General features: G+C 49.6%; 11 protein-coding genes and 1 long non-coding RNA gene across 17 annotated transcripts in view; 4 read left to right on the top strand and 8 right to left on the bottom strand.

The window, feature by feature from the left end:
• Nucleotides 1–4,277: 4,277 nt before the first annotated feature.
• On the top strand, nucleotides 4,278–49,980 carry JPT1 (Jupiter microtubule associated homolog 1). 2 transcript variants are annotated; one of them, XM_084492066.1, is made up of 11 exons: nucleotides 4,282–4,506; nucleotides 6,942–7,084; nucleotides 7,685–7,782; nucleotides 9,772–9,799; nucleotides 26,748–27,417; nucleotides 32,553–32,709; nucleotides 46,142–46,318; nucleotides 46,443–46,546; nucleotides 46,648–47,006; nucleotides 48,723–48,910; nucleotides 49,070–49,980. In XM_084492066.1, the coding sequence occupies exons 1-5, from the start codon at nucleotides 4,451–4,453 to the stop codon at nucleotides 26,759–26,761; spliced, it is 339 nt and encodes a 112-aa protein (XP_084348192.1). In that variant the 5' UTR covers nucleotides 4,282–4,450; the 3' UTR covers nucleotides 26,762–27,417; nucleotides 32,553–32,709; nucleotides 46,142–46,318; nucleotides 46,443–46,546; nucleotides 46,648–47,006; nucleotides 48,723–48,910; nucleotides 49,070–49,980. The 2 variants fall into 2 exon arrangements, with proteins under 2 accessions (XP_084348191.1, XP_084348192.1); XM_084492065.1 differs by lacking the exons at nucleotides 26,748–27,417; nucleotides 32,553–32,709; nucleotides 46,142–46,318; ... (2 more) ...; nucleotides 48,723–48,910; nucleotides 49,070–49,980 and adding an exon at nucleotides 14,149–14,429 and having other exon boundaries at nucleotides 4,278–4,506.
• Nucleotides 19,201–21,690, bottom strand: ARMC7 (armadillo repeat containing 7). The gene is made up of 3 exons (XM_084492064.1): nucleotides 21,371–21,690; nucleotides 21,121–21,264; nucleotides 19,201–20,200 (listed from the first exon to the last, which is right to left on the bottom strand). Exons 1-3 carry the CDS (start codon nucleotides 21,435–21,437, stop codon nucleotides 19,863–19,865), a joined length of 549 nt encoding a protein of 182 aa, XP_084348190.1. The 5' UTR covers nucleotides 21,438–21,690; the 3' UTR covers nucleotides 19,201–19,862.
• Nucleotides 25,067–35,609, bottom strand: SLC16A5 (solute carrier family 16 member 5). The gene is made up of 4 exons (XM_084492052.1): nucleotides 34,320–35,609; nucleotides 30,287–30,430; nucleotides 28,421–29,287; nucleotides 25,067–26,848 (listed from the first exon to the last, which is right to left on the bottom strand). The coding sequence occupies exons 1-4, from the start codon at nucleotides 34,531–34,533 to the stop codon at nucleotides 26,607–26,609; spliced, it is 1,467 nt and encodes a 488-aa protein (XP_084348178.1). The 5' UTR covers nucleotides 34,534–35,609; the 3' UTR covers nucleotides 25,067–26,606.
• On the bottom strand, nucleotides 42,661–50,964 carry KCTD2 (potassium channel tetramerization domain containing 2; the record flags this gene model as incomplete). The annotated part of the gene is made up of 6 exons (XM_084492057.1): nucleotides 42,661–46,049; nucleotides 46,858–46,983; nucleotides 48,150–48,245; nucleotides 48,931–49,022; nucleotides 49,557–49,665; nucleotides 50,695–50,964. The coding sequence occupies 6 exons, from the start codon at nucleotides 50,962–50,964 to the stop codon at nucleotides 46,020–46,022; spliced, it is 723 nt and encodes a 240-aa protein (XP_084348183.1). The 3' UTR covers nucleotides 42,661–46,019.
• On the top strand, nucleotides 50,948–53,616 carry ATP5PD (ATP synthase peripheral stalk subunit d). Its single transcript, XM_084492062.1, has 6 exons — nucleotides 50,948–51,108; nucleotides 51,313–51,441; nucleotides 51,942–52,038; nucleotides 52,834–52,905; nucleotides 53,219–53,281; nucleotides 53,416–53,616. The coding sequence occupies exons 1-6, from the start codon at nucleotides 50,963–50,965 to the stop codon at nucleotides 53,545–53,547; spliced, it is 639 nt and encodes a 212-aa protein (XP_084348188.1). The 5' UTR covers nucleotides 50,948–50,962; the 3' UTR covers nucleotides 53,548–53,616.
• Nucleotides 53,617–54,497: 881 nt separating this feature from the next.
• On the bottom strand, nucleotides 54,498–57,188 carry LOC311420800 (5-hydroxytryptamine receptor 3A-like). Its single transcript, XM_084492056.1, has 6 exons — nucleotides 57,099–57,188; nucleotides 56,327–56,493; nucleotides 55,713–55,873; nucleotides 55,350–55,560; nucleotides 55,003–55,122; nucleotides 54,498–54,845 (listed from the first exon to the last, which is right to left on the bottom strand). Exons 1-6 carry the CDS (start codon nucleotides 57,137–57,139, stop codon nucleotides 54,631–54,633), a joined length of 915 nt encoding a protein of 304 aa, XP_084348182.1. The 5' UTR covers nucleotides 57,140–57,188; the 3' UTR covers nucleotides 54,498–54,630.
• A 6,809-nt stretch (nucleotides 57,189–63,997) lies between these two features.
• MRPL58 (mitochondrial ribosomal protein L58) lies at nucleotides 63,998–66,516 on the bottom strand. The gene is made up of 6 exons (XM_084492063.1): nucleotides 66,331–66,516; nucleotides 66,047–66,086; nucleotides 65,523–65,582; nucleotides 64,792–64,874; nucleotides 64,517–64,686; nucleotides 63,998–64,226 (listed from the first exon to the last, which is right to left on the bottom strand). Exons 1-6 carry the CDS (start codon nucleotides 66,496–66,498, stop codon nucleotides 64,142–64,144), a joined length of 606 nt encoding a protein of 201 aa, XP_084348189.1. The 5' UTR covers nucleotides 66,499–66,516; the 3' UTR covers nucleotides 63,998–64,141.
• A 541-nt stretch (nucleotides 66,517–67,057) lies between these two features.
• LOC311420812 lies at nucleotides 67,058–71,887 on the top strand. Its single transcript, XR_014684555.1, has 2 exons — nucleotides 67,058–68,374; nucleotides 71,138–71,887. It is a non-coding gene; the product is annotated as an uncharacterized lncRNA (long non-coding RNA).
• Nucleotides 69,039–90,176, bottom strand: CDR2L (cerebellar degeneration related protein 2 like). The gene is made up of 5 exons (XM_084492053.1): nucleotides 87,911–90,176; nucleotides 76,108–76,220; nucleotides 74,689–74,837; nucleotides 73,575–73,739; nucleotides 69,039–72,228 (listed from the first exon to the last, which is right to left on the bottom strand). Exons 1-5 carry the CDS (start codon nucleotides 87,987–87,989, stop codon nucleotides 71,343–71,345), a joined length of 1,392 nt encoding a protein of 463 aa, XP_084348179.1. The 5' UTR covers nucleotides 87,990–90,176; the 3' UTR covers nucleotides 69,039–71,342.
• Nucleotides 76,969–118,553, top strand: HID1 (HID1 domain containing). Of its 3 annotated transcripts, none has more exons than XM_084492044.1 (20): nucleotides 76,969–77,129; nucleotides 77,868–78,121; nucleotides 96,590–96,739; nucleotides 98,409–98,579; nucleotides 101,365–101,478; nucleotides 104,140–104,246; nucleotides 104,742–104,858; nucleotides 105,370–105,592; nucleotides 105,994–106,050; nucleotides 106,147–106,287; nucleotides 106,706–106,796; nucleotides 107,428–107,579; nucleotides 108,834–108,912; nucleotides 109,551–109,715; nucleotides 110,889–111,116; nucleotides 111,594–111,727; nucleotides 114,849–114,929; nucleotides 115,330–115,421; nucleotides 115,801–115,959; nucleotides 116,417–118,553. In XM_084492044.1, the coding sequence occupies exons 2-20, from the start codon at nucleotides 78,005–78,007 to the stop codon at nucleotides 116,478–116,480; spliced, it is 2,442 nt and encodes an 813-aa protein (XP_084348170.1). In that variant the 5' UTR covers nucleotides 76,969–77,129; nucleotides 77,868–78,004; the 3' UTR covers nucleotides 116,481–118,553. The 3 variants fall into 3 exon arrangements, with proteins under 3 accessions (XP_084348170.1, XP_084348171.1, XP_084348172.1); XM_084492045.1 differs by having other exon boundaries at nucleotides 76,994–77,129; nucleotides 111,594–111,700; XM_084492046.1 differs by lacking the exons at nucleotides 76,969–77,129; nucleotides 77,868–78,121 and adding an exon at nucleotides 90,668–90,824.
• A 1,325-nt stretch (nucleotides 118,554–119,878) lies between these two features.
• Nucleotides 119,879–127,664, bottom strand: OTOP3 (otopetrin 3). 2 transcript variants are annotated; one of them, XM_084492702.1, is made up of 8 exons: nucleotides 127,538–127,664; nucleotides 126,491–126,700; nucleotides 125,728–126,140; nucleotides 124,610–124,746; nucleotides 123,820–123,878; nucleotides 123,146–123,264; nucleotides 121,598–122,529; nucleotides 119,879–120,843 (listed from the first exon to the last, which is right to left on the bottom strand). In XM_084492702.1, the coding sequence occupies exons 3-8, from the start codon at nucleotides 126,116–126,118 to the stop codon at nucleotides 120,673–120,675; spliced, it is 1,809 nt and encodes a 602-aa protein (XP_084348828.1). In that variant the 5' UTR covers nucleotides 126,119–126,140; nucleotides 126,491–126,700; nucleotides 127,538–127,664; the 3' UTR covers nucleotides 119,879–120,672. The 2 variants fall into 2 exon arrangements, with proteins under 2 accessions (XP_084348828.1, XP_084348829.1); XM_084492703.1 differs by lacking the exon at nucleotides 126,491–126,700 and having other exon boundaries at nucleotides 127,538–127,654.
• Nucleotides 127,665–133,358: 5,694 nt separating this feature from the next.
• OTOP2 (otopetrin 2) overlaps nucleotides 133,359–134,151 on the bottom strand; it is a 5,895-nt gene continuing 5,102 nt past the window's right edge. For both annotated transcript variants that reach the window (XM_084492698.1, XM_084492697.1), the window contains exon 7: nucleotides 133,359–133,795. In XM_084492698.1, coding sequence (XP_084348824.1) covers nucleotides 133,625–133,795 — 171 coding nt within the window. In that variant the 3' untranslated portion in view covers nucleotides 133,359–133,624. The remainder of the gene's footprint in view (nucleotides 133,796–134,151) is intronic.

The raw sequence follows: 134,151 nt of genomic DNA, 5'->3' as shown, positions 1-134,151 counted from the left end.
TCATGTGGTTTTTAAATGAAAAAATGGAAGTCATAATTGCATACAAGAGTTTAGCAAGTCCTTGTGGATGATAAGACCTTGCCTTTTGTGTACACTGTGTCTTCAGTCTGGCAAACAATTGCAGTGTCAGTTGTGGAATGGACACAAGTGTCGTTTGTTTTTCCAGTTACTTAAAAAGATGTATCCAGAAGTTTTGGGCTCTGGTACCTAAAGAAGGACACTTTCATTTATGTACAGGGTCAATAAATAATGAACTGAAAGCACAGCTGATATTGGTGGAACCCCTCTACAGTTAATGCCTGAAAATCAGCACCTTAGTTTACCTGCTCAATGGGGCCAATAACCATTTGAAAGGGCATTTGTGAGCATCAGTATTTAGTGCTCTGAGAAGCTGATTCAAAAAGGATTCTAGAAGTGCAAGGTGTTTCTGAAATGGAATATACTAAACTGCTAAGGCTGTAAGGAAATACTCCGAGTGGTAACGAGAGATTCCTGCACTGACATATGGAGATGTTCTCGAAAGAAATTCTCTGAAGCAGTACTAAAATAATTGCTGCTCCAAGGTAACAGTGGTATCAAAACAGATGCAACATCTCCTCAGAAGTTATGGTCAAACATTATTTTCACGAGAGTATTTCTTTCTGGTACCTTCCCCTCATTACATCTGAGTCAAGCAGTGTAATCCAAGTGCTGTCGCTTTGTCTGCAGGTTCTATTGTGACCATCACTGCAACATTAATGAAAAGGTGTAATGTGACTGGCCCAAAGAAATAATACTTCCTATTGAAAGTGAACAATAAATTGGAGGACTTTTATTAGAGTTTTAGATTGTGGCCTCTTCTCAGTATGCTTATATCAGCTTGTGTGATAGACTGTTCTGGAGCAACAACAAAAAAGATCAAAAGTGAAATAACTTGGATTATTTTGAATTGTATTACCACTGACCTAATACACGTCAGTCGGTGGCTTACTGAGGCTTGTTCTTTTTGGCTGTGAACTTGGCAAACAATGCGTTCTGTTAATGAATAATTTAATCCTCTAATTTATCTTTTTTTGGTACTTAATGTCATAATTAATTGGTAGTACAGCACTTGTCCCTGATGGTGGAGATGTAGGAATGTGAGGATAAATAGGGGACGGAAGACTGGGATTTGGTCCATTTTCAGCCTTTGGTTGGCCTTCAAGATCCTTCGTTTCAGAGGTTTCCTGGTTTCTTCACTGGTAGTTTGGGACTGATGGTTTTACTCTAACATGGAGATGCTGGGAGGCCTACTCAGTGCTTATAAAATGCTTTAAGTCCCTTTGAGAGAGGGACTTACGGGGTTTTCCCTGGAAAAAGAACTTTAGCTCATGCATGAGGAGTAAATTAGGACTGGTGGGGCTGCTGAAGTAGTCGCTCACTGACAGCAGAGGTCCTAGAAGTAATGAGGGTTGGCGTGGTAGAAAGAGAGCAGAAGTGTGAGCTGCCCAGGAGCTGCAGGGGAAATGGGGACTTTGGGAGGAGCTGTAGGTTTTGACAAAGGATTAATCCTGATAGAAGGGTGACTTCGAAGTCCTGGGGAAAGACTAAGCCTGTGAATGCCCAAATAAAGTACTAAGAAGATTGTTGCTCATTAGGAAAGGAATATTCTCCAGGTGGATGGGGGAAAAGGAGGCAAAGGATACCCTTTCTGATGGATTTAGTGATGTTTTTCGTGGACTGGATGCTGAAAGGGAGAATCTAAGGTGTAGATGTGATACCCTGCAAGGCCTCTTGTAGGATCACCTAAGAAAATTTTGCAGTTTAAACAAACTCAAGACAAAAATGGAATCAAAGGAACTCAAGGAATCTGTCAAGATACTGATTTCCTCTTCCAGTGATGGATGTCTGTTTTTCACTAAACAACAATGCTTTTTGGAGTACACTGCCAGAGTTGGTAATAATTGATGCTCAGACAAGAAAGCAGCAGGAATCACTCTTTTTATGTTGTTTGGAACTACATCTCTGCAGCTTTGAGAAGTCTGGACATTGTGGTTCAAACCTCCCTCCCAAACTGCAGCTTACTCTTAGGAATTTTATGTGAAGATGCAAAGAAGCACCAAAGCAACTTTCACAACTCTTGCAAAATACAGCGTCTGCTCAGTAGGACAAACTTGGCACCTGTAGGATACCTGTATCCCACTGAACATCACCATGCATCACTTCAGATGCAAAGCCTGGATTGCTCAGAATCCAGCTGTAACAGAAATTACAAGCTGAGGCTTACTTCCTACTTACAGCTATGAATGAACTGATGGAAGAAGACAAGACTGAGTCAAAACCTCTTTTGTATGATGTGCTCGGAAAAAGAATGTCTTTTGTCACAAATAGTAGATACGTATGAAGAAAAACCTCTTGGCCACAGGAGGATCATCAAGCTGAATGTTTTCGCAAGCCAGTGGCATCTCTCCTTGCCCAGCCCTGCTCTGCATTTCCTGGAGTGTTGTTCAGACTTCCAGATGCTTTTTGCATTCATTGCACGATGAGTTTCAGCAACAGGTGGAATTGTTTGGTTTCTGAGGTTTTCAAACAGCTGCTGAGAATTGTTCTGGTCAAATGTCATCATCCTGGAAAGGACTGCAAGCCCAGTTTCTGTAGCGATCTTCATAAAGCCCTTGATCTCGTTATGGGTAAATAATTGGCAAAGCAGCTTTTATTTAAAGAATAACCTGCAGCCACGAATGTCTCAGCACCTCTGAGATCAGTGGAGTCCCTTGGAAATACTGAAGCTTTAGAATCTTAAAGCTGTATTTTAAAACTAGCTTTGTCAGAGGGAACGGGTTTTCCTTCATATTGATTTTTTTTTTTTTTTTTTTTAAAAAAAAAGCTCTGCATGTCTCAGGGCTACAACAGTTTTCAAACTCAAGATTCAGATCCTGTGGGTTGGAATAGAAAGCTTTTCGATGATAAAAATACTGTTGAAAGCTCCCGAGAGAGCAGAGGCTTACCTGCTAGCAAGTAGGTATCATTTGACTTTAATGCCCAACCCTAAGGGATAATAGAATTAAGACAACTGTGTCATCTTGCTTAAAACTTCCCTTTAATCCACCTCCTGAAAGATGTGACAGAATTCCCTGGGGATCTAAGTAGTGATAGTGGGGTTCTGTTTTTTAACATTTTTATAGACTCTATATAAAAATAAAATACTATGGCCCTGCTTGTGTAGCTTGAGCATTCAACTCTTTCCTGAGTTGTTAAGGCATGATAATTCAGGTGATGACAATTCAGTCACTTTGATCTCACTTTGTAAACAGAGCAGAGCAGCACAATCCTCTAGAGCTTGCAGTTTTCAGACAAAAAACACGTATTATATATTTTTAGAAGACTTTAATTTGGAGACAAGTGTTTGGAGGGCATTAAAAGCTATTATGAGCGCAAATTGGGAGGGATGCCTAGAACAGGCAAGGGTGTTTTTGCCCTCTCCTTTAGGCAAGCGCTAATTGCAATAATTTCAGCGCGGGGTCCTGGTGCGTTGGCTTTGGGGTCAAGGCAGTGGTGACCAGGGAAGTGTTGGTGGCTGAAAGTGGAGCTCGGGAGGGCCGCAGTCACCGAGCTGAGGGTGGGTTTGGTGCAGCTTTGTGCAGGCAGCGGGGCTGGACACGAGCCTCGTTGGACCAGCCCGACCCTCAGCTCCGAAATGTGCTGAGGGGGGTTTGGGGCTGGCCCTGCCGGAGCCGCCCGCTGGCTGCAGGCGGTGGAAGCAGCCTCGGGAGCCGCCTCAGCCCCACCCGGCCGCCTCAGCACCTCCGTGGCCTCCCTGCCTATTGTTCCAGGGCTCGGGGGCTGCGCTGTGCTCTGAGGGAACCGAGCTCCCGGGGGCCAGGTCCCCTCCTGGCTGGGGACGGGGGCGAGGGGCTGGGGGGAGCCGGGGCGGGCGCCTGAGGGGATTCCTGAGGTGATTTGGGGGGGGGGAGGGGGGGAGCGGGGACTGCTCCTCACAGCCCTCGGCCTCCGCCGCCAGGGGAGGGCCGCGGAGACTTTTGTCTCGCCTCACGCGCGGCTAAGCCAATCGCAGCTCGCCTCCCCTGAGCGACACGCCCTCCCGCCAATCATCAACAAAGGGCGCCGCCACCCCAGGCGCAGCCAATCGCCGGAGAGCAGACGTATTGCTTCACCAATGGGATTTTAAGGCTGAGCCCAGGCTTCTCGGAATAGACGGCGAGGCGGGCCAAAGGGCAGAATGGCAAGGCATTGTCCAATGGGAGCCGAGGATTGAGTTTGAATCGCCCAATGAGAAAGCCGCCAGGGGGCGGGCTTTGGGGACGCTATAAAAGGCGCGGCCGGTGCGGGCGGCGGCTGCAGTTGTCACCGGCAGCAGCAGCGGCAGGGTCCGAGGGGGGGAAGGGGCGCGCTCCGTTCCCGGGACCGTCACCTCCCGCCGGCCTCCTGACGGAGCCCTCTCCCCTGCCACCACCTCCTCCCGCCCGCCGCCATGACCACCACCACCACCTTCTCGGGCATGGACCCCAGCGGCAGGAACAGCTCCAGGTCCGCTGGGGGAGCAGGGCTCGGCGGCGGCCCTGGGGACCGTTAGGGAGCCGTTAGGGGACCGTTAGGGCGGTGGGGGCCGGGGCTCCCGCGTCCCGTTAGAGCCTCGAGGGGAGGGGGGGGGGAAGCGGCTGAGGGGAGGGGGGCGTTGGGCACCCACCGGGGGTGAACGGGGGAATTGAGGGGGTCCCGGCGACTACGGGGGGGGTCCGAGGAGGGTACCGGGGGGTCAGGCCGCGTCCTGCCGTGTCTGCCCGGTTCGTGTGGGGCCGGGGGCGGGGGGAGCTCCCACCCCCACACCCACCCCGGGCCTCCCGCCTGCCTCAGCCGCCTCCTAACAAAGAAGGGAGGCGACTCCCTCCGCGCTGCGCAGCCACAGCCGGGGGAGGGGGCGAGGGAAGGGGAGGGGGGCACCGCGCCCCGTTCCCCCTCCCCGTCTCTCCCCCGTCTCCCCTTTTTCTCCCCGGCCCCTCGGTGGGGGCAGCCCCGGGGGTTTCCTGAGGCTGGGCGCGGCCGGGGGCGGGCGCCATTGTCTTGTTCTGGGGCCCCCCCACCTCGTGCACCCCCCGCTGAGGGATTTGGGTGTCCCCCACCCCAGGGCGGCTGCTCGGGCTGGGAGACCCTCGGGGTCGGGGAGGGGGGGGACCCAAAGCCCTGCCCCGGCTCCCACCCCACAGCCGAGGGGAGCTGGGTGGGGAGCGGGGAGGCAGCACCGCCGTGGAAGAAGCCGTGGCCCTGCTCGGAACAAAGAAAACTTGCCAAGTCCGGCTGGAAGGGAAGGGATGCAGGGCACTTGGGCAGGCGTGCAGGGTGCCGGTGGATGCTGCAGCAGCGAGGGCAGGCTCGCCTTCAGCACCGAGCCTTGGCGGCTGCCTTTTCTGTAAGGTTTATGGCCTGACAAAGCAGATGCTTCCTGTTCGCTTCTAGCTTTTTTTTTTTCTTTGGGGTGGAGGAAAAAAAAAAAAAAAGAAAAACGTCTTGACAAGTGCTTCCTGGACGTGGATGAATTTTCAGTGCACATCCCTGGGTATCAGGTGCAATTTTAAGAACACTTCATTGCCTGAAGTGTGAGTTGTAGCTGTGATGAAGCATGTTAAAGCATCTTAGGGTCGAGAGAAGCTTCTAATAAAATCTGTCAACCTTTTGTCTTGTATTGGCAAAAGTGATTGCTTCTCTTAAGCAGCTTGAGTGATTTGCCTTTTAGCTTCAATTGCCTTTTCTGTTACTTTCATTAAGACCTTCTGTGGAAACTGCCATGCTGCTAAGAGAATACTGGTTTCACTGCTGTGGTAAAATGAGGTGACGTAAGATGAGGGGATGAGCCCTCTTTTTGAACAATCTGTTCTTCAAATTATTAAGTGTAACAGATGCAACCAAGAAAATACATACACAGGGACATTTCATCTGGGGAAAAAAGGTAATGAAGTGATTCAAGACCATTATACTATATCCCTTAATTCAGAAAGGAGAAGCAGCAAATCACAAAAGTGTTCTTGGATTCATAAAGCATATTACACAATAGTGGGATCCTCCCATTAGCTCCTGAGCATTATTAATTATATATTTGGAAAGGAATTTTGTAACAAAAAGCAGTTAGCTAGTTTAGTAACGCTAAATATTCACGTCCAACACCTTTGTGATTTTTTTCTTGCCATTGTCTTGAGTACTCTAGGCTGGAGAAGTGTTTTTGTATTGCACCTCAATTAAACTATTAGAAAAGAAGAGGGAGTATGCACCTTCCCTGGCTTGTTCTGCTCTTCCTTTGAGGGCACTGTGTGTCTTGAAAGCACGTTTCTCTTGGTGTGCTCAAATCTCTTTAAGCTCAGTCCAGTAGCACGCTGCAGGCCTAAGGGTTTTTCTGATGAAACAAATCCAGATAGAGGCCATAGCCCAGTCATCAGTGATGCAACCAGCACTTTGACTCATGTGCCAAACTTTAGTCTTTGCTGTGCTGCCAATTTGAAGATTAATTGCCTTCATAGGGTTCTCTAAAAAAAGCTGGATTCTGGTGTGCCTGTATAATTATATATATATTTAATTTGGTTGGACACTGAAGACTGGTGGCAGCTCTTGTTGACACCAAGTGAAGCAAGGACACAAGTAGGATACAGGAGTATTTTGTTTTGCTTTTGATAAATGTCACCAAAGAAGAGCAGTGGTGATGTAGTATTTTGCCTGAATGCTGGCAAGCAATTTAGCTTTATAGGTTGAGTTATGCACTGAAGACGTAACAGTGGCATTTATTAAGAGCCAGTGCATAACACAGTTATCTCACGTAGTTCCCATTTGGGCAGAATGTAGCCCGTGCAACTATCTGCCCATTACAAGAGCCAACAATGATCTTTTAGCTTATTGGTCTTGTTTTACATGTTAGAGTGCTGCTCAGTAATGCAGATTATAAAGACCCAAGGTTGTAAAGTTAAATCTCTCTGCAGAGTGCTGCGCCCTCCTGGTGGCGGGTCCAACTTTTCTCTGGGTTTTGACGAACCAAAAGAACAACCCGTGCGAAGGAACAAAATGGCATCCAGCATCTTTGGAACTCCTGAAGAAAATCCACCTTCCTGGGCTAAATCATCGGGTAAGAATGTTGTGCTTTGTTCCTAGTTCTGCTGACATGCATTAATCCATTCTTGGTATTGGCCTGGAGCTGCTGGTGTCTGTGTGTGGAAACCTGAATTAACCTCCTATTTGGTAGTTTGGGGCTAGAAATGATGTCTACTTGCATGGGAATTTTTCTTTTTTGAATTAGTTTCAAACTCTTTTTCAAAATTACCTTTTATTGTATGTCTTGGACATAGGTGTTGCAAGCAGATAGCTAAGAGGAATGGATTTTGGATGTGATATCTCCAGATTAATCATGTTACAATAGGGTGAACTTCTTTCTTAGTATGTGGATGACCGCTGATCTTGATTAATCAGAGGAAGTTTAGCTTTGTGCTGTGATTGCAGCTGGGGTTAAGCTTCCATTTCTGCAGAGCATTTCCAGTAGGGCTGGCCTTGGGACCCTGCACGAGATGCAGCCATACAATTGTAATATGTGAGTCACTATGTAAAGACCCAGGACAAACCTCGGGGTGGTAAAGCTGTCATTTACAAAAGAAGAGCACCACATCGGTTTTCATCTGCTTTCCCAGTAAGTTAATCTTGCAACCTGATTGGAATCAATCTCTGCTTCTAGGGACTAAGCCAGGTGAAATCAGAGAAGACAGTGAATCCTCTGGACCACAAAGAAGAAACTCAACTGATGCTAACTATGGAGACTTTGTAGATCCAAAGGTCAGTACATGAACTACAAAGAGCCTGATAAGGGGACACTTTGCTCTCTGTATGTGATTGCTTTATCACTGATAGTTGCTCAGTTGAAATGGTTGCAGAATTCAAAGTCTTATTCTCAAACCTGTTGTTGCCCTGAAGGTTCTCTATTCTGTAGGATAGTCTTACAGTGTGCTGGTGGAGGCTTGGATTTTTCTCAAAGGAGTGCTTTCTAGAGCCCTTAACTCTTCTTATTGATGGACAGTAATGAAGCGGTGTGAGATCTCACTTTAGCATTAATTGTTTTAATTATTTTTAACAGATTGTACAAACAATAGTTACCTACATTGAACTGTGTGGATTTATTGACTTACAAGGGACTTGGTTTCATATCACATCATCACGCCCCTCAGTGGCATGAATGCTTGTTTTATTTCTGTTACTCTCTTCAGTAATACTATCAGAAGTGTTATTTTCTATGTAAACTACTTGATAGCAATATGGAGCATAATTTATAGTGTTAACATGGCTTTTGATTGATATATGATTATAGTTAATAGCAAAAACAGGACAAAAAGTAATAATTCCTCTGAACGTAAGGAAAAAAAGTGAAACCTGGAACAGACTGCACTTGCAAAACCAAATTTCATAGGTGAAAAAAAATAAACCTCTTGAGCTTTAGACATAAGCCTAAACCTAAAGAGAGGTTTTCCAGAACAGAATTTTGTAGGTAAATCACCACTTAAATCTTGTATAGATACCTTTTGAGTATAACCTTATAGGTTATAAATAGCAAGTTTTATTTTGATAACTGGCATCAATCATCAGTTTAACCCATTTTGTTATTAATAGCTTCAATGAGCCACAGAATTGTTCATTGTTGCATAAAATATCTTGTTCCAATTTAGCAAATGCAAGATTAAATTTATAGCTGCTACCACAGAAAACAAAAGTAAACTCTTTAGTCTAATTCTATTTTCTACTTAATTGTATTAAATACTCTGTCTTGTGGTTCTCAGCTTTGCAAACAGGATTCTTGTGATGCAGAATACTTTAATTTTGTGCAGTGATTAAAGCTACAAACAGCAGAAGCTAATGTACTACAGCCCAGTCTGAGATTTAAGGGGATGTATTTGCATGCATTGCTGTGTACTAATACCCTAACGACTGCGGGCTCACTGTGTAATTAACAATGTTAAGTCTATGGAAGTATATAAAACCTCATGCCGTTGAGAAGCCTTTGCTGCTGGAGGACTTTCTGTATCTTTGTGTTGTTACAGTCTGAACCCAATGAGTATGAAAAGAATGTTTAGCTGTTTGTGTAGTGAAGGAAACTTTATCTGTAAAAAAGCTTCTTGATGTTTCACAAAAAAAAAAAGTTAAATATCCTGGATGGAACAAATATTCTTGACCTTGCTAACAGATACATGTTTGGTGTTGGAAAGATTTGCTTATAAGAAAGGAGGGAACACCAAAATATTTCTAATTGCTTTGAGTATGATTTTCTTGTCGTTACTGCTTGGCAATTGCAACGATCTGGTTACTGTCAGTTCTGCCTGATGAAGGATGCTGTATTTAATAGTGCTGTAAGACACCTGCATCCTTCACAGTGTGGGAGCAACAAGTGTACCATATGTTACAGGTCATCAAGATTACTTCGGTACTATCTGTTTAAATTTTTAAATGTATGTCAGGTAAATAAGCATTTGATTAAAACTTAAATTAGTCACTGTGTGAGAACTAGTGCTTACAAACCCATCGTATTAATCTGCATAAATATGTATCTAGAACCAGCCATGCTACTCTGATACCTGCTTCCTCTGCTCTCCTATCTGCCTGTTCTTGCTCTAAAAGTTCTTCATTGGGTCTGTCAGAGTGTCGTTGGGCAGAGCAGCACGCTTGACCAGCTTTGTCTGGCCACAGCACGGAGTATTGAGTACCCTTTTGATGGAGGTATGGGGAAAATACTTTTTGGAGTATGAGATATATAACGTGTTCCTCTCTCTCTTCTAGGGAGGAGATGGTGGTGGTGAAACTTCTGGTGAGTAACTCCTTCAGGCTCTTCCAGTAGAACAGTTTGTACTTACTCTCCGTTGAAATAGAAGAGGTCATGGGATATACAAATGGTTTCTCTCAAGACAGACAGCTTGGGGTTCTCCCTGGAATCCATCAAATCAATATCATGACCTCATTACTTCAGTGGAAGTTGGTAAGAGTGGATATGGAATGCAGTGGCAGAATGCCTCTGTTTAGTCATCAGGTTAGAGACAAGAACAGTCCTGTTCGTTTATTTTGCCAGCAGCAGCTGGTGTCGAGATTTGTTTAAGTACTAGAAGGCAAGGTGGGTACCTTCTTGCAAAGACTTAAGTCATTGAAAGACTATAATTCTGTTTTTAGGAGTTTACAATTAAATAGTACAGTCAACTTCATAGATTTTAGTTCAGCAGTTTACCTCTTTCCATAGTGTTTTTCCACACAGCAAACACTTGATGCACAGAAATAAGCAGGAACAGCTACTGCATCTGAAAGCATCTGCATTAACTAGCTTTTAAGTTCCTGTTGCTTTTTTAAATGCTAATTTTTGCCAAGGAAGTGCATATGCATACTGAGCCCTTCATGTAAACAGAGGAACTTCCCCTTGCAGCATACATTTTACCTTGAAGGGTTTTTTTTTGTTTGTGTTTTTTGCTCTGAGGGTGGAAATCTCTCCTTTTTAAGATTTACCTTAAGAATAGCTACTTCCTGATGTGTGTTGTTGACCAAGTAGTTTACGTGTTACTTCTAACACCTAAGAGCTGTGGAAGATGGCTACAGCTATTATCAGTTCCATATCCTGAGCAGACTTCTGCTGGGAGGGTGAGAGGTTTTCCAGAGTGCTTATTAACTACCTCTAAGTGGTATCTCTGGCCAAAATAAGTCTTTCTCCTCCGGCAACATCACTGCTTCTAATAAAACTATAAAGGCTGCTTTAGTCTGTCTTCCCCTTGTCTGTCTGATCTTAATTAGCACCCTAGTGGGCATTTAGTTTGTGCCTTAGGTAGGAGAATGTGGTTTGATAACAGAATTGCCCTGGTCTGAGGGCTCTGCTCCTTCTCCTGCTACTTGCTTAAAGCAGCTCACTCTGGGGTTAGAAGACAGCCTGCAAGGAGTGATGAGGCAAGAAGAGGTGGCATTGGAGGCAGCAGAAATACAGCTGCCTGGGTTAGCAACACCTGACTGAAACTTTGAGTACAGACTGATATTCCTGACTCTTACAAGTTCCCTCTTTCACAGGTCTAATATTTGTTGGCCTTTGGTTTGTTTCCAGAAGGTGACAATAAAGGAAGCCTTTATCAAGCACTGAGTATATCTATGCTGGGAAGTGGTTTCCCAAATAACTAAATAAGCAATCTGTTATTGGACAGTAGCACCGAGGTAGTGTTCCTAACTGGAATTGTCTGCTGTTGACTAAAAATTAAATGTTTGAAGACACATGGCAAAATAAAATGGAGGTACTTAGGAAAGGAGTAGGAAGTTAATGGTTCCTGGAGGTGGTGTATGTGGCAGACACCTGAGAATCTAGATGCATTGCTAAATTAATCTCTCCCTTTGATAGATTTGGGTATCTTAGCTTAATGGAGCACAGAGTCCTGTTGAGCTGGCTGTTTCACTCCACCACTTGATATTCCCGCTGTGTGAGATGGCAGGCACTGGATGGTGAACATCCCACTTGTTACACATGTCATTTTGCACTTGACGTTGCATAGCTGTCTCCTGGGTTTGAAATGGGATGAATATGCCTCTAAATAAAAGCTGTCGGCTTATAAATTCACAGCATAACTAGATTTTTAATAGGCTCCCATCATTAAAAGTTTCCTCTTGTGCATTTGGAAATGATTTTCTCTATGTAACTGATGTTAAAACCCCATGTAGGTGTCAGGTGGGATGTGCATTTTTATTAATCATGTCTGTCTAGGGGAAGAAGAGTTGTTCCTTTTGCAGAAGTGTTCATGCTTCCTGTTTGGAATCTGTAGTTCCTTTTTGTGCATCAAGGGTTCCAATAGTTTGCAGTGTACTCATTAGCAAACTGACTGACAGGTTACATCCTTTCTGATAAGGGAAAAACTTCAATATTTGATCCGATCCTGTTGCCTTTAACCACTTCAGTTTCTAGGTTAGCACTGTGCTATACCTTGATTATGTGGGAAGAACTACTGCATGCGTCAGCTGGCTAAACGAGTCTCTAACATGCTATGGAAACTTCCACAAATTCTCCTGTGCTCGTAATTCATGTTTCTTCTGTGATTGGGTTAGTGCTGTGTAGCTGATGAATGTGACTAGCTAAGAAGAACTAGACAGTGCTTAATTGACTGTCACCAGTGACTGCCTTTACATGATGCACTGGAAGGTGAATTCTGACGTTCAGTAGACAGATTATCATGGCGAGTACTTCACAGTGCTTGGGCTGTCTGCTTGAAGCACAGACAATGAAGCATTCAGTGCTGTCCGAGCAGCAGGCATGGCCACAGTTGTTCTCAGCTTGCTGAGTAAGCAGGCAGTGGTATGCTTGAGCTGCAGAAGCTTCAAGCTTAAAACTTAGTATTCAGACTATTTTGTTCAGATGTGCCCGTGGGTTAATGAATGCAGCAGAGGATCTATACTGTAAATTATCTGGCTGCATGGAGGTTATGCTAAGCTGCTAGGGTTCTTTGTTAGAAGGTTCTTTGAGTGGGTTTTCTGCATTTCTGATAAAATCCTGCATCAAAAGTTATTTAAAAAAAAAAATAACTTCAAAAACAACAGTAAATTGCCACAGTATTGGATTAAAGCATCTCCTGTGGATTAGAAAATAGCTAAATAACAGGAGGCAAACAGTAGGGTTTAGTGATTGCTTTTCAGGTTGGAAAAATGAGCCATGGGAAGTGGTGCTGGGACTGGACTAGTTTTATTCAGTGTCTTCATCCATGACCTGGAAAAGGTAATGAACAGTGAAGTCTCCAATTTTGTTGGTGATAGCTAAGCTCTTTCAATGTGCTGATGGTGAGAAAAATCTTACGGTCAGAAGGACTTAACAAAGTGGGCAGATTAAAAGGTCTTTGCGTGAGTAAGTAGGAAAAAATAGTAACTTAAACCACCTAGGAAAATACCATGTAAACCATGCCAGTCCCATGTTTGGCTGTGTGCAGCAGTTAACTCTCAAGATCTGCCTTGTGTTTAACTACTGAAAATTCTTTGAAATGTTTGGAGGAAGGCAACAAATTGTTGCATGTCATCTGGAAGAGAACTGGAAAGAAGATGGCGTTTTGCTTCTCTAAGTAACAGTATGCCTGCATCTTGCGTTGTGTGTGCAGTCCCTGAAGTGTGAAGACCAGATGGTTGTAGTGGGGGTAAAGAAAAGGGGCAGAGGAAGGCAGCAGAAAAGATCAAGGAGGTTGAGCAGCTGCCTTGCGAGGGGACTTCTTGAAAAGAAGGCTGGGAGAGAGGGAACATAATCAAGATGAGCAAAATCATGATGGTACCGGTTAAGATGAATGTGCAGATGTTTCCCAACTCCTCCAAAAAGAGAGTTAGTGTTGATTAGATGAAACTAAGATCTGCTAAAAGCAGATGAAATACATATTCACAGACCTGGCCATGCACCCACACCCCCAAGCAACAGAAGACATTGTGGAGCTGATTTAGGCTTTTGGATCATAACTGATTGTATTAATTTATAAAAAGAAATATGAGGTACTAATGATCTTGCTGTCCTTATCTACTTCATTGACAATTAATTAATATATTAGTTATTTGCTAGAGTATTTAAAGTGCTTCCTGTGAAGAATTCCTCCTGTGTCCTGTCTTCACTTGTGGTTGTTCCGAAGTATTTAAAGCAGATGACGCTGTCATGTGCTTTCCAGGGAATGTAAGGCTCGAGCCTACCCATGCATGGATATTCCCCAGTCTGTTCTGTGTGAAGCCTCAGAAGTGTGTGTCAGACACTCTTCCCTCTAAATACCAGTTATGAAATTGGGAATGCAGTTTGAATCTGAGCTCTTGCTTCCCAGCACTGATGCTTTTGTTTCCAGCAACTGCTCAGATTGAGTTGAAATTGTTAGGGTGGTTGCACACTGACTGTGTACATGACTTAATTGTAGCTGCTTGTCATAAAAAAATAAATTCTGTGGTCCCCTAATAGTAGCTGAGTGACTGTGACTCTTGAATGCCTGAAACTGAACTGTAAGGCATCAGAGTTCTGAAAAATACTTCAGGCAGCAGAAAGTCTGTCATGCCAGCAGATTACAGCAGCACTCTCTGAGTGTGTTTGTAAGCCTGGAGAAAACTTTGTGGGGCTGATCTTCTGTCTAAGCCAGAGAAACCTCTGTCTTTCATTATCTACATCAAATACCTTAAAAGCTTCTTTTCTTTTAGAAAACACTGAGGCTGATGTAGAAGCTGCCCCAGGTCAGAATGAAGAAAAATCCCTGCCTGCTGCACCTGTTCCTAGCCCAGTAGCACCAGCACCTGCACCGTCCAGGAGAAATCCACCTGGTGGCAAGTCCAGCCTAGTCCTTGGTTAAACCTTTCCTTTCTTTCCTGACTGTTTTGAACTTGTGTCTGTTTCTTTTTCCCCATGCTTGTGAACTGCACAACTTGAGCCTGACTGTACATCTCGAATTTCTTTCATTAAAAGAAGCACTTTATGTACTCCATCCTTTTTTGAGATCAAGTTTTGTTGTTTTTGTTGTGTTTTTTTTTTTTTTTTTCCACTTCTGTCCTGTGTTTCCCCCAGATCTACTGGAAGTGACATGAGTGTTTTCTAGTGATAGACTTGAGGGAAAGCTTTATGAAGTATAGTAATGTAATTCAAAGGAGAGTAGATTGGTTCTAAATGTGCTTAGCGGGTTTTTGTACTGAGATTTTTAGAACCCCTTAGCTTTACAAAGGGTCTAGAGTCCTGGTTAAAGAGGCCAGCAAACAATCAGTAAGTGTGGTCCCTTCCTCCACGTGTGAGTTCGGGGGATCTAAAAGAATTCATTGTCTGCATGTGGTAAATGCCTTGAGCCCTGCTGTGCCATTTAAAGTGGTTAGTGTACACCATGCTGCCTTTAACAAAATAAAACAAAATAATCTTGGTACTAGACTACTACGAAGCAGGGTATGTGCCAAATAGAGGGCTAATGACCAGAGCCGCCTGGCCTGATGCTAGGAGGGGATTTATTCAGACGTTAATCAGTGAAGGTGGAGTGGATCGTATAAATAAATAAAAATTACAGGGCATTTTTTTTTACAACTGACTCAATGCTGTGCATGATCATGCTGGTGCTTGACCATGAGGTGAAAATCTCATCCTTTAAAGTGTGTGTTGTAATTTCACGAAGCTGGACTGTTGCTTAAAGTAAATAATATAGAAATTTTGAAGCAGTGTTTCCTGTGTGGGTTTTATTTCATGGGTTTGGCTCCACGTTGCTCTCAGCAGACCTGCCTTACTCCGACATAGGTGGGATGGAGCAGAAGAGGTGAGTTCATACACCTGACCTGGGGGTACCATCACATGCCATTGTCCCGTTGAAGAAAGTGTCTGACTTCTCTTTGGTTTTATCTTCTAGAACAGAGAAGCATGCCCTATGGCTCGATACATGTAATCTGCTTTACCAGAAATATTTCCTTCTCAAGAAAATAGAGGAAACGAAAGTTTCTTGTCACAAAAATAAATCAGATCCTCACCAAAAAGGGGGTGTAAGGGAGACCAAGTGATCACGTGCTCTGCCGTCCTGGAGGGTATCTGCTGTGTGATAAGCCGCAGCACGGGGTTTTGTACAGAACTATGTGTGCAGGAGGGACTGTGCCTTTTTCACCCTCCCCCGTCCTGGAAGAACAGGATCTAAAAATACCCCAGCTTTCCAAGTCAGTTTTGGAGAAGCCCTGGCCTTACATGTTTAGAGCAAATCCAGTTTTATAGGTTAATGTGCTCTTCCTCTCCCACAGCTGGGGGTGTTCTTCCCTACAGCTGTTATGAAATGCTGTCTGGCTGCTGGGTACATGTAAATCATGCCTACCTGTTTCCTGGCCTAGGAGGAGGAAAATAATAAATTTCCATTTCCTTTGCAAGCTCCACAGCCAGAGGAACGTCTGAATTCTCCTTTACAGTTTCTGAGACTGGGCAAGTTGCCTTTCCACCTGCCTTGATCAGAGCATTGCAGCCGCAGCTGAGATTCACTACAAGGGTGCAGGACACATACAACAAGGCAGCTGCTCGCTATCCTTGCTGATCAGTTTTGTTTCTCACCATTGGCATAAGCCCAATTAGTGGTTCACTCACCTGTGCTGCCACCTGGGTTCTGGGTGGGGGGATTCATGCCTGCAAACCCCATCTCCCCCCGCTGCCTGCACTTGCCCTGTGGGCCCAGCTTAGGCACGTTTGAGCTGCTGGGGGCCACCCTGTGCTGGTGGCACATGGATGGCATCCTGGCTGACTTCGTGGGCGCAGTGCTGCGGGACTTCTGCAGTGAGTTGTGCCTGGAGCTGGTGGAGCAGCAGGACTTCGTGCCGGAGCAGTACGACGGGCTGCAGCTTGGGGTGAGTGGTGGGGTGCTGCGGGCAGGCAGATCACACAACTGGGGCTCCCCTGCTCGTAGGAGCTCCGTGGAGAGTTCTTTGATGCTAGCAGCCTTAATTAGAGCGATAAGAGGCTTCTTCCAGGGAGATGCCAGCCTTTTCAGGGAGATGTGTGTGAGAATGAAGGATTCTGGTGTAAAAATAACTGGGGGTGAAGTTTTTCGCAGAGCTGTGCTCACAGACTGCTCTGCAGCAACGGTGGTAACGTCCCTGCAGCTCCCTGAGCACTCTGAAGCATTAATGTAGCTCTTTAGCAGGCCAAAAAGTACAGATATTATATATGGGCCTTGTATGGTTAATAAAGCCCCATTTCTACATCATTCCCTCTGCATGCTCTGAGGAGCAAAGCGCACGGTAGGGAAGTGATCTGGAAAAAAACGTAAAAGGCTTGCGGTGCACCCTATATCTGTGCAAATTGCTGCTGTTTTTAGCTTCCATTATGTTTGCTAATGACTGAATGAATAGCAGAGTTATTTGCAAGGCAAAATTATAAATACTATGAATCCAGGCTCCTGCTGCCTTCCTGTTACCACAGGACAACTGGGACTCTTCAGAAAGGCGGATGGGTGCTGATCCAGGCCGTGCCATGTACTTTCTGTGAGAAGTTCGTTCTTAACTTTTAAGATCCTGCACTGAGCATGTAATTTATTTATTTATTTCTAAGGAGTGACAACTCCCATCCATTTCCTTCCTAGTTCCATAGCTAGGTGCTGGTATCTGCAGCAATGTGACAAACCGGAGTGCTGGGTCTGGGCAGTGTTTTCACAGGCTCCAGATGACCAAGCTCTGATCCATGGCTGCTGATGCTTGAAACTTCTGGAACTAGTAAATGTGGGCAATAGACATTGTTTTCTTTCTTGCTTTATATGAACAGACACAACTTATTGCTTAAGTGAGTATGTTTAGGTATATAATATATATATATATGTGCCTTTTATGAGACTCACTTAGGTGTACTGGGACAAGAAAAAAATATAAGTAATTTAAGGGATTGTGATCATGTGAATGTTTCATTCGGTTCTATTTCTGACACTTTTATTTCCTAATTTGGTTCACGCTCATCCTGTTTGTTCCCAGACCTTTCATGTGTCAATGAAATAACCAGATAAGTGGCTTGAGTCCCACGCAGATCAGCAGGGGCAGAAAGTTCTTATCTTGCTGTTCATTGTTAGTTGGGCTTCACAAGGAAATTAGGTCTATGTATTCCCATCCATCTCCCTCTTCAGTAACCTCTGGATGTCTGGTTTAGGTGCATTTGGCAGAACAATAATTTAGCAAAGAATTTAGCGAAGATTTGAAGTTGAAGATTTGAAGATCTAACATGGTAGCTCTCATACTTACCACTTCCTAAGGCAAACTCATGGGGCAGTGGCTTGACTAGGCTTCGGAGAATTGGCAGATAGTTCTTCCACAAAGCAGAGCAAGGGTGGGATGAGAATGAGGAAGAAATTTTTTTCTTACTTTTGCTGTTTGGTGTGTCGTTTGTTTTTGAGAAATGTCTTCTGGTTCTCAGAGTCATCAAATCAATTTTCTTTCTTCTCCTAGCAAAGCCTGACTTTTTTTTTTTTTTTCCTGATATGGAAAGTTGCCAGTTTCTGTTGTCTTGCTCTAGGATAAAAGCTTTCAGAGACAAGCTTTTCAGACACTGATTCTGTAATCAAATCTCCTTGGGAAGAACTCCAAGGAATTGTTGCTGAGATCAGTGAAGCCTTGTGTGGAAGTAAAGACCTGGGTAGGTCTGATTGCAGTGTCTTCACCCAGACTCCTTAACCTCTTCTGATTTGCATGTGAATTCCAGCAGTGCTTCCAACTTTGTCTGCTGTTTTACCAGGATTTGTAAATGTTGACAGCTGAGTGAGCACCATCATTTGAGAGATTTCTTTAATGCTGAGTACTCATCGCTGCTTAATTGAAAAGTTTTTTTTTTCGTGTTCATATTCCACTGGTGATAGAACAGGGACATCATCAGCTGGACTATAAAAGCAATCTTGTACAATTGCTAAGCAGAGGTTGCCAGCCTGCCTTTGAAGAATACTTACAAGAACTAAGCTTTCCGCACTGTTTGTTGGCATGGGAATGTAAGGCTTTAATGTCTGTGGAAAAATGCTAGCTTGACAATGCTGAAGTTCTTCGTATGACCCTAGGAAAGGTAAGATTTGCATGTCTTAGAGTAGAAGAGATACTGGAAGCTTAACCTCTCACAAGAATTTCTTATCTGTGCATTTAAAAATTGAAAGCAAATGCAGGCAATAATGCAAAAACGGAGTGCTGGTCAGTCCCACGGCCAGGGTAACACCCAGGTCAGCAGCTGGCAGGGAAACCCAGCCCCAGGAAGCAGGACACTGACCAGGGCAGGGGTGCTACTGGGGCAAAACGCTTGTAAAATGAAGTGAGCTGCTCTCATCAGACATCCCGAGTCCTCCCCGTGTGTCTGGAAGCTTTTCCTGCATTCAGCTGATCTCTTCAGAGTTGTTCCTGACATTTGCTATTGAAGAGATACTGTAAGACAAGCAGGTGTTTTTTTTCTTGTTTGCTTGTTTGTTTGTTTTTGTGCTTTTAAGCTCACTCCTGTGTGTTTTGTACTGACTGGGAGCAGAGAGGGAAAAATAGGAAATAAAGCTCTGGAACTTGCACAGATGCAGGGTTGTTGTCTTTGTCATCTGTCACTGTCATCAACAACCAAACCCTGTATTTGTGTTTAACCACCCTGGCTTTTGGGTTGCCTTTTGCTTGGTTGGCTGACAATGAAAGGAGACCAGGCTGGCTTCGATCTCTGGACCATGTGTGTTAGTGAGTGGGTGAAGGCTGGACTGCAAATGCTGTAGAGAAATATTTATGAGTTGATACAAAACTGTTTACACAGCATTTAAGTTAATGTTTTATTAAGAGAAGGTTTTACAAACAGCTGTTCTTGTGAGCCAAAGTGCCATGAGCCTTTTTTCAATCTTCACCTTTCTCACCAGTGGTAATGAAAGAAATATAACTTTCCCCTTCCCAATTTATGGGATAGCTGCAACCTGTTCTGTGTAGTAATTTAACCTATGGCATGATGACAGGATGGCACATTCAGTACCAAAGTGATGTAATAAAATTGCAAATTGCTTGGGCAGAGAAACATCTTTCTTCTGCAGGAAGAATGAAGTTCATGTGACGTTTCAAAGTCATTTGAGTTGACAATGAAGGGGAGAACTGCAGCAAAACCAGCCAAGAACTGGAGGGGATGTAAGCCCAATAACCCAAACAGAAAAATATAATTGCTAGGAAGGATTATTTGTGCAAGCTGCACTTGGCAACCTGCTGTCCAACAGCCACAACCTGTTTTATTTTAAATATTTGCTTGCAGTTTATGCTTGGCCTGTTGTAGTGCTACATTGTCCTCTTTATTAAATACTACAATCCAGCACTAGTCTGACCAATTTCCCAGTCCTTTGTTCCCACCATGCTCTTGACCTGCTGAGCAGAAAGTGGAGACATGGGAAAACAGAGGGAGGTCTCCCCATTAAAAGCTCCCAAATGCTCTGATGTCTTCAGTCCTTAGGAAGAGGAATCCCTACTGCTGTGTGTTTGCTTAGGTTCTGAGCCTCTTCCACTTGCAGAGGTGTGCAGTAATCCTCCAGAAAGACAGTTGCCAGATTGCTTAGCCTTCTGCTGGCTGAGAGGGAGAAGCGTAGCATGCACTCCACCACTGGGAGAGCTGTGGTCTGCTGGCGGGACTGCGGCGTTGTCAGGTACATCAGCGTTGTGACTGCTGACATGACGGTCTCCTCGTTGGAACTGGAGAGGCAATTTATTATGGGCTCTACCCCATTGGCCTCCAGGATATAATCTTTGTTAGTTTTATCCAGGCACAGGTTACAAAGACCACCTGAAACAGCAAAGGACAGTGTCAGACACAGGCAAGACAAGTATTTTTTGCACACTTATCAGGATGCACTCTGCTCTCTGCTCCCCCCGCCTTACTTTATCCTATTTAAATAAATGGACACCTTATTCAGGAATAAAGGGCAATAGACTGAACGTATTCCATAGGTTTATATTTATTGATACTAATACAGTTTGATCCTGCCCAGTTAGATACTTGCACTGGGTTGTCCTTGGATGGCCGCTCTATCTTCTCTCCCTTCTGTAAGGCAGTACACAAAGATATTTTTCCTGAACAGCTCTAAATCTCAGGAATTGTAAGATGTTATTAATTATCTTACATAACCTCTTTGTTTTTTTCCCCAACCTAGAGTGGTAATAGAAATTATTTCCTTAAATTCAGTTGAATACAGGTGCTGATTTCTAAAGTGCTGATCAATATTTTGCTGATCCATCTTTTCTAATACAAAAATATGCATCCAAGTTTTCTGTAAGATTTGGTTGGAAAACTTTTAGCTGCTTCCTGGTCTGTTTTCTTTATTCTTCTTGGAGATTTTCCACCAGAGCACTCCTCCCCCTGTATGTCATTAGAGGGCACTGTACTGCTGTCAGCTAGTTTTCTCTTAGTCTTAAAAAAGACAATCCTTTCCAGAAAGCATTTTTTTTTAAGCACAGCAGCTATATTAAAATGAAGGAGACACACTGCCCTTAAAGTCATTCCTGATCCTTCTTTCCTCTCACCCCATTCCACTCACTTTGCACTAACCAAGGGCTTGCCAGCATGCAGCACAGATAATTATCATTTGCCTTCTTGAACCCGGGGTGAGTGGCTGCTGAACGGAGGCACTGGGACGAGCAGCCCAGCTCCTGTCGTCCCCTACCCCAGTGGGTTGTTTTATCAGTGTACTCGGGTGCAGTTCTTACCAATAGCGAACTCCACAAGGGTCTCATTGTCTTCAGTCAGCATATCAAGGAAAAGATCCAGGACCTGAAGCTGCCGGAGGTACTCGTAGTTCTTGGGGTCGTAGGCAAAGTTGGCAAGGTTGGCCAGCACCTGCTCCTTGGCCTCTGCAAGGGAGAAGCATCGTGTGAAGGAGGGGAACGGTGCCAGAGGCACCTGCCACGTGTGACACGAAGAGTAGCAAGCAACGGAGCTCAAACTTTTAAACGTTACCTGAGCTGTCCGTCACCTGGAACTCGGTGACGAGGGCCTGCAGGTACTCCAGCCTCCCCAGCTCCATCCCGCTGCTCCCCAACGAGCTCGGGGGCTGAGAGCCCGGTGCTTTGCTCTCCCCTTCCCTGTCAGCAGGCGGGTACCGGCCAGGGCCTGGCCACACACGGGAAAGAGCCGGGAGGGCCCCGCGGCAGGGGACGAGGCCTCGCCGCGCCCAGCGGAGCCCGGCCGGGGGCCCCCACAGGAGGGGTGGGCGGGAAGGGTGCGGCCGCCATTTTGTGGGCGTCGCTATCTTCAGGCCGCGGCCGCCATTTTGTGGGCGTCGCTCTCCTCAAGCGGCGGCCGCGGCTCCTCCTCTGCGGCCGGGTTGGGGGTGTCTGGGCTGGATAGCGATGGGACCGTGTTACTTGTTATTGATAACTGCAAATAAATAAAGCCTGTTACTGATAACTTCACATAAATAAACTCGAGTCTGGGTATTTCACTTTGTATTTGGCGAAAATTGGGGTTTTTAAGCACTTCCCGTGCACGGTAAGATAAACTACCTGGAAGGAGCTACTTAAAACGGCAGCAGGTAATTCCTCCCCGGCTGTACAACGTCCTGGTCTAAACACAGAGCAATTAGCTGATTCTGAAGAAAGGCAGTTCTAATGAAACCACCATTATGTGCACCGCAAGTGGACTCAAATGTGGTTCACTTTGTGGAAATCCCTAAGTGAAGGTACATAAACATCGTGCACTGGGGGTAGGCTCAGCAGAAGTTTGCCCTGATTTTATTGAGGCAATTAAATGACTACAGGTTCTTTTGTAGATAAGGTAAGGAACAGTCTGTGAGCAGATGTTTTTGGTATTATCTCGAGTACTTGATTTTCTTAGAGAGGAAATTGAACGTGGTCTGATCTACCAAATATATGGCACCAGTGACAAGCATGCTGGGCTGATAATCGCTCCTACCACACAGCTGGGTGTAGTAAACTGTCTGCCCACAGCCACATTAAATAGAAGGAGGAGGAAAGAAGCTGCACTGCATACAGTAATGCTTTTAGCATTGTAATGGCGTGGGAAGAAAGGGAATGGGGAAGTCACGGTATTTATTTCCACTTTGTATAAAAGTTTAGGCTAGGCTAGCACCTTCAACTCATAATTCCTATGCATTGGTTCACATACGTGTATGTATATGAAAACGAGCAACGATGGTGCTGCAAACGACTTCCACGTTAGAATGTTAGCATATTAGCACATCTCTTTTAATGTAGGTATTTGTAAGTGTTGACATACTTTAAGCCACATCTGTCATTGCTAATGTGTACTGGCGTGTGACTAATGTGAGAAAGCAGAAGAGAAAGCAAAGGCAAACAAGCTAACCCAATACAAAGGAAAAGTGGTTAAGGATACTGGGATTGACTAATAAGGACTGAAAACCGGAGCATTTAAAGAGGAAAAAAGCAATAGCGTCTGCTCACAAATACTGTATTTGTGGTCAGTCAGTACACTTTTGCAGGCATAAAACCAGTGGAAACTTTGTCCTCCTCTGAACTGGTTGCAGCAGTGTTTAGAAACAGCTTGTACCTGTGTTGGCTGGATTTCAGGTGATGCATCTCTGAAAACTGTACTCTCCAGGTCACGCTATTCAGTGTGTGGCAAGAAGTAACCAGGGGGAGAGGAAAACTCGTGCTTGGCTTTCTGGGAACTGTTTGCTCTGTTCCTCCTAACCTTCGTCTTGTTTTGAGTTTAACCAAAGCTGGTTAAGAAATGTGAGGAACATTTTGCATTTAATTTGATGTGGTGCAGCTGCCTCCTGGAGGAGAGTTTGACAACATTCCCTGGGTCTTGTGGTCCTCAGAGGTTTTCTGTAAGAGTTGCAGGCTGTGCTAGCACTGCTTATATGGCAAGCTTTGTTACAGGCTGTGTGCTTGTCTGTGCGCTGGCTTGCTGCAGGGAGTTTGTCCTGATCATCCAGAAAGATCACTTGGCAGTAGGTACGTAGCCGTCTTACTCAGACTGTTTACTCAGGTGATACCTGCTATATTGTTTAATAGTCTGAATGCTCTGACTACTTGCTGTTTGCCAGAATAGTTAGCACAGAATGGGCTGTTATGTCTGGGATAGTCAAAGATCCAAGGCCTAGTCTAGTGACAGTGGTGTACTTTGATAGCACACCCACCACAGTTAGAATTTGATCAATTTTCATGTCTAGTAGGTATGTTTCTTTTCTCACAATTACTAACTAGGCCTGTAAACAGCACGTCAAATTCTTCATTTAAGTGATTTTGCACTTCTGAGGTGTTTTAAGGTTTGTAAGGTTACCATGACTCTTCTCCTTTTTTTTTTTTTTTTTAATTAAACTTTTCCAAGAATCACATTGGCAGAGTATCTAAGGCTTATAAGGGTCACAATCTTGTAATATTTTAGTGTGAACTTCCTGGTGAATGTTTCATAGCACTAAGGAAAGGTGCTTGGTGCAAAAAAATGCTTAGATTGCAAGGTTAATGATACTTTTAACAACAAAGGGAGCAGGAAAGGATATGAGGGAACTGGGTAAGGTTTATTTATACCTGGCTAATTTTTCTTGCTCTGCTCATTCTCATAGGTTTGTAACCAGGCTGAGGTACTAGCATTTGTCTGTCATTAAGTCTGGGGTTATTTTGTTATCTGAAGGTTATTTAAAAAAAAACAACCAAACAAAAACACACCTGCTTCAGGGGTGGTGGTAATTAGGCTGTGGTTGCCTTGCGTAATGGGAAAACCTTAAACTAATGGAAGGAATTCTTATTGCTTTATTTTTCTTCTGGGCCTCAAGATTCTTAAGGAGTGAGTATTAATGTTCTGAGGGGGAATATTTGTTATACTGTAGCATGCTCAGTATGCGTGGCCCCTTCAATTATGCATTACAAAGCTGCTCAAGACATCTGAGAGCTCAGGTTGAAAAGAGAGGTAGAAGAGGAGGAAGCAGGGAACTATTTTGTCTGTTATGGCAGCTCAGTCATCTTATTTACTTGTGGAAGCACAGCCGTAAGTGTTAACCTGTTCTTTGTCCAAGATTTGTTTCTAACCCGTGGATTGCAGATTACTACTAACGAGTACATGTAAAGTAACCATTGGATATAAAGAACTCTAACTTTCTGTCCTAAATTGCCTTGCACTACTGTGTACAGCTAGGGGAATAGTCAAAACTGAGATTTCTTTGCCATAGTGCAGGAGGTGCACACATCTCTGTGTGGCAGCTTCAGGCGGTGAGTACCTTTATTTACCCTGTATCTTGCAAACATGCGTTAGACAATTCATTTACTTGCTTATGGGCTGACTAGGGCTAAAGCATTGCAGATAGAGCAGCACCTCTGCACAGGAGATGCATTCTATTACTCCTTCGACTAATCTTTGTTTTTCTGGGATAGATTCTGATCTTGCCTGTTTTGCCCAGGAAATTTGTAGCAGTGGGAGGATTGGGGGCAATATCGTGCCATATTTCTGGCAGAGTACAGAAAGGGAATATAAAAGGGTGAACAGAATTTCAGATTTAAGAATTACATCAAGAAAATAATATCAATCTGCTCAGCTGCCTAGCTGTTTCATTTGCAATAGCTAGAAGAGGTTTGAGACTTCATCCTTCTACATTGGTTTATTTTGATGAGGATGCTTCTGAACTGTGGAAGGAGGAACCATTCTGAAGGGCTGTAAATAATAGCTGAGAAACCATTAGTCTTAGAAAGCCTTGGAATCAATTTTCCAGTGGCTTCACGTGTTGGTTTTCATTTATTTATTTATTTTGGGGTTTGCTTTTCTGGGGAGCCCACAGTTCTAATGAAAAGTGGTTTTGTTGCCAAGACTTTGATACAACAGTTCTCATGATTAAGTGTTAAAGTTGAATTAGAAGCTGCTGGTTCAGCTGTTCAGTTGAAAGGTGTTACTTCTTTCATTTCACTGACATCGTATGATTTTATCTTTTGGAGGTTCTATTGTGTTGAGTAATCTTCAGCTCCAGTACTTTGTGAGATATCTGTTTAGATCAGGAGAGATATGAAATATAAACAGTTTGCAATTTGAACTCATCCTGAGGGAGTTCAGCAGCTGATGCAACTCTTGTGTCAGTGCTTACAAGTGTAACTCCCGGGAGGGTGGCAGGAAAAGCCACTTACAGTCAAAAGACTGCATGGATATGAAAGTTAACACTGGCTTTTCTTAGTATATTTTTCCACATTGCTTTCTTTTTGACATGTAAGTTATACTTGTGCAAACTTCTCTGTGCTGAGAATGCTGGTATACATAAGTCTACGAGTCTAAAGGCATTTACACAAGGATTTGGCCCTATATAAGGATAAGGATGCATACATTCGTTCTCTGGTCTACTACCACCTTTTATGTCGTGCTCTTCACCTGTCCCCTTAAAAAAAAAAAAAAAAAAAAAAGTGTCCCAGTTGATGCTGGAAATAAATGTATTTATACAAGCTATGAATCCCCAGTTGTGATGCATCAGGAAGCACTAGAAATACCACTAGTTATGCAAGGCACTCACTGTAAGGTTTGGGTCTTTGTTTTTGATGCTCTGGAGTTGACCATTTGAGGCTTTGAAAATGCCTTTGGCATGAAGAACTCATATATACCTCATAAGGAGAAAAATATTTGATCTTCCTAGAGACTTGCCTGAGTTCTGTGACCCATATGGCAGCCTCCATATAATATTTTGAGATGTGAGAAATGGCATTCTTCCAACTGAAAGTGTTTGTTTCCTCCCCCCACAATGTGAGAGGCTACCAGGAAAGTTCATACAGACCTGCACCAAATTTTTACGTTCAGACTAGGCGTGTAATTACTCTGTGAAAGAACTACCATTGTGCATAGCCATCAATATGTATTTTCCTGTGCTAAAGCTGAAATGTGTACGTGAAATACCAGTGACTTCAGAAAGGCAACGACTTAAGCCGATTTAATCAACGTGGCTTTTGCTTCTCAGAGCTGGCTGCCATGGCTGTTACCCCCTGGCCTGCTTTAGGAAAGCACAGATCCGTGTGTCCTTCAGCTCCTGGGCTGGCGCTGGGCTCAGCCCGAGATCCACATTGCTTGCGTGGAGCCTGGCACGGCCCTGCCGAGTGGAAGCGCGGGGCAGGAGGATGATGATAGCTGTGGGATGCACGCACTTGGTTTCTCTGCCATCAGTGCCAGGCCTTGTGTAGCTTTGTACAAGCCACGTAATTGTTTGTATTCCTCTCTTTTTTCCTTTTTTTTTTCTTCTTTATTTTCATATGCTTGTGACATACACGACTGCTGGAGTGGATTGACTTTCAGGCTGTGGTTCAGTTGGCGTGTCATTGTATTGATATCTGGAGGGATTATCCAAAGGGACTTTTGAGGCCTCTTTCAAATTTCTTTTTTTTTCCAGAGCACAGAAGCTGAGCCCCATGAACAAAGCAGCTGATATCAGGAGGAAACTGGAGGTGTAGAAGACATAGTGGAAATCATTGGTTATGTCCACCAGGAGACCTGAAATAGAAACCACAGCTTAGTCAAAGAGGAGATGCATATTAAAGACAACTGTATGGCATTCACAGAAACATTAGACCTAAATAATTCAGCCAACTGCCATATACAAAAGATAAGCATTCACAGATGAGTTAAGTTCTCTTTTCCAGATTCTAGAGCTTGTTTGCACTCATCGCTCAGGTGGTGTTTCTTTTTCTATATAAAGTATTTTCCAGTAAACAGAGAAATCAGCAAAGAAAGGAAACTGTAACTTTTTCCCAACCGGCTGATTCACTTTGTTTACTTAGCAGAGGACCCCTGTGCCACTTCCTGGATTTTGGAATGAGTGACCCTGTTACATTCCAGGTCAGAAAACAGAACAAAGAAAGAACTCTATCACAAAAATGACGTGTTGGAGTCTCTAAGCTGAAGACTTGTCTCTAAAAGTATGTAACTGGGGAGGAGAAAAAAATCACAGCGCAGCAGGCATTATAACAAACATTAAGTACCTCAATGTAAAACATGTAGACGGGTGATATATCAAGTGAGTAATTTAACACTAATGCTGGATACTGAAAGGTAATATTCAGGTAAACATATGATGACTCTTTTTAAGACTGCTTAATTATATGGAAATATAGGAGTAATTTTTTAATAGATTTTAGGTTGCTAGAGATTGAGCTTCCCTTACTGTACTTTGTTTTTGGCTATCTGCCTTTTCCATCAGAGATGTCCAAGACAAGATCTGTTTTGCACTTTGAGAAAAGTGACTGACACACTTTGCCTGGGAATACCATTAAATATAGTGTATATTATTCCATTCTTAGATATTTTCCTGCTGGATGAAACACAATTCATTGTTTGGAGAAGAGAACTAAAATCTGAATAGAGGATTCATGCTCAGGTTCACATTTGTTTGTCAGTCTTTTGAATGAGCTGCTGCAGAGCAGGAGCAGGTGTGTCTTGGACAGGTCAATTAGTGGTGGTTGGAGTGAATTGTGAAACCACTGAATAATTCATTGGATTGGGGGCTTAACTAGTTCCCTTCCTTGTCTCCACAGAAAAATGAATACACTCCAGAACACAGAAAGTGAGTAGAAGAGCCTTTTACTATAAGCTTCTTCAATTATATGGAGCTGGTAACACTTCTGATCAGAGTAAATGTGTTGAATGGGATGTTTGCAATTTCTTGAGGCTTCATAGATAAATCAATGCAGACTAGCAAAGCAGTGAAAGAATTCTAAAACAGCAAGATCATACCACTGTAATTCCTCTCCGTGTCCTGCCACTCAGGGAAAAAGTTCTCAGCATTCTCATGCCTATTGAAGCTGCCAGCCAAACGGGAAACTTTTTCACTGTCTGCAGTTGCTTCAGTGACACTTGGGCCACTACAGAAATGACCCTTGTTCAGCAGTGAGATGGGGCTGATCATTCCTTTCTGACTCTCCCTTTTATATTGCTCCCTTTGCATAACTCAGCTGCCTGTGTGGACTTAGAAACTCCCTCATTCCTCTTCTTTATGCTCCCAAACACTTGTCACCAGTGTCTAAAAAAGCTGTTTTTGCTCCAGCCTGCTTTAATAGCTTTTCTCACCTGTGAGAGGGGGTCCAATGAGGAGAGTGATACTCTCCAGGATTGTGAAGAGCCCTAGAGCACTTGAGAACCTGTCCATCTCCACCACATCCATCAGCACCTGGAAGGTGAGTGCCCCAATGCCACTCATGGCTATGCTGAGGATGACGCAGTAGACGATGAGCACGCTGAACTCAGCTGAAATGATGCAAATGAAATTGCTCAGCCCACAGAGGAGCACAGCCAGGCTGAACAGGTAGATGCGTCTTCCCGTGAAGATTCTGTGTCCCGAAAGCAGCCCTGTCAAAGGGCGTATGAAGATGTTGATGAACCCAATAATGGAGATGAGGAGGGCTGCCTTGCGTTCCTCCACCCCATTCTGGATGGCATAAGGTACTAGGTAGACGTGGGGTAACACAAACCCCATCATCATCCAGGTCACTCCGATAGTGTAAATCTGGTAACCCTTGTTTTGACAGAAGATATCAAAAGCCAGGTACTTCTGCAGCACCTGGAAGCACGCAGTCTTTCTGTTTTGCTGCTGGTACTTTAGGTGGGGAGAAGATGCTCCATTGGACAGCTGTGCCTCTTCTGCTCCTCTCCCTGAATCCTCTCCAGGCCTGGGTAACTGTACAAGTGATCCTGAAGCAAGTTGCACTGGTCTCATAATGGCTCCGCAGACACAACAGTTCAATAGTATTCCTCCAAAGATAAGGAAAGTGTTTCTCCAGCCCATCTCGTCCAGCATGTATTGAGAAAGCAGCGGCCACAGTGTGAAACCGAGAGAGACACCGGTGGACGCCATGGCGTTAGCCAACGTTTGCCACCGCACAAAGTAGTGGCCCAGCGCAGTCAGTCCAGCCTGGAAGCTGAAACATGATCCCAGACCTAAAGGTAAGAAGGAAAAACAACAGCACGTGATCCCTCTGCGGTGTCCTGCAGGGTGAAAAGAGCCCGGCCCCATGGGGTACTCACAGATGACTTCAATCTACCACTAGGCATATCCTCACCTGCCGGGCTACACAACCTCCGGTGATTAATACTCAGCAACCCCACACTAGAGATGAAGAAGGGTATTGTGCATAAATTTAACTCCTTGTGTTCTCAGGAATACTAAATACACTGATCTAAGGTGATGTTTGTCTGGGCTGCACTGCCATGTTTACGATCGTTATGGAATTGTTCATTAGAAAAACTATATTTTTACTGCATGCAGCAGGCAGTGCTGCCTTCCTGATGCTTTCTTCAGGGCCCAGGGAGTTAATTCTTGTTTTTCTCCGTGCAGCAAACACAGCTTAGCTTACAAGAGCCAAAAGGCTTGGTCCCAAAGTGACCCGGCTGCAGAATTTCATCTCTCTTTGTTAGAAGAAAATATGGGTTGAGAAACAGTTACATAGGAGAAATATTTGGAAAGGAAAAGTTCCCATCTGTTACTTCTGTTCAAAACCAACACGTCCTTTTGTTAGAGAAAGATGACTCCATATTTCCCCAGATAGGGAGTGGTGAAACCCAAGCCCAAGGAACTTGTGAAGAATGTTGTCCCAACACATTGCATTTCAAGATGGAAAAACTCCCCTCTTCAAAGACAAAAGGCTGTGAAGCTCCTACAGAGAACAGACGTGTTGGCTCTCCACTTCACCCCTTAGAGACCTGTAACCTTTTCCAGAGAGAAGCATGTTCCAGTGAGCTCGGCTGGGCGAGGTGTGTTAAAGGGGTGTGAAGGGCAAGCCTATCCAGCATGCAATTCCTGCTGAGCTGTGGGGCTTTTGATTTATCCTATTTCACAGCTGAGTGAAAAACGTGAGCACATAGTCTGGACTCTCATCACTTCCTTGCTCTCAAATAAAGGGTAGCAGCTGGGTTTTCCTGCTGTTCCTTGGTACTTACCAGTGATGAGGCCAGCTGTTAAGTAAAGCTGGCCGAGGGACTTGCAGAAGGAGCTGGACACCATGCCCACACTGCTGAGCAGGCCTCCCAGCATCACGGCAAACCTGTAGCCAAATCGCTTCACCAGGATGCTGCAGAGGGGTCCTAGGAGCAGTCAGAGAAGCAAAAGGGAGGCAGTTAGAGAGGCAGAAATTATTTCATAGCTGCTAGACTGCTGCAGTTATCGAATGGTTTAGTCTACAGATTATCCCAGCTGCATAATGCAGTGGGGGAGCCAGAAACAGAAAATACATTCCCTGATCCTCCAAAGTGCTTGGTCAGCTTGGTACATGAAGGGAATGCTCCTCTGCTTGGATTTTGGTCATGAAGTAGAATTCCTTAAGCTTCCCTGTGATGGATTTTAGGTAAAACTCTCACAAATGGAATGGAAAAAGGACCTTCAAGTGTAATTCTGTTCTCATATGATATCCGTTCTGGGAATGATTTGAAAAAGGAGAGGACTTGGATTTTTGTGCCCCTGAGTAGGAGATGCTGAGTGGGTGGTATTCTCTGCTTGCATGTTTCCACTCTCATTTTGCTGTGTTTTTCAAATATTCTGCCACAGAATCTTGTCAATTGCCGTTGGCGTCCTGCTACATAGGTGAAATTCCCTGCAACAGAAGGCACGTTGACTCTGAAAATGATCCAGAATGGGAGAAACAGGATTGTCCGTGAGGAAGATCATTTGAAAACAGCTGGAAGCATGTTCATGTCTGCATCGGAATCAGTCTAAGCTTCAGGCTGTGGCATCCAAGCTCCAGCTTGTGGAGTCTTGCAGCTGTCCTGCAAGTCATCTCCCCATGAAAATAATAAGATGTTGTTGCCAGTGCGGCTCTTTGCACATGCCTGTCCTGGCATACCTGGCCGGGGTGGGTAGGCATGACTGTGTCCACTTCCAAGAGGACAAAGCCTAGGAGCAGAACATGCACCAACAACGCAGAGGCAAGGGCAAGACCTGGGTGCTCCTGGTGGGCTTGGGTCTGCCCTTCTGGAGCAGAAACCTGGGTCTTACTGTGTGCGTACATTGCCGGCAGGCTTTTCTAAGTAGGACTTAGGTTATTTCATCAGAGAAAGCAATGAACAAATAGGCACGGAGATATGTGCTTAAGGTCAGTTAATTCTGTAATTTTCAAAGGCTGTTGGTGAGTTCCATGATATTGGGGTAAATCACCAGTTTGATAATGTCTTGGGTTTAGTGTGCTTCATTTTGGGGTAGGAGGAGATTAGTTCAGACCTGTCAATGGAAAACATGCTTCTCCGTTAGAGGAGAAACTGAAGGGAGAGTTGCTCCTTTTGTGTTCCCATAAGGATCCTCATGCTTTTCCAGGTTTTATTTTTTTTCCCTCCTCTTCATAACCCGTCAGGTTATGTAAGCAAATTCAGAATGACTGCAAGTTTCAGAGTTAGGAATCAATCTGTGGGGAAAATAACCTGTGGCATATTTGTGACTTAAGACAACACCTGGTTGGAAATAAAATCCACATAGTCAAGCAAGCAGAGGAACATTGTTAAAATCAGGACTGCAGCTGTCTGTATTTTGATCTGCTTGGGAGATTTTCACCTTGGACTTCAACTGGCTTTTGAAGAACTATTCACCAGGCTCAGCAAACCAGTGACTGCATTATTTTTCCTCTCACTGAGGAGATTAAGGATGGTACTGCTGTTTAATCAACCTGAGTAGCCAGAAATCATAAATAAAACATGCCAAAATCATGGGATTGGCTCAAAAAATCCTAACTATTTTTCATTACTTATTCCTGCCAACTTGCTTTCTAGGTTTCAAATATTATTGTTCACTTGCTTGGGGCTTTTGTGCTTTTCTTTGCAAAAATATTTCCAATAGAACTGCTGCATTTGTACTAGTGCAAGCCCAGAGATTTATGTTTGCATGAATATCTAGAAGCAGGAGCCTGTAAGGGCTTGCACTCCTGTATTGCCCCCTTTGGAGTCAGCCATAGGATCCTGAGGTCTCAAATGATTCTTATAACAAAATAACTAGTAATGGCTTTTACCTAGGAACATGGTAATGAGCTATGTTTGCTTTATTAAATTAAGTGCTATTCTTCACACTGTGCCCTTCCCTGTTTCCTCTCCCATCTCTGCTGAGCTGAGGTTAGTTCTCCTGTGTGGAGCTTCTCACTCGACTGACAACTCTGAGAATGGAGCACGCTGTCCGTTTCCTTTGCTGTCTACTATTTTTACAACAAATATTTATTTTTCCCTTCAGGTCCTCTGAATTAAGAGTAAAGGAGAAGAAAAGTGAGAAGAATGTTTGAGATCCTGGTGACAGAGCAGAAAATAGTTTTGGAAAGGGTTTAAATGCCAAGGTGATGGATGCAACCTGAGAACCTGAATCAAACAAAGCCTAGCCTGCTGCAAAGAAGGTCAGAAGTTGCAGCAAAAATCATTGGCCTGAGAGGGAGTCCTTTATTTCTGATTTTTCGTTGTTTTTTCTTCTTATAGTTGTGTTAGTCCCAATTTAAGCTACTGTGGGATGAGAACAAATTCTCCTCTACTGTAACAGCCTGCAATAGGAGACACAACTGGCAAGTGAAGTAACAATGCTCTTGCAGTCCACTGGTTATGCCGTTACAAATTCTATTAGTGAATATAATCACCATGAGGCTGTTCGTTCCTTGTGTCATTTACAACTTTTGGATCTATTTGTTGGCTGTCTTTATCTTACCTTTCACTGTGGTCCCAGCCTCTTACAAAACAATTACTTCGTTATAGAAAATAGGAGATGTGATATTTTCTTGCAGATGCAGCCAGAGTTGTCTTTCCCTGGCTCATTGGGACTGAGCTGCTTTTCAGACCATTTCCCAGGGCCACCAGCTCCTCTTCAGCTCCTTCCCACTAACAGCAGCCGGGCCACACGGGTTGGAAGCCCACCAGGCCTTTGAATTCAAGGACCCAAGACACTGCTCTATTTCTGCCAAACTTCAGTGATGATTCCTCCCATAGCTGCTTCCCCTGAGGTCTCTTTCTGTCTGTGCCTTGCAATTCTTGACCAGCTGCTTCTGCTAAGGTGCAAGCTCTTTCCCCATGTCATGCTGTCAAGTCTTACCCAGGAGACACTGAACCCATCATAGCTGTCGCACCAGCATGACTGGGGGCTCTGCTTTTATTTTTTTATATTTCCACCCCCATACTGTAGTGTCACCTTTAATCAGTATTGGAAAGGAGCAGGAATGAACTAAGGGAGCAGCTCAGATACCCGGGTGGCTTAGATACTTTGCTCCCCGCTGCTAGGTGGGGTTCAAGTAGTCTGTTTATCACACAAGCATGGGAGCTGCATGTGGAGGGGTCAGCAGCAAGACAGGACTGCTTGTTGGGAGGTCCTCGAGCTGCTGGGTGTGTTTTTCTCCTCTATGCAGCTGTCAGTCTGGATGTGGCTCTGGGTGCCCTGTCCTGTGCAGCCCCTCATTTTCTCTGGGGAAAGTTTTCTGGGGGTGATTTGCTTAGTTTTTCAGGCGTGATTTGGTGCTCTGTCTGCAATGTACCACCCTTCTCCGTCCCCCTTCACCTGGAGACCTGCCTGACCTGCATCCTGCACTAAACCAGCTGCCCTCACCTTGATACCTGCTGGGGCGTGTGCTCCACACCACCGCCCAGGGGCTGCTTTAACCCTGTGCCAGCAGCCTGGAGGGGCTCAAACTGGGCAGCTTCTCAGCCCTGAAGAATGCGGTGGTCATATGGAAGGAGAGAGGATGGAAGGAAGAGCCCAAGCTCACCCTCACCTTTGTGAAAGGTATTTGCGAAAGGTATTGGTTATCTCTTAGAGTGGCAAAGGGGAGCGTTGTGTCTACAGACCCTTGGCTTTGGACTCTGTAGGCATGGATCAAAGCAGCCTGTGCTCTGCCAACCAGCCATACCTCCCAGTCCCTTACACCTTCCTCCTCAGGGAAATGCTGAAAGTGCCCCCATAACGGCCCCTCGTCAGCACCAGCACCTCAGGAGACAGCAGTGGACATTTGCCGCGGCCTTTACTCACCGCCTCCGTGCAGCACGGCCACCATGATGGAGGGGAACCACGACGTCTCGCTGTTGGAGGCCTGGAACTCGTGCTGGAGGTCCGTGAAGAAGACGCCGATGCAGGAGGGGAAGCCCAGCGTCAGCCCCTGCAGCAGCACCGCGGCGAGCAGCACCATCCATGCCCAGCCCCGGTCCTGGGGTTTGGCAGCTCCTCGTGCTCCTCCGTGGGACATGGTGGCTGCTTTCTCCTCCCAGGCTGGCCTGCTGGGGAAGCGACTGCAGGTACCATGCAACCCTCGGCCCAGGGAATGGGCCTATGGAGAGAAGGGCTAGTGGTAGTCCCTGGGCTTAGAGCCACCAGCGTGTCCCAGACCTCTTGCAGCTGACACTCTGGACTTCTTGCTCTGCATTTCTCCCAGCACCTCCCTTCCTTCTCGCTGCAGGATCCTGGCAACAGATTACTTGAGAAACGCCTGCCTTCCCCTTTTATATTGCACAAGACTGTGAGCACAGCCAGGTACAGAATGGGACCACACCTCCTCTGAGGTATGAATTGGCCTTACCTAGTTCCCACCCTTATTTTCCCTTTCACCTGCTTTCATCATATGGAGTCCCCTTGCTGGCAATTGCTAAGGTCACCAAGTCCTCACACTGAGAGGAGAACGAAAAACTCTGCAAATGCCAAGAAAAATAGAAACGCATAAAGCTCGCATGGTGCGGCAGGGCTCGGTGTGAACCTGTTATGACAACTGCTCCTGTGTATAGTTCAAAGTGCTAGTGCTGAAAAAACATTTCAAAAGCCATTAATTAATTAGGATCCAGCAATCTCAGATATGCTTTTGCTTTACCTTGGTAGAGCTGCTTCTGAGAGATCCCAGGTTTGATTTCTTCGAGACCAGCAGCATGAAACATATAGCAATAGCACTCCCCATCCTCTCCACATGAATAAACACACAAAAAAAAAATCTCTGGCAGCCAGATGAGCTCAAAAAAGGTGCCCTTTAGGTCACTGCACAGCGCAATATTTATTTAGCACTCAAATAATGCCTTTCCCCTAAAACAATAGCCACAACCGAGTGTTGCGTGCAGCCTTAAAAATGAATAGTTTGTCCTTGCTTGTTATTTCAAATTTGCCATGGCGGCAGGCTCACCAGAGTAAGTTTCATACCTCGGGCTGAAGCGAAGGGCCGGCAGCGCGTGGTTGTGTGTGCAGCGCGGGCGGCTCATCCCCTGCGTGCGCAGCCCGGCCAGCTCAGTGCCCACGGTTAGATGCTTCTGCTTCAGTAGCGACTAAAAAGCTTTGATGAAGTCTTTTGCAATATTAACCCGGACATCACTTCTGTAAACAGGGCTCTTTTGCCGGCTGGCTCGCAGCCAGAAAAAAAAAAAAGAAAAAGAAAAAAGGGGGGAGGGGGGCTGCAAGCTGAGGGGGCCCGTGGGAAGGGGCTCTAACATGCAAATCACGGTGGTGGTGCTGAGCACACTTTAATCCTTTGTCCACTTCAGCTGGGTGCAGATAATGCGACTAATTCAAGTGCTTGTCTCTCTGGTGTGAATTAGCTGGATGACAGCCTAAAACCTCTCCCCGGCAACAGCAAACCTGAAAAAAAGGCAGAAGCACAGCTCCTCTCTGTTCCTAGCTGCCCTGCCCAACACTTGAGTTTGTCCAGCAGATTTCTGGAGCCCTGGCTCCCCTTGTGTGTCCTTGTGCTCATTGAGGGGGCTGTCCCGGGGCATCTGCGTGCTTGCTGTAGCTTTCATCCACCTGTGGAACACCTTCTCCCCTTGGCAGCTGGACCTGCAGGATCTCCTGGGCTTTTTGCTGCGAGAGCACTGGAGATGCGCTGCCAAGGGCCACGTGGCCTTGCTGCCTTCTGCCTGCACACAAGTGAAGGAACGGGTTTGTTCCAGCCTTGCTTGGCCGGCTGTGCCCGTGAACAGCAGCAGCAACTCCACAAAACCCCTTTTTAACCCTTCCCAAGGTGCTGAGCAGCGATCATGTTGAAGACCAGGGCCAACAAAAATGCGGAGTCAGATCCTCACTAGCACGTGCTCATCTCGTGCTAATCGCATCGGGATCTGGATTGAAGTTCGCAGCACAGGACACACCTGGGTGCCTACTGCAAACAGCGTGCGGTGTAGGGAGCAGGCAAACTGGTGCAAAGGTGCTTCCTGGCCCAGTGTGTGAAGGGGAACGGGAGGAAAGTTTCTTGCTCATGGCACGCTAGGTCTCTGCGCCCTGCCGTGGGGCTTATGGCATCAGCCCTGTTGTGGGGATAGGTGGGTGTCCTGGGTGGAGCAAGACGGAGCAAAGCACATGGCTGGTTTCAGTCTCTGCTCGCTGTCTGCCGGTCGTTGTCCGCTTCTCTCATTCAGGTCTGAGTTTTGTGTCTTCTTCCAGTGATCCCCAAAACACCAGGTTCAAGCTTGGGTTTCCCTAGCTGTGACACAGCAGCCCCAGCAGCTGTTGGTTATGGCAGCGCTTGCACACTGCTTGACCCCACCTTCCCTGCCTCAGTTTCCCTCAGCCATGGTAGGGGAACAGCAACTGCTGGGCTGAGGGCACACGGCAGGGCTGCTGGCAGCAATTTGTGCTGACAAACACAGGGCACGAGGCATTCACTTCCTAGGGAGAGGTTTATACTTAGCCTGCAAATGATGGTGATATCTCTACATCAGCCTCGGCAAGAGCTGGTGGCTGCTGGTACCTCTGTGGGGAGCAGAGCAGCTCCCTTTTTGCCTAAAACTGCTCAGGATGGAGACACAGCAGCAGGGTGCCGTGGAGAAATCAGGACTCTGGCTGGCGGGGGAGGCTCAAAGCCCAGGGGATGCCTGTGGCTCGGGAGCAGGAAGGGGAACTGGAGGAAAGTTTCTCGTTCACGGTACATTAGGTCTCTGCATCCTGCTGTGTGCCTTGCAGCATCCTCACCTCAGCCCCGGTGTGAGCCAGGCGTGGGTTTTATGAACGCAAACCAGGCTGCATGCACAGAGGTGAGGTGTTTACTGTAAACTGAGAGGGGCAGTAAAATTTTTAAGGGTCACTCAGCGTCTGTTGGGGGTAGGAAAGCAAAGCACTTGGCAAACGTCTTTATAAGTGACTTTTTAAGTACCTTTTCATCCCGAGGTCTGGGCTTGCTTTGCAGCCCTCTCCCGGGAAGGCTGTGCTGTGTCCCAGGTGATTTTCCCAAGGTCACTCAGATGGCTACAAGCAGAGCCCCCAGCTTTAGCTCTGCTTTAGGCACTGGCCCCATGCTGGTGTCTGCAGGATGTCACCTGTCAGCCGTCACTCGCTGCCCTCAAGGGGCAGTGGAGGTGGTTGAGTTCAAGCCCTGTGCACATCCATGTGCCAGTGTCACGGCTCTGCAAGCCCGTCCCAAACCCAGGAGTCTCAGCAACAGTTTTGGGGCAGGCCATGTGCTTGGAAACTGAAGTGGAAAACACCTCAGAGCTCCCAAATTGCTTCTGAGGCTAGCTGAATTTGTTCCAGGCACACAGATTAGCAAAGACTGACAGATTGAATCTCACAGAGGAAGTGCGTGTCTTCTTTATTTCTTTTATGTAAAGCAGTGGAAACTCGGTGGCATTTTGGCTGTTGGGCTGTGGAGCGGCTCAGGGCACAGATCTGGGCATGGAGCTGCTCCTGTGCCAGGTCCTGTCCTGATGTCTCCAACCTGCTCCAGCAGGCTGCGGGAGCACCCAGATTAAACCCCTGCTCTGATCCCTCCCTCGAGTACAGACAGACCCAGTGGAAACCAAGCTCTCCGAGCACCTGAAAACTGACTCCTGAGACCTGGGGCAGGGACAGGGGCTGAACAACCCTGGCAAACCCCCTACAGACCAGCTCTGCTAGGGCTGAGAAAATGGGATGGTGCCAGAGCCGTGGGGAGTGCTGGTCTAGCACCAGACTTTCCTAAGCAGTTCCCATAGCATCACTCCCACATCATCCCCCTGCAAAGGGTATCAGGGCCCTGACTGCACTAATTGGTCTTAATTAGTCTGACCAGACTCACCTGGATCCTCCTCCCACACCTTCTCCACCCAGTTTGACTCCCAGTTACACATAAGCCTGGCTCCTTGCCTGGACCAGCCTTTAGACAGATGTCCTGGTGCTGTTCCCTGCTCTCCTGGCTTGCTCTCAGCTGCATTGTGCTCACTAATCACAAAGGATGTGGTTGTGATACCAGGTAAGAAACCTGATTTTTGGGACCAGATTTCATGACTTTTAGCCAGCGCTGAGGATAACACTGCTTGGCTTGGAGGTAGGAAATGGGGATTGAGGAGACAGCTGGTACCAAGTGCGTGTACTGACAGCTTCCATCGACTCGGAGGAATCCAGCAAGATGTGGCTTGTCCCAGCTCCTTGCCATGGTGGCTGACTGTAAGGATTTGCATGCAGGCTGGCAAACAGTGCAAGCAGCCCTCCTGACTGCTGCCTTCCTCCCTGGGTGCTTCTGGGGTGCCCCATGCAGGGGGGAGGTCAGCACCCAACTCTACCTGAGGCAATGGGGATCCTCCAGAGCTGAGTCTGAGAAAGATGTGCTTGGGGAAATCCATGCTGGAGGTGGCTGTGGCTTCTGATGGGATGCCCTGACCTGTCTCAGGAAGCTTTTATTGAGATGGAGTTGCCTTAAATTGTTACCCACGTGTAAACTGTGTCTGGTGGATGGGCATGTGGGATGTGGTGGGGCAATGGGCTGAGATCCCAGTCCTGTGCATCCCATCTCTGCTTTAGGTTGATGTCCAGAGCACCGAGCAGTGGCTAGGGGGATTTTCCCTGCAGCAGATCTTATCTACCAAGCTCTTAATTGTTGTCCCCCTTGTTTTTTATCAACGGGGAATAAGCCACTTAGGGAGGGATCAAAAGAAGCATTTCCCTCTGGCTGGCTGCTTGAGTTAGGTGTACATCCTGCTGCTGGCAGCTATGGGGTGGATGCTGGCAGGGGAGCAGCCCTTTTTGGGGAGGATGGCAGGCAGGCATTGCTTTCATTTTGGGTTGCCTGCTTACGTGGGTACCTTGCACTCCCACCACCAGCCCTATTTCCCTTCGTGTTAGGTTACACAGAGATACGGTGTGCCAGCTGCCTGCTCTGTCTGCAGGCAAGATGCAGGGAATACAGACTGGGTCCTTTGTTAGTAGCTGTGAATCCTTAAATAGCAAAGAATCTTGTCTGCAGGGATGTCATGGCTTAGTGCTTGGGTGGGAGGATGGGATGTATTGACAGCTGGCTGCAAGAAAGTTAATGCATCAAGGTACCACTGGAGGGTGGAACCTGGGACTGCTCCTTTCCCACGTTAGCTCTGGCTTTCCTCATTTTTAGCCACTGCTGTTTGAATTCATCGAGACCACTGGTGCATGTTGTCCTGGCCTTGCTGAAGGACCTGCTGCCCTGATTGCCCTGAGCTAAATCACAGGTAGAAAGTGCTCACTTGTCTCAAGGGTTTTCTTTGTGACACAGAGGCCAGCCACTGCCAGCTGAACCCTCAGCTCCCCGAGGAGCTGTTTGAGGCCCATGAAATGCGAGGAATTGTTACATTTTGGACTGATGATGAACTTGAACATGGTGAAGTTTGGGGAACTCATAGGAGGGATGGGAACCTGCAATAGGGAATGTTGTCAGAGGGGCAAATACCAATGCCTTTGCTCAACTATGATACCGCACCTGAAGGCAATTGCTAGGGGATTACAGCTCCTTCACTGTGCTTTGGAGAAGCCAACATGCTTCTCTAGGCAGGATCAGGTACATGGGGGTTGTTTGCCCAGACAAATTGGGTTTAAACCTTCAGTGACTGTCTCAAAACTAGATCTAGGTGGATGGAGACAACTAAGGTCCTTGTTTCCCAAACAAGTTAGTAAGCTGGGTTACAAATATCTACAGGCTTTCTGTCTGCAAATAGATCTGGCCCGATGACTTCAGGGTGAAGGTGTGTGGGTGAGCAGCAGGCTGATCTTTGTCGAGGGCCTGAGGCAGAGCGTGGGCGCTGTGCAGGATGTGCTCATGGCTGTGGCCAGGCCTCTGTGCTGCTGGGTTTCACCCTCCCAGACACGTGCGGAGAGGAGAAATGTGGCTGTGGTTTTCCACTCCTTTTTTTGCTGGAGCTCCACGCCAAGAAGCTGGATGCCGACAGATGCCTCGGCTGCTAAAAACCCTTCCATATCTTCAGTGTCAGATTGGGTTTCCTCTTTGTCCACAGACGTGAGCAGGCAGGGCAGAAAAACAAATGAATTGTGCTCTGGGCAAAACTGGCAGAGGTGAGCAGAGCTGCCAGCCGGGTGACTAACGGAGCTTCGTGTGCTGCAGCGAGGTGAGCCTGGCCCCGGGGAGCCAGCAGGCCCCAGATGCAGTGTGGTAGCCAGAGGGTTTCTGTTTTTTTGTTTTTGTTCTTTTTTTTCATAGGAGGAGGGGTGTGGGAGTGCCCAGTTTGTGCCCTTTAAATGCAGAAAATGCTGCTCAAGGAGGGTTTGGAAGTCCCTCTGCCACAGGTCTGTTGCAGAGTGGCTCCCTCTGCCCCTTCTGCTGCTTGGAGCCGCCTGGGGTTGGGGGCAGGAAGAGCTGAGCCCCTGGGAGCAGCAGGGGCTGCTCGTTAGGAGGTGGTGTGTGAGGCCCAATTTATTGGGGTGGGGTAATGCTGTGCTGCTGCCTGTCCAGCACAACCTCCAGCTGCTTGGTAATGCTGGGTATTGCCTCAGTTCTCTGCAGCAAGAAGGGGGAAAAAAGATACTTTTTAGGAGGAGCTCTGTGTGTTGTACAGCTTTGGCTGGGAAAGCAAGCGATGGCACAGAGGCCTGGCTGCTGCTGGTGGCGGTTTCCACAGAAACTGCCGAGTGACGCCGGTGTCTCCGGCACGGTGCTGAAGCGTTGCTCTAGGTGTTGTGAGGGACCAGCTGGCGGACCCGGGGCTGGTTCAGGGTCCTGTTCAAAGCCTTTCTGACCTACATGGCCTTAAAGGACAGCCAGGGGCTGCTGTACCTGAGTGTAGCTCTGCCTGGGGCAAGGTCGAGGCCTGCAGTCGGGTTTGGCATGGAGATACGGGGATTTATTAAGGAGATGTGAGGGCAGTCCTAAATCAACTCATGTGAAGCGGTGAGGTGGCTCAGCTGTGCTTTCTGCTTTCTCCTGCATGCCATTAAGCTCTCTTTTGTGGTGTCATGGGGGAGAGAATGTCTCATCTCACATAGCTCCAGTATTAAACCCCAGGTTGGGGATGTGCCAGCCCTTCCCTGCTCCTTGCTTTGGGGCTTCTGCCACAGTGGGAAGAACTGGAAGCAGGGAGCGTGCCCGGGGCAGCCTTCAGAGCAGCTGCAGCAGGCAACAGCTATTTGTGGTCCAAAGTAACTTCATCTTCACCCATTCTTCACTTACATCTTTGCTCCTCCTCCTTTCCCACCCCTGTATTGAGGAGGAATGGGCACCATTATCTACAATTCAGCATCACCAAAGCTTGAAGGTTTTGTCTCCTGACCTCCCTGCTGCTCACCCATCCCCTGGCACTTCTGTTTCACACGTTTTTGAGTTGCAGTGCTCTGTAAACAGGAAATCTGAATCCCAGCTAATCCCCTGTCTTGCTAAAGACACACATGGGAAGGCTGCGTTCAGGGTGGAGGTAGATCAAATGTTTAAAATGCCCTCCAGGGTTTCAGAGCAAATTCTACATGCCCGGGGCACTTTCTCTCCCAGCAAACAGTTGCAGGCTCAGAACACAAGGGGAAGCTCTTAAAATGTAATTGTGTTTTATTTTGTTTTTCCTCTTTTTTCCCTTTCATGTTTGTTCTGCTTTTGTCTTGGTGATGGCAAGAATGCTCTATCTTTGGCCTTGAGTGGGAAGGCAGAGAGTTGTTTGCAAGCTTCTGCAGATGTTCAGTGAAGGCCTTTTGTGAGACAGGAAGGGGCACAGCTGCCAAACCATCAGACCTTTCTGCCATGCATGCTGGAGCCAAGTACAGGTTTAGCAAATGAAAAGACATAATAATCCTTGTCCTTTCTTAGTGGCTCATGTTTAATGCTTGTATTAACAACCTGCTTGTTTGTGGGTGTCAGTGGAAGTGGTAAAATGTACGTAGTTCAGATTCTTTTGTGTAAGAGAAAATCAGAGAAGTGCTTTGATTTTTGCCTTTGTTCTCTGAAAGTAACCAAGAAGGATTCTTAAATCTAATTGGATTTTCCTCTTGGCAAATCAGTGTTATAAATGAATTGGAGCCAGATGCAGGTTCCTAGTTTGTTTCTTCCCCTATAACGCAGTGTTGCTGTGGAAAGTTGCAAATGGATGCAAAGAAAGCAGCAGGCTGCAGACTGTTTCTTCAAACTTTTCAAACCCATTTCAGAATCTTTATTTGAAAAAAAAAAAAATCACAGCATCTCAAGTGTTATTCAAACACATTTAATAAACAAAGAGAAACAGTAGCAAAGGGCACTGACACGTGACAAACTGTACAAAACCTCCGGGTTTGCAGGCAAACCTGAGGGGAGGAGCCCACGGCCCAGCTGCAGGACTGGGGAGCTGCTCAGTCCCGTCACCCTGCAGCGAACCATGCCCCCTTGGCCTCAGCCCACTCAGTCACCCCTGAGAAAATCTATTTTTAAAAATGTGCAGAAACAAAGACACTTCAAGAGGTTATTTCCAGTCTTGCCATAATGGAACAATTTAGGCCACTGGGAAAGTGGTAAAAAAAAAAAAAAAAAAGGTCATGCTCTCTGTTCCTAGGATTAATGCTCTCAAGTGAACCTTCCCAAGAGATGCAAGCACTCTTGGATATCCAGTAGCTCTACCCTTGCTCACTCACCCTACTCACAACATGCTATTTCTTTTTAAGAGTGAATGGGACAAATTTATTCTTAATTCAGTGATGGTTTTTATATAGTTGTGACTGAGTGAAAGGCAACAGAAGGAGAAGCCCTGTCTTGAGCACAGAAGGGATGCAACTTGTGCATAATGCTGAGACCAGCCCCTGGTCTCAGGGCAAAGGTGACTTAGCACAGTCAGCGAAGAAATCCTCCACTGGGAATGGACCTTCTGGGATGGATTTCATGCCTGGTCCTAAATATCGCACAAGAAGTTGAGTGTCCAGTAACAACCAGATCATTTTCCTACTGTTAACTCTTTTTTGTTGCACTGAAAGACCACGCAATTGAAGCCAAGGGGACTTCAATCTTCCCCTGGAGAACCAAGATGCAACGCTGATAGTCTGTCCTGTGTATCGGTTAAACAACCATTCCACTCAACTGGTAGTGGTAGTTCTTAGGCTCTCTCTGGCTCGGTGGGGAGAGTGATGGTATCGCTCTTGCATCAGGCAGTCTTCTGGTGGGCTTCAACATGTATGGTGCTTTTGGAGATACAAAAGAAGCAACGAGGTATTTTATCTACTCGAGCTGTACTGGACAGAACGTCTCCCTTCACACGATCGCTAGCATTGCTGTGAGCTCCACGGTTTGAACAGGAAGGTGCTCAGCTGGCACTGATGTGACAAATGCGGCTCAAGCAGTTCCTGTTGCCTTTAGTTTGCTATTTCTTGACCAGTTCCTGGAGACTCCCTCCTCCAAGGAAGGGAGAGAAGACAGATGAATGTGAGAGTCAGAGGGCTTTTTAGGTTAACTTGCATACATGCACTTCTGGATTTCTCAGCTGTGAGCACAGATGGACAATGACTGAGGCTACGAGATACTGACAGAGGAGAGATATCTATACACATCACAGTGTTATTTAGGCCCAGCCAAGGCGTGTGGTCTAATCACACCAATACCATCTCAATACATTATAAACAGGGAAGATGGAGAGAAGGAGAGCTGGCTTCTCAGCGTGATGGCAAGCCAGCGGCGTTTCAACAGCCTGTAACTGACACGATGTGAATTCAAAGACATTTGGCATGGCCTCTTGTTACCAGGATTAAACTAGCACAGATTATTGACCAGTCACTCTTGAGAAGGAGGCAGAACCTCCAGAGGAGGAGGTATATTGGCAAAGAAGGATGGGAAAGGCCAGGTCAGTGTACATACAGAAGGACTGAAAAGAGGCCAAGTGCAGCAGTGTTGCTCAGTGCCTTTGCTGCTGAACTGGATGTCAGACCTTTAGTAATGTTCTGCTACCCTTGAGGGTAGCCCTGCCAGCAGTAAGTGATCAGGTGGGAAACGCCTGTTTCTATCTTAACACTTCAAGGAGACCACAGGTAGCTGAATTCCTCCAGGAAGAAGCCCGGCTCCTCAGTCCAGGTGAGGAATTTTCTGATACTTTACTGAGAATCACCTGCTCTGAGCAATGTCTGTGAATTCCAGCATCTCTGAAGCTTTGCGTTTACTGTCAGTTTGGGACTTGACTCAAAAGACCCAAATACCAGGACACTTAGGCTACAAAGAACAAAGCCAGGATGAAAGGAGAAAAACATGCAGCAGTGAATTCCTAAGAAATTCCATTTACCAGACAAGGAGGGACATGCCCTTGGTTAGGGATGGCACAGGTTAACAGAGGAGAAGCAGTGACTGCAGTTTGGCTAAGATTAGATTCCAGAGGCACAAACAAACATTTTGCACATCCATCCAAGGCATTCCAAAAAAAAAAAGTCACAGAAGTCGATACGCCACTTTGGACAAGAAACATTACAACAGTTTGGCAACTTTTCACCACCCCTCCCCAGCTCTGTGATGCCCCTCTGTAATTTGAGGTGGTCTCTTGAAGGTGGGTACGCGAGGGGGCCGCAGATAAATCATTGGGTGTAAATAGGGGATCTCTTCTGCAAAGAATCTCGTGGGTGAAAACAGACCTACCTGCTTGCTACAGTACAAAAGAAATTCTGCCCTAAGTACTCTGGTGAGAAGGAAGGCAGTGGAGCTCATGCTGCTGGAGACAAACAAGGCAAAGCTGAACTTGGCAGCAACAAGTCCCTAACCTTGTGACTTTGCACCAGGCTAAGATATGGTCATGGCAAGGTAGCAAAGGGGAAAAGATGTTGCCACTCTTCTTCAACAGAGAAGCGTACAGGACAGAACTATTATTCTACCACCACTCTGGGTGAACACGGGTCTCTTTGTATGCATGAGAAGCAATGGGCTTTGGAAAATGCCAGGAGCCCATACGTAATAGCATTAACAGCATGACCCACGTTGGATGTACACACAACTCCCCTCCCCTTAGTATCTAAACTCAGCTCTTAGGAATGGAACAAGGAACAAATACAAAGCAAGAATGAAAAAAGTGTTTTTCTTTTTACAAGTGGTTGCTTTGTTCCTCCTTTTAAAACCCTGTTCTGATCTGTGTGTGTGGGGGTGGCTGATCAGGAGGGGGAGCGTTGCAAGGTCCTTGCACTTTTCTGGTGGTGGTAGACCTGGGTGCAAGAAATGGCACAGCTCAAACAGATCCTCCCACCTGTGGCAGCCTGTGCAAGGTGGGACTGACTATGAGGGCCTGGGGACCTGAGCAACCTTTGCAAAGGCTCCATCTGGGAATCCAGCCCAGCCATTGTTGGAAAAATTCAATACAGCGCTGGCCAAGAAAATAAAATGGATACTTGTAGAAAGGACTATCCAACTGGAAGAGTCTCTTCTTTTCTTGGTTTCCAGAGAAGGAGGGAAGCCTTTGGTTCTGACCAGAAGTACTCGCCATTGGCAGGACAGGCTCGGCTTTGTGTTAGCTTGGTTACTGTACAGGGGCAAGGTTGCACTGCGGAGAGATGCTCTGCCCAGCTAGATTGCCCTTTTGACATCTGGGATTTTTAGAGGAGTAGACACTTGAATTACATCCGGGATCCTCGCTCTTGAAGAATCTGAAAAATAAGTAAATAATAATTTAGACAATTTCAGATGCGTAAGTTCTTGTTTCGAATCTTTTTTTTTTTTTTTTTTTTTTTTTTCAAAGTTTTACAAAGGCAAGATGGACTAACAAGAGAAGGAATGAGAGCACCTTGCTGGCTTTTATGCTACTGTAATGAATGGCAAGCTGGTTAAAACTGAGACCCTTCTCTAGAAACCCTGCTTAGCTGCCTTCCAGGAGTTAAGAATATAAACTTCAGTTTCTGGGGAAAAATGGACTGAGGTAGGAAAAAGTGTCTGTCTCTTCCCTACAGTATGCTTCAACCACAAAACGTGACCAATCTCAACAGTCATTGCTATGATGTCCTCCTTTTTCAAGTCTTTCCTATATTTTTTCTTTCTTACAGAATTACAAAGTGGCCGAGGTTGGAGGGGAGCTCTGAAGATCATCCAGTCCAACCCCTCTGCCGAGCAGGATCACCTAGAGCCTGTTGTGCAGGATGGTAGCCAGGTGGGTTTTGAGTGTCTCCAGAGAAGGAGACTCCACAACCTCTCTGGGTGACCTGTTCCAGTGCTCTGTCACGTTAAAGAAGTGCCCCCGTGTTCTACCAGAACTTCCCTTTCACATTCAGCTGGAACTTCCTTAATTTGAAATGTACAATAAGCCAGGAAATCTTTTAGTAAGGTAAGCTCATGCACACGGGGGGAAATAGGCAAGCTGGTACACAGAACTGCTACCACAAATTATGGATCTGCTGGTGTCAGAAGGGTTCTTCTTAGCACGGGAGGATCCAAGTCAATAGGCCTGAGCAGATGCCTTACCTTTGCCTTCTCACTGGGCTCTTTGACAATGCCGTTGGTGGAATTGTTGAGTTCCCTGGACACAACACAGAGGAATTCTGCCTGGTCTTCGTTTCCGTAGTTATAGGAAGATCCAATGCTGATTAGCTGTGCAACAGGAGACAGCCAAGGTAAGGACCATCAACAAGTCTTGACTCTTTGCTTTATTCCTGCAATTGCTTTGTGAGCTACAGCTGGCCAGGGAGACCTGTTCTGACCTGAAGTGTCAACAAGCCAAACCCCTTCCAGCACCCTCCTGTGTCACAGGCTTTCCGGTGCCTTTGAAAGGCAGACTGAGAAAAGCTCCAGAGCCCTCTAGTGGCACCTGGAGCCTCACGAAGAAATCTGTAATGGTGAACACATTTCCCCATCACTGAGGGCAGAAAGAATAAAAATAAATGCATCAGGCTTTGCAACATATAATGCCTCATTCAGATAAGGGCAGGGCAGTGCAGACTCTTGGTCCAGGCTTCTTGATGCAGACTGTGTGTCTGTGTTGAACTTGTCTCAGATCTGGCCTTCTGACTTTGATGTATAAACACTGGAAAGGCAATTCCTTACCACTGGCAAATGTTAGATTAACTAAGGGACGCGTAGCAAACTGGCACCACTCATTGCATAGGAGCCATCGGGATGGAATTTGGTATCTGCATAAATAGGATTGTTATATTACTGTTATGAGAGGTCTGGACTTGATCCAAGAAATCCCATCTGTCTCATATTTATCATTATTACATTAAAAGGACATCCTAGAGTGCAGCGCTAATCTGTCTTTTACAACTCTGTTCTGCTTTCCAGATAGTAAACCTAAAAAATCTGAAGAGAGCAATGTGGTTCTTATCAGCTGTGTATATCCAGGAAACTTTAATGTGTGGTGTGCACCCTAGCTTCCACGTTGTCACGGATTTTAAGAGAGCTTCGTGTTTATGGGGCACATGCAGTCAGTGACCTTCCCAGACAGATGACTACTGATACAGTTTTGCTGTAGCAAGACTTGGGGGCTGTCATTACTGACCTGACATACAGTTAATAGGATTTTGTTTGTGTTAAGGATGAAAGATAGCCACACGAAACTTTTTTTTTTGTTCCCCTGCTGCCTTGACCTTTCAGCTGTTGGACACTTCACACCACTCACCACTGTTTACTCAACAAATGCATGGTATTTTGGTAGATTTCCCAAACTACTGAATCATGGGTGGGTAGAAGAATGTATTTCCTTTTTTTATTATCCTACAAAACCAGACGGCTGCTCGAGTCAGCCTGCTTATGGGTACCTGTTCAAATTTCCACCCATCAGACATCGTGGACACCATCTGCGTGAGCTCCTCCTCTTGGCACTGCAGGACTCTGTACACGTGCTTCACAGGTCCCTAAAGCATGGAGAAAAAAACAAGTAGGAGTTTAATAATTGTTGCACTGGTATCAAGCAAGGAAACTAATTAGCCTAAATTAATGGAGTGTCCTGCTCTGTGTTATTTGAGGAAGGCTGAGCCACATGGACTGAAGTTTTATTTTTGTGACTATCCAATTCTAAAACGGGCACGTACAGTTGGTACCCTTCTCTTAAAAGCCTTCCAGGTGCCTAAATGCAACTGAAAGCAACACTTTTGTTTTCAAAGCCATTTACTGCTTTTTGAGAATGTTTCCCTTCTGAAATTGAATCTCCTGAGTATGTTAGTATCAGTAACAGGAAAAATGGCCACAAAAGGACAACCGTACAGGGCAGAAAACAGTTTGGAGAAGAACTGAACTATTCTTTACCTCCTGAAGCTGTGTGTTTTGGTTCATAATTCCCCATCTTTGCTCCCAGTCCCTCTTATTTAACCGTTCATTGCCTTTCCCTGCAGCGTTAACAAGAAGACCGGCCTGTTCTTGTGAAGCCGTAATGGATACTTGTTCCTAGCTGTGCCTTGGATCTCACTAAAAACAAGGGTTCCTGCTGTTAAAGACAACTAAGCTAAAAACTGCTACTGGAAGTGCCTGCAGCCACACGTCCTACTACGCTACAGAAACCTACAGAAACAGACTTCAGAACGTAAATATCATGTGCATTACTTGAGAGGTTCTGTTCTCGTTATCCCGTATCCGCTCCTTCACCAGTCGCACGAGAGATGCGATATTGTAGAACTCGGCTTCTTCCAAGACCCCTAAGAAGGGAACAAAAAGCAGAGACAAATTCTGTTCCTTTATGTAGGGCGGAGTGAAGATGATTCAGCTACAAGGATGCAACACCTGCTGCTGCCTCCAAACCTCACCCACGTGTAAGCGAATCCTCGGGCGCTGAATATGACTGCTGCTGATCTCACATTTCCAGGCTAGAAGGGAGCTGTCACCTCCTTTGGGGACTTACAGGGTACTTAAAGATCATCCCCCTTTCCTTGGGCTTATCAGAAACCTCATGGCACAATCTCTGTGGTGTTCCCTCTCTAAGGGGAAGTCACCAAAGCTGCCTGCTCGTGCAGAGCTGCTGTTACTGCTGTCTGTGGGGGGAGATGTTCCATCAGATCATTTGCTCTGCTGCCAGAAGCCTTTGTGTTAAGCAGAGCAGTGATGGGCTGTACCATAAACTAGAGGCCTCTGCTTCCAGGAGGATGCAGGATCTAATGATTTAATCCCTTTTAATGAGCATCCTTCTGGGAAACTGAAGGCTAGCAGTACCGCTGGGAAGTTTTTTCTCTTACCTTCTTCTGCGAGCTCCTTGTTTATGATAAGCTTCCCGTGGCGGAGGTAGTTCAGTATTGGGCCAAAATAGGTGGGGTCTCTATCGATGAGATATGCGCCTGTCTCATCCTGTAGAGTGTGCACAGGAAGGAAGCAGGCAGAGTTAAATGGTACTAGAAACAATTTCATTTAAAAACGACAAATAGAACAGTTTTTCTACGAGAACACCGACTCCTTTGCCTGTAAAGGTTGAATTAGTGACCCCAGGCTTTATCCAACATTTTTTTCAGTACCTGAACCCAGCTACAACTGGTGCAGCTTGATGGTGCTGGCAGATGCCTCACATGAAGTACTTCTATGAACAGAGTTCATATAACCAAAGGGAAAAGCAGCACTTAGCAGTTTTTCTTCACTGCAATAATAAAAACACAAACCTGGTGTTCATGCTGTCTAATCTTGTTTTCCAGACTAGTTTATCTAGAAAAAATTGCATTTCCAGTTCTGGTAAACAACATATGATAAACTTTAAAGGAAGCATTTGTTTTTCTTTCTACTATTAAAAATGCAAATTACAGCATACCAGCCCTGTCTCTGAGCGGTGTCTGGCAGGCTGGCATACAACAACTAATGTCATCAGCTCACCAACAGCTCATGACTGAAAGCATCTCCCGAACCAGCCTGGAAGGGCTGACAGAGGCTGTGCAGGAGGCTGCCACATCATCTCCCTAGAGCAATGTCTGACCGGCCATGCAGGCTGCTTTAAAGCGACAACAAAACGTGAGGTCTTGGGGATGTGGTGCTTGGGGGTGATGTGGGTGGCAGGGGGAGGGCTGGACCAGATCTTGGAGGGCTTCTCTGACTTTAATGACCCTGTGCTCACCTCCTTTGTTTGCTGAGGGCGGTGATGGCTGTGGCCACGAGGAGGTTTTGTTCCAAGGAGGTTTCACCTCCCAGGTAAGCCCTTAAGCAGCTGGGGACCTGAGCACCTCTCGGCCTGACCCCACAAACTACCCCCAGCGCCCTGTGGGGCGGATCCCACAACCCCCAGCCACCTGCACAGCCCCCACCGTGCCCCGCAGCTACGAACACCAACCCCCTGCCAACCCTTCGCGGTAACCGGCGGGGGCTCCAACACCGGCCCCGCCGCCGCCCCCTCACCTTGTCGGAGCCCAGCTCGGGCCCGTCCTGGCAGCAGAGGCGGCAGAGGAAGGATTTGGGCTCCCTGCACAGCGTCTGCCGGGTGCTGACGAAGTACGTGCCGCCCACGTTCAGCCGCACCCACTTGGAGGCGGCCGGGGCCGCTCCCGAAGCCCCCGGAGCGGCCGAACGGGGGCTGGGCGGTCCCGGGACCCCCCCGGCAACCGGCGCGGGGCCGGGGCTGGGGGTGCGGCCCCGGGGGGGCCCCTCGGCCGCCGCCAGCTCCGCCATGCCCGGCCCCGCTCAGCGCCGCCCCGCCGCCATCGCCGCCCGCCGCTTCCGGGGCACCGCGGGCGGAACCGGAAGCGGAACCGGAGGGGAGGGGGCGGGACTTCCGGCGCGTTGCTCGGCAGGGGACGGCGGGCGCGGCTCAAGGTGAGCGGGGCCGGGGGGGGCTGAGGGCAGCGGGCGCCTCGGGGGGGCCCCCAGCGCCCCCTCAGCGCCCCCTGGTCCCGAGCCCTGTCCCGTGTCCCCCCCCGGGCCCTCCCGAGCTCCCTCCCCGGTCCCAGGTCTCCCCCTCCCGGTTTGGGGCCTTGTCCCGGCCCCCCCCAGCCTCTATCCTCCCCCCCTGTCCCTCAGGCGCAGCATGGCGGGCCGCAGAGCTGCTCTCAAGGCCATCGACTGGGCCGCCTTCGCCGAGCGGGTGCCGGCCAACCAGCGGGCCATGTTCAACGCCCTGAAGACCCGCAGCGACGCGCTGTCAGCACGGTGAGTGCCGGCCCCGCGCCCCCTTCGGCGGCCACTCGAAGCCTCGCTGGGTTGTGCAGCCGCTGCGGGCCCGGCTTGAGCTGGTGGCTGTAATTATGGTGTTACAAAATGCTCCAGGGGACGTTAAAATGGGTCGTCTTCAAGATGGAAAATGGATGGGTTTTGTCAGGTGCTTTGGCGTCCCCTGCGTGGTGTGTGGGGGCTGCTGCAGGTGGTGTCGCTGCCTGACACTGAGTTAGCGCGGTGAAAACCGCCCAGCTCTCCTGCACGGGCTGCATCCAGGTGCTGCCGGCAGCAGGGCCGCAGGCTGAGTTTGCTTTGGCCTTGCAGAGAAATCTGTTTCAAAGGTGGGGGAATCTGCAGGGCCGGCTCTTTGTTATTAACGAGAGACCCGGAGATATTTGCAATTAAGCTCAGCAGGCTCTGTTAACTCTCTGAAAAGTAATTGTGGCAGAGAGCAAATGACAGTGTGAGGTGACTGCTGTCCCCTGTCCCCTTAGGCTGGCCAGCCTGCCGGAGAAGCCCCCCACCATCGACTGGGCTCACTACAAGGCTGCCATTGCAAAGGCTGGCATGGTGGACGAGTTCCAGAAGAAGGTCAGTACCTCTGTCAGCCTGCGCGTTGCTTTTCTTCAGAGGCCTACATGGGGAATGCCTTGGAGTGGGAAATGCCAGAATTGAGGTGTTTCCAGTTCTGGTAGGTTCCCTTGCTTCGTGCCCTGCAGTTGGTGTTGCTCACCTTGAGGAGGTCACTTGACTGTTAGGGTGAAAGCTGTGGCACTGTACGGTGAGAAAGCTGGTGGAGGAAAACTTGATAACAGCCTTTTGCCTGCAGGAATGGGCTCAGGTGATGCCTCTCCTGGAGCAAACGGTTGGTGACAAGCACAGGTCTGGCTAGGGGAAGTGCAGGGCTGGCTGGTGCCTGCAGGGGTTGCCGTACCCCCAGGAACAAGAGAGGCTCCTGCTGAAGGTCACACGCTGCCACTGGCCCTAGGGAAGCTGGCTGCTGTGAGACTGCAAGGGCCCACAGACCTCAGCTGGGTCTGGAAACTTTGTCTTGGGGAAAATCTGCCTGTGACGGGATGAGTCTGGGGTGTTAGACTTCCTCGCTTCCTCATGATGCTGTGATGAATGTATGTAGCATTGTGCGCCCTGGTGATGCTGTGCACTTCAGAAAAGGTTGCTTGAAGCATCCCGGTGAGCAGTGCTGGCTGGGAAGTACGCGTTCAAGCTGCAGGGATCAGTTTTAGAAAGCTTGTTAACTTACACAGTTGTGAGTGTGTCTTAGGGGGAAAGAAGAGAACGGCCCCCTGCTGCTGGGGAGAGTGACCTTGGTGTGAAGGATTATTTCAAGCAAACAAACCATTTAAAGATTTCTTCTTCAATTTACAGTTCAGTGCACTGAAGGTTCCTGAACCAGTGGACACGCAAACTGCTAAAATTGATGCCCAGGAGCAGGAAGCTGTAAGTATTGACGCTGTGCCCAGATGCTGGGCTTGTCTCTGACCTCTGCTGGGAAGGGGCAAGAAGGAAGGTGTGTTCCGCATGGTCGTCTGCCTAGGCAGGGCAGCCTGAGACGGAGCACAGCTCTGGTCTTTGCAGGCTTCTGGCTCAGCAAGATGATCTCTGCGCTGAGGAGGGTTTGGCTGTTTGGGGTTTGATCAAGATTTTGTTGGTTTACCTAGTGTCAGGATACTAAATTTTACTGCAAACTCAGTGTGTGGGCTTGTCTTCCTTGAGCATAACCGTGTTCCCCATGTCCTTTGCTGTCCTGCAGGCAAAGAACACCGCCGAGTATGTGCAAGCTTCCAAAGCTCGGATTGCCCAGTACGAACAGCACGTAAGTCTGGGCGTTGTTTGCTGAATATTCTCTTGAATCCTGCCTGGCTTACACCTTGTTCTGTCCTCTGTGTGCTTTGCTCTTTCCTGCTGAGAAGTGATTTGTAACGCTTTTGTCTCTGCTCCTACTTTTAGCTTCAGAAGCTCAAAAGCATGATTCCCTTTGAACAAATGACAAATGAAGACATGGCTGAAGCCTTCCCTGAAACCAAACTGGATATGGAGAAGAACCCGTTCTGGCCTCACAGACCGATTGCTGATCTGTAAGCTGGTCTGGAAGCGGTTTGTCTAACGACTGTCAGATTCTGTGATCTAAATAAAGTATTCCCCCTCCTGTCTGTGGCTCACATCTTAGATACGAGGTTGCAAGGTGTTGGGAAATGCGGAACTGTAGGTGGGTGTGCAAAGGGGCTGGTGTTCCTGGATTCTCTCATTTACCTGCGGACTTGATTTCTGTAGCAAGCACCAAGATCCCAGAACCTGACGATACAACCTGGTGCAGCATCTGTAACGCAAGCAAGCCGTCCGTTCCCCGTTGTAACCACGCGGTGCTGGGAATGTAGATCAGTATCGAGCTTCTGCTTGTTTGTAGCCTTTGCGGATGAGTTCTTGCTCAGGAGATGGATTTACACTCCAGCACCACAAAAGGATTTGTATTCAGCAGTGATCTGTGGTGCAGCAGGAGGTATCCCTCAGTTTTGTGGGCAGTGGTCTGGGGTGGTTTTCTAGTTGAGATGGTTGAGGTGGAGTCAACTGCAGTAGGATTTGAAGGTTTGTAAATGAGAATAGGTTCAGAAGTTTGATATTGAAAAACTTCACCCCGTTAATCCTGGTTATCCTACTGTTCTCTGTCTTGGATTTCTGAATGATGCAGACCTCAGTAATCACAAAAACAATACAACAGAGGCTTTGTACTTGCAGTGATTTATTTAATTACCTCAGGTGGAACTCTTAACCACCTTTCCTCAGAACGGAAACATCTCCATGACAAAAAAGGACATTAATTCCCTTTTCCTATCATAAGGGGCGTGTGGTTGTGGTAAGAACTACTGTCCGATGGAAGGAAGGTTCTGTCCCCTGATTCCACTATGGTTTTGTACAGGTACTTTGCTAGCCCACAGAGCACTGCAAGAACGTGTAGTTTTACTGAACTAGAGTACACAGCAGGAACCATGCCCGTCTTATCCGTCTTATGCCCTTGCTTGTTTTTTTTTTTTTTTTTTTTTTAAATTTAGGCAACTGAAACATCTGCAGTTTTATGAATCAAGCAGGAGAAAAAAACAAGACAGTGGAGGGATTAGAAACAATAAAATTGAGAACGACTGAATGAGTGTAACACAGAGCTGGCCCCTAGCTGCTCCATTTTACAGAAATAACAGCAAAAAAAAAGAGTGACAAGAATAAGTGACTGTAGAGAAGCACCTTCTCCAGGACTGGCAGAACGGGGTCCTGCTCCTGTGGTTTCCAGTGGGGCTTGGCTTGCTGCCCTTTTTCCTGGCTCTTCTTGGCGAGGTGCTTCGTGGCCTGGTTGTTGGCCTCTGTCGTTGCCAGCTTGGTGTGCACGCCTGCAAAGAACAGATGTCGGAGCAGGGCGGTTATGAATGACTCCTGAGACCCCCCTGGGGCGCTGGTTGCCCAGAGGAAACCCACCCTCACTCCAACCTGAAGTTCAGCTAGCCTGGACTACTTGGCTCCGAATTTATTTTATTTTACTTTATTTACCTTGCTGGATGCTTCCGAGAGCCTTGTCTAAGCGAAGGGATTTGTGCTGCTGGTGCAGCAGGAAGAAGGTGTCTAACACAGCCATGATCATTAACAGGAAGGTGCCTAAGAAGAATATCACTGCAGAACAAGAGGAAAACAAAGAAAACATTTGTTAATTGGCACCATTTTCTTGAATCTGTAATCCTGCCTGTGTTCACTTGGGTTGTGAGGAAGGGGGAAATTGCTGTTTCCAGCAAAATAATAAAATTCAGCTGTTACTGGAATCATTTATGGGTCCATAAATGCCCGGTAGCCTTTCTTTTTGTGTAAAAATCCGTTAGTCTTTATTCGGTAGAGGTGGATACCTATTATGGGTGGTTCGTTGGAGGAAGTAGGAAGCATGTTGTTGAGAATCACGGCCAACATGGAGCTGCCCAGGATGATGGAAATCTGGAAGCTGATTTTCTCCTCGAGGGAGCTGGGTCCAAACAGCACAGCCATATCGAGCAGGTACAGGGCGCAGGTGGGCAGGATCAGGTTCAGAACATACAGAGTCGGTCGTCTCTCCATGGAAATCTGTCGAGGAAGGTGAAAGAAATGTAGGTAAGAGATAATATGCTGTGTTGAGTGACTGCTCATTCCCTAACGTGAAAAGCCATCTGGTTTCATTTTTTATTTATTTATTTATTTTTATACTGGTACAACATAATATGAATGTACTGCAGTACCTTGTAGGTGATCACTGGATATTCTTCGTCATCCAACCTTTCTCTGTATTCACCGATGCTCAGGTTGGTGAACTTCCATTCTCCATCAGTTAGGAAGTAACTCTGGCTGTTTTTCATCATCTCAGCTGGCGTCCGTTTGATTTTCATGACCAGGTCTGTTACTGCTTGGGCAAGGGGGGGGGGGAGAAGGGGAGAAGATGCAGAATTTAGTTTTCTATAAAAAATTAGTTATTTCCTCTCCTTTTCTCTCCCAACCAAGGGTGTATGCAGATGGGGAAAGGCAATGGTTCTTGCACTGCTGCGGTTTCTTAGTCCATGAGGGAGAAATTTAAAAGGACTGCAGTGCAGAGACTTGGCTGCACCTCTGCGAATGTGGACCAGAGGGGAAACCTTATGGATCCTTTGCAGATGGCACCTTGGGGGATTTTATGGCACTTCTGCTTATTTTTAAACCCTTCCTCTTGGGATGGACTCTGCAGTTTGGAGCCCTGAAATAGCACTCCCCTAGCAGTGTGTGGTGCTGCTAAGGGAACCCAGGGCCAGCCAGGGCCTACCTTGTCTATCCCTTCTGCAGATTTAGCCCCATTGTGGTAAAACTTAGCTTGCCACTGTACCTGGGTAGAGAAATGAAGCGATGCTTATGTTGCACGTCTGGGTGTCGAAGGGGAACTTGAGGATCATCAGGCTGCACGTTAAGGTAACCTGGAAGGGCTGGCTTGTGTTGAAGGTGCCGTTGTGCATGACAACCATGTACTCCAAGTCTGACTTCTGTTCGTTCACCCTGGAGGAAACAAAGATGGGGAGTGATGGAGCTCCAGGATGCTGTGATGCTCCTAAATCCCACAAAAGCCTGGGCTGTAGGCATCCTTTTGGGGTGGCTCCGTGCAGTCACACAGCCATGGGATGTAGCAGCGTGCAGGAGAGCAGCAAGGAAAGGAAACCTGGGGCTTGTGCTTCCCACTCTTACCTGGGGAAAGGGCTCACTGGCTGGCTCTTTGCTGTGCTGCCTCCCCATCCTTTCCCCCTGCAGCCAAAGATCTTGTGGCTGTGCCCGACCCTCTATTAGATCCAAAGTGATCTACCTGGTATCTTATAAAAACTGCTAAGGGCAATTTCATTCTGCTACAGCACTTGTCCCTGATGTTTCTTCAGGTTTAACTACAGCCTAGGTGGGGTGTTTCTGGAGATGCTACAACATTACCGAGCCACAAAGTGCTTTGTATAAACTCTTCCCAGTATGACAAGTCACGAGGTTCCTGGTTACACTTAGCTTACAGGAACAGCTTTTACCCAAACAAGTTTATCCCATTTCCCACAACATTACCAACAGTTTGCATCCACGGTATTTTTCTTGAGCCAGTGGATAAAAAGGCAAGGAGGACCTACCGTTCTAAAATGAAGATGGGGGGCGACCAATAGGAGTCCATTGGCAGAACAATTTTGGAGATGTTGCAGAAATCCTGCGGGTCCCAAGTCACAAAGGCGTTCTTCCACTCCTGGGGGAAGAAGGTGCAGGAGAGAGATGAGTGCTGGGCTCAGCCCCAGCAGCCGTGCTGGGTGTCACAGGAGAGGAACGGTCTGAAGGAACCTACCAAGCTCAGCACGAAATAAAAAGTGACCGTCTGCAGCTTTTCAGCCTAGAGAAACAAAACGGGAGAGATTTAGCTGATTTTTCTTAGCTACCTCCTGTGCAGAGCCCAGGAGCTCTCCACTGTTGCCCCTGCAGCAGGATTGTGGAAACCCGGCTCAGGAGGAGAGGTCGAGGGTCTTGGTCCTACAACTGAAGAGCAGGGTGAAGCAGCAGATCCCATGGTTTGAAAAATACAGGTGTTGATGTTAACAGACCGGTGCTCTGCAATCCTGTCTGAATTGCTTAATCAAGGCACTCCGTGCAGTTCTTCCTAGAGCCTGGTCTAAAGCAGGCTGTTTGCCTGGGCCTGCTTTCCAGCTTTTTCCTAGAAGAAGAGAGAAAATCCTCCAGATCTTCCCCAAATGCTTTCAAGCAGCAGGCAGCTGAAGTGGAAGAGGTTGATTCTCATACCTGTAGCCCTGCTGGCCCAGCCCTGCCTCGCAGAAAACTCAGGCTTTGACCTGGCAATCGCACATTTCTGGGCTGTAAAGACTCGAGAGGAGCTTTGCGTCCTTACCACAGAGAGAATAGCGATCAGCATGAAATCCATGTTCACTTCCAGAGGCTCCTTCCAGTTCGTCTTTGGCAGTATGTGCGCGTGCAGCTTGCTGTGGGAGGTGATGTTCAGGTGCTCGATGACATCGTAGTACGTGCAGATGTACCTGGGAGCGGCCCCTGCTGGGAAAAAATCCACTGGAATCAGAAAAGGATCAGGAGAGGTCTCAACCTGTGGACGAGAGATGTACCAGAAGAGGGAGGGTATGGAGCCGTGGGTATGGAAAGCGTCAATAACCCAGGCAAATCCCTTCTCAAACAGACCAGAACAGAGGTCCTTAAAGCTTTTCCAGCCCTCATTAACTTACCTGTCCCAAGAGAAAGGGTGAGGATAGCTATAAAAGCTCGCTGCATCTTCTCCTGCTTCCAAATAAGGAGGCGAATGGCACTGCGTCCCTTACGGATGGCCCAGGGCACGTCACTTGTGATGTGGAAGTTGATTTGGTATTTATTAATGAGGGATGGGTATTTTGTAAACAGAAGCTGGACTCTATATTTGCACTGGGAGGGAGGCTTTGCTAATGGATTTATGCACTCAGCGGGCTCTTGGGAGTGGTCTTTAGTTGTGGTGAGGGAATCGGAAGGTCATTAAACAAAAAATCCAACAATTTGAGGGAGAGGGAAAGAAAGGGCTCATCTCCACAGAGAGGAGGCTAGGAGCCAGAGCCACTCAAGAGCAAATCTTCTCTCATTTACAGGGCTCAGAGGCTGCTGCAACCCCACAGAAATGGAACGGGAATTGGTGCCTGTGTGCCACCAGGGGTGCGGGGGGGTGGAGGAGAGGCTGCTCCCCCTGCAGCCTGGTCCTGCCCCGTAGCAGCCCAGGGTGTGGGGCATTAGAGAGTGTCCCCAGTTCCTAAAGCACTGAGCCTTTTTTGCACCCGCTGATTTTCCGTTTCCACCTCCTTGCTGATCTCCTGTGCTCTTGAGGTGCTGCTCCAGGTCCTCAGAGTTAAGCTGAAGGTCTCAGATTTTTTGTTTCCCGTCTCTGTCTGCCTCGCCTTCAGTCCTCCTCCTCTCTGCTGCTGCCTATTTCTCCTGCTGTGGTTCCAGTGATGCCTTCAGGCACTCGAAGTGATGGTTCCCTTTTGGGGGAACAGCCCCGGTGAACGTGTGCTTGGAAAATCCCAATCTCCTGCGATGTCGGAGGTGGCACCCGAGCCCTGTGGCCTCTGGTTGTGTGGGACAGGAGGAGGGAAGCACGTGCAAAACAGGACAGGGGTGGAATCAGACCGAAGGGGCATGGGGAGGGGGTGATCTGTGTGCTTCCAGTGGGGCTGGGGGGTGTTGGTGGTCGGAGCTAAGGACAGTGACCCCACAGAGCGGTGCTGGGACTTGTCCTCCAGAAATCCCGTACATCCCTCAGCAGCAGGTGGGATGTGAGAGGACCGGAGCTGTGAGTCTGTCCCAGCTCTGGCAGCTTTTGACATCCCCCCCCTTATGCATGGACCCCACGGGGTCCTCTCAGAGGGTTTCAGCCCCCCCTGCGGTGTCAGCTGGGGAACAGGCGTACCCCGTTTACCTTTTGCAGGGTGTCTCGGTCTCATCCATCAGCCCTCCTCGTGGTGCCCCCGGATCTTCTGCGGCTTCCAGGGCACGAAGGAGGGGAAGGACGGAGGGAGGGAGGAAAGGGAGGACAGAAGGATGGAGGGAAGGAAGGAAGGATGGAATGAAGAACAGAGGGAAGGCAGGACGGGAGGAAGGAAGGGCAGAGGGAAAGAAGGATGGAAGGAAGGAAGGCTGGAGGGCAGGCAGGAGGGAGGCAGGACACGGAAGGGGGTCGCGGTGGGCGATGCTGGGGGTTGGCAGCATCGGCGGGGGCTGCAGCAGCCGCGACCGCGTGGCCTAATGGATAAGGCGTCTGACTTCGGATCAGAAGATTGAGGGTTCGAGTCCCTTCGTGGTCGGCTTTCCCTTTTTTTCCCGTCGCTCTCCCTCTTTCCCCCTTCCTTCACCCCTCAGGGCATGGATCCCACGCGGGTTGGTGCCCCCACACCCCATTTCCCCTTTTCCTCGCCCCCCCCGGGGGGTTCCCGGCTGCTCCCCACTTTCCCCCATCCCACCGGGGGATGCGTGGCAGGGGCAGAAGGAGGTGAGGCCGCGCGTGTCCCCGTGTCCCCCTGTGTCCCCATGTCCTCCGTGGGGGCACCCACACATCCCACAGCCCCTTTGCCACCTGCTGTGGGTTGGGGCCGTTCAGCCGGGCGGGGACATGCCCCCTGTGCAGCCCCAGTGGCCTAATGGATAAGGCACTGGCCTCCTAAGCCAGGGATTGTGGGTTCGAGTCCCATCTGGGGTGAGCTTTTTGGGTGCTTCCAGTCTTTTTTTTCAGTTTTTTTTTTTTTTTTTTTTTTCTCCCCGTTTCGGTGCTGCACTCCCAGGCGTGCTGGTAGAGGCGGGCGGTGGGTGGGGAGGAGGAATTTCCCATCCTCCTAAATTAATTAAGGAGATGGATGCGATGGGAGCGCCCAGAACTGGGCTCTGCAGGCAGAATAAAGGAAAGCTGCTGAAGGGGCCCGGCTGAGCGTACCCTCTGCAGACAGTTTGTAAAGGGGGTGCCCACAGAGGGAATGCAGGGGGTAAGAGGAGGACTGGGAGGACTTTTGGGGGCAGCGAGATCCACGCAGCAGCTCCAGGCTTTTTTGCTGCGCCAACAACAGCCAAGGCGTGCGGGTGGTACTGCCTGGATCAGGAGATTTGTGCTCCTGGCCAGTGATCCAAGCTGAGATCCCATGAGAGAGGGAAGCGATGAGGAGCTGCTGCAAACAGCCCCAGGCTTTGGTGTGAAGGTGGACACCTCATCCAGGAGCAGGTGGTGCAGCCAGGCGTGATATCCCAGCAGCAAAACCTAAAGCAAAGTTTCTTTCCAAGTCATTTCTCTCTGCTAGGTGTGGGAGGAACTGGCTCTGCTCCGGGGAAGCAGCACACGCTGAGAGCCGGCCCTCACCATGGGCTGGCATTGCCTGGGACCAGGGTGACTGAAAGCAGGCTCAGCTTTGTGTCCTTCCCAGAGTTTGAACAGCATCCCATGGCTCCTGGGGGCTTCTGTTTCAGGAGCAAGGCGACCTCTTGGCTTCCTCTGTGCAGTGTTCTCCTGTATTCTTCTCCTGGAAGTCACGCTGGGATATTCCTGGCAGCACACTGAGGGGCCCTGGTGGGTTCAGCGCGTGGTGTGGGTGACTCCATGAGTGATGGGGTCACTCTGGTGGGTGGCACCAGGCTACCAGGCTGTATTTCTGCTGTTTCTCTCCTCTCCCACCTCTGGGAGCAGCAGAAAGCTGGATGTGTGCAGCTTCTTAGGAGCTGCTTTGCCAGCCGGCAGGCAAAGGCTGTGGTGCAGGAGGGGGGAATAAAACAGCCCGAGCAATCAGCAGGGACACGAGACCTCCCCAGGGATGCAGCACTGCAGGGGAGCGGCGGGGGCCAGGCAGGGATTCGAACCCGAGGCTCCGAGCTCCGCAGTCGGGCGCCCTCCCCGCGAGGCCACGCGGGCCCCAGCGCACAGCTGGCGCGGAGCCCCCGCCCCCGGGAAAAAGATAATAAATAAATAATACATTAAAAAAAAGCAATAAATAAAAAATAATAAATAAATAAATAATATAAAAAGAGAAATAGATAGAATAATAAAACAATAAAACAATAAATAAATAAAATAATAAATAAATAAAAAACGATAAATAGATATAATAATAATAAAATAATAAATAAATAAATGAAATGATAAATAAATAAAATAATAAAACAATAAATAAATAAATAAAATAATAAATAAATAAAGAGGTAAACCCTTTGTAGGGACAGGTAAAGCCTGTGGGTGTAGGAGAGGTAAACGTCTTGCGGGTGCAGGAGATTGTTAAAACGCCCGCCCTGCCCTGCAGCTTTTGGGGTTACCTTTTTAGGATCCGATGAGAAAGAGGTTTGGGGGAAGAGCGAAGCAGGACCACGAGGAGCGTGCAGGAGGGAGCAGGAGCTTCAAGGTGCCCGGGGTGTTGCTCATCGCATCGCGGTGTCACGTTATAGCGGGGCCATGCTGGGGTGGGGATTTGGGGGGTGCTGGGGGGTGGCAGGACCATGGGGGGACCCCCTCGGTGTGTGCCGGTGTCCCCAAATGGGGGGCACGGGGGACCACGTGGCCTAATGGATAAGGCGTCTGACTTCGGATCAGAAGATTGAGGGTTCGAGTCCCTTCGTGGTTGTTTTACAGGGCCAGAAGAGACCCCAGAGCCCTTCAATTGCCCCCGGGGAGGGCATCCTAGGGGCGAGAGGGGCACGACTCGAGGCCAGGTGCCCCCGCTGGAGCAATTTTGGGGGCAGCATCTGCCCTGCCGATTCCCCAGGGACCCTTTTCCCCCCTTCCCGGTGGGGCAGCACCCCCGAAACCCTCTGCAGCCCCATCCCGGGGGGGTGGCAGCGGGGCTGAGCCGCAGCTGGGGCCGATTTTGGGGCGGATAAAAGGGGCGAGGGCTCAGCCCCGGGGCTGTGCGAGCTGCTGCGGGGAGGGCCGGTGATTTATGGGGCCGTTTGGGGGCAGGAGGACGGGACATCGTCCCCTCCTAGCAGGGCCTTGCTGCAGAAAGGGAGAGAAAACACTCGGATTGTGTCCATGGGGGGGTTGTAAATGTTTTTTTTTTTTTTTTTTTTTCAATTATTTTTTTTTATTTTTTTACCCCAGGTGGGACTCGAACCCACAATCCCTGGCTTAGGAGGCCAGTGCCTTGTCCATTAGGCCACTGGGGCGGGACAAAAGCTAAAAAAAACCACCCCCCCGCCGAGCCTCCCCCTCCCCGCGTGCTTTTCTGTTTTATTGCGGGGGGGGCCGGGATCAAACGGGCCCCGTTCCCCGGGGCTCTGCGGGACCCCCCCATGAGGCCGTGCTCCCGTCCGGCCAGCAGAGAGTTAACTCAGGGCACCGGGAGAGGGATTTTGGGCAGCCCCAGTGGCCTAATGGATAAGGCACTGGCCTCCTAAGCCAGGGATTGTGGGTTCGAGTCCCATCTGGGGTGGATCTTTTCCCCCCCCGGCACCCCAAAACCTGCCCTGGGGGTGCAAGGCTGCGGCTCCCGACTCCTTTTCTGTCTCCCTGCTCTCAACCCCGCTCCCTCGGGCAAGGTACAGGGGGATGGGGAAAGGAGCAGGGCTCCTGATCTGTTAAATGCACAGAATCTGGGCTGAGTGGAAGGTTTTGTACGGGATTGTTCTGCTCCTCCAAAATGGAAATGCCTCCCGTGCTCCCGAGGCAGCAATGCTCACCTGGAGGTGTCACCCCCCAAATCCTGGCTCGGAGAGACTGGGGCTGCAGAGCCCTTCACCTGTGGGAGGGGGCACTGGTGGCTGCCCCTTCCCCTGCAGGGAATTTGTTGGTATCTTTGCTCCCATCACTGGGCAGGGGGGGCACAGAGGTGGGATGGGTGCAGCCATCTCAGGGATTTTTTTTTTTCTTTCCTTTCCTAAAACATTACTCTACCTCTCTTCACCCCAGGTGGGACTCGAACCCACAATCCCTGACTTAGAAGGCCAGTGCCTTATCCATTAGGCCACTGGGGCCCTGCAAAACAGGGAAAAAAAGCATAATTTCAGTGCTTTTATGAAGACTTTCCTAGTTTTATACACCACCACATAATCCAGTGGTGGCAATGTACAAGGATTACACCAAGAGGACACAGTACACCATGCTACTGTGTTCTGTTTAAGCAGGGTCCACTACAGGAGGACTCCACACTAAGGTTCAGTCTTGAAGCTTGTAAGATGTGGTCTGAGGCTTTATGGGGTTTCACACGCCAGAAAACTCCCATACTTAAAAAACTCCCGTACTTAAAAGATGGTTTCTGTCTTCAAGTGCTAAAAGCAATTGCCTCCAGCCCAATTCCTGCCATGGCTTTAGGTTAACTTGTCAAAGTGACATCTTTCTATGCTGTTAGGGGGGAAAAAAATTAACTAATCAAGGTGAGACTAAACACTCTGTTATTTAAATCTGTGGTTAGAATGTTTTTACTCTTCCTTTTCTTTCCCCCAAATCTACTGCATGTTCAGCAGCAGGGGGTGCTCTCATAAAGCTTCACAGGACCGGATGAAGGACACAAAGACATATTGCAGTGTATCCTTAGGTTCAAAAGATGTTTATTATTTTTATTTACATTTTTGGACAGGTTTTATTCAATCCAGCTCATAAGTTTAGTATCATCTTCAGCTGCCAACAATATTTCTTAAAATGGTGGTGTGCCAAGGACTTCCATCTCCGCTGTTCTCAGTCGAAATCTGCCTTCCTGCTCTGTTTTATATTCGAGTGTATCTTTTTCTGTCTTAATCGTTCACGGTTCATTTTTTCCACCCTGAAACACAATGAAAAGGTTTTTTAGTGTACAAGGAAAGCCTTTAAATAAATACTCAACTGTGAACACAGCTACAATATAGATTCAGATGTCCTCAGGCAGAAAAACAGTCCTTGTTCTTGGGATGTTACCTGAGAAAGCAGTTAAGGTCCAGTGGACCAGTGTGTTGGTTTTTTTTTGTTTGTTTTGGTTTTGTTTTGTTTTTTTTAAAAGAAAATCCAAATGAGTACCTGTTACCAAGTCACGTTAAAAGTCTGAACCTGTATTAAAGGCCATCTCAATAACAATACCTGGCTATGAGCTCCTGTGCAGTCTCCTTAGACACCACCTTCGGCTTCTCAGTAGCCTCTGTGACCATGACTCTGATTTTTTCTAAACAAATCGCCAGATTCCTCATTTGGTAGCGACTCTCCTCAGAGTTCACAATCAGCTCACCAGCTCGGTTTATCTTATTTTTGTGCTGAGGAGGGAAAAGCATGATGTGATCACTGAAACTGTTCTATCTGTCATGTTTTGGCTGAAATAGTGAAATTCAGCAAGTGGTTGGAAGGGAGAGGGTAGTTACCATAGATGCCATTTTTTGTCTCGCAGCTTCTGGGATCCAGTCTGCTGATGCCAGGTGGAACCTGACTTCTGCCTTAGTATTCACTGGGAGGAAAAACAGGACCTTTTTCAACATAATGGTTTGACTTCCCAAGATTTATGAGGTAATTCAGTCTGCTCACCGCTGGCTTTGAACATATGATGATTCTACTATGCATTACCTGAAGGATCACATTTTTTTCTTGCTACTTTTATTACATACCATTCCAAAAGACAACTTTTATGGAGACTTTTTCATGGTATTTGCATTTCTATACACTACGAGATTTAATGCTATTACCAGTTACTACCTACTTTGTTTTAACGGCAAGTGCAGAACAAGAAGTATTTTTTGCTTCGTTATTTGAATTAAGCCAACAGATTGTTGCATAGGAAAGTTTAAGAATCCAGGTGGCTTATTGTATGATTAATGACAACAGATTAGACAGAACTGATGTTTCCTGTGGCACATGTAGCAGCAATGACCCCATGAGGAGTGCTTCTAGAAGAACCAAATATGCTACCTCTGGTGTCAGGCAATGTGAAGACTTAGAAGTTGTGCTAAAAATGTAGAGTAATAATGAAAAAGTTAACATCAGGCAGCACAAAGGCGCTCTTTCATTTCAAGCTCCTACTATTACACCACAAAGAGAGAGAAACTAGTTTCATGCTGGGGTACAGACTGGGTCTTAAGTCAGAGAAGCCCTTTTGTACCTTTATTAACGTTCTGCCCACCAGGGCCGCTGCTCCGGCAGTAGGATACAGTCAGTCGGTCTGGAAGAGAAGAGCAGCGACGTGAGGAGGAGGGACACCGACCCGTCAGCACAGTGGGAAGAACAGGGGTACCCCAAAACACTGCGTGTGGGGCTGAAGGAAGCCTGTTACTCGGCGGTGTGTTTGCTTCACGTGTAGCTCTGCATGTTGCGTGCAGGCTGTTTTTGGGGTTGGAAACAGAGAAGTCTGTTAAAGTTACCTTTTATGCATGTTTCTATTCTACATTGTAAGGATGGTAAAAATGGGTAATTTCTTGATGCTCTTAAAGCCTGTGTGGGAGCCCACAACCAACTCTGTCCCTCTGGGCCACATTGCAGCTTCCACAGGCAACAAACACCTCAGACCACAACCACGGGCACCTCCCCACACCGCCGGGCACCCCCAGCTCCCACCAACGACTGCCCTGGGGGACCCCTCGCACCCCCAGCACCCACCCTTGAGGCGCGTGGGGCCGGGACACTCACCCATGGGGATGTCGAGGGCCGGCGGCTTGGCCTCCTGCTCCTGGAAACGGCATCGGGGGGCGTCAGGGGCTGGCAGAGGGGGCCAGGGGCTGCTGTGGGGCCGCCTCAGGGGGACCCCAACGCCCCTGGGGGGGTGGCCCTGCCTCAGGCGGCGCAGGCCCCGCCCACCGAGCCAGGCCCCGCCCACCACGCGCCCCGCCCTTTAGGCCACGCCCCCACCCTTTAGGCCACGCCCATCGCTCATCTTCCGCCCCCCCCCCCCCCCCTTCGTGCCCCCAACTCGCCGGGACGCTCCCGGTGTCTCCGGTGTCGCCGCCGCCGCCCCCCCGCGGCGGGTAGAGCTTGTCCAGGCTGTAGGCGCTCCGGAACTCGGCCCCGGCAGCCGCCCGCCGCGAGAAGCCGGCCGCCAGCAGCCGCGGCCGGTACAGGGCCCGCAGGCTGCGCGCCGCCATCTTGGCCGCCGCGGTGCAACCTCGAAAAGGCGGCCCCGCGGAAACCGCCCCCCGCCAAGCCGAGTTCCGGGCACGGGAGGGGCCGCCCTGGGGCTGGGGGGAGAGGGCTGGGGGCTGGGGGTTTGGGGTTTGGGGTGGGGGGGAGGCAGGGCCAGGGGCAGATCTGGGCACCTCGGGGTGGCTGCTGTCAGCTCCTCGGGGCGCAGGAGCGTACTGTATATACAGGAGCAAAAATACACATGTATATGTTACTGGAGGCTGGATTATTTCTAGGTGTGTTGCGATAAACCTGCAAGATAAACAAGATAAACAAGAGAGGTGCTGAGGGGAGGGGGCTGCGGGGAGGTGTGAGGTCATGGGAAGGCTTCGGCTGGTTGCTGTCGGAGCCGTCACGGGGGGTTGGTGAGGAGGGTTTGTGCTCCACAGGCAGGAGCTGCTATTTCTGGTGTCCGGGAGGTGCTGGGAGCAGGGCTGGGGCTGTGCTGGTGCTGGTGTTTTGACAGGAGCTGACAATCTGCCGAAACCTGGGGGCGAAGTCAAGGTGGGTGTTTAAAGCTGACGGAGGCCGTGTGGCGTGAGGGGATCCCAGCTGGGTGCCAAAGATGGAAACGGAGACCCCAGGAGTGCAGTGTGGTGGGTTGGGCAGCGCCAACGGGTGCTGGTCACAGCCCCGTGCTTTGTTTTAATCCCATCTCTGGTGTCACACCACAGGCCTGTAGGAAAGGAATGGGTTCTGCTCTGCTTCTGCCAACCAAACTCAGACAAAAATGGAATGCTTGAAGGAAAAAAATGGAGCTGTCAGAGACAGCTCACGCCATCTGGTGACCTTAATTTCAAACAGGGAACAGGTAAATGTTTGTGACTTGTAGCCAGAGGGATGGGTAAAACATCCAAAGCAGGATGAGTCATTTTACCAACTGTTGTTAAACATGCCAGAATTATCATTGTGCTGGTAACTCATGCCAAGAAAGGTGTCCGTGAGCAGTGCACAGAGGGGCTGAGGAAGGAGCTTGAAGGTCACGCAGCTGAAGCGAGAGCTGTCTGCAAGGGCACTTCTCTGGCTTTGCTGCACTTCTACTCTGTTGGCTGGTGCAGGTGTCCAAAGAGCCCTTGTAAAAAGCAGAATGATCTCCACTTGGATGATTAGAAACAGAGCTTTCCCTGACAGGGCTTGGCATGACAAGGTCTTACTTTGATGTGGCCCATAGGGAGCCAAGCTTTTGACACTGAAGCTGGAGAGATGAACTGCCTTGGTATACAGATACTGGATTAGAAAGCCAGCTCACCTGTTTGGTGCCTGGAGAGCAAGAGCTGTAACAAGCCGTCCCTGAAAAGGGAAGCAAAGGCTGATGTGTGTGAGGGACTGGTCCCTCCCTGTGTGAGTGAGCCAGCGTGGTGGGAGCAGGCTGGGACTTTGAGAGACCTTCCTGAAGGTCTCAGCTCCTGTAAGACAGGGAAGACTGCTGAATCAGGAGATGGGCATTCTTCCCCAGGAGAATTCAAGCTCTGTAAAAAACCTTGAATGTGTGTTTAGGTGGTCCGTTCCTATTTCTGATGGGTGCTTTCTGAAGGCTTATTTAAACTGGTGGTAAGGGAAAATGCAATGCTAGATCTGATGGAAATGTGCTTGTCTACATTTCATCTTACAAATTCAGATGGAAACCAAATTCTTGACAAGCTGTATATCCTCGTTAATCTTAACAGTGTGATCGGAATAGGGGAATTGTTTTTGCTAAATTCTGAAATTAGTCATTTCTTATTATATTGTTCTTTTTCTCACCCATTTTAACTGGATACATTCTTGTTCTCTTTCTGCCCTGATTCATGGGGGTGTGCTATTAAATAGCTGCTGCTTTCTGTTGGACCAGTTTCCGTGGTAAGCAATGTAGTTGCTTAGTACTCTTCTCTTACTTCTTCACATGGAGCTACATAGTTTTCACTGTTTTTTTTTTTTTTCAAAGTAAATAGAAAAATTAGATACAAAGTGGGATAAAAGGGCAGAGGATGCTTATTTTTTCCTCCTTTGATTGCTGAAAGCCTCGCTTAAGAAAAAAATCAAGTGACTCTGAATCACACAGTCATCAGGACATATATATGGCCACTAATATTTTTGGATGCAGAAAAAAAAATGCCCTCAGCACTTTGCTGAGCAAACTGCTGATATATGGCAGCTGTTTCTTTGTTAAGCTAAGCACTAATATTGTGTTACTTGCATCAGTCGGTTTTGGATGTGTGGTTTTCAAGAAAGAACCAAAACAAAAATAGCATTTGAATTACAAGCTTAGAAATTGTACAGTTTTATAGAGACTTCCGAGCTAACAAGAGTGTTTTTATCATGTGGCAAACATTAGCAGTCCAAGTGCATAAAATGTATGTTATATAAATAATGTAGCAGTATAGTTCGGCATATTCTCTCTGCTTTCTGCAGTGGAGCCTGAAGCATTTTCTTGACCCAAATCGTACATGAAAATCAAAGAAATAACTCTTGTGCTGGTCTTAAAAAGTAAAAAGAGCTGTAAAGAAAGTCTGAGCTCTGAGAATACTGGCGTTCCTTTTTTATTTGAGAAGAGAATAAAGCATTTGAAAATATATTTAATCTGATGTACACTTAACTGCGATGCTGATTCACACACTATTGTTTAAAACGGAAAGTGAAGGCAATCCTCTTCCCACACCTATGCAACAGCCAGATGCCTGCAGAGTAAACATTGGCTGACTTAAAACAACTTTGCTTCAGCTATCCCACAGTACAAATGTTGAAGTACGAGGGCGTTGGTGTTTGTCACGCCATATACTGTGACAGCACGGTGACTGGGGAATACTCTGAGAAAAATCAACTTGACGCTGCTTTTGTTGCTGTTGTTGTTTGTTTTTATTTATTTATTTTTTAAACAACTGCTTTCCATTATAAATAAATAAGGCATGAAGGTTCTCCATACTGTTACAGAGCTGGTAGCCACGCTCGTGCTAATGGCTCCTAACGTTTCTCGAGCTGGGGGCCATAGGGCACCTGGAAATGCAGAGCATGGAAGCGAGGAGTGCTTGATGGTGGGCGGGTGGAAGAGGAGACCTCTGGAGCGAGTGCAGTTCGGGCATCACGCTCCTGCTGACTTACCTCAGTGGTACTCAGTTTAATAAATACAGAGGGCCAAGGGGGTACTTTTGCATTAATTCCATTGCGAGTAAAAGAAAGGTAGCTCTTCATAATGCCAAGGTCAAAGACTCAGAGGATAGTTATGTTTTAACAGTCTTCTCCCCTCCAAAGCCAAATTCTGGTTTATTTATGTCAATGTTGCAAAAATCCCAGCCACTTACCCATGATTTTGGGTTGTAAACTGGTGAAAATAAAATCCAAATCTGGCCTAAAGTTTCTCCAGACTGGTACAGAATAGGTAGCTTACACTGAACTGCTCATTTTTGTGGCTCAGTGCTCAGGGTGTTGCCTAAGCTGTAATGAAATGCTGCTTCTCTGCCTAAAACACGTGTCTGACCACACAAGGTCAACGTCTAGTTTATGAAAAATGGAAACTGGTGATTCCTGAGTCTGCAGTGGCCTTTTGGCTGTGTGTTTGCATGTCAGTGGAAGCAAAAGCGAGGAGATTTCAGTGCTGGAAAGTGAACTGGCACATGAGAGGTGACAACCTTTGGAGATGGTATCTCAGCCAAGATAGGTTATTTTCAGCAGAAAACTGAAAGCTGTCCTCTTGACTGGGAAGGTATTCAGAGCAAAAGCGCGGGGGAAATGTGTGATCAGCGCTACTGCCAGGGCCCGTGCTCCTGACACTGTACGAGTGTAGTGCTTTTTTTCTTCTACTTGCACATGAGTCACTGCTAGGCAGTTTTGCAAGCCCATGCAAACTATATCGGAGGAGCTTGCTACGATGGGGGCAATGATGTCTTCGTGAATAGCACAGCACAGAGGGCTGGGACCCAGGCTGCGAGATGAAAGCATGTCTCTGATACTGTAATAGCACTTCTTGTCTAGCTTATGGGAAAGCCCTGGTCATCACGTTCCTACCAGGCACAGTGATTCACCTGGGCTGAAATACTGGGGCAGATCTAAAGCGAGGAAATCCCATATGCCTACGAAGTCAGGAGAGTATGGACTGAATTACTAAGAAACGCTGATGAAAACGGAACAACCAGTTCTATGTTTCTCTTCAAGTTTTTCCAGTTGCAATGAGCTTGCATTGTAAATAGCTGAAAAACCTGACTGATAAGAGAATGGCTTGAATAACAAGAACATACTGCCCTTTGGGAAAGGGGAGAGGTCAGGTGAAGGTATCTGGGGTACAAGCGTAGGTTCTTAGCCGTAAAACCAAAGTGGAGGCTTGGACTGGTGCTCTCGAGCAGCCCCTGAAGTTCCGATGGCTTTTTCTGTTCTGCTGTGAAGCACCGCGCTGCGGCTGCTGCAGAGTGCTGGAGGACATCCAGGCTTTTGCTCGCAGATAATCGGACGGTAAGACAAGCTGAAAAGGGGGGAGGAGGTGAACGGTTTTCTGGTTTGTGGTGTGGCTTCCGTTGCTGTTGTGATGTCTGGCCGTGGTAGCAGCTCATGCAGAGATCCATCATACAGTTTCTGAAATCCTCTAACTACAATGTACAATTTCTTTTTCTTTTTTTTTTTTTTTCCAACGAGCTGCCCAGAGCCCAAGCTTAAAGACACGACTTGAGTCCCTGTGGCGTTTTCTTGCTTTTATGCTGCGGACACTCCCTTCCCGTACAAGAATATAACACGAGACCTCTCGAGCCTTCAAAGCAGCGAGGCCACGAAGCGTTTCCTGGAGCTGAAAGAGAAGACTCGGCTGGTGGGCTAGCACGTGGGGGCTGCGGTGGGACAGGGCTCATTTGCTGCTCTTGTTTTTCACCTTTGTGGCATTGATGTCTGCTTTTGTCTTCTGGATGCGGGAGAAGATCTCCTTAAAAAGAGCCTTGTACTCGGGCTGGCTCTGCTCCAGCCGCTTGTCCACGGCCTCCACGTGTTTGCTGATGGTCTTCTCCATGCTTTTCCTCTCCTCCAACTCGTATCCTTCTCCCCGGAAGTCTCTGAAGGAGCTGTCGCGAGAGATGGGGCGAGACGTTTGGACCCCCGCGTGGCGCACGCTGTCCTTGTGCTGCCGGCACTTGCTCAGGAGCTCTTCGTACTTCTCCAGCAAGGCGTGGTACTGCTCGTCCACCTCCCGCAGGATGGACATGCCCCGTTTGCGCACGTTGTTGGCGTGCAGCGTGTAGTTGCCCTCGTGCCGGCTCACGGCGTCCTTGGTCACGATGGCGTTGAGGGCTGTGTCGCTGCAGCTTTTCCGGACGGGGTGGTTTGGGGAAGGCGTCATGGACGGCCCGTGACTTTTCCCTCCCTCCTCCTCCGAGAGGTCGATGTAGTCCGCCTCTGGCGCGTTATTCAGCGGCTCGAGGAGGGCCTCGGACAAGTTGTCTTCCCTGCTGAGCAGATACTTCTTGACTTGCTTCATTTGCTGTAGCTCCAGGAGCTCTGCTTCCAGCTCCTTGATGCGCAGTTTGCAGCTCTCCATCTCGCACACCCGCTGCTCGAGGTCCGAGTACTCCTGGATAACGGAGGTGTACTCTCGCTCAACCCTCTCCTTCCGCTGCTTCTCCTGGTTGACCTGGGACCGTAAGGAGTCCACCATGGCTTGGAGACGCTCGTTCTCCCGCTCCAGTGGCTTCTGGTTGAACTCTGTTGAAGAACTGTGGACCTGGAATGCGTCTTCATACCTGGAAGAGAAGAAAGACCCCTGAGAGACTGTGACCAAATGACAGTCCATGGAGGACCCAGACTGTGGCTTACTGCCATGTAAGTAATTCTGCCCAGAGTTGCTGAGCTGATGGAGGGAGCTGTGCCTCCTCCCGTGGGACAGGAAACCCCAAGGTTTGGTGGCTCTGCCGGACACAGCGACCTGTCTCTGTCCTGGAGGACCTGCAGTCTCTGCTGTCCTGTGCCCGTGAGGTGCTCCAGGGAGAGGGGGAGAAGATTTTCAAAATGGGGGAGGCAGAAGGAGATGCCTGATGGAGCTCCTTCTTCATTGCTCACCGCCTGGGAAGCAATAGCATGCATTTCCCCCTTCCCTCATGCTGCTGTCGGGAAATCATTTTTTCCTCCTCAGTGAAGCGCCGGTGGCATCCCATCTAGTTAGAACAGATTGGAAAAAGGAAAGCTCTATGGCTTCCCCTGCGAGGCATGGCTGGTGGCGGGGGTATTGAACAGATTCCCAAGTTACTGAAGGGCAGAGTGACCTTCAGAGCTGACTGCAGATTGGCAAGGCACAGCACCGTCCTGAGGCACTGGGGGACAGCGGCACTGGGGGACCATGGGGAGAGAAGCACAGAGACATTAAGTGGATTCTGCTGGGGGTTAGGTTATGCCCTCATTACATCCCCGGCTGCAGTAAAAGTGTCTTTTGTTTGTACCCTCTGGCAGTGGATACTTTCTGCAAAAAAAAAAAAAAAAGTTTATTGATTGCTTATCTATTTAAAGAAGCCTCTATTACGGACAAAGCTGAGCAAGAAATGCCCTCACGGTGTCAGTGAATTAGCACAGGGGCTGGGTTTTAAGGAGGATCGAGTGTTCAATAGTGCTGGATTTGTGCAGCATTTGGCACTGTGTGGCATGCCGTGGTCTGGGACTGGGGGCTGCTGGAGTTACTGGAGTCAGACAGTGCAAAACCACAGCACCTCCGCTGCTTTCAGCGGGGCAGAGATGCTGGAGGGATGCGGCACGGGATGTGCTGGTGGGGAGGGGACGTGGCATGGTCAGCTTGAGCAAAGGGTCTCCTTCATGTGGTGTGGGACTGGGCAGGCTGGGCTGGGCTGGGGGAGGCTGATTTGGGCAGTCCCAGCTTGAACACTGCATCCTGCCTGGTGAGGAACCCTCTTAGCCCCCTGCTGCCATCCCAGGAGAACGCCAGCCCCTCCAGGGGACTCTGATTCAGAGCCTGGCTCCCTGTGGGGTTATTTGTGTTTTTTTTTTTTTTGTATGTCAGAGGGGCTAATCCACCGCTGACAGGTAGAGGAGCTGAGGAGAAGGCTTGAGGCATGGCTCTGTCCCCCCTGTCCCTCTGTACCTGGGGCTGGAGCACAGCTCCTTCAGGCAGGGGAAGGTGTGGATGGTTCGGCGCCGCTCCCTCTTCTCCCGCCGGATGCGCAGCTGCTCCAAGCTCCGCATCTCCTCCACCTGCTTCTGCAGCTCCTCCACCTGGTTCTGCAGCCCCTCGATCGTTTCCGTCAAGCTGCAGACAGAGGAGAGAGCACAGGTGAGGAGGTGGGCACCGTGGCCACAGATCTTTTGAAAATGTTTTTTTTTTTTTCTTCCCCATAGAGAAAGTTGGCCTGTGTGAAGTAATCCACATTTCTAGTGTGTGCCCTGGGAGTGTGACAGTGCTTGCTTTTAGTGGCAGGGGCTGCTCTCTGTGTGGTCTATTTTGGATTATACATTTTTATTTTTATTTTTTTTGGAAAAGGGGAGGGATTGAAGCATTGTCAATGGATAGCTCAGGTTTGAAACCCTCTGACCTCAAATCTCTTGGCTAAAACAGTCACCTCTGGGACGTGAGCGCTATCCTGGAATATCTCTGCACTTAAGGGTCCAAGCAGGCAGGCGAGCAGTTTACTCTTCCTCTTTTATCTGTTGTAGCAATAAACGCTGGGCACAGATTTTTCTCTGTCTGTGAACGCAATTTGTAAAACCATTTCAGCACTCCCCCTCTGCTCTGAAACTCCCTCTCTGCAGTTGTTGGCAAAAGATGCCGCAGCGCAAGGACGCGGCTTAGCCTGTTGTTTCCAGGGATGACCTTGATCACGGGCCTGCTGCATGAGAGGAGTTATCGACAGGCCGGGGTTTCGCTAGATGCTGGCTCTGTGCCTAGTGTGCCTGCTGGGCTGCGTGCTCAGGACCTCCCTGATAGCATTATGTGCCTCTTAGTCAGGGGGATTCACCCTCTGAGGAGAAACGGCTGCCGTGCCTCCCTTCTGGCAGCTCCAGGCACATTTCTCCACCCAGCCCTGTCCCAGGGCTGCCCGTGCTGTGGCTGACCTGTGCTAACCAGCATCGGCACGGCCGGTAAGAGACCGGTTGGATAGCGAGAGCATGCTGCAGGGGGATGGTGGGCTGAGGGGAAAGGTGGGCTGAAGGACCCCCAGGCACAGCATCGCCAGGGTGAGGAGCAGGGGAGGCCGTACCACTGGATCTTCTGTTGGGACGTCTTGCTTTCTAGCACAAGCTTCTGGTTCGCCAGCTCCAGGTCCCGCGCGGTCAGGTCCAGCTGCTCGTAGACCTTCGCGTGCTGCTCGTTCATCTGCCGCAGCATCTCCAGCTGCTTGGTCAGGTACTGCAGGAAAAGCCGAGACAAAAAACACCCCTCATCCCAAAGCCAGGCTGTTTCATGGGCAGAAATTCCTATATCCTTAGCTTCCTGTGACATTGTGTCTTGTGGCTGCTTTATCCTTTACCTGATTGAAGCCTCGTCCAGTAGAGGTATTCACGCTACCCCCTGCCCACTGTAAATGTTTGTGTCTAAAATATGTCTGAACTTCTCCTGCCCTCTGTGAAGGGCACTGACCTCGGTCTGTCTCTCCTCAGCTGCTTTTTTAATTCCCAACACCCCAAGAAAGTTGATCTCCCTTTGACTGTGACCCTTTGTCAAGGCTGACTGAACTTGGCCTGGTGGTTACTGTATCACCTGACAGATCAATCGCGGAGGCTGCGTTTCTGTAGGAATTCAGGCTAAAAAACCTGAATCTGCGAAATGCGAGGAGAGCTGTGGCTTCTGCTCGGCCACAGACCCCTCCCTGCCTGCCTCCATGCCAGTCTGGAGGGTTTCATCCTGTGCAGCCTGGCAGAGGGGCATCAGCTGGGATCAGACCCCAAATCTGGGGGTGCAGTGCTGTGGGGCACAGCCAAAACCCTTCTCCTTTCTCCTCACAGCCGCCACATGCTGCTCCTGTGAGCTCCCAGCATGTCTCTGCCTTGTGCCTCTTTAAATCAATGCTTTTCAAGCTTTTTTTTTTTTTTTTTTTTTTTTTTTTTTTTTTTTTTTTTTTAAAAAAAATCACAGACCCCTGGAAGCCTTCCAGCAGATGAAACCCCTCCTGGCACAGCAAGTTTAAGTCTCTGAGCTTGGTGCTAACCCCAAAGGGTGCCTGAAACAGCAGTGGGGATTGCAGCTCTTTGAGAAGGAGCCAATTTGTGCCTCTGACAAAGGGCGCTGTGTTACAGGGTGCTGAGGGGCTGGCCGAGAACAAACACCATTGTGAGTGCCTGGAAGCCAGGAAAAGCAGCAGCAGAGCATGGAGAAAGGAGCGTGAAGGCGGGTGGGTGGGCTGGGAGAGGTCACACATGCCCCAGCTGCGATCGGTGCCAGTGCCAAAATCTGGCACGCACGTCTGGACAGGGGGGCAAGAGGGGGGAAATAGCAGTCGGAGGGGATAGGGGTACCTCTCCAGGGCTGGGATCAGCTCAAGCAGACCTTAATCCACCCCATTTCAGGCACGTATGGAAGGGACGTCAGCTCCCACCCTCTGCTTTTGGCATCACCCTGAGGTGACAGCGGTGATCCAGCTGCTCCTGTCCCCCCGGTCCTGCCCCAGCCCCATCCCTACCTCGATCTCCTGCACTTGCTCCTCGTTGGTGGCGTACATCTGCTGCAGGGAGTCCTCCAGCTCTTTGTTGCGCTCCAGCAGCGTCTTCCCCAGCTCCGCGGCCAAGTGCAGGTCTGGAAACAGAAGGGACAAAGCCGCTGCGGTTCCTGCGGCCGCACAGAGCACAGCGACCTGCTTCGTGCCGGGCTGCTCTTACCAGTGGGTTTTGACGTGGATGTACACTTATGGGACGTCCAGGATCTGCCCTATTTCATCTTTTAGGGCTGTAAGAGCAAGGGGAGGCCGAGCTGGGGACTCTGCAGCTCCTCTATGCGATGAGGATTTGGTGCTATCCTGTGTGGATCCCACAAGGCCTGTCTGAGGCTGCAGCTCGGCACCCCCATCCCCATCTCTTGAGGGGCTGAGAGGGGCTCAGCATCCATCAGGATGACAGTGAGGGTTGGTAAAGCTTTGTGGGGCCTCTGGGGATGCTCAGTAAATCGTATTATTATCCGTAACGAAGGGAGGGTCTTGCCTTCCCTGTCAGCCCCCATCCATCACCTGCTAACAGACTGACACCGAGGGCTGACAGCTCCTCCTGCGCCGTGGCCTCAGGGGGCTCCGCCGCTTTCCTCGGGGCAGCTCCGGGGGGCCCATGCTTTGTGCTCCCTCGCTGCCAGCTCTAAACACCTTTGGGAGGCTGCTGAGATCATTGGGTGTTAGGAGAAGGACAGGGAAAATAGCCACTGACAGCGTGGCCAGCTGAAAATACCGAGTTTGAAGTCTCTGGGGTAAAGAAGCCCCCCCAGAACCCCTGTGCTGGCCAAAGCTCGAGCTCCTCAGGTGATGCTGTTTGTGGGCCTGTGGTAGCACAGCTGGCTCTGATAACGTCCCTTTGCTTTCACAGGAATTGGCTGTCTTTTTAAAGCCTGACCTCCTGCAATTGTGTCGGTTTTCATTTTTTCCTGGTGCTTTTAGAGAGGAGTGCCTAGCTCGCCTGGTGGCAGGTTGAGGCTCTGACCTTAAGCCTTCAAAATGAAAAGGTAAGGAAACAGATAGCAGTGTGTGCTATTACTCTTCTATCTCTGCTGTGGTTATCAGACAGATTTGGGGTGAATGAGGACCAGCAGTCCTGTGGTGTGTGAAGTGACCTGGGTGTCCTGCCCTGGCATTTTCTCAGCCCTTTACAGCACTCCTCTCTAGCCTGCAGTTAATGATGTGTTTTACCAAGGCTCTGCTGGGGCTGGGAGCACTGCAATTTCTTCCTGCAGTTAATTTGGCTATGCAGTTGATTGGAAAATGGTGATAACTTGTCAGAAGGACAAGAAGAAGGGGAACCAGGCCCCCTGGGATGTATCCTGTGCCTGGGAAAATTGCTGATTTCAGATGTCTCATCATAAACCAAGGCTAACACCAACTTTCCAGACACAATTGTTTGCATGGGAGGAGAACTGGGAGTGCCTCGGATGCGATCCTCCTGACAGATAATGATACATCGTGGGAAGCACTGTTACATTATTAATTTGGGTGACAGCTGCTTTGCTGTCTGTGCAGCCCCTGCAATGCCAGGGGCCGGCTCCCCAGCTGTGGTCCCCGCCAGCAGCTGCTCCGTGTCCTCGGATCTCCCCTTTACCCTGGGAATAGGCACTGCAGGGTGTCACTGCGGGATGTCACCTTCATCCTCATCACACAGCGACCTGGTCTGAGGGCTGTGAGTGCCATCAGTGTCCCCACGGACAGATCTTTCACCTCTTTTTTTTTTTTTTTTTTTTTTTTTTAAGCACCAAATTTCTCCAGTTTCCAAAGTGTCCTTGAGGGACCGAGTGTTTGCTGCACCAGCTGGGGACCGGGGGAACAGCCAAGCTCCAGCAGAGACGGAGGAGAATTTGTGCCTTTAAGCTGCTTGGGGCTGCATTTAATGGCACTGCCACCTTGCCAGAGCTGGTGTCCTTGCTACACGGGCACGTTGCAAATCACACTCGTCCTGCCTGATCTCGGCAGCAAGGAGGGCCCAGCGCAGAGGAGAGGGCTTCAGGTAATGAGTCAAGTGTGTCCCCATCCCCATGGATTACCCCAGTGCTCTCCCACCATATGGCATCCAATTTAATCAGCTGGGGTTGAGTTAAGTGGATTAGGCAGTGCAAGATCCGGCATTGTAATTTAAAGGGCTCTGTCAGCAATAATTTAATGGGGGAAATGGGCAGCGTTTGGGGACGAGTGGGAAAGAAGAAAGAACGGGGCTGAGCTCCAAGGAGGAAATTGATTCTTCTTTTCCATTTTGAGCTTAAGGGCCTGGGAGACTCCGGGCTTGAAGGACGTGGGGGAATTGGTTCTTTCAGCCGTCAGCACGCACACGCTCCCTGCCTGCCAGCTAAAGCATCCTCTGTAATCCTGTCTCGTTGCCCCCCCGCCATGCCTGGGTCCTCTTCCCCACCTGTTGGTCTCCCCCAGGCTGTGGGAGCATGCAGAGGGAGGGGATGCTGCATGGAGATGCTTTAATGTCTTCGTTAGAGCAGGTTCATCTCAATCTTGGTGCTAATCACAGCTCTCCTCAGGCTTGGGTAACACACAGCTCCGCTCCTTGAAGACCTCAGGAACCTGAGGCTGGACGCGAATTTATCAGCGGGCTGTCTGGTAATTTAAGGATTCTCTCTACACAGCGCTGTGGCTTCCTCAATTTTTTTTTTGTTGTTGTTTTGTAATTTGTCTTTGCTCCTCCAGCACCAGCCCAGCCAGCCAGCACTGTGTGACGTGCCCTAATTTAGCAGTTTTGCTGATGCCTCCCTTCCCCCCCCCCTTCTCCATGCAGAAGGAGAAACAAAGCATTGGGGTACGGCTGTGCTGGGGGCTTTCCCCACGAAACAGCCAACCTTCAGCTTAAACACAGTGCCTTTAGGGATCCCAAACGGGTGGGCTGCCTAAATCCAGCTTGGGAGATGCAGACCACAGACGCTAACTGTCCTGGGCGATACCAGCTCCGTGTCCTGTGGCTCTGCATAGTGCTGTGAGCCCTGGTGTGACCCATCTAATTAACAGTGTGACCCCTCTAATTAACACAGCTGAGGAGACCCCCTGTGTCCCCAGACAAAGAGCTGAGCCTGTGGAGCAAAGCAGAGGCAGGGAGGCTGTATTTCCCTGGGAGAGGCGCCTCAGCAAGGAGGGAGGGGAATGGGAGGGAGACCAGATGGCAGAGATGCTGGGATGCTGATCCCATCGTAGCCACGTTGGCTTTGCATCGCTGGGTGATCACCCCCAAAAAATCCTGATCCCCAAACCTGCAGCAGGTTGTCTTTAGCTGAATGGAAAGCTGCATCCCACCACGATGAGCTGTGGAGCTGAATGTGTCCTGGCTGCCCCAGGTGCCCCAGCAGCTCACATCAAGGCACGGAGGTTTGGAGCTCTTTCTGTGCTCCTGGTGCTGTGACCCAGCAGCTATTGTGTCCTGGTAAATACAGCTTTTGGGAGGAAGGCACCATCTGGAGCAGCCACTTCGGGCTCTCTTCTCTCCCACATCGAGCAATTTGTGTATTTTGGCTGTGAGAAAGCACGCCCGCTGCCCCCAGGTGCTGGGCTGGCATTGCCTGGGCAGAGGCTGCTGCGGTTTGTTCCTTCTCTTTAAACACCCCCTGGGCTCTCGGTGCCTTGGATGGGCCAGGTCTGATCTGTGTCCTCAGGAAATGCCGAAGTCTGGGGATTTTCAGCGGACACTGAAGGGCTGGTACAGTTACAGGGGGTTTGTCCCTGGGTAGAGCTGGCGGTGACCGAGTCCCTCGAGACAAGCAGGCTTTAAGGGGGGTGTCGCAGGTCCTTTGGCTCACGGCGTGCAGGGCTGCGTGGAGGCTGTGTTTGGAAGTCCTTCAGCTCAATATCCATTGAGGTTCCTTCCTCAATGGCTTGCAGGGCAGGAGCAGCCCTTTCTACCTCTGCAGATGGCAAATTCACCTGCTAAAGAGCGGGGAGGAGCAGCCTGCAGGGCTCTGGTGTGGGGGTCTCTGGAGGAAGTTCAGGGTGCTTGTTAGCTGATGGATGGGGTAGGTTGAGAGTTAAGAACTGATGTTTAATGCTGTTGACGTTTAATTTAATTGCATTTGCTGTCTGCTCCATTACACACGGGTACTTAGAGTCAAGGGTAGGTGCAATTATTCCTTTCAAAATCTAAATAAATGATGCTGTGCTGGTTTACCCCAGGGTAGGGTGCGCTTGCTGCTCATTTATTTTTCTTAGTTGCGAGGGACTGTGCTGTCTGGGTGCATTACGATGAAGATCAGCTTTTGTGTATCACTTACTGCTGCTCCACGACAGGTGATGGAGCGAATCTGTGCTTAGCCCTTACAAGCCTTTGCAGTGGAACATGCTGGGGTGCAGAGGAAGCAAGTGTCCTCGCTCAGCATCTCACAGACATACGTGGATGTGGCAAATCCATGTCTACACGCTGGTTCCCCAGCTGGAAGTGTTTCCCATGGCCAAGCAGAGCTTTCAGAGCGAGCCACCGCTGTTATTGCTGACAAAACTCAGACATTCCCACCCAGATCAGCTTAGTACTCAATGTGGTGTGGTTTTTGTGCTGCCATTTTGGTGTAATTGGGTGAACTGCAAAGCAAGCCCTGCCTCTGCAGTGCGCTGAGGGTGAGAGGTGCCCCTGGCAGGGCTGGCAAGGGGTGAGGGTGAAGCACAGCCGCGTCCTCCCTCTTCCCTTCCCCATTTCAAACTGGTTTTAGCTAGGATGGGCTGGTGCTGGGCACACGGGCATTTCTGTTAGCCTAATGAGATTTGCTGGATTGCCTGCTTGCTTTTGTTCTTTCTTTTCTTTCCCTTTTCTTTTTCTTGTGTAATCTGTTCCGTACCCATGGGCTGCCTTTGGCTATGCAAGCAGCCCTGGTGGTGGCAGAGAGATCTGGTTGGCAGGGGAGTGAGGCAAGAGCAACAAGAGCAGCTCCCTCCGTGCTGCCCCTAAGGCTCTCATCCCTGGAGCAGAAGTGCCACCACCAAGGACTGGAAAACCCTGATAGGGAACGAGGGCAGCGAGCCCACCTGCTCCCCGTGAGCCACTCTCCCTACCCTGGGCAAGGAAAGGGGTCGGGGTTGTGCTTCAGGGAGGTTCTCCAGCTTTCTCAGCCCTTGCACTTGCTCTTTGCCCTCTGTGCTTTTCAATCCTGTTCAGTATTTCATTCATATCAGCTCTCCTTTTTTTTTTTTTTTTTCTTTTAAATTCTTCTCAGGTGGCCAGCAGGCATTTTTGGTTTAATTGATGCTCTCCTTTTCTTTCTGCTCTCTGTCTGTCAGTGCCCTGAAGTCTCTCTGGGTGGGGCCATATATTAATATTTGAGCCCTGGGTGGGTTGCCTCTGCTTATAAGCTGCATGCGTCTATACAAACCCATACAGAGCTGTCCCATCCCCGTGCCTGCAGCAATCAACGTTCATTTTGCTGTGTTGTTAGAGCCTGATAACACTGAGTGTGTTATTAGACCATGGTCGGGCCCCATCTGTGTCTTTCCCTGCTGCTCTCTTATCTAAACAGCCTCGTTGCCTCTGTTTGCCTTGTAGGCTGAAATGGTTTCAAAGAGCTCACTGTCGGGTGGCTCGGAGGCTCCGATAGCGCACCTGGATCAGAAAAGCATCCAAAATAAAGACATACGAGCGGAGTTGTTGGGGAGAAGCAGCAAGGAAAGGAGAGAGAAAGGAAGCCGATGCTTTCCTGCAGGCAGCCTTCCTCCAGGCAGCGAAGCTCTAGGTAATTAATTATGTGGGGATGCAGAGAGCCGTGAATGGAGGCTTGCGCTCTTTTAAAGCTGAAGACCCAGATGTGGACCGCTGCCCCGTGGGACCGTCCCCAGCAGTTCTGGGGGGCAGGAGGTTGTCACCGAGCCAGGACAGGCAGTGAGGACCAGCACTGGGGAGGCTCAGCATCTCACCTGCTGCTTCCCCACGGTGTGGGGTGAGCACGAGAAGAGCCCCGAGCAAAGGCAACCTGCAAAGGACAGGTCAGCGCGCTGGAGCAGAAGGGAACGGCGCTTCCAGCAGTGCAATGGCACCACCCCAGCAATGTCACCTCTCCGGTCCTGGTTGAGCTCACACCAATTATTCCCCTATGCTCAGCTATTGCTGACCAGCTCGGCTGCCCCTGCTGTCCTCTTGCTGGTGGCAGGACCATGGATCCTGAGCAGTTTGGTCCCTTGGGGAGCGACCAAGTTTCAGCACAGCTGCTGGAGCCCCCACAACTCCCATCTGCTGCTTCTCACGTGCCAGCAGCACGTAGGTACGGGGACAATCCCTCTTCCACAGATATGGTTACAGCTAAACACAGAAAACAGCCCGACCCCCTGCAGCAGCCCCAGAAACCTGCTGGCCCCTTCTCCAGCAGCCCCTCTGCTTGGCCACGGAGGAGCGCGTGGTCTCACGTGGTGCTGCCCCAGTCCTGCTCCCTTCCCATCCCTGGGGGATGCCGTGAAGCCCTGTTGCTCCAAGTGCTGTGGTTATGCCCGGTGCTGCTGTTTGGTGCCAGCTGGAGGTGCTGGCCTGCACGGCAAGAGCTCCTGAACGCAGCCGAGCGATCGGTGCTGCGTGTGGAGCGAGGCAGGAGGAACAGGGCACTGTAGCCTTTCAGCCCGAGGTTACAAGGAAACAGGGATCAAATCCTGTTTGTTTTCTTGAGTTGATCTTATACATGGCCATCACCAGCCCTGACTGCAGTGGATACGAACAGGATGTAGGATGGTGCCTCCTCCAGGAGCTCTGCTACGCATCCAGTGTCCCAAAGCAGCGCTGCCTCGAGGTCTGGTGCTCTGGGGATGTGCTGTGCTGCTCTTTGCTCTGCCTCCTCCTGCCCAGAGCAGCTCCTGGCCACCTTTTCCCTTCTCAGCACTTCCTTGTGGGCCAAGAAGATGGCACGATAACGTCCTAGTTCTATCGTTGTGGCTGCATGATGGGGAGAAGTCAGTGTGGACCTGGACACTCCATGCTCTACTGGCCAAAATCTTCAGACAAGGTAACTGGGCAGCACCAGGGCAGCTGCACTGCATACTGGATAAACTGGAGTAACTTCCCAAAGGACTGCAAAGGAACACGCTGTTTAGGCCAGCAAAAGAACCGTCACCTTTTGGAGAGAAGGCTTACAGCTGTTCATCAAACACACATGGAAGAGAAAACCAAAACCTAATATAAATCACTTAAATTCCCAGCTGTGCAAAGACCAGCAGTTGCATAACACCTGCTCTCATTCCTCTGGGGTATTTTGTACCGGAGGCATTTTTCTTGGCCCACACATCTGATTTTTCTTGGTCTGTGCATCTGTTTCTGAGCATGGTCCGCAGTAGCTTTGGAAGCCCTGCTGATGCATCTGGTGTGAGCACACAGGGATCTTTTAGAGCCGTGTGAGGTGGGAATACATCCCCGTGCTGCTTGGGGAAGGCCTTTTAGCAGAGGAGACCGGCCGTGTGAGGGTGAGCTGTGCTCAGCCTGAGCCCTGGTGCTGCTTTTAGCAGAGGCAGGATGGACCCCTCGTGCTGTCCCGGCTCTCCGTGGCTCCTGCCTGTCGCGCTGACTCCGTGCCCTGCCACCGGCCAGCACGGGCTGGTACGGAAGAGAAGAATGGAAAATGCACGGGTGGTGGGGGACAGCCTCCAGGGCAGGGCGTCTGTGCTCAGTTCTTGGGCTCTGAGTCCTCAGGATCAGGGCTGCCACGGGCAGGATGGCCCTCAGGGCTTGGGCTGTAAATCCTTCGTGTGCAGCCTTATCAGGGAGAAACGCCACTGCTCAGCTGGTTGGTTGAGGATGGGAGATACAGAAAGCTGATTTTTATTATTCCCCCCTGCTCCCCTTTGCCTCTCCTTGCTTCTCACCCAGCAGTTCCTCTAACTCTGCTCCCTCCCACAGCTGGAAGTATGTGCCTGGGGTTCAGCAGGCGTAGAAAGGAGTTTTTGTGCGAGATGAGGAGGCAGATCCTGGGAGTTACTGTGTGGGACTCCCTTACGCCTCGTTTCCTTGCCTTCTTCACATACGGACAATTCTTATTCTAGGACATATGTGTATATATTTCCTAGAATAATATATATATGTATGTATTTTCTCCCTAGAACTGGAGGTGCTCATCCCTTCCTCATCTGAAAGACTAAAATAAGCGTCATCCTATTCCCTTGTGATTTCCTGGTTCCTCTGAACATTTCCAAGCAGCTCGGCAATTAGTCACTGAGAACTTTCCGCTTCCACAAGCTACCTGGGGCAGTGCAGTGCTAAATAAGTGTGTGGCTCAGCTACTGCAGGCAAAATTGACTGCTGGAGGGCAGGCAGGCTGCGGGGCTCGTCCCCAGAGCTGGGCTGCTGCGATAACAGCAGCACGAGGGATGGATTTTGGGGTGCCACGTGCTCCGCAATGCAAGGAGCTGTTTTGGGCATGCAGGGTGTGAATTGCAGCTGCGTGGACTGCCCTGTGTAGGCTGAGCGATGCAGAAAAGAGGCAGGGATGGCTGCTAGCACCGATCCCGCTGCTCACTGGCCTGCTGCTGACCCTGGGGCTTCACGCGGATGAGTTAGGAGAGGTGCAAGCTCAGCACCTCCTGTCATTTTCCTTCTTAGCGTGCAAGCACTCGGGTGTTTGTCAGGAAGAGGAATTAAAATAAGATACTTAAGTCTGGAGACCTTTAGAGGTTACGGTCATAAGGTCCTTTGCATGCAGTGCAGGGGGTTTGGCCCAAAAGGTTCTGTGTCTGCTCGGGGAGAGGCCTGCTGGTCCCAGTGGTGATGGGGTGATGCTGGTTCTCGTCCTGCCTCTTGTCCTGCTGGCTAACCCACTGAGCTGTGTTCAGGCTCCTGGGGCTGCAAGGGGGGCGTTGGGAGCCCTCCTCTTGGGCTCTGTGCTCTTTGGCATAGACCTGGATGCTGGCAGAGGGATAGGAGCCTGGAAGAGCAGGGAAAGCTGCGGGGTGACTGCGGGAAGGACTCGTCCTAGGAGATTGCTGGGGGGGGGAAATCAAGGCTGGAGGAGGTCAGCAGCCAGCTGCTGGGGCTGGCTCTGCCCCGTGCGGATCCAGATGTGACTGAGCTGCCACATGGCCGTTCTCAACGCAAATGCTTCTGGTGGACAGAAACGGTGTCCCCGCCTGTCCGCAGCTCAGCCTCTCTAATTTTAGCTCTTTTTCATTCTCTCGGGGTCTGGCTGCATGTATATCCTGTGCACAGGGTATGATGCAAGCATAGGTACATCAATTCCCCATGGCTGGAGAAAAGCTCACCGCTGCTGTAACCTGTTTTAGTACTTAGAGACACGGATCCCACAGATCCCCCAGGCCTTTCCCCAACCTGGACAAGGTGAGGCTGTGGCTGAGCCAAAGTACTGAGGCTAGCAAGCAATGGGAGCTCAGTTTTTAGAGCTTTCTTCTTTCTTTTTTTCTCAGAGGACACCACTACTCTTTCCTGGACCTTGCTGATCCTGCCTCCAAGGTGGATGCGGTCACTGTGGGCACTTTGGGGTGGGGAGAAAGAGGGCCTGGGATTTCTTCTCCTGGATAAAATGAGTTATTTCAGCAAGCCAAAGCTGTGTGGAGGATGGGGAGGAAAGTAACAGGTGCTCAGAGTGGAGCTGAAGGCACATTTTTCTCCGTGGTGCTAAAATGGTTAATTAACATAATCATCACAGAGCTCCCAGTTAAGCCATCCGTTGCTTAGCAAACAGTTTGGGATGTAAATGTAGTAAATATTTGATGATGCCGTGAGATGACGATAAAGGCCCAGCAACCAACTGGTTCGCAGCAGCACCTTCTCCTCTCCCCTAGCTCGGGCTGCTGCTTGTTTCTCCCTCCCCTTGCTCCCAAGCACCAGTCTCCAGGCTTACGCTTTTGTCATCTGTCTTTCTGGCTGCTGCCAGGCACGGGTTTCTGCACAACCCCTGGCTGTTGGCATGCTGATCCTCTTAGCAATGCCGGCCCAGCTCCTAATCAGGCTGTGCTGGATGTCTCGCGCTCTGCTTCCACCCCCCCAGTTTCCCAAGTGACAGCTTCAGGGCTGTGCCATCCCCAAAGGCCTCCGCGTGCTGCTATGGCATACGTGGACAAAGTCTAGCACTGTCCTTCGTGATGCTTTGTGTACCATGCAAATTAATTACGGTTGTAATTACCCCGTAGGACCTTTCCAGTTGGCTGATTCCAGTTAAAGCATTCTCCATCTCTCCTTCTGAGTTAGCCCAAGCCCCTATTCTTACAGGGGGCAGCCAGCCCCACAGCTGGCCTTTGTTTTGGGTCTGTTTTTGCCTCCAGTCCTGGGTGTGCTCAAAGGTGGAGTCTATCCCCAGCATCAGTCCACCATCTGGAGCTAGTTACGCTCTGTTTGGACTGCCAGGACAGAGCAGGGAGCCTGGCCTGCAGCAGAGGTGTTCTTATTGCCGGGAGCCAGTGCTGACTCACGAACCTGACAGCGGGGACAGCGTGGGGCTGAAAACCACAGTCCTGTGTTGTTTGATATTCCCAATACTCATTTGTAGTTCTGCTGCTCCTCAGCCGACATCCTGCCCCTGGAGCGCTGCCCAGTCCCCTTGTGAGCCATGGGAAGACGTCACCCAGAAATGTGAATTTCTGAGGCCTCAAAGGCTGCACTGTTTACCCGGCTGACAGCTCTATCCCCATCCCCTGCCCCCCTTTAATATCAGCGTTGTGTTCCACAGAACAAGGCCCAGCATCCAGCTACTAATACTTCCTGTCCACTGAGAAACCGGGGCTAAAAAAAAACAAAACAGCTGCAACATCCCCGTGGGCTGGTTAGCGTTCCCTGCCAGGCCTCTGTCCTGCAGCTGAAGTTGTGTAAACTTTAAATCCTGACATAATGGACGGGGAGTGACGGTGGGCAGAGGCACTGCAGCTGGACTGCATGCCTGGACTGACAGTCAGCTGGCTCAAGCAAATGTGGAGCTGTAAGGTCCCTCTAACGTTATATCAGAGGGGTGGCTGTATTTGGGGACAAAATTTTTTCCCTACACATTGACAAATCAGTTCAGTTTATTCCTGGGCTGCCGCTCTGAAACAGGACTTTTCAGTTATTTGCTTGCTGCGTGTTGACTCAAAACATTAAGATAAGCATTTAAAAAAAAAAAAAAAGCCCCAAATATACACAGCTACTAACTGGCCAGCCTTACAATAAACATGACATAGAACTAGTGCAAATGTAGGAACAGTTACTTCAAAACAAGCTACAAGAGTGAATGCTTACATTTCTCTAACAAACCCATTTTTGCTGTTTGAACCTTGGCATTCATTTTTTCTCTCCTTCCCAATTTTCCCTGCTTTTATGGCTGATCGGAGAAATCTCCAGAAGTAATAAGGTGACTTAGAAGCTGAAGATCCCCTTGGGCTCAGGCTTGGACAACGAGAGCTTTTGGGAAAGGCTTTCAGCATCCTCAGCTTAGCAATGCATTATTTCGGATTTACCCGTTTCTAACTAGCGCGCCTGCTAACTCTGCCTGCGACTGCTTGGAGATGAAAGCAACATCAGAACTCTATCCATGTTGTGTTCCGCCCGCAGCAAGTTTTCTGGGGTACCGCTTTACCGTAACACCCCAATTTCACCCGCCTGGTGCTGAGGACAGATCTGAGCCCCCTGCCTCTCCTTCTCTGCTTTAAACTTTCCCTGGCCAGGACAGTGGCCGGGAGCAGCAGATCTACGATTTCCATGGAGGTGCTGCCGCAGGACAAGGCGCTGGGTTTGCCAAGCAAGCGTAAGTCTTGCGAGAAGCTCTCCCATCCCCTCCCCGGGATTTACCCCGTTATTATTTTTTTTTTTTAATTTTTATTTTTGCCCTCCTGTCCCTCGCGGCCGGCCGGCTGCCCCCAGCATCCTTACCCTGCTCCAGGTCCTGCTGGTCGTACCAGGGCTCCTCTTCCTCGCTCTGAAACTCCTCCATCCTGTCGGCGCTCAGCATTTAGCACCCGGGGAGGTCGAGCAGCATCCGCGGGCGGGGAGACCCCGCCGCAGCCCCCCAGAACCGCGGAGAGGGGTCGGAGGCAGGGCTGGAGGCTGGAGGCAAGGATGAAGGATGGAGGCAAGGATGCGGCCTCGGTGCCCGGCCCGGGAAAGGGTGGCACGACGTGGCAGCCGGCTCCTGGCCGCTGTCCCCTCTCTGCCTGCCCCGGGGGGAGGCTTCCTCCAGCCTCCGGGGCCGGGGGAGGCTCCGGGAGGGGGGGATGAGACGGGGACGTGGCTGCCGGGCCGGGGGGGGAAGGCTTGCACGGGGCCGGGGGATGCACAAAGGAAGGAAGAGGGCCCGGCGCAGCCAGGCAGATCCTCTCTCCGCAGCTCGGTGGAGACCTCTAGCATGGAAATGCTGCAAGGAAACCCGGCGACAGGGAAGGGGGAGGCGAGGCCGGGCTTCCTCCTCCTCCTCCTCCTCCTCCTCCTCCTCCTCCTGCCCAGCCCAGCCGCACGGTGCCTCCCCTCCAGGCAGGGAGGAGGGTGGCAGCCCTGCAGCTCCCCTTCTTTTTGTAATGCCCTGACCACGGGCTTCTCGGTGGCTTTGGGGGAGTCCCCAGCTTCATCTCCGGTGACCTGCTCTGTCTTGGGCGGTTTGGATGCGTTGCTCTTCGAGGCGGTGGTGGAGGGTGAGGGTGAGAGGCGGAATCCCATATAAACAGCCCCATAGCATCACCTTAGCCTCGCGTCTTCTTGTCCTCCAAGGTCTCTGTTCAGCACCGTGATGGGAAATTGGTGCTGATATGGGCTTCTTGCTTATTCTTGAAGGCAAAGTCATGCTTTTCTGAAGGGTGGGAAGAGCTTAAAATTGAGAGATGAGGAGCTGGAGAGTTTAGAAGAGATGCCTGTTACATACAGTTAAGTTAAGGAAAAAAAAAAAAAAAAGAAAAATCCTTGGGATTTTGGTACTTGCTTTTCTGTCTAAGGGAACAAGGATTAGAGGATGCAGCCTTTCTGCTACTTGCTAGTGTGGAGTTTGGTCCAAGAAGATTTACGTATCCTTATTAGACCCAGAGTCTATCAGAGACCCTAAGGTACAAATTAACTCACATGACAGTGGGTTTAGATTATTTTTTTTGGCCTTCTGTGTGATAGAACTCCATGGATTTATACCCAATTGCATTACCATGCAGTGGTGCCTACAGAAAAGGCAATGTAAGATGTTATGCAAGAGCAGCAGGCTGTGCACCCAGAAAAGATGTGATCTGTGGCAGAAAGCTCCGTCCAGTCCAGCTGTGACAGGCAGCTGAGGGTCCCTGGGTGGTTACAGCACAGCTCTGTGCTTGGCCCTTGAGTACAGGAGGAAATTAAAGCAGGGAATAGGAGAGGAAATTTTAGATGATTCTGTTCCCCTTCTCTCCTCTCAGGCCTCTTGATACATAGCTACATACTCCCAAAATTCAGTGACTGCCTTGAAAGCTTTTTTTCCTTAATGATGATGCAGAAACCAGACCTGAGGAGTCTCTTTTAATCTGGCATTTTTAACTCAGCAGTCATTCAAGCCCTTTTGGCATGTCTGGGAGAAAGCCATTCCTATCTGACTTCCAGAGCTTTTTCTGAGCAATTCTAATATAGAAATAGAGAAATCTTAACTGTGAGAGATAATTGCCCTGAGAAGTATTCTGTTCCCAGCTATAAATTAACATAATTTATCCATGTAGCACAGCCATATGGAGTTAGTGCTTGGATGCAAAGTCCTAGTCTGCTTGACAGCAAAAGACAGATTACATCTGATTTATTGAAAATATTTTCTCCTGTAGGTTTTACAAGAGTATCTCAGATCTGACCTGTCACTCGGTATAATGAACCGTTGGTGATTTCTGTACAGGTTATAGGAGAATTCCCACAGCCTGCTGCAGCTGCAGAGCCAGCACATTGCTTTCCTTTGCAAAATGATTGGAATTACCTCATTTCCTCCAAAGAAATGAGGTTTGCAGAGCTGAGCATGTGAAATGTAACTCAGTGGCACCAAAAAGACCTGCTCGCAGTTCGTAGATCTGCTCAGTGCAGGGAATAATGACGACAGCTTTAAAATAAGCATTTTAAAATAAGCTGCGCTGAGGTGGTCGGTGAGGGGCGAACCCTGCACCCCAGTCCCAAGGGCACCCATGGGTGCCCCAGGCTTGTGTTCAGAGGGTGGGGAGCAGCCAGAATGTCCCGAAATAGCTGGAGGGTGCTGAGGGTGATGCTCGGGGCTAAGGAAATGTTATGGAGATGTGGGGACGGCGATGAAGGGGTAGAAAGGTGAGGGGTAGAGTGGAGAAAGGGCTGAGTGGGAGATGGCGGAGGGAGCCTAGAGCAGAAAAAGGAAAGCGAGGAGGGAAAAATCGTGAAGAGAGAAGGCGAGGGAGGGAGCAGGAGCATGGGGATCACCAGGGGATGAGGGCACAGCGGGGCAGCGCCTGCAGCAGGAGGAGGAGGAGGAGGAGGAGGAGGGAGGCGAGGGGTGAAGCGGGGAAGGGCTGACAGCTGGAAGAGGGCAGGGAGGGAAAGAGAGGGAGGAGACGGGGAGGAGGAAGGTGGCTGCGTGGAGGCGGGATGCAGGCCGGCAGAGGAGGAGGAGGAGGAGGAGAAGGAGGAGCCGGCACCGGGCTTGACAGGAGGAGGGAAGCGGGGATGGAGGCAGCGGCGGCCCCAGCCGGGGAGGAGGGAGCAGAGCCGTGAGGGACGGCCCGGCCCTGCCCTGCCCTGCCCTGCCCGGCCCTGCCCTGCCCGCCGCACCATGGGCAGCGCCGACTCCAAGCTCAACTTCAGGAAGGCGGTGATCCAGCTCACCACCAAGACCCAGGTGAGGGCCGCCATGTCGCGGGGTGGCTGCGGGGAGGGAGGGGGCCGCCATGTCGGGAGCCGCCCCGAGCCCTCCCGGCCGTGACAGCCCCGGTGCTGAGGGCAGGGGTGGCGCTGAGGGTGGCACTGGGGGTGGCCGCTATTTCTCCTCAGGGGCTCCCCATCTGCAGGGCTGCGTGCCCTGAGGACAGCGGGCGGCAGCTTGGGCCCGCCGCCGTTGGGCTGCAGGGGTGATGCAGGGAGCAGATGGGGGCGAGCTGCCCCCATCCCTCGCCTCGCCTCTCCCCGGGGTGCCGGCTGGGTCGGCAGCACGCTCAGGGCACCCATGGCTGCCCACAGCGGGGAAGGGTGACGTGTGGCTGGGCGCTGCCGGCGACCTCCGACGTGTTGCGCCTGGCAGTGCCTCCCCTGTGGGGTTTATTTATTTCCCCTGTGGGGTTTATTTATTTCCCCACCCCTTCAAAATACCAATGGAGAATCAATATCAGTGGGGAATCTCGCCCTGTTCCTGGGTAATAACTAAGGGAAGGGGATGTTGGCCAACCGTGCTGCTAGGACAGCTGTTTTTGCAGGAGAAGCAGCTTCCACCTGCGAGCTGTGAAATAATGCTTTATTTCTGAAGGCTTTGGAGGAATGGAACGAAAGGCAGCCGGGGCTGTGTGTGGAGTGGGGCTGCCTGCAGGTGGGACAGATGTTGTGCGTGTCCTGGAGCTGCTTTCGGCCTTGTCTTACATTGAGGTCCAGCGGCAGCACGCTGGCAGAGAAGCAGGAGGCTGCCTTTGTGTCTGAGGGGCAGAGAGGTCTTGTTTTATGGGGAAATAAAACAAGGGTTCCCCTGAGCTGCAACAGAATTGCTGTTCTGAGCTGCCTTTGGTGACGAGGTAATAATGGCAGCTGGGAAAACTTGAGAAATGATGGAAGAAATAGATGTGAGAATGAGGAGTGAAGTCAGAAGAAGGGGTATGGGTACAGAGGGGTGAAGGGTAAGGGGAGGGAACATGTGAAAACTCGTGAGGCGAGGACTAGGACTGGGAAACGAGTCACAGAAAGTAAGGCTGTGAGAGGCTAAGAAATTAATTGTGTTCGTACTCTAAAGCGGTGCTGGTTCTATCTGCATTGCTCAGGATTGGTTTTCAGGAACGTGTCCTTAAAAACACCGTCTGTTGTGGATGTTCCACAATATCCGCAGGCAGGAAGAGAAGTGGATGAATTAATGTTCAAAGGGATGCTTCCAAAGTCTCTTTTGGATGCCAAAATAGTTCAGAGTGCCTTCAGCTTTGGGCTGTCCTCCCTTTGCTGGGGAACACGCTTCTGAAGTGAGACTGGGGGGAAAAAAAATCAAGGCCAGCTTCTCAGTGCCTGTGTTAGCTCAAGGTATCCTCTCTGTCTGCTGCTCACAAAGAAAATCCTGTATGAGGCAATCCTTCATGTTGCCAGCCAAGAGGAGAGCGCTCCCCTCCCCCAGTTTATTGACGTGTGCAAGGAAAGGAGGCTTGCTGGGGCCCTGAATAAAAGGAAGGAGAGAAGGCTTCGTTCTCGACCGGATTCATTTCACAGCTTTGTGGTCTAGGTGAGACTGCCTGCCATGTGGAAAAAGGGTGGGGAATTGGCGCTCCCATATTTACACACCGCAGAAGGGCACTGGTGTTTGCTCGTGCAGGATGCATGACTGGGCTCTCCTGGAGCCTTCCGAGCTTGCACCAGCAGCAACCTCCGTGTCAGCTCCCAGTGCACAGGTCTGGGTTCAAAACCAAGTTGCAGTAACGTATGGAATCGAATCCTCACTTCAAAGCCATTAGCTTAAAATACACTTTGCTTTTTCAGCAGCATGTCTCCTTCCGTGCAGCCTTCTCCTCTTACATTTGGTAGCTGGACGAATAGATTTTCATTAAATCACTGGTAACGTGAAACCACGAGCTTAGTAATGCACTGTGCAGTGTTTCCCAAGGCTTTGATGGAAGGAAGTGGTCCAGCAGAGAGCACTCACTGGCGAAAGTTCAGAGTTTACACCGAAGGTAGTTTTATCTTAAAAATCAGTTGCTATAATCTTCAGGTTTTCATGAAGTAAGAGTGTTCCCATGTGAACGTTAAAAATAGAAAAAAACTGTAAGTAGCATAATACTTCAATGCTTGTAGCACATGTGGAGCCCAGCACTTGAAAGTCAAATGAAGGATGGATGAAAATGAAACTGACTTCACTGATTTTTAACTCCCAAAGTGCCCGTGAAAGTGCTGTCTGCTTCACGGGGGAAAAGAAGCATGGGCTGTGAGTGTAACAGCTTGTTGGTGGCAGGGCACAGAACTGAAGCCGGGAGCCCCAGCTGCTGTTGGGAAACGTGCTTTCTTTCCTCGGTTAGTTGGAGATTAAATGGTTTCTGCAAGCAACCGACTGGAAGATAAGAAATTTTGATCTTGTGAACTCGCTTGTTAGGTTTAAATGCCGGCTGTGCATCTGCTTTTAAAGGGGCAAGAAGGATCAAACACAAGGGACAAACTCCCCTCCTGCCTTCCTGACTGATGTGCAAATGCACTATTACAACGGGCTGTTTATTTTGATCAGGCTCACATTCATCAGACGGTTAGACACTGGCTTCTGAGTAGCCTCTTGCTGAAAGTATTCAAATATCCAAGAGACTGGGAAATATCCAAGCCTCCCAGGCTGATAAAAAGCACAGTTGTCGTCTTAAAACCAAAGTCGCAGGTAAGGCTCCACATAGCTGACTCTTCTCCTAGACTTTCACCGCCAGACTGCCACAAATCCCGTTTTCCAGTTCCCTTTGCAGCGCCCTGTGGGAGCAGAGACCTGGCAACAGACTCTTTTGGGGTTTCTCCTTGGTTCTGCGCTGCTGACCGTCAAGATCCTCTTAAAAAAAAAAATAAATCACTTCTGTTAAGGTAGCTGTGTGGAGCTGCTGCTCTTGGCAGCAAGGTTGGAGCCTTGCTACTTATTAACGTGTTGAATAAATCTGTCCTCTGACTTTCCTTTTACACAGCAGCTCGCAAACGTGGTTAGAGGTGCTTGAATTGTCTGAAGCTAATAACCAGCTGGCCCTGCAGGGCTGCGTGATCTCCTGGAGCTCCATCGGGTGCTGCATGAACGGCTCCGTGCTCACTGCACTCAATAATTTTGCCTCCTTTGGGGGGAAAGGAGCACGCTGCTGTTACTTATTAGCTGAATTTGTGCAGTACTGGCTGGAAAACCTTGCCAGTGGGGCCTGGCTGGGAGGAGGATGCAAATACCTTGCCAGAGGGATTATAGGAAAAGCGAGAAGGGGTTGGATGAGAAAGTGAAGGTGATAGCGGCCTCGGGCTGGGGGGAGGCCGTGCTTCGGGACCTTTTCCTGTTTGCAGGACGAGGTCAGCTCCACGCTGCTTTCATGTTTCCTGCCATGTATCCTGTTTGCCCAGGACTGCTCAGTCAGGTCTCTGTTTCTCTGCTCAGGAGCTGGCGAGGTGCTTGTAGCCCGCGTGGCTTCCTTGTCTGATTCCTGCAGCGTGCGTGGACGGCGTTTTAAAGAACCTGAAACCCCAAGCTGATAACCATTGGGAAATAAAGTCTGGGGGTGTCCAGCGGGGCTAATTCTGCCTGCTGGTCTGGAGGAGGTGAAGTGGCCCCAGCTCGCGGTATTGCCGCTGAGGATTCAGCTCCTCGTGGAGCTCTTCTTGCTGAAGCACTGTGTGTGCAGCCAGGGCTAGCTGCGGAGCTGGGATTTGTCACTGCAGCGCGTGCAGTGCCAGCACGTGTAGCTAAATCTTGACATTTGCAATGAAAATATCCACGGCTGGTGAACGGGACCATTCTGGGTCTGTACCTCCCTTTTCTGCACGCTGGGTATAAGCTGTTGGGTGAGCTCAGCGTGAGGAAATGGCTATTCACATCCCCAGAGATGCCGTGTGCGGAGTGCAATCAGCTTAAAAACATCCACGTTAACATGAACGTTACGTGGATGAATTAGCTCCGTGATGCCAGGCCGTTAATTAAACCGGGGGGGCTGCAGGGATGAGCGTGACTCAGTGCCGAGTCCCCGGCCCGGGATCGCACACGGGATCCCATCTGGTGGCTGGGAAGCCGACTCGCTGCGGCCAGTGAAAGGCAAAGAGAGGGTGTTTGGGCATCGTCTGCTTGCCAAAATGGCAGGCACGGCTTTCACGTGGCCACAGCATCCAACGCTGCAGCTTGGGGACCTGCTGTGCTCCTCCACCTCCGGGTCATTGCAGTCGGAGGCCGAATCCATCAGAGCGGCCGCGTTCAACCTCCAAGGAGGCCACAGGTAACAGGGAGGTGAAGGGATCTGCAGGTACTGGATGGAAATGCTTTCTCCTTCCCCTCCAGATGAGAGGGGAGCCATTCTTTATGCATGAGCTCCAATTAGCAGCAATTGCTGCCGGCTGTTGGCAGGGGGAGTGGCTGTGGCAGGCGGCCAGGAGTGGCAATTAGCCGCGGGGTTGTGGTTTGGAAGGGGGGGAAGGAAGTGTGGGGTGTTTCCTGCATTACCCCGGTGGGTTTTCCAACTGCTCGGCTCCTTTTTGAGGAGCGCGATTAGAGATCTGCTTTGCAAACAGCTTTGCTCCCGTTGAGGTGTTTCGTGGCCAGGTTGCGGGATGGCACAGCTCCCTCGTGCTCTTTGGAAACTGGATTCCCCTGAAAGCACCCGGCTGTTCCTACAGATCCCCTCGGAGCGGCTGTCAGCTTGGATCCTTTGGGAAAAATCGCTTTTCCCTGGAAAAAGGGCTCAGTGGGGATTTGCCGTGGTGGCCAGGCGATAAAACGAAGAGGATTTCAGCACCAGAGCAGGGTTGAAGCAGGTGCATGCCCACCTGTGGTTTCGTCTGGTTTTGTTTGGGGCCGGAGGGCGGCTCGGGCTGATTCCTCGTGTGCCTGGAAGGACGGGGACACCGACACGGCGCCCCAGGGCACCGCAGCTGGAGGAGGAGAGCTTCGGGACAGCGACCTGCTGTACCTGTCTGCCTGCTCCTCCTCTGCTTTCCAGCCTCAGGCGGTGGTGACACGTCACCTGTGAGTTCAGGCTGTGAGCTCAGGCCCTGGGGCTTTTTCCTGTCCCGGCAGCAGGGAGAAATGCAGCTTCTGTCTCTGAGCTGTGAGCTTCCCCCCTCCATCGAGCTGCTGCTCGCTTTGGAGCCCCCACACGACGCGGGCAGGAGCTGCCCCTCGTCCCAAACGAGGGCAGGGCGGGCGGCTGCAGGCCACTGGGACTCGAGGGTGGGCTCGAGGAGGGTGCTTGTGCTCACACTGCAAAACGGGGAAGCTGGTGCTGGTGAGAGAGGCGATCCTCTGTACCTGCAGAGCCTCGGGGCGAGGGTGTTCCCAGAGGATGGGCTCAGAGCACAGGTGTACAACCAGTTGCTTTACTTTTTTGGGGTCTGGGCCTCCTCCCTCCTCTCTTCCTTGCACGCTCAGGGCTTTTTGAAAGCGAGGCAGCAAGTGGCTGCATGGAGCCCAGTTGCCCATAAATATTTGATTTGGAAAGATCAATCCCGTTGCGTCCATAAATGCTTTGAGGTGGGTCTGTCGGTTCTGTGGGTCTGTGCCCTAACAGGGAACATCCCTGCTTGTTTCCCAGAGGCTTTGGTTCCAGTAGAAGCAAAGCTGGTGCGTGCTCGGGGTGTCCCCAGCATGCTCCGAAGGTGACAGGGCACATGGCAGCAGCCTGGCCCGTGCCCGTGAGTAAAGAGCTTGTCACACGTGCCCCAGGTTGTCGTGGGCTGGGGGTTCTGCCTCTGTTAACCCTCTCTGTCTCTCCACAGCCCGTGGAGGCGACGGATGACGCCTTCTGGGACCAGTTCTGGGCAGACACAGCCACGTCAGTGCAGGATGTCTTCGCCCTGGTGCCAGCTGCGGAGATCCGAGCGGTGCGAGAGGAATCCCCTTCGAACCTGGCGACCCTGTGTTACAAGGTGGGGCTGCCACTGCCTTCTCCCTGGTGCTGTGCTGGCAGGGGGTGTCCCTGCATGGCTCCCCGTGGCTCCTGAGAGAGGACAGGTTCTGTTTTATTTCCTTGCACCCCGTGCTGTGCTTGCTTGTCCCTGTCTCCCCGATGACAACCCTCAGCACTTCCTCTCTTGGTTTCCCACAGACCGCAGCCGGTCTTTGCTCTGTGTGGAGCCTTTCCCCTCTTGTCCTCATCCCACGTCTCACTTTTGCCTGCACCTAGGGCGCGCCACACCAAGGCTGCATATATTTGGTGAGGCTGAGCCACCTGACTGCTGTCCACATCCAATCGCTCCTCCCCTTGCATCAGGTCGGCTTCAAGCTCATCGAGCCCAGAAGGGCGCGGAGTTTGTCACTGTAAAACTCCCCGGATGAAGTCAGGGGGAGATTTTGAGCCTTTTCTTCCTTCTTCCATGACATCAGAACGTCCCTGGCACTGCTTCTGGTGCTGCCATGTCCTTGTGTGGAGCACGAGGGACGTTGACTTGTTTCCTACCCTGCCAGCTCTGGCAAATTGTCAAGCTGGCTGGCAGCAGCCGGGACTGCTCAGGGAACAGCCTTATGCTGCCTGGGAAAGTGCAGGTGTTAACGATGCTCTTGATTTGAGTCATGCAAAGAGCAGCCTTGAATTTGGCATGTTGGAAATGTTCTGAGTGGCATTTTCCCATTTTAAAGTGGTTGTTACCATCCTGGTTTTTCTTCCCTGCTCTGCAAAACATGAACGCGACCTCCTGAATCATACTGAAGGTACCTGACCGGGTATCTCGCCTCAGACATACCTGGAGTGGATGCTTGAAGAAGAATACAAAAATGAGGGAGAATACAGTGATCCTTCCCTAGTGCTGTCTCCCAGCTTCTGGCAGGCAGCAGATTGGGAATTGGTCAGGACAGCTACCCCCAGCCCTTCTCACCTAGCTCCTTCATCTGTGTGTCCTCTTCCCCCAATTAAACGAGATTAAAATATGGGTTCTTCTTGCTGGTAGCAGATGTGTTGGGAGACCTGCTCACTGCAGGAACCCCTGGTGTTGGGATGCCTGGCTTGGAGGAGTTTGCAGGTTCCTGCACGCTTCTGTGAGGCTGAAGGCTACAACCAGTGCCAGGGGCAGTGTGACACTGGCTGAGCACAACAGCATGGCTGAAATGTCACTCGCAGCCGTGGCTGCACTCCGCTTATGTCCCCGGAGCACAGAGTATAAATGGGACTGGAAAAAATATTCACACCCACTCACGGAGCTGTGCGTGGATGGGCTGAGACTGCACAAGCAGCATTTAAATGCCCATTAAGGCAGCGACGCGAGCTAGCCGTGACCCAGACAGCCTGCTGTGAAAAGAAGTGGGGACACCTCACCCCTGAGTTAGGAAGCTGCACAGGGAATCCTCGGTAAATGTTGCTGCTTTCATTCCCCTCCCTTTCCCTTGGGGTTAAGAGGCAAGACAGAAGCAACTGAAGAAGCTGCTTAAGACCGTTGAGCCCATTTCTGCAGGCAGTTTCAGGCAGATGGAGCACCGAACTCAGGGAAGACGGGCTCCAGGCACTGCCTGTAACTATGTGAGGGTGTCACCAGCAGGACAGGGCTCTGCAGCTCCTGCTCACATCCAGGCTAATGCTTCCTGCCTTGTTTTTATTTCCCTCAGGCCGTGGAGAAGCTGGTGCAGGGAGCAGAGAGCGGCTGCCACACGGAGAAGGAGAGACAAATCGTCTTGAACTGTTGCCGGCTCCTCACCCGCATCCTGCCTTACATCTTTGAGGACCCAGACTGGAGAGGTTTCTTCTGGTCAACCGTCCCCGGGGCTGGCAGAGGAGGGGTCTGTCTCTTGGCACTTATTTTTCTTTCTGGAGGGTGAGGGTGAGGGTGCAGCGGGGAGGGGCAGCTGCAGAGCAGTCACTTCTGTTTGGTCAGGAACCAGGTGGCACCTTCTGAGTAGCTCCCTTTCTTTGATTCTTGGTGCTCTTCCTCTCACCCTCAACTGCTCTGCTCAGCGTGGGTTGCTGTGTTCTGAATATTTCACTGGGGAGTGTATCTGGAGAGAGAGAGAGAGAGAGAGAGAGAGCTCCTCCAGCATGAGGTATGAATTGAAATGAACGTGAGAGCAGTGCTAAAGGCTGTAGGACTTTATTAAAACCGAGGTGAGCTTACTGCATTAACTACAATTTATTTAAGAATAGAGTCGAGCTGAAATAGGTTTCACTGATTTTAGTGATTCTGCTGATTTCACAGTGCCACATTTAAAGCAAATAGTGCTAGAGAAGCTCTCGGCATCGTGGTTCAATATCCTGCTTGTGGCAGTTTTAACCAGCTGCTGGGTGAAGCCCACAAGTGAGGAAGAGCGATTAAAGAATTAGGTACTGTTTGTGGCCCTGTCAGTGACAGCGATAACCTAGGGCAGTCTCTGAACTTCCCTACAGTTCTCTGTCTGGAGACAGGGCACAATTTTCTTCCTCTGCACAGAAAAGCACCAAAAATGCTCTGGGATCTTTTGCCAATAGTGTTGAAAACACAGCGGAGTTAGGCCAGGAATACTCCTTACCCGCTCTCTGCCTCAGCGGCTGCTGTTCTGTGCACGGAGAGCGCTCTCCTGGAAACTTCTGAATCCGCAGGTCAGCGTGACTGTGCCGAGGAGCAAACCTTCCCCTGAATATTGTGTGTGCTGCCGTGTTTTGGGGGAGGGCTGGAAGGGATTGGCAGTGCTTGGTACAGCACGAACCTAACCTTGCGCTCTCTCCACCTGCCACCTCTAATCTGTTTCGCCTGAGGCCACTTCAAGGGGCAAAGGAAGCCTCTGCTAGCAGCTCTGCTATGTGCGCGGTGTGACCGGGGGGTGGCTGTCCACCCTTTCATCCCTGCGGGGGCTGAGAGTGCTGGAGAGGCTCAGCAGGGGAGCTGCTGAACCCTGCCCCTTCGGGGAAGGAACGTGCGAGGAGCCGGGTGCTGTGATCCAGCTGCTGTTACAACTGGTCTTCCACCTTGTCCAGCAGCTGGAGGAGGGTTTCTCAGCCTCGGAGCGGTGGCATCACCCCGAGGCAATCCAGCCCAGCGTAGCTGTGCTGTGCTGGGGAGCTCTTCTTGTGCCTGCTCGGGGAGCTGCTGTGGTTCCTCGCTCCATTGTTCATGCAGATCCGGCCACGAGGGTGAGCTGCCTGCCAGGGGCTGAGAAATAAAGCCCTCAGACCCCGGGGAAGGTGGGGGCCGCGTCTAATCTAGGAGTGACTCTTTTGCTGTCTGAAAGCTGATTTCTCCCTTGGAACTGGAGAGGAGGACGATGTGCCTGGACCGTTATCTCTGTGATTATCCTTTGCCTGCCTCATGATGGGTGGCAGAGCTCCTGGAGCACGGGTCCCTCCCTCCTGTAAAGGTCGAGGGAACGTGGGTGGGTGGATGCAGTCCCTGAAGCAGGGGTGTGGGGACTAGGCAGGGGCTGGTAGGGTTATGTCCTTGTGTTTAGGAAGAGGATGGGGGACAGTTTTTGAAAAACAAATCTTTCAGGAGATCTGCGGAGGAGCGGGTGTGTTCCCTACAGATCTGTTGGCTCGTTGCACGTCTCCCGTTTGGGATGTGGTGCCCAGAACCTGCGGGGACTTTCTCTGGCAGCCGAAGCTATATTTAGCAAAGCTCATTCTTGAAAAAGAAGTCCCCACGGCCCCAGGTGCTTTTCCTTTCATCATCCTTCCTGAACACAAGCATCTTTCCTGCCTGACAGCTTCGTCCCTCCTCTCTTGGCCTCTCCTCACATCCGGGAGCTGTTTGACGGTGGCAGTCGCTGCGACAGACGTCAGAGCCACACGGGCTCTTATCCCCGGTGGCTGCCTGCTGGGATTTAGGAGCCACGTGTCACACGCAGGCTGGCAGAAGCCTGCCTGAGACAGATTAGCTCCTGCCACTCCTGCTCCCTGCCTTGCCCCCCAGCACCAGTGCGTGGTGGGGAAGCCTCCACCCCCAGGATGCTATCTGACAGGCAGGATCTGGCAAGGTTTCCCAGGGCAACAGCTGCAGAGGAGTAGCCAGGCAGGATTCGAGTGATTGCTTTGAATGCTGGAGACTGCAAAATCCCCTCTGCTGTCATGCCTGCCCTGCCACGGCAGGCTGAGGCCGCCCCTTGCTGAGCACGCTACATGCAGCCTCTCCCTCTTCTGTCACCTCCAGTTCCTGGCAGCCCAGGCAGGAGTTTTAGAGGTTTTACACCTGTTGTCACTGGTGCCTGGCTTCTTCCTAGTGCTGTCTGTGTGAATCACCTTCCTGGTTTCCTTTGTGGCTGTAAAAACCTCTCTTCTGTAGATGGATCCCTTTCCTTCTGCCCTCAGTAAGCCAAGCATCTCCACATGGCAGCGTCCAGTGCTACTCTTCTGCTTTCCCAGCATCTCTGGGCCTGCTCAGTTTGGTCTCATTTAAGACCTTGTTCCTATTTAGTCATCGCTTCCCAGGGCAAATTTTTTGCCTCTCCTGGGTGGGTTTTGTGTGCTTTGCCCTCATGTCCCTTTGTAACTTCTTGCTTCCCTGCGCGTTCACAGGGAGCATGCCTTCTCTTGCTGTGTTACTGTGTGCTCTTTGCTAACCCCATGCTGACAATACCCTTCCACAATTCTCACTTCCAGGGAGATGACGATGACGAAAATGCCCGGCCGCTGGCTGAATCGTTGCTCCTTGCTGTTGCAGATCTGCTCTTCTGTCCTGACTTCACTGTGCAAAGCCACCGGAGGAGCACGGTGGTGAGTTGAATCATGAAATTACCTCCAAAGAGGAAGATTAATCGCGTGGTGGAGGGCATGTTGGCAGACCTCAGCAGCTTCCTTGCTGACTTGCAGGCAGGAGAACATGGAGTCCATGAGCTTGAACACAGCATGCCTTACAAAACATTGATCAGTGGTTTGGGTTCACTCCGTGGTGTTTGTGTCCTGAAAAATGGGTGTTCTAGGACTGCTTTGTGAATCTCAGCTGAAGAGGCTGTTGCTTACTCCTGCACTACAGCTTGCCTGCCAGGAAGATGTGGTCGTGCAGGCCAACAGCTGCTCTTCTGTTGCTCCCAGCAGAGCAGAGACCTTTAGCACCTTGCTCCATTCACTGGCAATTTGGCACAGTCCAGGGCAGGAAGTTGCTGTTTGCCTCACTCCAGGTGCTGTGAATGGTCTGCTATGGTCTCTGTTGTGCCTTTCCACCTTCTCACCATCTCTATCACGTAGCAAAGAAAGCTATTCTGATACTTCAGGTGATTGTCTTTATTTCAGAGGAGTTCCCTCTGAAACTATCAGGTTTCCTACCAGATGTGCTAAGGACGTATTCTTCTACTTTTCCCATCTCACCAACCCAAAGCTTTCTGGTATTTATTGTGGGTATAGTCTATAACCAAATGTGGGCAGTCCTCCTTTTTGGTATTGCACTGAAGTAAACTTAAAAAATAATAATGAAAACACACCATGATCAAGTAATGTGTATTTGATGAATGCAAAATTCCCCAACAGACCTGAATACTATCTAGTTTGCTCAAAATTTCTGAGTGGTAGAAACAGTTTATTTAATGAAGCTTCTTAAAAAAGTTAAATAGATCTAATTAGACAATGGGATCACGAATGCTTTATGTTTCTTGCTGTTAGCTGCCTCTGCAGTCATTGCCTAGCTGTCTTCCCTCTCTGGATTTTGTTTGACCTGTGCTCTTGGGTCTGACTGTGGGTTAAGAGGAGAGAGGTGAGTACAACCTCCTCGTGCTCCTGGCAGAACAGCATGTGGCCCCAGAGGTACAGGTTGTGGCTGGTAGTTGCTGAAGGAGGACTGAATAAAGAGGCAGAGTGGTGGGAGGGAATTGACAAAGGAGACCTGGCAGAGACCCATGGTCTTTTTACAGTTTGCTTTCCTATCTTTCCTATTGAAGTCAGCCTTGGTGTTATGGCTGGAAACTGGGGATCCCTCTGTCACGCACAGTGCCTGCATCTGTGTGTTTATCACTTACCTGCAAAGGCTGAGTTCTCTGAAGGCACAAGTATCTGCTTTTTTAGACCTGGGCAACTACTGTAGTGATGGCTAGTGATGTGCTGTCTCCTAGTGTTCCTGCTTAGTCACACGTGGTACAAACAGGTGTGTGGATGCAGTTGAATTTCTTTCCATGAAGCTTATGTGTGGCAGATGTTAAAGATTTGATTGTGAAGGGAGATCTGAGACACTCCAGTCTCAGAAAGAGTTGTTCTGAGTAGCTGGATGAGAAACCTGGCAGCAGGTGAGCTCTGTCCTGTCTGCATGAAGTGAGTAGGAAGGCAGGAAGAAGCTGGACTGTGGAGGAAGCTGCAGTTGCCTCTGTGTCTGCAGTAACTGCTGCTGACATGCTGGTTTTGTGGGAGTCGTGGTTGAGGTGGTGAGTGCAGCTTGGTTGTCCTCAAGCCCTGCTGTCCTGAGATCAGTGCCGTTACAGGAGGGAGGGAAGGAAGTTACACAGTGGGAACCCAGAGCAATTAAAGACATTCCTCTGATGTGCTTTCCCCGATAGCAGGGAGGTGAAAAAATAGACTTTGCTTAATTAAACCCAATAAAAGAGACAGCCAAAGCGTGCCAAGAGTGCTTGACGTGAGTATATTCATCTGGGCCCTTGCTCCCCGTCGTTTCAGGAGGGTCAGCATGTGGTGCTCAGTGCCTTCTTGTCTCAGCAAAGCTGCTTCAACCCTGACTCAGCCGACTGCGACAAAGGAGGAGGGCAGGCTGCTATGGTTCATCTCCTCGGGTTGCAAAGCAGGAGTTCGGGAATCATGCCAGGAGCTGTCAAGGGGGTGGGAGGGCTCTGACTGGGAGAGTCACCTTCTTGCTTTGCCCTCTGAAAAGCAAGTCACAGCAGTATGTGCTTTTAGTACAAATTAGGGGTAATTTGCTGCTTCTCTTGCCTTTGATGCACAGCCATTGCAGGTCACTGTTATGTGTGTAAAATCAGTACGATGGGCTCTGAGATAAGGTGGAGGTGTTGAGCAGGAATTAGACCCCCATGTGGTGCTCTCTGGAGAGAGAGAAAAGGAAAAAGCCTGACCTGGGCTGTGTTTCGTGAGGTGCAGAGGCAAGGAGAGGAGGTGGTGATGCATCCCGTATGAGAACGTGGCATATCCAGGATCCTTTGGTGACGGGTGACCCTTCCCAGTGGAGGTGACGAGCACTGCGCCTTGGCATGCTGGAGGAAGGGCCTCGTTCTGCGTGAGACCCAGTGCCTGCTGCAGATGAGAGGTTCTCTCTCAGGGATGCTGCCCGGGTGGGGCTGGTACGTGCAGCCTGAGTGTCTGGGTGCCTCTCAGCTGGTTTCTTTGCTGCTGTTAAAGGTCGGAGCTGAGCTGCCTTGGATTCCAGGAGCACTGTCAACTCTGGCAACAGCTTGTGCTCTGACCTCCTGTCTCTCTCCACAGGACACAGCAGAAGATATCCACTCCATTGACAGCTGTGAGTACATCTGGGAGGCAGGAGTGGGCTTTGCTCACTCTCCACAGCCTAACTACATCCATGACTTGAATAGGTAAGGGAGTCTGCAAGGGGAGAATGGAGAGAAGCTGGGCTTAGGAGGGGGGAGTCTGAGGGCAATGGGCTCTGCTTGCCTCTTGGGATGGCTGTGACTTTCCCAGGGCCTTTGTCCCTTTCTGAGCCAACATGTCTGTCAGCAAAGAAGAAATTCAGCTGTCTGTTTGAAGAGCTTTTTGTAATGGGATATGGGAGTTGGAGTGTCTGCAACAGGAACTGGCAAAACACTGCTTTGAAATGGCTGAGGAGCTCTGTATCGTGCTTTTTTTTTTTTTTTTTTCTTCCCCCAAAAAAGTTCTGCTGAGCTTTGTGCCAGTGCTTTTGAATGAAATGTTGCTTATGAAATTAAATGGACTCAGCTTTCTGTGGGAAGGACTTTCTAGATGGGACTGAGCTTTTCTTACGTGTTGTTGTGGTAAGCGTTTGTGCCTTTTGTACCCAGTCCCTGCTCCTGAACGGCTCCAGGACTTGGCCTCTTCTTCCCTTCTTTCAGGACAGAGCTGCTTAAACTGCTGCTGACCTGTTTCTCAGAGGCCATGTATCTGCCTCCCTCTTCAGACAGCAGCAACACCAACCCCTGGGTGCAGTTCTTCTGCTCTACAGAGAACAGGTGAGGGTGCGAGGCTGCGTGCGAGAGGGAGAAATGCCTTCAGGTTTTTCCCAGGGAGCATGTTGGTAATGGGAAGCGCTGTAGATCCCTGCCGCAGATCCTGTTCCCTGGTGTGGGTGGTGAGTGGCTGGTGGTGGCAGGTGACTGCTGCCCTCTAGTGACATCTCCTCTGGGATTTTGGGCTCCTCAGGTGACAGCTGCCTACTGGAGCAGGAGGATTAAGTCTTTCTGGTGTCTGGACAGGATTCCTCTGAGAGGCCACACTCTGGAAGGTCTTTTTGACCTCCCCTTCCTTCTCAGCTGTAGTCCACGAGACCAGCTGGGAGGTGGAGTGTCAGCTCTTGTCTCTGGGCCGCTCAGTCATGGGCCACTGTCACAGAGTTAGGTGGGTTAGAGAAGATGCTGGTGTTCTGTCATGATCCCCAAATCTCGGGGAGAGGTGCTTGTCTCTCCCCAGGCAGCACCATTTGTTTCCTGCTTCTGCCTCCTGAGAATGTTTTCTCCTGCCCAGGCACGCGCTCCCCCTCTTCACCTCGCTCCTGAATGTCGTCTGTGCCTACGACCCGGTGGGTTACGGGATCCCTTACAACCACCTGCTTTTCTCCGACTACCGCGAGCCCCTGGTGGAGGAGGCCGCCCAGGTGCTGATTGTCACTTTGGACTATGACAGCTCCACCAGTTCAAGTCCCACCGTGGACGGCACAACCACTGGCACGGCCATGGATGATGTGGATGTGAGTGAGACTGGGATCTGTATTTGCTGGTCTCCTGAACGCCCTGTGGTCCTCTTATGCCAGCTTGCCCTGTAGGTAGGGCTGACTGTAGGGCACAGCAACGCTCCTTTGCAGTCTGCTGTCACTGGCCCAGTTCTTTTTCCTTTCCTGTAGGACACTAAGCAGCCATAGATAACCAAACCACCAGGTTTTGGTCAGTGACTTGGATCAGGAGCATGTAAGTGAGAAGCTCCTGACTTTGCTGATCCCCCTGGTGCTCTGTCTTGTAGTATTTAACACTGGATCATTCACAGAGGAAAGCTGAAATGAGAGAGATTAGCACCCAGAGCCAGTGGTTACACTTGACTTCTTGAGTAAATCCTGTTGCCAGTAAGCATTTCACTCATTGTCTTTGAACACAGCCTCCAGGACCAGACAATCTGTTCGTGAATTACCTCTCAAGGATACACCGAGAGGAGGTAACGTGCTCCTGTCCTGAGCTACTTCTTGCCTGTTTTCTTGTTGATCGCGCTAGCACTGAACCCACCACAGTCTCTTTCCTGGTCTGTCAGCAGGATTTCCAGTTCATCCTGAAAGGAGTGGCCCGCTTGTTATCAAACCCGCTGGTCCAGACCTACCTGCCAAACTCTGCCAAGAAGATCCAATTCCATCAGGAACTCCTCGTCCTATTCTGGAAACTCTGTGACTTCAACAAGGTGCGGATCTGCTTGTTGTTGGGCTTTGCCCCTCCTGTTTGCCTGCTGCCCAGAACCTGGTGTGGCTCAGGCTGGACAGAGCTCTGGTGAGGGGCTGTGAGCCGTGACTCTGTGCTGCTCCTGCCAGCAGTGCTGCTCCCAGCTGGGTGGGCTGGGACTGCTCTGGCCCCAGGGAGAGCCTGTGAGAGGGGCTTCAGCTCCCAGAGGTCAGTGCTTGAGGCAGGTACAGGAGCAGGTATTAAAATAACTACAAATAATGCTGGGAATAAAGTGCCAATGCATATACCAGTCTTTCTGATATTCTTGAGAGACCAGTTAGCTTGAGGCTACCCAGGCTGAGTCTTGTGGATGGTGAAAAAAAAAAAAAACAAACAAAAAACCAAATATCTTTATGATTGTCTGAAATCTCTCCTTCCAGAAATTCCTCTTCTTTGTGCTGAAGAGCAGTGATGTTCTGGACATCCTTGTCCCGATCTTGTATTTTCTCAATGATGCCAGAGCAGACCAGTGTAAGTTGATTATTTTCAGTACTTGGGATGGTCTGTGCTTAGCAGCTGAGTGTTTTTAAGATGCTTCTTCCTTACCACTGAGATGTAATAGCAGCTTGAGTGTATGTCCATAGCCTTCTGCAGGCATGAAGTTCAGTTAGCTGGGTCTTGATATTTGTAATGGACCAGAAAGCCATGTTTTATACCACAGCACAGGGAAGGGAGATTCTTAGCATGTGATAACTCATTTTGAGTCATTATGCCAAAAGCTGTCCCCTTGATTCCATGAAGAGCGAGAAGTGAGCAATTTGTTCTTGCCTTGGGTATAAATTGGGTATTACTCCATTGCTGGGTAGTGGAAAGAAGTCAGATCTTTCCTCCTAGGGTGATGGATTTACATAAAGAACATAAAGAGAAGCATAATCTACCTGAGACCTAGTGTTGTAGTGGCCCCACTGGGGCTTGAGACAGACACTGGTGTTCACAATGGAAGGAACTCTGTGGGATGTCCCTTATTGGTGTACTCTGGTCTCTGCAGTTTCTCTTTTAGTCCCATTGTGTTTCTCCTCTGTCTTTGCTGCCCTCCCGTTTTCAGCAGTCCTTCGGTCTCATTGTGATGTTCTGTGTTTTTTATTATTGTCTTCCTCTGCAGCACGAGTGGGCTTGATGCACATCGGGGTCTTTATCCTCCTGCTTCTCAGTGGGGAGCGTAACTTTGGGGTTCGACTGAACAAGCCGTATTCTGTACGAGTGCCTATGGACATCCCTGTCTTCACAGGGACTCACGCGGATCTGCTCATCATAGTCAGTATAGCTCCAGCAGTCCTTTTCTGTCTCTCCTAACTCCTGGTTGATACCTCCTCAAATTACTGAAGGAGGAAGCAGAACAATTTACTGATCTTTCTTAGACTGTCAGTCCACTGAATAGCTAAAAATCTGTGGGATGTATCCAAGAACTGGTGGGGTCTTTTCCCTCTGGTAACCTGAGGCGATGTGTCTGGCAGGGGGCATGCATCGTGCAGATGATCCTAAAGAAGAAGAATCTGGGATGGAGCTGGACTAGTGTCTAAAGGACTCAGGGCCTGGCAAAATGGGGTGGGTGGATGATCTCTAACAGGCTTAGAGGCAGGAGATCTGACTGTGTTGCTGGCTCTGTCCCAAGTAACCAGAGTTGTTTGTCAGAAGGGCGACAGCGGTATTACGAAGCTCAGCCCCACAGGTTTAGGTTGCTGCAAGATTCCATTCATCCCTCAGCCTGTAGTGATGAGGGCCACGATAGCCTACAAACAGCCGTACGTTTTGCAGTGCCAGCCTTTTGTAGTACTCTCGTGGCATGTTAGTGCTCATCTGTCAGGGAAGAATTTCTCAGCAGCGTCTGATGAAACCTCCAAAAGGAGATTCCAGTTAGAGGGAGTACAAAGAAGTCTGCTCACCAAAACTGTTCTCGATGCTGTGTGTTTTGTTGCTATATTTCAATACTTTTATTACAGATTACCTACGTATTTTCATTATGCTGCATGCCCTACAAGCATGCCTGCTGGAGGTGGGAAGGCCAAGACTGAAAACGTCTGAACTGGTTGTGGGGCGTTTGAAAATGTCCACGTCTGAGGGTGTAGTTAAGAAATGTAGGACAAACATTTGAGTTGGAAGTTTGTGCTAAAATCAAATGTGAGATCATTAGCTCCTTGGCATTTCAAGCAGCTGTCATTAGGGTTCGGAGACAAAACTCCGTTGGAGGTGAAGACAGTTCTTACTTCCTGGTTGCTTATTTTTGTCCCGGGCTGGCTGTGCATTTTGGAGCAGCTCACGGTCAGTTTCTGTTTGCAGAGCCATAATCACATCCCCGAAGGATTCCTTGTAAATGAAAGCTTGCGCTCCTGGAGCACAGGTCTGCAGTGAGAGCAGCCTTCCCCACCTGTGTAATTGTGGAGTATGCAGGGCCCTGCCTAGGAAGGAATGGTGTCAGGTAGCGATTAGTGTGGGGGTGGCACTGGTTTTGGTTGAGAGGGTGCTCTCAGTAAGGTGCTACCTTGCTCAAGAACCCTTTCCTTGCCGTAGGTCTTTCACAAGATCATAACCAGCGGGCATCAGCGTCTGCAGCCTCTCTTTGACTGCCTGCTCACCATCGTTGTGAACGGTAAGCCCTGCTGTGGGAAACAACCACCCGCAGAGGGGGCAGCTGCTCTCGCTGCCTCTCCCTGCGTTCCTACCTGTGCCTGTTAACATCTACCGGTGTCAGTGACTGCTGCTGGGAATTGACCCTTTCTGTTCTGTGCTAGAGATGCTTGCTGCAGAGCTGACCTGTCTGCAGGTTTATGGCCTGGGCTTAGTCAGATAAGACAGAGAGAGTGACAGCAGGGTTCCTGGATCCCCTCTGGGGTGGAGAAGGGCATTTTCCAGACTGCCTGGTGAGGGTGGCAGCAGTGCTAGTCCTCTCCAGCAGGGAGTGCCACCTCCCCGCGGTGGCGCTGTCCCTTGGGCTTAGCGGGTGTCCAGGTGGCTCCAGCTGTGCACGCTTTTCAGGAGATCCGGTGTTAATAATGTAAAACCACACAAGACGCTCTGAAAGCAGAAACACCTGCTTTTGCAAGGCCATGTCTATATTTAGCTTCTCTTCTTTTTAGAAAGATTTCTGCAGAGCCCTGCTGGGCTCAACTATTCCATGAGGCTTTCCCAGAAGTGCAGGGTGAGGAGATGGTGGAAGTGACATTATTAGTGGTGTATTTATGTGGCTCCTTTGTTCTATCTCCAGTTTTCATTGTTTGTGTTTCATAGTGTCTCCGTACCTGAAGTCTCTCTCCATGGTGGCTGCTAACAAGTTATTGCATCTGCTGGAGGCTTTCTCCACCACCTGGTTCTTGTTCTCTGCTGTCCAGAACCACCACCTCGTTTTCTTCTTGCTGGAAGTCTTCAACAACATAATTCAGTACCAATTTGATGGTAAGAAACCGCCAGCTGAATTTATTGGGTTTGTGCTAGTTTAGAGAAAGTCCAAATTCACGTGATGGGATGGAAGAAGTGTAGAAGCCATCTACATGGAGGCTCATCTAGCTTGGAGAAGTTGGGTTAGCAGTAGTCAGTGTTGGGTACTGATCCAGATGGGCTGGATTAGAGCACAATGAAGGGCTGCTATTTATCAGCATAACCTCAGCCCCCTGCAGACCTGAAGTTGAGACGGATAGAGGGGAAGAAGGGAAAGGGAGTGGTTAAGGCTTAAGTTGTAGCTGGCTGAATGCTGCTGTAAAACTGCCCACGTTGCTCAGCAAAGTAAGTGATGGAACAAAACAATTTCCATCTCCTTTAGTGTTTAAAAGTTCCTTTCAATTCTGTTCTGACAGAGCTGTTGAGCTGATGACCAAAAAGCCCCATTCAAACAAAGTTCTAGCACTTGCTATCTCTCCAGGAAATCCCTTACTGTTTCCCTCCTAAAAGCATGACAATAGCTTACCTCTAGGAAATGAGAGTGAGGTCCCTTAGCCTGCTGGGAGCTCTTAATTCTTCTTGCTCAAAAATTAATGTTTTGCTTTAAAACCACAAGTCAAGAGTGGTCATTCTGCTTACCTAATGGAAAGCTAGCAAGTGGTGGATGACAGATCCTACAGCAGCCTTTGTGGGTGTGATTTATATTTTACGTTAGATGACAGTTTCGTTCTGTTTCCTGCTACCTTAGAGATGATGGGAATTCTGGTCTTTTGGCTTTCCTACTGTAAGCCTGTTTCTCCTCAAGTGGAATGCCCCTGGCTCGCTTTGTGTGCTTTTTGTTGAAGATGGAGAAATGTTGAATCTTGACTAACAAACTTCTCTTCCAAAACAGGTGGTAATACATGGCTTACAGCGTCCTATTATTTCTCACTTGTTTGAATATCACTCTCTAAGCCAATTCTTGTCAACCTTCCCTCCTGGGAAGGATTTCACTGATTTTCCTTACTGCATCGTGGTGGATAAAAGAGTACAGAACTCTGCTCTTTCTTCCTTGTGCCATTGCTTGTAACAGGTGGGGACATGGTTCTCTGAGCTTGCAGGGACTCCACAATCATGCTTCAAGTTTCCAGCGAGCTAGACTGCATTGGCAGAGGCTTCCTTCTCTACTCATTTTGTTGCTGTGATTCCCAGGGAACTCAAATTTGGTCTACGCTGTTATCCGCAAGCGGAACGTGTTTCACCAGCTGGCCAACTTACCCACGGACTCGCAGTCCATCCAGAAAGGTTTGCAGCGCAAGAAGAAAACTCCCGAGCCCATTTCTCGCACCAACTCCCAGGATGGAGCCTCCATGGAGGGGTCGCGTCCTGCTGCCCCTGCTGAACCGGGGACACTGAAGACGAGTTTGGTGGCTACTCCAGGTCAGCTTTAGTTTATCTTTGTAACAGGAGAGTGGTTTGTTTTCACTGTGAGGTACAGCGTGGACTCACCCTTTCACTGGGCGTGGGAGAGATTAAGAGTTTACGTCTGTGAATGACTTACTGCCTTGCAGTCTCAGCTTTAGATCAGTTTGCCCAAGCTGTTAGCAGGTCAAAGTAAAACGAAGTCTCAGACCTAGTGTCTACATGACCTTTTGTCTCAGTCTTGACTTCTTGACTCAGTTTAACTACATCCATGTGAACTCTGTGTCTGTGTTGCAAGAAGGAGCATTTTCCAGAGACAAATGAACTCCTTTAAGGTGATGAGATCAAAGCTAGATCTCGCTGCTGCTGTTGAAAGGAGAGTGTTTCAGATGTCAGCAGATGCTTAGTGTCTGTGTCTGGTAAGGCAGAGAAGAACACTCTGTTTTTAAGCATAGCTAATTCACTGCTTCTGTGCTTTTTGTGTTTTGAACACAGGAATTGACAAGCTCACAGAGAAGTCGCAGGTATCAGAGGATGGGACCATGCGTTCACTGGAGCCTGAGTCTTCACAACCTCCACCAGAGGGTAACCTGCCCTCAGCTGTGAGTGATGGGGAGCCCTGGAGTGGGGTAAGGACAGGCATCGGTGTGTAGGGAAGATATAGAGCTTGTTGTGAAACGAACTAAAATGTGGGACTTCAGATAAAGAGGTCTAGCTGGCCCTCTGAAGAAAGGCATCGCATTAGAAGCAATATGCATAGTGTTATTACATGAGCTGTGCTGCAAAACACCATTATTCACAAGTACTGTTGCATCACCTTGGTTGTTCCATGTTCGTGCTAATGCCACACGAGCTAGGACACTAGAGGAGCTTTCTCTAACTTGAAGCTCCTGATGGAGCAGTAAGTGTGTAAATGCCAAGGGATGCATTCCTGATTCAGAGGCTTTCAGCTCAGGTTCTGACTGCTGCTCCTCTTCTGTCTCTGTCCTTTCTGGAATGCAGAGCTCTGCCAGCATCCTCTGGCTTGCTGCTGTTGTGAAAAGTGTGTTCCCGTGAGGGCTTGGTTGGGACGCTGCCTTCAGAGTGGCAGTTGTTCAGCCACGCAGATGAGACAGAGGCTTTGCGGTTTGTGAGTCAGGGCTGCACTGCTCTTTTAGGCTGTGCTGGTGGTGTCAGCCTTCTGGCATCTACTGACTTTCCCCATCAAGAGCTATAAAATGGCTGCTTTCCAATTTCAGCGGAGCAGGAGTCTTCTGATGCTCGCCATTAACTCCTCAGATAGTGACCTTTCCAGTCTGCTTTCAAAACCCTCCCGGCTGTCTTGTAGGAAGCATCTTAGGAAAGCTGCCCTGCGCATTCTGTGCTTCTTCAGCAAGGCCACGTTTATGCACCTAGTGCTGCCTTGTGTTCTGCGTAAGCATTTACTGTCCCCTGAGCCATTTGCTTGCAGTGAGAACGCTGCATCCATCCACACAAGGGTGCGTGGCTGCCCCAGGGTGAAAGGCATTACTCTTTCCCACTTTTTCCTCTCTTAATTTTCTGTGGAATGGCTTAATTCTTGACCAGCTCTCACCAGGTGTAAAGCCAACTGTGCAGGAGGTAACGAGTTGAGGTGAGGTGATGTATTTTATTGTGGGCTTCTATGGCTCGTGGAGGTGTTACAAGAATCTTTAGGTCTGTTTTTCTCTTTACATGCTTTTGGCTGTGACAGTGCTGCAGAATCGAGGTACAAGTAGGGGATATTTGAAAGGACATCTCAATCTAGCAGAGCAGGCTGGAGACTCCTCTGTTTTACCCTTCCACTCTGAACCTCTCTGTTGCTTCTGCTTGTGTGTGCATGCACGTGGGGTGTTTGGTCTTGGTCAGACATTGCCCATTAGCCAGCTCTACCTGGCTGCAGCAGTGCTGCGTGCATGGCTGAACATTTGGCATGGGGCCAGAAGGCAGACAGGAGGTGAAGGGCAGTAAAGCACCGGGTGTGGGATTTGCTACAGGGATAATCATCACTGCAACTGCATTGTGCTTCAGGTCGCACGCACCAGTCTCCAGGGGTTGCGGTGTTTCAGGCTGTCTGAACATTGTCTTCCTTCTGGGCTCCATCCTGATTCCGACCTGCTGAGTTGAGATAAACTAAGAGACAAGGGATAAATGTTAGGATCCCCCACCCTTACGAGTGATTTATGTTCTTTCATTTATCTGTTGCAATGTTCTTCCCTTATCAGCCATAAACATTTCAAAAGTGTCTCGTGAAACGTTTAACGCCCCTCACATTTCAGTGTAATTCCATCTCACATCTCCTAAACATGTCAGCTGGCTGCCAGCCCTCGGATGACAGCTGAAAGGGGGCAAGGGCTGTGGGAGACAGAGGAGGGAAGAGGAAGAGAGGGTAAGGTCATCTGAACGAGATCAAAGGGGTTTTGTTTTTTATGAATTCTATTTTTAGAAACTTGATGGGGACAAGGCAATGAAGCTGAAATGTAAGGCTGTAACTGCCAGCATTGCAAAACAATATTGCTGCTTAGGCTTGGAGTAAACTGGAATGAACAGGGATCCTGAATAGCGTAGGATCAGTCTTACTTACCCTTCGTGGCCTTCCCTGGTGCCAGGTGTAGTCACGGTCAGCAAGAAGTCTTTAAGCACACAATTAATTATGTTGTCATTCAGCGAGATCTTTGCTGAGAACTTTTAGAATGGTTTTCTTCCTCTGGCAGCCTGTGAAGCGGAATCATGGGTCACTAGATCTGTGTTCAGCAGCTGGTTTGAGCTGTTCCCCCGTCACAGAAGGGCTGGTAAGGCACAGTTAGCTTCCAGAGGATTGCAGCAGAGCTCTGCCCCAGACCTGCTGTTTCTGGCTGCGAAGGTGACGTGTGAACAAGTCTGTGCAGTGACGTCCCTTTGACGTTAAATGTAGAGGTGCAAAATGGCAGTGGAAGGAAGTACTGTTCCTTTTTGTTTCGCAGAGAAGTCAGTTTAGACTGCAGTAATGAATGGTCAGGGTGCGTTGCAGAAGGAAAAAGCCTCCCCACATTTGTCTTGATAGTGATCTTAAAGGGTTTTCCTTCCATCCCACCCATGAATACTGGGAGGTTTCCTAGGCTGACCTTAAAAGTCAGGGTGTTAGTGATGTCTGCAGAGTGACGGAGAGGAAAAGAAGAATACAAGATTTCTGGGTCTTGATCTTCTGGCCAGAGCTTTTCGGAAGTCACTAATGACAGCGTTCCTGTTTGGGGCATGAGTGTATTGTTCCTTAAGAGGGGCTGGTTAGGAGTTCCAAGAGCTCACCCCTGGAAAAATGTTCTTTGAGATGTATCAGGATGGGCACCGAAAAGCCCAGAGATACTCATTGTATTATATTAGGTCTGAAAAGCTTTGGCCTTTATCTGCTTAATCTCTGTACTGGAAGAAAGAACCATGCCTGAGCTGCCTTTCACCTGTACCATTTAATTCACCCACCATGGATTGTTCCAGCAGAGTGTCAGGAATGGTGACTGGATCTGTAACCTTGCCATGGTCCCGCACCTTAACCCCATCAAATATTGCCACTCGCTGGGTTGAAGCAAATGGTTTTGGTGAATGAAGGGCTGTTGGGTTTGAGCTGTTCTAGGGACAGGCTGAACTGTCTTGCCCAGATCTGGAAAAGCTGGGGAGAAATTAGCAGACAGAGAATTGTATTTCTTGCTCTAATGTGTGATTTTTATTTTTAATATAATTATTTAAAGCAAAATAAAACAAGTTTTAATTTATTTATAGGAAGTGTCACATCCCCGACGGGACCGAAGGCGTCTCTCTAGTGCATCCTCCAGTGGACAATGGACCCCAACTCCTGACTGGGTAAGGGAATCTGGACATGGGAAATAAATGAGGAAAAAAGTTGTGGCAGAAATGCTTTTTCCTGATGCTCTCCCTCCCCTTTTCCCTTTTCCCTGACTTCCCCAGAGGAGAGGATTTCCTCAGGGAATGATTTTTGACTTACGTTCAAAGCACCAGAAGTTTATTATCAGCTGAGAAGAAATATTTTGTTTTGCTTGTTTCAAACCAATGCCCTACTATTTTCATTGAGTGGCTCAGAGTTTTACTGCTCCGGGATCGATTGTATTGTTGTCCTGCACTCAGCTCAGCCATCACCCTTGGGATTTTTGTAAACATCATTTGTTGTAGTGATAGTGGAGATAACTGTAGAAAAACTGCTAATACGGTGCATTGACTTCCCTGTGGGCTTTCTTACTCACAGGTGATGTCTTGGAAGTCAAAGCTTCCCCTGCAGACAATCATGCGGCTCCTACAGGTGCTGGTCCCTCAGGTGGAGAAGATCTGCATTGACAAGTAGGTGCTTTGTCTTGAGAGAGAAACTGACAAAGACAAAAAGGGCTGTGCGGGGTGTAAAGAGCTCTGTGAGGTTTGGAGGGCCTGTAGGGGAAATCAGGTCAGCAAGTCTGATTTACTCATATCTATTTTCTTGTGAAGTATAATTGAAAGCCTTACAGCCGTAGCAGAGGAGATGTTATCTGGCTTGTCAGGCTTCTTGTTCATCTGATCCATTCCCAATTTTTTTTTTTTTTTTCAGTAGAGAGAGTGTTTGTCCTTGATAGCACACACAGGGAGCGGGTGACTGTGGCTCCTTTACAGTGATACCTCATGTTGCAGCAGTTCTGGAGATGTCTGTGGGATGTGGCACTTACGTTCCTGTTCTGTCTCTTTGTAGGGGTCTCACAGATGAATCGGAGATCCTCAAGTTCTTGCAGCATGGCACGCTGGTGGGGCTGCTGCCTGTCCCTCACCCCATCCTCATTCGCAAGTATCAGGCTAACTCGGGCACTGCCATGTGGTTCCGCACCTATATGTGGGGTGTTATTTATTTGAGGTAAACCATCTAGATGCAACTTGATCTTTTCCAGATGTTTTGTTGGTCTGTAAAGAGAGTAGATGCACTTGGCCAGCTTGAAATTGCCTCTCATTTAAGGGATACAAAGATACTTTTGCCTTGGAAAAGACAAGGGTGAATCAGCTGGTCTGAAACTTGGAGTGGGAGATGTGAAGGGAGTTGGTCTGGGAGTACTGCTTGTTAGGGATCTTGTAGCTTTTCTATTCCCTGCTGCTGCTTAGAAGGGATGGTACAGAGATTTCATGCAAAGCTCTGGCTCTGTGGGATGTTGTAGATGCTGTCAGCCCTTTAAGGGCCGTTGTCTCGCAACCATTGTTGTCCTTTTTTGCAAGCTGCAGGCATTATGTTTAGCCAGCTCCTGTAATCCTGGCTATGAGATTTGAATTCCATGTACCTAGCCACAAAGAATAAAGTCCATCTTGTCTTTCTCTCCCAGGAATGTGGATCCCCCAATCTGGTATGACACGGATGTGAAGCTGTTTGAAATTCAGCGGGTCTAAGAGAGCACTTACCTCTACGAAGAGAAATACACTGGATCTCTAAGGACTTTGCTGTGTGCTGCTTCGTCACAGCTATTCCTACATTTCACATCCAGCTGAGAGACCAAAAGGACAATCACTCCATTTACCTCCCTGTCATTTAAAGCTTTAATTGGGACCTGCTTGGACATCCCTCCCCCCAGCTCACTTCTCTCCCCTCACCCTTCACTATGAACCTTGAGTGAAAGATGTCTAAGGGATTGTCCATTGTTGCGGTTGCACTAGAAATCAGACTGTTCTTAGCTCTTCTATTACTCTTTTGCTCCTGGATTTGGTTTGGAAACCAGTCTGACCTTGTCCTTGCCCTGGTCAGAGTCAGCATTTAATTGAAAAAGACGAGCTGTAAATTGGGTGCAAGGGAGAGGCTGCTATTCCTGCAGGAGACGGGGTTTGGAAACGGCAGTTACTTTCATGTGGCTCCGTAATGTTTCCGGGGCATCCCTTCTGGCTGCAGGTGTCTCCCTGGTGTCTCAGTTGTGTATCGGTAGGGAAATCTTTCCCGTCCAAATGAAAGGGAGAATTTACTGAAGGAAAATTTAGTGTCTCAGTTTTGAATCTCTCTACTCCTTTCCTGGAAAGCCACTTAGGAAATTTTGTAGCAGCTGGTGCTTTGGTGCGGCGAGAGAAGTTTTTCTTGGGCTTCCAGGCCCAGCAGCCTGTCCTTCATGGTCAGGTGTTGCAACAGAGTGTGTGCATCACTTTGGAAAGCCCTGTTTGGTCCTTGTATACACACAGGAAGGAATGGACTGGCTCAGTGAGAACAAGGAGAAGAGACTGGTAGCCTCCTTTAGACTTCTCCAGAAAGGACGGTGTCATGTAGGTTTAAAAGGAACCACATCCTTCCATCTCTGCCTGGCCAATTGGTGCAATGCAGGGAGTGGAAGGGCCGTTTGCACATCACTGTCTAAGGCAGGGAATCGAGGGAGGCTCTCAGGGAAGCTGTGGCAGGAAATTGGAAGCTGTAGGAGGAAAAACATCTCCGTGTCTCTAGGGAGTGGAGAGCGCAAAGGCAAAGTCTGATTCTTCAGGGCATTTTGATAGTGACCGAGTTGTCAGATCCTGAATGTATTGGGTCCCGAGTTCTGCAAAGTCTGGGAAGCCAGAGTTAGAATTAGTGGGAGACTGACTGCTGTTGGCTTGGTTCAGCAGCACGTAGTTGTGCACTGGGAGGTGGACACATCCTGGGCTTTGAGTCAAATTTTAAACTCTGCTGGGAGGGGCTGCTGTCTATGACCTGTGTGGTCTTTAGGCAAAGAAACGTGAGGGGTCCTGTCACGAACTGACAACTTGCCCTCTCCAAAACCTAGCCCTTGGTGCTGTGGTCTTCAGCCTCTTAGGAGGATCACTGGCTGTGAGCTGTCCGCCTTTGCTCAGAACTGGTGAGATCATTCCTTGGAAACTGGTCTCACACCTTGAAATAAGGGGGGAGGTAAGGCACTTGTAACCCTTCCCTAAGGTTAGTGTACTGCTGGCTTGTAGTCAGGTGGCTTCCTCCACTTTTGGCCCTGAAAGTAGACTGAAGTCCTAGGCCAGCTGACAGCTGAAATAAAGCCTGAATGTTTTTTTTTTCTGAAGGATAAGAAATATGGGAAATAAAGGTTAATTTCCCCACCCCATCTCTGCCCCATCTCCGCCCCATCTCCAGTCCACTTCGCCATTTAGCACTACACCCATCCCGACCCCATCTCTGTTCAGATACCAGCAGGGTGAGGTCTCTGTTTTACTTGGAATCTCTCATATATACGAATGTGATTTGGTGGGGCCAGCCTCTGACTGTATGGCACTTGCACCTCACAGCCAGAACGGGACGTTGTGTCCCATGCGCTTGCCTCTTCCCTCCTGTGGATCTGCTGGTTCTCATGATCTCTTCCATCCTCTTTTCTGCTTTGTTTCTTTGTGAGTCCCTCTGGAAACACTTTTTTGTTGTTTTTCTTGGTGTTTGGAGTCTAATCTTTGTTCTGTGGAAATCAACTTGCACTGTAAACTATTTGCTTATTTACAGAGAGAAAGATAAAGATTATCTGAAACATGCAATTGGTTGTTTATTTTTTCCCACAGAGAGGTTTATAATATTGTTTGTTTTATGCTGGGGTAATTTGTGCTGCTAGGGGACCATGTGCTGGCTTCTTCTGCAGTGTGTGGATTTTTTAAATCACAAAAGAAGATGACACTATGGAAAAGGAACCTGAACTGTGTGCTTCTGGCCATTTTTGTGCTTACAGCATGAGACATCATCAAAGGTAACTGCCTCTAAAGGTACAGAAAAGGAACTAGAGCAAACAGGAGCGAGGTGCCTGAGTTTGTGAACTGTGCACTAAAATCTTTGTGCAGTTGAGACCCATAAAACAGGAGTGCTTTTGCTGTTGCTCCATGTGGGATTTTTTACCTTTATCTGCAGTGTTAGAGCTGAGTGGTGTTAGGAAAGGACCCAGAGGGCCTTATTTGTAAGAGCTGGAGAAAGTGGGCTTCATTCCTGTTCGTGCTGATCATGTACTCAGGTAATCTGCCCTGTCCAGCAAGGAATCACATCAACTTCTCTTTCAGTCCACAGCTGTGTGTAGTACCTACGGGACTGAGCATTTATATCTCAGAGGAAGACCTCCAGAGTCACCTCTCAGTGGAGGGTTAGTAACTAAAACAGGGTTTTAGCTATTGTGCCAAAGAAAAACATCTGGGTCATGGGTTTGCTCATGAAGTACATCATTCCTTGTCCCCACGCTGTCAAAAACTAGGGAGCAGCTTTGAGATTTTTTTTTTATAATTTGAAAGGGCCAGACCTTACCATGCATCTCCCATAGATCTCTTGGTACAAAATGGAGTGAGAATAATAATTAACTTTATTGGAGCCTAATTTATCCAGCTGTTATTTCTCATGGCATATTTCTGTTGACACAGGCCTGAGTAAAAGCACTCATTGGACAAAGTTCATGCTCACGCAATCGTTCTCACTTTTAGTTTCAGAGGGAGGTCCTTTCATTGCCTGAATGGTGAATTAGAAGGCGAATAAGATGCATGTAGTCAGCGTTTCTAGTTCTCATCACTGGTCCTGTCTTGGGGGAGTGTACTTATCTAGAGCATGACAAAACAAACAAAAAACCCGAAACATTTATATGGTCTGATCCTAAATCCACACTGCTTCTAGGATTGATTTATAGATGAACCAAAGCAATAATGTAGGCGAATTTTGTACCATGCTACTTTGGCCTTGGCTAAAGGTTATGAAAGCTCCTGACAACAGAAAAATGATGTAGACCAAGGCCTGCCCTTAAATCTCACATAACCTCTGAATGCCCAGATAACTTTTTCAGTCTGGTCTTTGGTGAGTGAAGAGCAGTCCCAGAGATTTCACCAGGTACACATGAGCATTCAATCTCTCTTTATTTCCATTCATCAGTCTGTTTTTAAGACCCATAGTCATAAGCCCCTGTGCACCCCCATGGATTTTCCAAGCAAGCAGCTCCTACGGAGCACACATGAACAGGTCTTTGATCAGGCACCACGCTGTGGAACTGTGTTCCTTCACGTGGACCTTAGGAAATGTTTTTGGATGTGCAAAGCAGCAGTTGAGGGTAAGTGTTAGGGACCACCACAGCAGCTCCCAGCATAATGGTCCATTTGGAAATTACACAAATTGTGGTTTTGGTTTATTTCTGAACGACTGGGAGTGTGTGTGTGCTTCTAGTGGGCCTGGCACTGGTAGGGCTTTTCTGTGCTGCAGGGCGGTGGCTGGCAAGCAGCGGTGGGGCTGGAGGTCCTTGGCTGTGGGTTTTGAAGCTCTGTGGAGTGTAGGTCAGCCTTTGCTCTCGCTGCAGGCTGCTCTGGCATTCTTTTGTCTGGAAGAGTTCAACAGCACCTGGTAAAGTCCCACTTTACCACACAGGATCCATTGGCAGGCTACTGCAAAGTGCCAGCGTGCTTCTGCAGGGCAGTAAGGCAGTTTGTTAATGGATTTTCATTCTGCTCTCTATGGAGGAAAAAATAACAATATAAACCAACATCATTTCCTTCAAAAGCTCATGGAGATGTTGTGTAAGAAGTCAAAGCAGAAGCTGAAGAGAAAAAGCTTAAAGCTTCCACGTGCGTATCCACTGCTTACTGCATCTTGTTCAGCCTCGTCATTTCCCTGCAGCCTCCGGAGTGAGGAGAGCTTGTTTCAGGCTGAGACATAAACATCCAGAAGTCCCCCAACGGAGTGCATTCTGTAGAAGACGCCCAGCGGGAGGCCGAAGTTCACGATGGCAAACCAAGTGGAGTAGCCGTAAAATGATTTCTCCAGTCCGTTCTCAAACACAGGGTGAGCCCCAAACGTGGGCATTATCCACAGCTACAGAGGCATAAGAAAAAAAAAGAGCACAAGTCAGAGGATGGCAAGCTGTCTCCTACCTGCACTCTAATGTCAGCACTGGCTCAAGTAATTGTAGGAATCTTTCAAAAGTGTCAGAGGGGTCCCCTTGCTTGGGAAGAGGAGGGAAGTTCCCTAGTTATGCTGCTGGCTCCTTGCTACATGTCAAATGCTGTTAAATTTCCGGAAGCTTAATGATAACCTCACTCTGCCCCAGGCAGCTTTATCTTTCTACAGAATTTCTGTTTCCTTGACCAATTCAGTTCACTTGTTTAAGGTTGTAATGAAGCTTCATGTTGCTTCAGGATGCCAGAGCACATCAGGTGAGTTCCAGTCCTGCAGACTGTTGATTACAAAGCCTCGCTGCTGGTTGCTCGTTCCCCCAGCTATCTCATGAAACACAATGGTTTTGATGATGTTTACAGGAGCTAAAATCCTGATGTTTAAGGATTTATTAGCTGTCTCCTTCCTGCACTCTGGAAATGTTTGACTCTTAGGTAAAAGAGGGACCTTAAAATTATGGGAGCGGGAAAGAGGGAGCTCAAAATTACAGGAGTGGGACATTAATGGGAGAACGGACTTGACTTGCCCCACCAGGAGACCGAAACCTTGTGGGCAAAGCTTCCTTGTCTGGAAGGGTGGCCCAAAAGGAAGACAAAGAGAGCACATCGGTCTTGGTATCACAGGTCATCACAACCCAGTGAGGCTGTGATGTGGCAGAGAGAGCAATACTTACTATGATGTTGCACAAAACCAAGAAGAACGAGATCTCTTTTAATGCTTTCCTCTTCCAACTCAGGTGAGAGTAGGAATGCATGTAGGATAGAGAGACTCTCCGGAACTCCTGTCCGAGCTCCAGCACGCTCACTCGTCTCTGGTCGTGTGCCTCGTGGTTTTGCTCTTCACTCACTTCTTCCTCTTTGTTGGGTGAGGCCTGTGTGTGCTCCTGTGTGCTCCTCGGTGTGGTCATCTCTTCACCAGGCAGCTCCGAATCCACTGGATGCTGCCCGGCGTGTCCTGCGTGCCTTGCCTCAATTGCTGCTACGAATGGTTCCCGCTGGAGCCCATCAATGATGAAGATGTTTTGGGTGATGTACTGGAAGATGAGGAGGACAGAATAGGACAGGATGAGGCTGTTCAACAGGTCCTTGGGGTTGGTGGCCACAATGGCGACGATGGAGAAGTAGGACATGGCGATCTGGCCGAGGGCTGCCCCCATCAGTAGGATCACGTCCAGGCTGCGGGTTGGGTTCTTCAGCGTGTCCAGCTCCCTTTTCTCCAAGGCGTGGATGATTGTCCCGACGACTGCACACACGCTCATCAGGGGCAGGAGCACGATGTAGTAGGAATAATACATCACGAAGACCTGGCGGTTGGGGGCTGAGCCCGTGGCCTGGATCTGGTACATCATGAAGACACAGATCCCGATGATTACGGCAGCGGCGCCCAGCAGGGGCCCAAAGACCACGCCATGGAGCTTGAACTTGGGCTTGATGTGAGGGGCATGGTGGTGGCTGATGCGTCGCCCCACGTTCTTCCACATGACGTAGAGGACGGAGCAGCAGATGAGGCAGTACTCGGTGTTGAAGGGGTAGAGCAGGATGTAGCCCTTCTGGAAGACTTTGCAGGTGGTTGTGTTTGGGCACGTGCACAAGTTAGTCTCATTGCCTGGAGTGTGAGAAGAGGAAGGCAACAATTAAGAGGGAGATGGCCTGAATGTCACAGCCACCTCTGGAAGTTTCTTGTGTGCAGGAACAGCAATCAGGAGGAAATTAGGTCTTCGAGGCTGTGAGGATTCCAGAATAACAGCATTGTAAGTACTGGATGAGAGAGAGCCCTTCCTTCACAGCAAAGCCCCCCTCTGTCTGTACTCTTGGAATATTAGTCAACCCATCCTGTCCCACTCCACCTGGCCCTTTTTTCCCCCACCATATTCTCAGAAAGTAAAGTAAAGCAATGATATAAGTCTCTTCTACTTCGGCAATTTTTTTTTTTTTTGCTTTCAGCTGATAGGCAAACGTGAACAAAAAACGCTAATTTACAGTGGGCTTTCCCTCTCCTAGCCCTTGGGTGCATGGCTTCATGGAGCGTCCTTCCCCAACAAGTTAAAAAGTCTTCCCTGTGCAGCTCATCTCTTCTAGACAATGTCCAGCAACAGGGAAGTCATAGAATTTTGGGGAACCGATTGTGACATCTGAATTGCTGGGATCCAGAACTGTTGTCTCCCCAAAGGTCATCTACGTCAGCCTAACAGGAGCAGGGATGCGTGATAAAGGAGCCTCACCTGCCAATCGCTGCTCCACCTCTCGCAGCTGAGATTCAATCTCCATGTGGATGGAGTCGTTGGTCACTGCCAAGAGCCAGAGGAGGAGGTTAGTGGCTATGGTCAGCATCAGCCCACACCTGAATGAACAGAAAGGCACTTTTAAAGTCTTGCCTGCGGAGGTTGTTTATGGTCTGAGTGTTCCTCCCCCTGCCATGAAGTGCTGCTCTTTGCTTTTTGCTTGTGCGTGCATGGACACACACAAACATTGTGCTTTTGGGCCTGTTCTGTGTGTGGGCACTGGGACATGGCTTTGCATGTGTGAATACAGCTGTGCATGTCCCCATGTGGCCACTGCAAAGAGCAGGGAAGGCTCACTGGTGAACCTGGCCTGGCTCTGCATGCAGATGCCCCCCACATCTGCAGACAACAGCTAGTGGTGGGACTGGGGAGACCACCCCCATGAATTAATGGTGCCAGTGCGGAGGAATTTGGAAACAAGGGGAAGCAGTTGAAGGCACGTGTGAAAACAAAAGGGAGATGGTGAGGAGCATGGGTCTGGTGGTGTGATGCAGAATAGACAGAGTCTGTGTCAGGTCAGAGGGAGGCAGGTCTGGCAGAGACAAAGGGGATAATACAGGGAAAGGAATAATTCCTCTAGGGGAGTGGAAGGCTTTTTTCTGCCCTTTTTGTACCTGGTGAGGTTGTGCTGGACTTGAATGCAGTCCTTCGAGTGATGCCACAGAAAAAAAGCCTGCAAATCAATAACAATAATGTGAGCAGGGTGAAGCTGGCAGCATGCCACACGGGGTGGAAAGGGCCGGGCGGGCAAGAAGGCACGTGTCTGGGTAGGAGGAAACCTGCCTCTGTGCACAGGGACACTCGTGTACTTGTGTTTCAGTGCTGGCACACGTGCTGGCATCCCTGGGTGACCCCAGCATGTGTGTGCATGTACCTAATGCCAAAGGAGGGCTGGGAGATCTGCCTTTTTTTGTCTTGTGTATACCAAGGTGTTTGCTGCTGGGGTGGGAGCTAGCTTACTTTTCAAATATGGGTTTGGGCAAAAAGAGGCTTGGTATCAAATGGCATGAGATACTTTGCATGCAAAGGATTTTTTATTTTTATTTTTTAACAGGGGATGTATTAGCAAATAGAGAGGCTGGTGCAAAGGTGTTTCTGTGAAGTTTCCTCTCTTTTCTCCCTACTTTGATGTTGCAAAGCAAACCCATCCGGGTTCTGCAGCGTGTCAGCGAGCGCTAGAGCAATGTCTTTCTAAATCTTACCTCTTTGTCTCTTAATCGGGCACATCAGAGTGTGGGTGGGTGTCATTTGAAATGGCATTTGATACTTCAATGCTCAAGAGAACGCCTGCCTCACATGCACCCACTTTCCCAAGTCTCCCCACTTCCCCCACCCCTTTGTTTCCCAGCAGTGGGACAGAGAAAGAAAAAGCAAGCAAGCTCCCAGGAGGGTGATGTGCATTACCTGGGTGGAAACAAAAAGGATTTCGATGCTGGGGAACACGATTTCCACCTTGGATTTGCAGTGGATTTGAATTATGCTGTAGCCGATCTGGAAGACGTTCAGGAGGACACTGAAACTACCAAACAGCAGCAGTGACCCTGGACAAACAACAAAAACACCAGTAAATAAACAAAGATGTGTCTGAGGAGCATCTGAACCCAGCTGGGGACTGGAGACTCCTGGATTTGTACAGAGCTGGTATCCTTCCCCTTTGGAAGTGCTGTGATTTTAGAGAAGGGGAGAAAGGGAAGCCTGGTTCCTGAACCTGGTGGTGTGCTTTGGCTGGTTTAAGGTGTTGAGATGATGCAAGGTGTTTTCTTGTGCTTGGATACAAGGTGTTGTTGTTGTTGTTTTTGCCTTTTCTGTGCAATCTGGAGTGACAGAAGTAAGGTAATGATGGGTGATGGTTTCTGCCTTGTGAAGAAACCCCAAGATAAAGACAGACCTCGCTGAGGCTTTTGGCAGCAGCAACCTGCAGAAGTTGGGACCCTTCCTGCTGTTTTCCCTTTCTCCTTTGACGCCTCTCTGCAGCCTCAGGTAGCTTGCAGCTTTCTTCCCTTCAATTCTCCCTGCTCAATTATCAAGACCGCGCACTAATTATAAACTCCCTGATAGGCTAGAGGCAGGGCTGCTTAGAGAAATGTCATTTCAGAAAGTGGGGCAGCTACTGATGGAAAATCTCCCAGGAAAGCCAGGTGTCACTGGGCTGTGACTCACTGGGCAGGAATCTTCCCCTGGAAACGGGAACGCTGTGATGTTAAACAAGGGCGAGGGAAGCCCGGGGCTGCACCACGCTTGTTGCTGGGCTGTGGGTGGGAAGGGACCACGGCACGAGGTTGCACTAGAGGCTGAAGGAAAATCAAATTCAAGGCTCCCCTGGCTGCTCTGCTTCCTCCCTGTGGCATCCCCTGTGCCCCTGTCATTCCCTGGCTTTGCACCACGAGCTGGCAGGGCACTGGGAGACTCACATTGCCCTACCTACATCTCCTGTGGCTTCTAGATCTTTTAATAGCAGGGAATTCTGTATTTTTCAGGAAGAAGGGGGAAGGCATGAGCTGGTAAATAAAAGCAGAATTTACCCCTAATCCAGACTGGTCCCGCGTGAGAATCCCGGTAGAGCACGGCGTGGGGCTGCCGACTGGTGCCCAGCAGGTAGTAGATGATCCAGCACAGGCAAACGACCTTGAGGATGGAGAGCAGTATCCAGACGTCGGCCAGCGTGATGGCCACGTGGTTGAAAATCATGCTGCTGATGAAGGCGCTGCCCAGGAACACCACGTTCATGGCCAGCAGCCCCGAGAAGAGCTGCCCGGCTTTCTGAGCTTGCCTGTCGCGCTGCTGCAGAGACGAGCAGTGGCGGTACAGCCAGGACTTCTCGTAGTGGATCATGGCGGTGCCCGCTGGGGCTGAGATCGACCTCCTCTTGCAGTGGTGGCAGGGCTTTTGCCTCGAGACTTTGTCGCCTGACATGGTTCCTCTGCCTGCAGGTTGCCTGCCACAGTGAACAGAGGGGTTAAAAAATGTGGGAGCAGCAGGGGATGTGTGGAGTTGGGAGGTGCTGTGTGCTGGTGTCAAAGCAGCTTGTGCGGGGACCTCCCTTACTTGCTTTGCAGCTTCCCTTTCCCTCTCCAGAAGCTGGATGAGAGGGAAAAATAGATTGGTGTTTAGGCCAGGCTAGCATTAAAAATTTCTAGAATCATTGCAGGGCACAAGGAAAAAGTCCTTCTGCCAGCAACTGTCCAGAGACGCTGGCATTACAATGGGCATTTGGTGTCTCTGTCCTGCCCCAATGGTACTTGAAGTTGTTGGGACCAGAAGTGCCCAAATCATTTTCATCCTCACCTTTCACACCTCTGTGTGCAGCCCTGGGTTCAGGTTTCCTCCTTTCCCTTTGTTGCAGTAGGGATTAGGTGGGAATGCAGAACAAGCTCAGACCTGCTCTGGCATTCAGAGCCATTTGATCTTGGTTGATGGGTCCAACCTCTCTTTTATGTTTTGGGGCTCTCAGATTTATACCACGCTCTTTGTATGGGTGCATAAATTGTGACAGAGCTGGAAAGGAGGGGAAATAAAAAAAAAAAAAAAGGGAGGTCTGTAAATTTTGATCTAAGCTGCTGGGAAAAGACCCAGACTCCTACCCCAGAGGGCTGAGAATGGGGCAGAGTTAACACCCTTTTTTCTTTCTTTTTCTACTTGTAGCACAGAGGAAAAAACACAGAGCCCTGAGCACGCTGACCTGGAGGATTTTGAGGGATTGGCCCAGATAAATGGCTGGACCCTGTGAGCTTTTCTATCCAGCTTTTGGAAAGATCTCGGGAGAAGCATATTGCCCTCGGCAGTGTGATCTCCTTGGTTCACGAGCTGCGGTCAGGCAGGACCAGGCTGCCCTGGATGCAGTCCGTGGGGATGTGCCATCACCCAGGGAGCAGTGTCTGTGCCTGCAGTGGGGTGGCCGGGGTGAAAGCAGCCCCTGAGATGCTTTATGCATTCATCTTGGATTTTGGGGAGATAAATCATCTGAGAAGGGTTTGATATTTCAGTGCTTCCCTCTTTGCTTGTGCACTGAGATGCTGTTTCCCTTTAGCCGACGGGGATTCAGTGCACTTAGTGGAGATTAATCCCAAACTCTTCCCCATTTGCCTCCCAAACTCTCCTAGCACAGGGTCAACTGCCCTCCCCTCTCCTAGAGCCATAGCTACCCAGCTTTGTGGGCACAGTAGGAAGCAGAGAGGCCACGGCATCACAAGAACCAGACAAAAACACCTCCAGGCTGTGGCAGGAGGCACCCAGCGTCCAGACGAGGCTGTGCGTGGCAGCCGCTTGCTGCGGACCCAACCCCTTGACCCTGGACCTGTGCACCACCGAGAGCAGCCAAATGCCAGCCCTTACCTCTGTGCAGCCTCCTGCAGCCCCGGTTAGAGCCAACGTCGCCAGTACCCGCTCAGGTGCCCTCGGGATGTCTCTGTCCCTGCTGGACCGAGGTGCAGGCAGAAGCCGGCAGGACTGCGCCTCGCCGAGTGTGGCCTCTGCTCTGAGCCTATTGATTTTTTTTTATTTTTTTTTCCACCTTGTTTACTTTGGGTTTATTATTGTCATTACTTTAATTACTCAGCAAGAAGCTCTTGGCTCTGCCAGGGGCAGCCAATGGGGAGCAGCTCCTTTATACACCTGCTGGGTTGCCCCATGTGAGCAGCCTTGGCACAGGATGTGCCAACTGGTAAAACCACAAGCCGCAGTGACTAATTTGTGCCGTGGCTCGAGCAACTCTGGGGCTTAATCTCCTGGCATGGGCTTGCTCTGGGGTGCAGAGATGGGAGTGCTTGGCTTTGGCTAAAATCAGTTCCCCACTCGCTTGTTTTCAGGTAATTCCTAAGGTTTTCCTTAAGCGCGCTACTACTGTGTGTCTTTTATCCACGGCACAGATACCCAAAAGGCAAAACTCAGTCCAGCCTAGGTGCAGGGAGTACTTGAATTTTGAGGTTCTTTTGGCAGAAAGGTGGCTGCTTTCAGGGCTGATAGCTGCAACCTGTAGATATTGGCTGCAGAGCCAGACTCTCGTGTGCAGGCCCCACGGGCTCAGCCTTGTGATGTTGGGGATGCTTTAGGCCCAAGCTTTGCTATGTCTGTTCCCTCTCCTGTTGCATGACAAATTAATTCTATTTTGGGATTTTGTGGTGAGCTGATCCCTCTGTTTTTGTGGTTTGAAATGGGGATTTGGCATTTCTGGATGAGCCTGTGAGTGCTGCAAGGAGAGGAGCTGTTTGCATGTCCCAGGATGAACTCCCAGAAGCTGTGGGGTTCTTGCAGCTGGCAAACACGTGAGCTTGGCGCTGAAAGCCAGGAAATGCTTACAAGAAACCGATAGGGGGTGGAGTGGGTGGGGGAGCGCAGGTTATCATCCGTCGGGATGTGACGAATGGACGGAAAACAAGAGGGAAGGGGGCCTATTGCTCCCAGGTGAGAACGCCCAGCGTGCGCCAGAGCAGCTGTTGCATCTCCTGTCTGCCGGTAAAAGGGTCATGTTTAACGTCTGGATGTGGTGGATCCAGGATGCTTTGATCTGGGCAGGTTTTTATGACTACCCATGGCTGGATTTGGTCTGCCTTCCCACAAAGCATCAGCTTCTCCATCCTGCGTGCAGAACCATTTCCTTGCTCCTTGCCTTGTTGCTCTGGGGTTCCCTGAGTGCCACCAGGCTACCTTTGGGTGCCTGGCTCTACCCGATTCCAGAGCTTTGCAGGGAACTTGGGATCTCCCAAGACCTACTTGGTGGTCTCTTTATTGAACAAAGCCAACAATTTTCATGTGAGGCGTTAACAAACCTGGCTGCTTTTTTAGTACGCTTGACCGTAAATTGGTGTGACCATGCAGAGCTGGGAAATGGAGGGTGGGAGTCTGAATATACCCTTGGGTAAGGAAACTTAGGTGAAATCACAGGACTCTCCTTTAAAGATGTGCCTGAAGTAAAATGCTGGGGCTGGCCTTGCCCAGTGGTTTTGCCAACAGGACTGTGCATCTGGGCTGCAGAGATGAAGCATCCTTCGTAGCCCTCACTGGCTGTGGAGCTGAGATTAAAATCAGAGGTATAAATCCCTGGGAGGCTAGTTAATCCTCCAGATTTGGCCTTTATGTTGAAGAATGGCAGCTGTTAATAGTTAAAATGCTTAAATGTATTGACACAAGTTTAACCGAGAGATGTTAAACATGCAAGTGTGCAGGAGAAGGGCCAAAAGTGGGCGAGTTGCGCTGATGGGATCAAGCACACAAACCCAGGTGGTTCACATTGCTGCCCTGCAGAAGCTGCCTTTACTTGGAGGCCAAGGGAAAGCTGCTGAATGCCCCTCTGCTATCAGCAGGTTGCTTGTTAATGGCGTTATCAGCGCACTTAGCAGTAACAGCACCCAGGCTGGGCCAAGCGGATCTGTAAACAGGAGCTAAGGAGGAAGGAGGTCCGAGCCTTGCCACCGTGTTTGCCCAAAGGCTTTCTGAGGAATGCTGAGCGCCTCGTGCCTCCCCAGCCAGCCCACACCCTTCCTTCTTTCCCCTCCACTGATAACCGGGCCGGTGACGTCTCCTGCGGGGCCAGGGAGCGAGCACCCTTTGGGGGTCAGCACGGGAGCAGCTTGGCCCCGTGTGGGCAGGGTGAGCCCAGCCCTGGCACCCAGCTCCGTCCCTGCCATGCTCAGCTCTGCGTCCTCCTTGCTGGCCCCCAGCAGAGGCTGCTTGGGCCTCCAGTGGGCATTGGGGTGCCCCTTGCTGGCCAGCCCAGTACCTCGGTCTCTGCAAAGTATTCCTCCATCACCAACTCCTGGCCTGGCTCCAAGCGAGCCCCCAGAGCTGATCCTGCCTTGTGCCACCACTTGCCCCCTGCACTGTGACCTTCTCGATGCATCTGCTGCCCACTGACAGTAATGATTAACGTAGATTGCTCCCCTGTCACTGACGTACCTCAGGGCAAATCACTCTGATAAAAGACTTTTTTTTCCCCCCTTGATAATAGAACAAAACTCGCCCTCAAATAACAGATGATTAAGAAGCAGAGGGGGTGGGAAAGCCTTGGTAGTGCTGGGATGGTGACTCAGGTCAGGCCATGCCCGTGACCTTCCCCGCTCGGTTCTGAGCAGCGCTTTCTGGTTTCCTGCTCTTCAGCTCTCCCCCTTCTTGCTTCTCTCACTGCAAAGCCTTGGCTGTGGCACCTTACCCCTGGGCTCCCTCGAGGAGTGACTGTACCGGTGGGGTTCAGCGCTCCCACCAAGGCCCTGCAGCTCAGCTCCTGGCACTCCGAGGTGTTTCTGTACCCAAGTGAACCTCCTGGAAGCTTCTGCAAGGCCTGAGAGCCCCAGGGCAGCTCTTTTGTAGCTCTTCATGTGCAATGTCTGCCGCTTGGCAGTCACCGTGAAGCACATTGATGCCCCCCTTCCAAATGCGGGCCTGATCTCTGCTCTGTAACCGATGGCAGCCCCCTCGGTAGGATGCTGCTGGCTCAGCCTCATTCTCTGCTCTGACACAGTGCCCAAGCCCCGTGCCTCAGTTTCCCGGCCTGCAGGTGTGGGATATGGAGCTGGTGGCAGTGCTTTGCCCCTCTCACAAGGATGGAGCAGCTCTCAGCTAACGGGACCCCTTCATGTCTTCCAGGTAGGCTGCGTTCGGGCTGCTCTCCCCTCCTTCCAACTCCCCAGTAAGAACAGGAGTTGCTCTGAGCACTGGGGCTGCGAGGAGGGCACAAGGCTCAGGTCGGGCACGTCGCCTTGCAGGGCTCGGCTGTGGCAGTGCCAGCCCCATGGCACACCTGGCTTTCGTCCCCAAGCCTGGGACGCTTGGCAGGTTGCCACCCGCCTCGGAGATAATCCCTTTGCACACTAGCTGACAACAGATACCTTTTGGGTAAGCAGTCCTTGAGCATACAGCAGGGCCTGTGCTCACAGAGGGGTTTTCTTAAGGATTGGGTTTTTTTTTTTTTAGTTTGTTTGAGGGGTGGTGTTTGTTTTTTTTTTGGGGGGGTGGTGTTGTATTTTTTTTTTCTTTTCTTTTTGGGCTTGTTAATTCTCTTTCTCTCCTTTATTGCATATATAGATAATAGGGAAATAGCTATTTGTGAACCCTACCCGCTGCCTCCCCCAACATGCAAGTATGTGGCTGGAAGAAGAATGCAGCCCTTGGCTATAAACCACAGCCGTGCCCGCACTTGCAGCATGGAGATACCTCAGGTTAGCAAGTGGGCATCACAGGCTTTGTGGCATTCCCAGAATTGTGCTTTATCAGGGTGTGATGGCTTGTGGCTGGATGTTGTTTCCTGCTGATCTGTCACCTTGGAGTGATTGGTCTGGGATTCAGTATCAGCGCTGCTTGGGTTGTCGTGGGGTTCTCCCTGCGTCTATTTTAAGTTTACTCATTCCCAGAAATGCTTCTGCAGTTACTGGTCTCTGAGCACTTCTCACGCTGCCTTGCTTGGCTTGGTGCACCCAGACTTGGGAACCTGGGACCAGGCAATGGGTGTGCAGGAAGAAAACCCTGCATGTCCCTAAGGAACAGAGGTGTTGATTGAAGGTGTTGTCTGCGTGTCAGAGCTCAGCATCTTGGGGTAAAACAAAGCATGAGGGCATACGTAGGACTGACGTCTGCGCACCATTTGTGTCTCTTTCTTGACATAACCTGTGACTCCCACAGTTAGAATTAACAAACCTTTTCTAAAACAAAAGCCAGTTTCTGGACAGAGATTTTATCTTTACCAGATTAATGCCAAAAAAGAGTTAAGTCTCTGCCAGGTTGATGGGGCAGGAGAGGCAGGCAGGCTGCTCTCAGGCTCGTGGAGGGAAAGAGGGACCCATCCAGGGGTACTGGGGCACTGCAGTCTCCTGGGGACAGGGAAAATGGGCTCACGATGCCCAATGCCAGCCCCAGAGAGAATGTGGAGTGGTGATGCTGGTGTCAGGCTGCCTAGGGACACCGCTGCCTTCTGTTTTGGGGGTCTGGGTCTGTTTCTGGAGGGGGAAGGTGGTTTCAGATGCCTGGGCTGGCAGTGCAAGCACAGCACATGCAGTCTGGGCTGTTAGACAGAAAATCACATCACTCGGTTTCAAATATCATGATTTCCTTTTATTTTTATTTTTTCCTTTGGCAGATGCACACGTCTGTAGGAAAAAAAAAAAAAAAAAAAAGTCTGAAAGATTTCTGCCGCCTGTGCGCTATTATTTATTTGAACAATAACCTTGGATGTCTCAGGGTACAGACAAAGCTCGGCTGTGCCATTTTGGCACACGTCTTCCCCCCCCGAGTGACACCAGGTGGCATGGGCTTCCCGCAGCTCTGCTTGGCCTCTGGACAAGGCGGATAGCCCATTTCTAACTCCTGCAGCCCAGGTGTCCTGCTCTGAAAGCCTCCTCAACCATACCATGGTTCACGGAGGGCTGCAGGCACCCAGAAACTTGTGTCGGGGCTGTGCTCACAGCCTCAATGCCAGCACAGGCTGGCGGATGCAGTGCAATCATACCTTGAGGGCATGGGAGAGCAAGGGAGAGCTGTAGCATTGGACTGATTGCTGCGTTGTAGGGTGCAGAAGGTCCCTCTAGGAGGTCAGAGTTACAGTGAAAATCAATAAATAATCTTGTGTACAAAAATGTTTTTATATTTAAAAAAAAAAATCATCTATTAAAAAAAAAAAAAAAGAAAGAAAAGAAAAACAAATCTCTTCATCGTTCTGTATTGCCCATAGGATCTTTATGGCTCTTGAGCCCTGATTCAGGAAAAAATGGGGGAAAAGTGTGCTTCAACCTTGTCAGGGCCAGCCCAGGACCACGCACAGCACTCCCTCCTGGCGCAGAAAGCTTCCTCCGGGAGGAAGGGAAACAGCAGGGGCTGACACAGAGAAGGGGCAAGAGGGCCAGTTGAAAAGGGCAATACAAAGAGGAAGGATCCAGCATTTCCGAAAGCCTTTTTTGATCACTTGTTTTTCACATCTCTGCAGGGCAGTGGTTTCTGACTGGCCGTACCAGAAGGCGAGTGGTTTCCCTTTCTTTGCCTTCTGCACCTGGGTTAGCCCCTCGTGCCCACTGGTCTCTGCGTGCAGGCAGGATTGGGTGCATTTGCAGGCAGACGCTGACTGTCCAACGGGGCTGAGCACCCACCCCACGGGAGAGTAAGTCAGTGGCGTGAACAGGCTCTTAAGAAGGCAGGTATGTGTCTTTGCATGAATCAAGAGTAATTACCGTGATCCTGTGCTGGATCCCTTTTTTCTTTTAAGCTCTAAGAACTTCAGGCACACATATGCGCATCCATCCACACACAAGTAGCAAAAATAAAATCTGGACTATGTTTGGATGATCTTCACTGACAGTTCAGAAATGCTCCAACACTGCGAGGGGACATGATTCAGGCAGTGCTGGGAATCCCTCGGGACCCCTGGGCAGTCTCCCAGCCCTGGGGTGGGAAGAAGGTGAATTGCTCGAGGAGGATCTCATCTTCCTTGCAAGGGAGTCTTTAGGACATGATGTAGACCTCCAGCAAACTGGCCACTGCATGCATTCGGTAGAAGATCCCAAAGGGCAGGCAAATGTCCACAATAGCCGGCCACATGGAATCGCCATAGAAGTTCAGTTCTGTATCGTTGTCGAAGTGGGGCCGGGCACCAAACGCTGGCATGATCCAGAGCTGTTTGAGGAAATGGGAGAATAATGCTGTGGTGAGAGAGGGGAATGGCAGAGCAAGCACCTGCAAAGACAGCTCCCGAGAGAGACGGTGAAAGAACAACCTTATGAGTGTGAGACCAACGCAAGGAACCCCTGTTCACAATCAAGACCAAGTATGAGCTAGCGTTGTACCAAAAGAACAGCTTCAACTCATGTTCCGAAGATGGACTCGGAAGAAGGCGAGCATGTCGTGTGTCAGTGTGGATCTGGCCTGCTCAGGCTCTGGGAGGAGCAAGCATGGGTAGGGTTGATCTGGCAGCAGTTTGGGCTGCTCAGGCTTGGCGTGCATAAGTTGAGCTCAGAAGCTCAGCCGGTGTG

The sequence above is a fragment of the Aythya ferina genome (assembly GCF_964211825.1).
Source record: "Aythya ferina genome assembly, chromosome: 18".
Classification (NCBI taxonomy): Eukaryota; Metazoa; Chordata; class Aves; order Anseriformes; family Anatidae; genus Aythya; species Aythya ferina.
The sequence above is the reverse complement of the archived record's forward strand: the minus strand, read 5'-3'. Positions and strand labels throughout refer to the sequence as shown.

What these genes read in the sequence shown, in the direction of transcription:
- JPT1 (XM_084492065.1), top strand. Translation starts at nt 4,451, where the DNA reads ATGACCACCACCACCACCTTCTCGGGCATGGACCCCAGCGGCAGGAAC. An exon ending in GAGACTTTGTAGATCCAAAG is followed by an intron (nt 7,783 to 9,771) that starts GTCAGTACATGA and finishes TCTCTCTTCTAG; the next exon opens with GGAGGAGATGGTGGTGGTGA. An exon ending in TGGTGGTGGTGAAACTTCTG is followed by an intron (nt 9,800 to 14,148) that starts GTGAGTAACTCC and finishes CTTTTCTTTTAG; the next exon opens with AAAACACTGAGGCTGATGTA.
- ARMC7 (XM_084492064.1), bottom strand. Translation starts at nt 21,437, where the DNA reads ATGGAGCTGGGGAGGCTGGAGTACCTGCAGGCCCTCGTCACCGAGTTC. An exon ending in CCAGGTGACGGACAGCTCAG is followed by an intron (nt 21,265 to 21,370) that starts GTAACGTTTAAA and finishes TCTCCCTTGCAG; the next exon opens with AGGCCAAGGAGCAGGTGCTG. An exon ending in CCTTGTGGAGTTCGCTATTG is followed by an intron (nt 20,201 to 21,120) that starts GTAAGAACTGCA and finishes TTGCTGTTTCAG; the next exon opens with GTGGTCTTTGTAACCTGTGC.
- SLC16A5 (XM_084492052.1), bottom strand. Translation starts at nt 34,533, where the DNA reads ATGTCCCACGGAGGAGCACGAGGAGCTGCCAAACCCCAGGACCGGGGC. An exon ending in GGCCGTGCTGCACGGAGGCG is followed by an intron (nt 30,431 to 34,319) that starts GTGAGTAAAGGC and finishes GACTGCTCCTAG; the next exon opens with GACCCCTCTGCAGCATCCTG. An exon ending in CATTGGACCCCCTCTCACAG is followed by an intron (nt 26,849 to 28,420) that starts GTGAGAAAAGCT and finishes TTTCTATTTCAG; the next exon opens with GTCTCCTGGTGGACATAACC.
- ATP5PD (XM_084492062.1), top strand. Translation starts at nt 50,963, where the DNA reads ATGCCCGGCCCCGCTCAGCGCCGCCCCGCCGCCATCGCCGCCCGCCGC. An exon ending in GACGGCGGGCGCGGCTCAAG is followed by an intron (nt 51,109 to 51,312) that starts GTGAGCGGGGCC and finishes CCTGTCCCTCAG; the next exon opens with GCGCAGCATGGCGGGCCGCA. An exon ending in TTGCCCAGTACGAACAGCAC is followed by an intron (nt 53,282 to 53,415) that starts GTAAGTCTGGGC and finishes TCCTACTTTTAG; the next exon opens with CTTCAGAAGCTCAAAAGCAT.
- LOC311420800 (XM_084492056.1), bottom strand. Translation starts at nt 57,139, where the DNA reads ATGGACTCCTATTGGTCGCCCCCCATCTTCATTTTAGAACG. An exon ending in CGCTTCATTTCTCTACCCAG is followed by an intron (nt 55,874 to 56,326) that starts GTACAGTGGCAA and finishes TTGCCCAAGCAG; the next exon opens with TAACAGACCTGGTCATGAAA. An exon ending in ATCCAGTGATCACCTACAAG is followed by an intron (nt 55,561 to 55,712) that starts GTACTGCAGTAC and finishes CTTCCTCGACAG; the next exon opens with ATTTCCATGGAGAGACGACC.
- MRPL58 (XM_084492063.1), bottom strand. Translation starts at nt 66,498, where the DNA reads ATGGCGGCGCGCAGCCTGCGGGCCCTGTACCGGCCGCGGCTGCTGGCG. An exon ending in TGGGCAGAACGTTAATAAAG is followed by an intron (nt 64,875 to 65,522) that starts GTACAAAAGGGC and finishes TTTTCCTCCCAG; the next exon opens with TGAATACTAAGGCAGAAGTC. An exon ending in GCACAGGAGCTCATAGCCAG is followed by an intron (nt 64,227 to 64,516) that starts GTATTGTTATTG and finishes ATTGTGTTTCAG; the next exon opens with GGTGGAAAAAATGAACCGTG.
- HID1 (XM_084492044.1), top strand. Translation starts at nt 78,005, where the DNA reads ATGGCACTGCCACCTTGCCAGAGCTGGTGTCCTTGCTACACGGGCACG. An exon ending in CCGGGGCTGGCAGAGGAGGG is followed by an intron (nt 98,580 to 101,364) that starts GTCTGTCTCTTG and finishes TCTCACTTCCAG; the next exon opens with GGAGATGACGATGACGAAAA. An exon ending in AATTCAGTACCAATTTGATG is followed by an intron (nt 109,716 to 110,888) that starts GTAAGAAACCGC and finishes TGTGATTCCCAG; the next exon opens with GGAACTCAAATTTGGTCTAC.
- CDR2L (XM_084492053.1), bottom strand. Translation starts at nt 87,989, where the DNA reads ATGCTGAGCGCCGACAGGATGGAGGAGTTTCAGAGCGAGGAAGAGGAG. An exon ending in AGCAAGTGCAGGAGATCGAG is followed by an intron (nt 74,838 to 76,107) that starts GTAGGGATGGGG and finishes CTTTTCCTGCAG; the next exon opens with TACCTGACCAAGCAGCTGGA. An exon ending in GAGCTGTGCTCCAGCCCCAG is followed by an intron (nt 72,229 to 73,574) that starts GTACAGAGGGAC and finishes CTTCTCTTCCAG; the next exon opens with GTATGAAGACGCATTCCAGG.
- OTOP3 (XM_084492702.1), bottom strand. Translation starts at nt 126,118, where the DNA reads ATGTCAGGCGACAAAGTCTCGAGGCAAAAGCCCTGCCACCACTGCAAG. An exon ending in GGTGGAGCAGCGATTGGCAG is followed by an intron (nt 122,530 to 123,145) that starts GTGAGGCTCCTT and finishes CTCACACTCCAG; the next exon opens with GCAATGAGACTAACTTGTGC. An exon ending in TGGTTTTGTGCAACATCATA is followed by an intron (nt 120,844 to 121,597) that starts GTAAGTATTGCT and finishes ATGCCTCTGTAG; the next exon opens with CTGTGGATAATGCCCACGTT.